Source organism: Takifugu flavidus, chromosome 8 (assembly GCF_003711565.1).
Source record: "Takifugu flavidus isolate HTHZ2018 chromosome 8, ASM371156v2, whole genome shotgun sequence".
NCBI classification, from domain to species: Eukaryota; Metazoa; Chordata; class Actinopteri; order Tetraodontiformes; family Tetraodontidae; genus Takifugu; species Takifugu flavidus.
In genome coordinates this window covers 1772422-1888572 of record NC_079527.1, presented here as the reverse complement: position 1 = coordinate 1888572, position 116151 = coordinate 1772422, and the positions used below count along the sequence as shown (strand labels likewise).

General features: G+C 42.7%; 4 protein-coding genes across 7 annotated transcripts; all 4 read right to left on the bottom strand.

The window, feature by feature from the left end:
• Nucleotides 1–16611: 16611 nt before the first annotated feature.
• On the bottom strand, nt 16612–52190 carry LOC130529848 (kelch domain-containing protein 8B-like). Of its 4 annotated transcripts, none has more exons than XM_057040477.1 (6): nt 51415–52190; nt 34409–35446; nt 24789–24953; nt 23763–23987; nt 21664–21765; nt 16612–21382 (listed from the first exon to the last, which is right to left on the bottom strand). In XM_057040477.1, the coding sequence occupies exons 2-6, from the start codon at nt 34797–34799 to the stop codon at nt 21186–21188; spliced, it is 1080 nt and encodes a 359-aa protein (XP_056896457.1). In that variant the 5' UTR covers nt 34800–35446; nt 51415–52190; the 3' UTR covers nt 16612–21185. The 4 variants fall into 4 exon arrangements, with proteins under 4 accessions (XP_056896457.1, XP_056896456.1, XP_056896458.1 ...); XM_057040476.1 differs by having other exon boundaries at nt 51625–52190; XM_057040478.1 differs by having other exon boundaries at nt 51774–52190.
• A 566-nt stretch (nt 52191–52756) lies between these two features.
• Nucleotides 52757–58034, bottom strand: si:dkey-32e6.3 (uncharacterized). Its single transcript, XM_057040475.1, has 6 exons — nt 57703–58034; nt 55281–55453; nt 54896–55114; nt 54117–54277; nt 53911–54043; nt 52757–53660 (listed from the first exon to the last, which is right to left on the bottom strand). Exons 1-6 carry the CDS (start codon nt 57965–57967, stop codon nt 53484–53486), a joined length of 1128 nt encoding a protein of 375 aa, XP_056896455.1. The 5' UTR covers nt 57968–58034; the 3' UTR covers nt 52757–53483.
• A 7780-nt stretch (nt 58035–65814) lies between these two features.
• On the bottom strand, nt 65815–82205 carry usp19 (ubiquitin specific peptidase 19). Its single transcript, XM_057040432.1, is given in 28 exon segments — nt 65815–67264; nt 68623–68798; nt 68895–69061; nt 69142–69294; nt 69438–69636; nt 69639–69653; nt 69752–69862; nt 69938–70058; nt 70230–70317; nt 70457–70600; nt 70691–70809; nt 70911–71051; nt 71137–71238; nt 71350–71460; nt 71583–71693; nt 71780–71938; nt 72017–72150; nt 72834–73026; nt 73491–73726; nt 74004–74134; nt 74610–74681; nt 74780–74936; nt 75037–75430; nt 76877–77371; nt 77587–77723; nt 77857–77985; nt 80195–80558; nt 81523–82205. Coding segments are annotated over 27 exon segments (4485 nt in total). The 5' UTR covers nt 80394–80558; nt 81523–82205; the 3' UTR covers nt 65815–66973.
• Nucleotides 82206–86870: 4665 nt separating this feature from the next.
• lamb2 (laminin, beta 2 (laminin S)) lies at nt 86871–112457 on the bottom strand. Its single transcript, XM_057041093.1, has 35 exons — nt 112315–112457; nt 112017–112084; nt 106202–106371; nt 105987–106122; nt 104861–104934; nt 104572–104760; nt 104250–104313; nt 103866–104068; nt 103659–103779; nt 103182–103370; nt 102212–102391; nt 99709–99821; nt 99068–99147; nt 98079–98214; nt 97822–97980; nt 97492–97619; nt 97276–97408; nt 96969–97161; nt 96548–96691; nt 96009–96240; nt 95734–95888; nt 94610–94834; nt 94308–94525; nt 94096–94192; nt 93706–93887; nt 93431–93621; nt 92993–93177; nt 92641–92882; nt 91821–92024; nt 91426–91570; nt 90703–90910; nt 89780–89921; nt 88658–88834; nt 88403–88562; nt 86871–87195 (listed from the first exon to the last, which is right to left on the bottom strand). The coding sequence occupies exons 2-35, from the start codon at nt 112045–112047 to the stop codon at nt 87059–87061; spliced, it is 5343 nt and encodes a 1780-aa protein (XP_056897073.1). The 5' UTR covers nt 112048–112084; nt 112315–112457; the 3' UTR covers nt 86871–87058.
• Between the last annotated feature and the right edge of the window lie 3694 nt (nt 112458–116151).

The window sequence follows — 116151 nt, the reverse complement described above, 5'->3', positions numbered from 1 at the left end:
CCTAAATTTGCATGGTTTTAGACTGTCATTCAGTAGCCCCTTGCACTGTGGCAGTGGAGCATCATCACAGCCGCCACCAAAGTTATGACTTTAAAAATTCCCGATCATAGCGGTTGCCCCCGACATGGTGTATCTCAAAGAGCCAAATGATTTCAAAGCAGACACACCACACACCATTGTACTGAGTTAAAGGACAAAACCGAATACAAAGCGTTGGAAACTAGAGCATAACTGACATCACATGCTGCGTTCATGTGTCTTTTGCATTACTAAATATTTATAGCAATGTGTCGAGTGGATTTCGGACAAAATAACTCAGCTGAGAGAGTAAAAAAATGTAATATAGTACATTACTTGATAGTAAAATAAAGCCTTGAAATTCAGGAAAAAATGGGTCCTTTAATGTCCAAATACCGGTAGTAGATTTTTCCATTCCAAATTAAATAAATTGACAGTAAAGCTACTGCAGCTAATTGCTGTTCTCCAGTTTACATTATTAACAATGTAGCAAAGTGAAGATAGATTTGCCCATCATGAGGTCATGCACAGTATAGCTATATCCTATCAATATGTTGTTTCCCCATATGGCAACTAAAACATTCATCTCTCTCTTGTACGCTCCTAAGAGTTTGATGGAGACCTGAGAGTGGCCCACTGCAACACTACAACTACACTGCAGGGCTCTCGCCAAGGTGGAGATCGGGATGCTCAAGGCCCGATTCCAGTGCCTTTGTAAGCTCGGGGTCACCCCAGAAAGGGCTTGTGACTTCTTAGTTGCATGTGCAACATTTCTTAATGATCCATCACCTCCCCAAGTGTAAATGAAAGACAATATGAAATGGATTTTATGAGGTTTTCCTTATTTTCTCCAAGGAAAATGTTACACAGTTGAACTTTTGTTACTGAGTCAATTAAGACTCCTCCAGCTCGAGGCACAACTCTCACTTTCAACTGATGGTCAAACGGTTGAATTTCCATTTGTGATTTTTCAATCTGCAGCTTTTGTATTTGCAAGTATACCGTGTACAGTTGTTTCACAGAGACCTACAGGAACACAAATAACGTTGAATTTATTTTTTTCTTTTTCCTCTTTGTCCTTTCCAGCAGTGAGAAGCAACATTTCCATCTGGATGCCTTTTTTGTGTCAGACAGATTCAGTATTTCGTAGCACAACACTGTCATTGACTGAAACCGAAGTATCAGCATCCTCCTGTAATGAAGCTTATTTTTTTGTGTTGTATTCTACCCATTATTAACACTGTGGTATGTTAAGTGTACTAACAGCAACATGGAGGTCTGTTATAGCAGGAGGCGACAAGAGACAGGTTACACCATCATTAACTGGTAGAAAATTAGCTTCACCTAATCTACATTTTTTTTAAAAATAGTGTGCAGATCCCATCACCATTTTCAGATTTTGAGTAACATAGAGTGCTATCTGAGCACAACAGCAGGCCATTTCAGAGAACTGTAGCCAACTGCTACATTAAAAATCCATGTGCCAAATTGTGTCTATGATGAATAGATGGTAATTCGTGAGATGACACTAGTAAAAGGATGAATGTACATATGCCATTTGAAAAACTTAGCTGTTATATAGGATCTTGTGTCCTGGGGCATTGCTGAGTCTGATGAGGACCATAAATATGTGAGAACAAACATTATGTACTTTATGGCTTCAATGTTGGACCTACAGTTTGTCAGCATTTGGGTGGGTGTGGGTGTAAACCACAAAGAAAGTACACCATCTTCACAGAGGACGTTTAGAGGTGAATTGAAGAAGACAGTCAGAGGTTACAATATGCTCTTATCCACTTACTCTTTTCATTCTTACAAAACCTAACTTTATCTATCCTATAGCTTTAAATTGAACTATTTTTAACTCTTCTGTTTGTTTTGTGTTTTCCCAGATACATTGATACTAGAGGTGGGTAAAATGATAGAGGGTGCATGCCAGCCTCAGGGGCCACCGATGTCAATCAATCAATTAATCTTTATTTATATAGTGTCTGATACAATCAAAGTTGTTTCTAGGCGCTTTACAAAATCCCAGGGCCTAACTCCAAACAAGCAACAGTGGTAAGGAAAAACTCCCCTTTAATAGGAAGAAACTTTGAACAGGACCAGGCTCATGAGGGGGGGACCCTCCTGCTGATGGCCGGCTGGGTAGAGAGAGAGGAGAAGGAGGGAGGACAGGTAGAGGAGAGGAATGGAATAGGTAGGAATAGGTAGAGCATAGAAATACATTATATTAAGTAAAATATGCTGCCGGTAGAGTCGAGTTGAGTGGGAAGGAGAAGGAGAAGGAGGGGGATAGGAGAGGAGAGGAGAGGAGAGGAGAGGAGAGGAGAGGAGAGGAGAGGAGATCATTTCCCAGTGGGGTGACAGAGGCCTGTCAAGTGACCATGTTTCTGGACTCCGGCAGCCTCGGTCTATAGCAGCATAACTAAGATGTTAACCTAATGATTAGACGACCCCCTAAGTATGATAATTTGTCTGTCTATGATAGTAACTGGAACTACAGAATTAGTGAAGAGGAAGGTTTTAAATCTAATCTTAAAAGTAGAGATGGAATCAGCCTCCCGTATCTGGACAGGGAGCTGGTTCCACAGCAGGGGGCCTGGTAGCTAAATGCTAAATGGGACTAGGTCTATCAGATCTAGGGTGTGGTAGAAGCTATGAGTTGGTTGGTTTATCTGTTGAAGGAAACCAACAGACTCAAGTAATGAAATGAAGCCATTTCTAAAGCTGTCATTTACAACGTCTACATGGATATTAAAGTCTCCAATAATAATGACTTTATCTGTTCTAAGGACCAAGTCAGATAAGAAATCAGAGAACTCAGACAGGAACTCTGAATGTGGCCCAGCAGGGGGCCGATATACAACTACAAACAGAAGTGGCTTTTCTGTCCTCCGGTTCAGATGTGTGATGCCAAGAGTCAGGCTTTCAAATGAACTGGAGCCATATTTTGGTCTAGGATTAATTAATAACTTGGAGTGATAGATTGCTGCCACTCCCCCTCCTCAACCAGTAACACGAGGAATATGATGATTAAGATGGGTAGGAGGAGTAGATTTGTTTAAGCTAACATACTCTTTCATACTTTTTCACATTTTTTTTGGTTTCTATTTTGTAGTTTGTTGTGAGGAAAACAGAGAGATATTATTTAAAATAGACTTGCCAGTTATGTGTGGACATGCTTGTTGTGGCAGCATTAACTAATTTCTGCCTTTGAAAGCACCTGTTTTTTGAAAGCATGTTAAAAAGGGAAAGTACTTTCACCTGCAGGACAGTTAGCCTTACCAACAGTTTGAAATGTATTTTTCAAAATTCTATTTTTTCAGTTCGTATTGTGATGGACGTAGAAAAACTGCTTATGATATTCCCCATTTGTTGTACTCGTGGGTGGACGGGTGGGTTCATGAGGGAGACGTTCCCGCGAACTGCAGGTGCCACGCAATGCCCAGCTGATGTTAATTGGTAATCAACATGGAGAACTCCCAGCGGAGACGTAACGAGGGACATATACTCAGATATGCGACACACAGCGGGACGTTTTTTTCAACTATATGGCCCATTGGCAGCAACCGGATGGACACTTTTCCGCCCAGATTGGATTATTATTCAATGTTTTAATCGTGGACGCCGTCCTCGGATTATACTTTGTTTTTCTTTCGAACTTTTCACTCGTGGAGGCCTCTGGACACACAACTGTGCTTTGGGAGGACATTTATGGACCGCGAACATTCCAACGGTGGGAAACCTACGAATGGCATGCGCTCACACAGCACGGAGGCATCAAGGAACCCTGGTACAGACCTATAATTGAGTGGAGTGTTTTACGGGGGAAACTATTGTGTTGTAATCTGGGTGAAGAAGTAATACATGTAACAGAAACTCTCGCTGGCGTGTTTCACTCGAGGAGAAACATTATAACTTTTCCAGAATCGAATGGTTGTGTTGGGCGTTTTTGATATATGACATAACAGTATCATCCTTCCCCGGTCTTGGTCTTGACTCGTTCTCGCCCCCTCAAAGACTTGGATTCGTCTTGGTCTGCCCGATAATGGTACTGTCTCAGGTTAGGTGGCCTCAACTACAACAATACTGAAGGAGGACTCATCTATGTGCACTGACTCATTAACAGGCAGATCTTGAGCAATTAGATATTCCTTGGTTGGCAGCTGGCATCACAGTCCCTTTGAAAATTTGAAGTTTCCGGCCCTGCTCAGACCATAGGCAACAAACTTGGCTACGAAAGGATATAGACCAGGGGTCGGCAACCCGCGGCTCTGGAGCCACATGTGGCTCTTTGGCGCCGCCCTAGTGGCTCCATTGAGCTTTTTCAAAAATATGAGAATGGAAATTGTTTTAATATAATTTCTGTAGGAGGAAAAACGTGACAAATATTTTTAAAGTTTTCCAATGCTGTATAAATGTGTATAATAAATATTTAATTTCAACATCTTATTATAATGGAAGTTAAACTTAAAGCGTCATCGTACAGCAGAGTGGCCACGTGGTGCGTCATTCTCTCCAGGATGCGCTGCAGGGAAAATAAACATTTCATCATGAATGCTCATTATGTAGCCCACTTATCATTTGGAAAGTAGGCTAATACAGCTCATATAGGCACTTACAGCATGTGTTGCCTTTATTATAAGCCCTATATAAGGCTTTTAATTTTTTGTGACTCCAGACGGATTTGTATCTTGTTTTTTTTGGTCCAATATGGCTCTTCCAACATTTTGGGTTGCCAACCCCTGATATAGACTTTGTGCGAACTGAGGAATGGCAGGAGGCATTTTACTGAGCGACTCCAGATGACCCTGCTTTGCCCTCCATTTTAAATACAGACACAAGCAGTGTAGGCTGGGGGGGCGGGTGCTGTCACATCTGGGGCCAGAAGAAGAGTTGCTGGTTACTTACTTCAGCCAGCTTTACAATATGCATGAGAAGTGCTACTGCATAAACTGAATGCCTTATGGCAATGGTGACCTCATTCATTCCATAGGTCAGAAAATGTGACAAAAATAACAGCTCACACCAATTTTTATATCGTTTCGTCATGTGGCAACTCGCACACACAATTCCTTCTTTTTCAAACCCCTAACTATTCCAATCGCCTGAGGTTCCAGTACCAAGACAACACTCCACACTATTTCACCAGCCACTAGCCTGCATGCTGCTTGACATGACCCATAGACCAGATTGATTGGCAGATCCTCTAAACTAAGATTGCTACACTATCCAATCACAAAAGTCTTCGCCCATGAGGGATTCAGGGACTGTGCTAAACCAGAGTATAGCGATTGTAGGCAACGAAGAAAACATGGCTTTGTGGTGAACCTTGGTGAGACCAGTAATTGTACTGCCCTTGTTGCAGGTGAGGAAGATGTGGACTCCTGAACTACATAACAACATATCACCAACACCACTGGCAGATGATTCTCCTATTCCCACATATTATGATAAGTAATTATAGGCAGTTGCTGTCTTGAGGTGCAGTGGAATCCTTCCACCAGCCCATCACTTTTAGCGTTAAGCGCTGCAGACACAAATCAAGGCCCCCAAATGCAGAAACACACGACTGGTTGTGGTTGGAATTAAGATTTTACTGAAACTGGTTCAGGACAAAACCAAGTGGTGCTGGAGGCAGACAAAACACAGTCTAACTGGAGCAGGCTGGGCGGCATGAACAGGCGTCCAAAAGGTGATCAGCGGGAGAGACTGACAATCGGTTCCGAACTGGAAATATGAATCACAAAACAAACTTGCGTTTGGATTTCCAGAAGCCAGGCAAACTGGCGATGATTGGAAAGTGGGCCAGGCTTTTAAAGCGGGAGGCAGGTGTGGGTGATTAGCTGGAGATGAGTTCCAGGTGTGTATATATTTTTGTATATTTTCTATTCTTATTTTAAATTTTTGTATTATATATTTATTATTATTACTTATTTTTCTTTTTTCCTTGCATTCCTGACTCTCTTTTTCTCTGTGTGTTTTTGCTGCTGTTGTTTTTCCCCATTGTGGGACAAATAAAGGAAATCTGGAAGCAGCCCTGCCGAGCCTGGAAGTAAACAGACGAGGAAAACGCAGACAAGAAACAGAAGGCGAGGGGGAGAGGGAAACACTCAGGATGACACCTAACACTTAGGGTGTAGGCAGGGTGGTGTGAGTCTAGCTGGGCTCCAGCCATTGATGGTGTTCTTTTTAATGAACTTACAATTAAATTCAGTGAACAAAGGTTAGTGAGCAAGGTGAATATCTCAACACAGAGATACTGGTGAAACTTGTATACTCCAATGACTTGCTAAATGACTATTTGAATATAATTTTATTCCGTCTTGCTGAGAGTTTGTAATGCACCCATACCCTGTATAAGTGAGACCACAGTGTGGGTGATGATGCTATGCCCAGGTTTTGTCTGGGAAACAAAAATCCACTACCACTTGGGATTCGTCCTGGTAGAACGTTCTGGTAGGTGCCAGGGCACCTTCAGAGCACTGCTGAGGTACCAAGGGTACTAAACCTCCAAATGCTCAAACTTGAAGGCTGCAATGAGCTGGCAAATTATTTAGGGGTGTACCCTGCCCCAAGTATACCAAGGACAGACGCCATGATTCTGAAAGGGATAGAGCTGTCAAGAAAGAGAGAATTATGCTATTTCAAATGGGAAATGACTAAAAGAGAATATGTTTCTCCATTTTCTTTTCATTTTCGTTTGGAAGCTCAGAAATTGGTGAATATGTTTCCCAATATTTATTTTTGCATGGAATACAGCCCCAGTTCAGTCTGTATAAGATTTAAATCCCTTACTTTCACTCTCCTTTGCCTCCACATTATAAATTAACATCTTTTTATCTTTTGCAGTTCTGAACTTGCATAATTGCATTACCTTCCTGTCCTGTTTTCATGAGTTTTGGATTTCTTTCACTGTCTTGGCTGCTTTTGGCTTTACACATGCACCTGATGTTACTCCTCTACCTCCTTTAGTGAAGGGAATAGGTGCAGAAATTGTAGTTCATTAATCGCTCTGGAGGCGAGACTTAGTGAGCTTGAGATGCGATTCCGCAGCTTGGAGTTAGCTGGAGTTGCGTCAGGTATCCAGGAGAAGGTAGCTGCTGCAGAGCTGCCTAGCATAGCTACAGCTAGCAGTCCCCCGGCAGCAGCCGAGCAGCCGGCGAGCCAGGGCGGCTGGGTGACGGTTCGCAGGAAGCGTAGCCCAAACCAAAGGCCCACGGTGCACCACCAACCGCTTCCCGTGGCTAATTGTTTTTCCCCACTTGGTGACACACCTGCTGAGAAACCGACTCTGGTAATTGGCGACTCGGTTTTGCGCTACGTGAAGCCGACTCCAGTGACCATAGTTAAGTGCATTCCGGGGGCCAGAGCGGGCGACATAGAAGCCAATCTAAAGCTGCTGGCGAAAAGTAAACGTAAATTTGGTAAAGTTATTATTCACGTCGGAGTAAACGACACCCGGCTTCGTCAGTCGGAGGTCACCAAAATTAACATAGAGTCGGTGTGCAAGTACGCTAAAACGATGTCGGACTCCATAGCATTCTCTGGTCCCCTCCCCAATCTGGCCAGCGATGAAATGTTTAGTCGCATGTCGTCGCTTCGTCGCTGGCTGTCACGATGGTGCCCCGAAAACCAGGTGGCCTTTGTAGACAATTGGAGCAGTTTTTGGGGAAAACCTGGTCTGATTAGGAGAGACGGTGTCCATCCCACTCGGGATGGTGCCTCTCTCATTTCTAGTAACTTGGCTAATTTTATTAGACCCAAAGTGACCTGACAAACTTTATTCTTTATTATTAGGGTGTCCAAACAACTCTTTAAGAAGCCTCCAGTTGATCCAAAATGCTGCAGCCAGAGTTCTGACAGGTATTGACAAAAGAGGTATTGCTATGGAACCAGCTCCCTGTCCAGGTACGGGAGGCTGACTCCATCGCTACTTTTAAGATCAGACTTAAAACCTACCTCTTTGAAAAAGCTTATTGTTGTTAATTCTGTAGTTCCAGTTACTATCATAGACAGACAAATTATCATACTTAGGGGGTCGTCTAATCATTAGGTCACATCTTAGCTATGCTGTTATAGGCCAAAGCTGCCGGGGTCCGGAAACATGATCACCTGATAGGCCTCTCTCACCCCACTGGGTCATGGTTTCCTCTCCTCCCCTCTCCTCTCCTCTCCTCTCCTCTCCTCTCCTCTCCTCTCCTCTCCTCCTCCTCATCAAGCAGACTAGTTATGCTGATTCCTGTATAGTTTTTCTGCCCCCCCCCCCCCCCATTTATTTACAGGTATCGCCGCCTTCGGAACTGCATGATGACCTCCGGCCCCGCTGACCCGTTGTATAGTGTATTCTTGTGTGCTCTGTGCCTCTCCTCTCCAATGAGGTTTTCCTTGCCACTGTTGCTTGTCTGGGGTCAGGCCCTGGGATTCTGGAAAGCGCCTTGAAACAATTTTGATTATATAAGACGCTATATAAATAAAGATTGATTTGATTTGACAAACCAGGATGCAGAGCTGTAGTCTTACACACCTCTCTGCTGCTTCCATAGAACCCTCATCCATATTCCTCGTGTTACTGGTCGAGGAGGGGGAGTGGCAGCAATCTATCACTCCAAGTTATTAATTAATCCCAGACCAAAACATGGTTCCAGTTCATTTGAAAGCCTGACTCTTGGCATCACACATCTGAACCGGAGGACAGAAAAGCCACTTCTGTTTGTAGTTGTATATCGGCCCCCTGCTGGGCCACATTCAGAGTTCCTGTCTGAGTTCTCTGATTTCTTATCTGACTTGGTCCTTAGAACAGACAAAGTCATTATCATTGGAGACTTTAATATCCATGTAGACGTTGTAAATGACAGCTTTAGAAAATGGCTTCATTTCATTACTTGAGTCAGTTGGTTTCCTCCAGCAGATAAACCAACCAACTCATAGCTTCAACCACACCCTAGATCTAGTTCTGACTTATGGTGTTGAGGTAGAACATGTGTGAGTGTTCCCTCAGAACCCACTCCTGTCAGATCATTCATTGATCACTTTCACATTTATGATTAAGGATTCTTCTATGCTCAGAGCACAGTCTTACTATAGCAGACATCTTTCAAATAATGCTGTAGCTAAGTTTAAGGAAGTGATCCCTGTGCTAATCCCAGGACCACCGTGTGTTTCCCCAGGGATCAATCATTATAATCTTAGCCCTGCTGAGGTTGACTGTATTGCTGAAGGTGCAGCAATCTCACTGAGAATCACGCTTGATTCTGTTGCCCCCCTGAAAAAGAAAATAGTAAATCAGAGGAGGTGTGCCCCCTGGTATAATTCACATAACAGGACCCTCAAGCAGAAAGCATGCAGACAAGAAAAGAAGTGGCATTCTTGTAAAATAGATAGCTATCATGTAGCCTGGAAAGACTGTCTGGTAGTTTACAAAAAGGCCCTCCGTAAGGGTAGAACAGCTTATTTTTCTTATTTAATTGAAGAAAACAATTCCTTCTTCCCTTAGTGGTGAAGACTTTATGAGCTTCACTGATAAAGTTCTAGCTATCAGAGAAAAAGCTAACCAGGCTATCCCAACAACTGGACCATCACCAGATGTGTTGACTGTGGGAACATACAGGTTCTCCAACAAGCCCTTAAACTCCTTCAGCCCTATATATTTTTCTGAGGCGTCGTCGCTAATTCAGAAATCCAAGTCTACCACGTGTCTTTTAGATATCACCCCAACACCCCTGTTGAAGGATGTTTTACCATTGATAGGCAGTTCTATCCTGGACCAGATCAATGGTTCTTTAGTGACAGGTTATGTACCCCGGTCCTACAAGGTGGCAGTGATTAAGCCGTTGCTTAGGAAACCACCACTGGATCCTTATATGTTGGCAAACTATAGACCTATATCCAACCCTCCTTTTATCTCTAAAATTCTTGAGAAGGTTGTGGTGACTCAGTTACTGGAGCACCTGCAGAGAAACAGCCTGTTTGAGATGTTTCAGTCAGGCTTTAGAGTTCATCACAGCACAGAAACAGCACTTACTAAAATTACTAATGATCTCCTTATAGCTTCAGATCATGGACTGGTTCCTATGCTGGTTCTGCTGGATCTCAGTGCTGCTTTTCATACAGTTGATCACAGCATCCTGTTACATAGACTGGAACATGTGACTGGGATTAAAGGGACAGCACTAGACTGGTTTAGATCATATCTATTAGATACCAGTTTGCTCATGTCCATGGTGTTCCCTCTTCATACAGTAGGATTAGCCATGGCATTCCACAAGGTTCTGTACTTGGACCAATCCTCTTCACCTTGTACATGCTTCCCTTAGGGAACATTATTTGGCAGCATGGGATAAATTTTCATTGTTATGCTGATGACACTCAGCTTTATTTATCCATGAAACCAGAGGAGACAGAGAAGTTAGTGAAGCTCCAGACCTGTCTTAAAGACAAAGTCCTGGATGTCTTCAAATTTCCTCCTCCTTAACTCAGGAAAAACTGAGGTCATGGTGTTTGGTCCTGAACCTCTCAGGGATAGATTAGATCACATGATCACTCTAGATGGTATCTCATTAACATCTAGTCTCTCTGTGAGGAATCTTGGAGTAACTTTTGACCAAAATCTGTCCTTCAACTCACACATTAAAACAGTCTCTAGAAGTGCCTTTTTTCACCTGAGGAACATCACAAAGATCAGGAAGCTACTGATGCTGAAAAGTTAGTCCATGCATTTGTTACTTCCATGCTGGACTATTGTAATTCTTTATCAGGGTGTCCAAACAACTCTTTAAGAAGCCTCCAGTTGATCCAAAATGCTGCAGCCAGAGTTCTGACAGGTATTGACAAAAGAGATCACATAACTCCTGTACTGGCGTCTCTTCATTGGCTGCCCGTTAAATTTAGAATAATTTTTAACACCCTTCTTTTGAGCTACAAGGTCCTCAGAGGCCTAGCTCCATCCTACCTGGAGGAGCTTGTGACACCTTATCATCCCAATAGACCGCTCCGCTCTCAGAATGCTGGTCTACTTGTGGTTCCCAGAGTCTCTAGGAGTAGAATGGGGGGCCGAGCATTTAGCTACCAGGCCCCCCTGCTATGGAACCAGCTCCCTGTTCAGGTACGGGAGGCTGACTCCATCTCTACTTTTAAGATCAGACTTAAAAGTGAACTGAAGAAGACTTCTGGATAGAAGGCGCAACGTCTTCAAGAGAAGAAACCCAGTCCAGTTGACAGAGAAAACTACCTTGAATCGGACTTAAAACCAACCTCTTTGAAAAAGCTTATTTTTTACTAATTCTGTAGTTCCAGTTACTATCATAGACAGACAAATTATCATACTTAGTGGGTCGTCTAATCATTAGGTTAACATCTTAGTTATGCTGCTATAGGCCAAAGCTGCTGGGGTTCAGAAACATGATCTGTCACCCCACTGGGTCATGGTCTCCTCTCCTCTCCTCTCCTCTCCTCTCCTCTCCTCTCCTCTCTCCTCATCAAGTAGACTAGTGATGCGGTTTCTTGTGTAGTTTTTCTTCCCCCCTCCTTCTGTATTCATTTACAGGTATCGCCTTTGGAGCTGCATGACGACCTCCGGCCCCACTGACCTGCTCGGTCGGCTTGCTCAATATAGTGTATTCTTGTATGTGTTTCTGTGCTCTGTGCCTCTCCTCTCCTCTCCTCCCCCTTCTCCTCTCTCTCTACCCAGCCGGCCATCAGCAGGATGGTCCCCCCGCATGAGCCTGGTCCTGCTCAAGGTTCCTTCCTGTTAAAGGGGAGTTTTTCCTTGCCACTGTTGCTTGTCTGGGGTTAGGCTCTGGGATTCTGGAAAGCGCCTTGAAACAATTTTTATTGTAAAAGACGCTATAGAAATAAAGATTGATTTGATTCCTCCCACAATGGTGGTACAAGCAGTCATCATCGGTGTAATACAGGCTCAGCCCCCCCTCTCCCACCAGCCTCTAATTATCAGTATCAAGTTGCTAATGAAACATGTTTTTGTTGCCCTAACTCTGTCGCATTACGTTTACGACCATGTCTTCCCCTGGCCACCATGTTGGCTCATGTTTTCTGCTGCACAATGCAGTTATCCGTAGTTTACTCATGTTGTTTTCCTGTGTTGATCTAATATGTTATGGGCTACTCATCTAATTGAGATCAGTAAGCTACATGATCAATGCAGTGGCTTATTTACGCCAATATTCGGTTGTGTTTATATAGCCCAGTAGGTGACGCCATTATTCCATTTGTATTCGAGAGCAGTTTATCTAACCACACTACTGCATCTGCAGTTTCGGTGCAAAGCTTTGATTTATGTTTTGTGCATATGAATAAAAATCTCACTGTCCAGTTGATTACTTTAAGTGCTCTTTGTATTACTTTACAGTGAAAAAGCCCAAATAACTTTCTTTTATCTGTCATTCTAGCCTGCTGTAATGCCATGAATATCAGTGGGAATAAATAGAGCTGGAGCGTTGTACAAGATTTACGTCTCCTCTTACCCATGTCCTGACACCCCATCTTGTCTGCTGTTATACACCTCAGCAACTGGTGTAACAGTCCAGTACACAACAATCAGTGTGATTTGTCCTCCCGCAGTGGCAGCATCTGTCACCTCTTTGTAATAATACTGTGTGCAGAGCTGTTCAACTAATGTACGTCACATACATCCACTGCTTTCTAAAAACGTAAGTTATTTCACAGTCAAAGACACCTCTGCAGTTTTATGCTTTAACCCATGCAAATGTGTCCCGCAGTGCATCATTCAGATATGCACCAAACTCACAATGTTCTTGTAATCCCACCACATACCATGCCTCCCCCCTTCTGCTTGTGATCCGCCTGTCGATCTCCTGTGCCATTCTTCGCTCACTCGTGAACAAGACCCCAAGGTATTTGAACTCCTCCACTTGGGGCAGGATGTCCTCCTTGACCCGGAGAAGGCACTCCACCTTTTTCCGAATGAGAACCATGGCCTCGGATTTGGAGGTGCTGAGGTCACGGGCCGATGATGCCAACAGGACCACATCATCTGCAACAAACTGGACCCCCTCAACACCATGACTGCACCTAGAAATTCTGTCCATAAAAGTTATGAACAGAATCGGCGACAAAAGGTAGCCCTGGCAGAGACCAACCCTCACTGGAAACAAGTTCGACTTACTGACAGCAATGCGGACCAAACTCTGACACTGATCGTTCAGGGAGCAGACAGCCCATATCAGGGGGCCTGGCACCCCATAGTCTTGGAAGACCTCCCACAGGACCCCCCGAGGGACACGGTCGAATGCCTTCTCCAAGTCTGCAAAACACATATGGACTGCTTGAGCAAACTCCCATGCACCCTCGAAGACCCTGCTGAGGGTGTAGAGCTGGTCCACCGTTCCACACCCAGGATGAAAACCACATTGCTCCTCCTGAATCCGAGGTTCGACTATGCGGGGGACCCTCCTCTCCAGTACGCCTGAATAGACCTTACCAGGGAGGCTGAGGAATATGATCCCCCTATAGTTGGAACACACCCTCCAGCCCCCCTTCTTAAAAAGAGGGACTACCACCCTGGTCTGCCAATCCAGTGGCACGGACCCTGATGTCCATGCGATGTTGCAGGGACGAGTCAACCACGACAGCCCTATAACATACAGAGCCTTAAGGAACTCCGGGCAGATCTCATCCACCCTCAGGGCCTTGCCACCGAGGAGTTTTTTGACTACCTCTGCAACTTCAGCCCCGGAGATACGAGAGCCTGTCGCCAGGTCCCCAGGCCCTGCGTCCTCACTGGAACTTGCGTTGGTGGGATTAAGGAGGCCCTCGAACTCTTCCCATGCCCAGGTCTTTGCCTCTGCAACCGCCATAGCTGCACTCCACTTGGCCTGCCAGTACCTATCTGCTACCTCAGGAGTCCCACAGGCCAGTAAGGCCCGATACGACTCTTCTTCAGCATGACGGCATCCCTCACCGCTGGTGTCCACCATCAGGTTCAGGCATTGCCGCCACAACAGGCACCAACCACCTTGCCGCCACAGCACCGGTCAGCCGGCTCAACAATGGAGGCACGGAACACGGTCCAACCGAACTCAATGTCCCCCACCTCCTCCAGGACATGGTCAAAGCTCTCTCGGAGGTGTGAGTTGAAGCTCCTTCTGACAGGAGACTCTGCTAGGTGTTCCCAGCAGACCCTCACAATACATTTGGGCCCGGCATCCTTCCCCACCATTGGAGCCAACTTACCACCAGGTGGTGATCAGTTGACAGCTCTGCCCCTCTCTTCAACTGGTTGTCCAGAACATGCGGCCGCAAAATCCGATGACACGACCACAAAGTCGATCATCGATCTGCGGCCTAAGGCGTCCTGGTGCCAAGTGCACATGTGGACGCCTTTATGCCTAAACAAGGTGTTTGTTATGGACAATCTGAGATGAGCACAGAAGTCCAATAACAAAACACCCCTCGGGTTCAGATCATGGGGGCCGTTCTTCCCAATCACATCTCTCCAGGTCACACTGTCGCTGCCAACGTGAGCATTGAAGTCACCCAGGAGGACGAGGGAGCCCCCAGAAGGAGCACTCTCCTGCACTCCCTCTAAGGACTCCAAAAAAGGTGAACTGCTGTTTGGACCATAGGCACAAACAACAGTTAGGATCTGTCCCCCCATCCAAAGGCGAAGGGAGGCTACCCTCTCATCCACCGGGGTAAACTCCAATATACAAGCACTGAGCTGGGGAGCAACAAGAATTGCCACCCCTGCCCATCGCCTCTCACCATCGGCAACTCCAGAGTGGTAGAGAGTCCAATTTCTCTTGCGAAGACTGGTTCCAGAGCCCTTGCTATGCGTCGGGGTGAGACTGACTATACCTTGTCGGAACTTCTCAACCTCTCACACCAGCTCAGGCTCCTTTCCCATCAGAGAGGTGACAATCCATGTCGCTAGAGCCAGTTTCTGCGGCCGGGGATCAGACCGCCAAGGTCCCTGCCTTCGGCCGCTACCCAACACACAATGCACCCGACCCCCTTGGCCCCTCCTGCAGGTGGTGAGCCCACAGGAAGGAGGTCCCATGTTGCCTCTTCGGGCTGTGCCCGGCCGGAATCCATGGGCAGAGGTCTGGCTACCAGGTGCTCGCCAACATGCCACGCTCCCAGGCCTGGCTCCAGGAGGGGGCCCCGGTGACCCACATCCGGGCAAGGGAAACTTGAGACCAATATTGTTTCTCTTTATTAGGGGTCCTGGGCTACGCTTTGTCTGGTCCCTCACCTAGGACCTGTTTGCCATGGGTGGCCTTACCAGGGGCATAAAGCCCCAGATAATGGAGCTACTAGGATCATTGGGACACGCAAACCCCTCCACCACGATAAGGTGGAAGCCCAGGAGGGGCTCAAGATGAGTCATTTCTGAAAAAAACAAAAACAGCAGAGGACTCATGACACCCATCAGTTGGGTTGGCAGTTGGTTCAGATGAGGAAGAAGGAACATAGATTGAGGAGCAAATGATATCAATTTTGGTTGTGAACAACTCCATGAAATGATTGCAGGAATGATAACTGGAGTGGGTAAAATCCATCTCCCAAACCAGTAGTTAATCCAGTCAATTTACCAATAGATCGTTAATAGATCACAGAGATTAGATAAAATTAGTTCTGTATTACGGCTGCTTTAGCAGCTTTGGCTTGAGACTCAAGTGTCAAGCAATGTCAGCATCTTCCTCCTGCTGTACAAGCAATACTGTATATAACCACCTTTGGCCAATCACTCAGTGTAGACTCACAAAACAATTGACAGTGATGCATAGACCCAGGTCTCTTTGCTTCCACATTGTTGAGTATGTAGGCTGCGTCGCATATGATTGTCACAGGGGGAGATGTGAGCAATCAAGGCCAATGACACCTGAATACCCAAATATAGAGGAAATTGTCTGATTAGTGCATCGAGTCTCATAGCTTTATGACATGTTAATTATTGCTTACCCTGCTACCTGCAATTCTGTGAAATGATTCCTTGAGAAGTCTGGTTGCTCTGTGACTTGGGAACACCACAAATGTGTACAGTATTTGTTTCAGTGAAAGTGACACACTTCTGATGCTCCGCATCGGCAATACGTATTATATCTCATCAAGAAACAGATGTCACCATGATGTCTACCACTGCCTTCAATCTGCAGGCTTTTACTGGGAAGCAAAGGAAACTGATGCTTCCAGGCAGCAGGTCTGCTTTCTGAAATGGGCCCCAGATATGTCACAATAGTTTGTGAATGTTTCTCAGATTCCACATGGACTGTAGACATTACTTTTGTAATCCCATGAGCGGAGCTGTTAACAGTGTGGGAGGAAATCTGTCCAGCGAGTGAAGAATTATGCAGCCTTTAATCGGGAGGAGGAAGATCTTTTTTATCCTTGTTTAATTTTATGTGGGGAGTCAAGTTGAATTTTACAGGTACAGATTGTTATATAATATGTATGTGAAATGTGTATAAAATGGGTTCTAATTTTTTACACAAGTACCACCTTTCTGACTACAGTACTACCGACTACATATCGAGAAAGATATGATGGTATCATTTGAACTGTTTCCTCATTTAATTGAACAAAACAGTATGCTAAGGGAGACAGGACACATTCAATGAGACAGCCAAAATAGTTTATTGTAGAACAACATAGTTGAGGCACTACCCTACAAAGTTTAGGCACTAAACCACTGCAGTGACACCACAGTCCTGACTTGGTCAATGAATCAAAGCCTGCCAGCAATTGTGCTGTTGTTAACAGCGCTATGTTATCACCATCAATCAGGTGCTAACTCCAAAATGTTACCAAATGCACAAATACATAATCGGAGCTTGACCTACCTGTACCAAGTATCCAATAAATGTAGAAAACCATAGTCCTAATTCTAAATCTTAAATAAGATTATCAGATGTAACTGATAATGAAATCTGCTTTTGATAAAACTTTACCCCAAAAACCTATTGATCCTATTGTGGTAAGATGCGTGCCTGGCGGGCTTTGATTGTGGGACACAGCCTTTTTGTGTACAAAGCACCATTTTGCCTTGAATGCTGTAAAACATCCTTGTACAATATTGTCTTCAAAATTAAATGATTGCAATTGCAATGGCACTGCCAACAATGTGTTATAGTAAACATAATGATAATCATGCCTCATGACTGCATCATTAGAATTTCCAGTTAACATTCCTCCTAATCTTGTTTTTCAATTAAAAGGTAAGTATGATTCGATTCTATGATTGATTGTTTATTTTCAAATCTCACCAGAGTTCTGTAAAGTACCAGCATCACCTCATTGACAGTGGGGTTGTTAGGCAACCAGTACAGATGTTGCACAAAAGCGCTATAAATAGAACACCCTATAGAGCAAAATCATTAACTTGGGAACTTTTACAGAATTGTTTGCATATTGTACTTGTGCTTACATATTCAGATTTTTTTTCAAGTTTTAAATGCACATCACTGTACTTAGGGTGTTGAAAAAAGGGCAAAATATCCATTCATTTCTCTCTTATTCTCTCTTAGATATGGCAGCTGTAAACAGCCTGGATCTCTATGGTTTAAATGTCTGTGTATGTTGTTCCTCCTATTTGTGATGCTTCCCCACTATCTTAAAGTCAAACATGGATATGTACCATATCATAATTAATTTCTTCCACAAAATATTCACAAAATGGCTGATAAATCCCAAGGTCCCCCAATTTCATTCTAGCTGAAATATTGTTTCTCAAACCAGTTACAGTGACATCAGAGCCTCCAGCAATCCCTATCTGCGGCATTGCACATCAGAATAAACAACTTGTCATCTTTGCCATCCACAAATTTAGCTGTTTTTAGAGATTTAAATGTGACATTTCAGAAAATTAATTGCACTAGGATGCATTCTGGCCTCCAACCTAAGCTTAATTATACATCTGTGTTGGATTTAGTAATCAATCAGACTGATTAATTATACAGAATATAGGCCTAGCCAACATTAAATTCAGCATCAGATGAGGGTAGATCAGGAACAAAGGCTAGCAAATAGCAAGAATCCACAGGGGTCTAATACAACCTTGATAAATGAGAACCTACATGGACATTAGCATAGCATGAAATGGCAGAAACTCCAATGCTGATTATGCTGCTATATATATGTTTATGACTCAATGTTGGGATAGCCATCATTAGGGGAAAACAGAACAGGTGAAGGCAATAAAGATCATACTGACATACTGAATTTCCCACACACACCAAGTGACAAATTCAAGACCTTAATTTCCATTAATTACTTTATATCAAGTTCAGTAAACTGTCTAAATCACATATTAAGACCGATTAAGACCACATGTTGGTACCGATCCACTGAGACCACAAAGCAGTTTATCATGTTTTTTACTTTACTCATTAAAAACAGCACAGCACAGTCAGAGATATTAGAACGTAATTCAAAAACAAACAAACATAAACCCTTCTGGGTTTGATTTCTGGTTTGCAGTCAAACATATGACTTGGTATAAAAGTTATTAGTTTCTTAAATGAAAAAATAAAATTAGAAGTATTACAATAATTCTAATCCATCACAAAAAGAGACCGAATGAGCATCTTTCTCTAAAGCTATTGTTGCAAAAGCCCCGGTGACGGTAACACCAGTGTAACAAGGCAAGATTTTAGATCATTATCCGGTTTTAAAATCTGGAAAGATATGATATTACGGACATGTCAACAGTTGGCTTTGTTAAGAAATTAAATGGCGTATAGTTGGTATTTAGTCTTGAACTTTTAAATGCATGGATGAGGACAAAGCATAGAACTGTAAATACATTAGAACATATTTACCATTTCACTTAGTCTTCCACCAATAATCGAAGGTTAAACTTTGGTTACTGCTACTCACTTTTTGAGGAAAAACAACAAAACTGACCAAAATATACAATAACACATCACACTCAACAAATTCATAATCTTTTTCTTTTTTTAACCTCATAACACCACAATAAATAAGGTATGTAATGTAAAGTTCTGTTGAAAAACGACACCCAACAAACCCAAAGAGAGTAAAGAAAAAAACACGTGTAATTACTGACTGGAAACTAACACCTTTATTTCTGCTACTTGGTGCTGACACTGTTTCTTGTTGCCAAGGTAACAATGTTCAATTTTATGCACCAGATGGTTTTTAAATTAAGACACAGTGATGTATAAGCTTTATGAAAACTGAAATCAATATTTCAGCGTGTTTTCTTCCATCCTTGCACTGTACTCCTCACAGCCCTGCGTTATTTATTTAATTTCAGAACCTGAGTCAGTGGGCCTCTTAAAAAATAGATATCAAGGCACAAACCCAGCCATGCACAGTGTGGCTGGGTCTTTTGACAGGAGAGCACATTTAGAAATGAGATATATTAATAGAAAGGGCAACTTTCTTCCATCATAAAAGCTTTAACATTTGATTCCAGAAGATAAACCCCTGCCCGCAATACTTTCCTTGAGTGTCTGACACGACTCAAAATTGCTCTTAATCTATTCAAAATGGGATCATTTGTGCAGAATTATTGCTTCTGGGATTGAATTATACCACAGATCCCATGGACATTGGCTTAAAAATTGTAATGATATTGATTCTGTAGTTGGTGGAGGTGGCTCCACACTAAATATCGGATTCCAGCAAATGTCCTGGAGCATACAGATAAATTCTTCATGTGTAATATCCACTGCAGTCACCCACAATCCAGAAAAGGCAGGACCAGGAACAAATTTTACTCTTTAGAGCAAATAAAAACACACAATAGATCTACCGAAACAGTGAAGAGAAAAATAAAAGAATATTTTGTGGTTTCTAGTGTGACAGTAAACATCATACACGTTCAATCATGGCAATCTTCAAATAAATATTCCCAGCTGCCTTTGGGTAAGAATAGGGGTTCACACACACACACACACACGCACACACACACTTTTCATTCATTTTAATTTGCTATGTTTTATTATTTTTTAGTTTTAGTCTGCCATCATTGGCTTGAAAACAATTGAACCAAGATTATCTCATGGGCAAGAAGCCGAAAAATAGCAGTTTTACAAAAGAATGGTTAAAGCATGAGATAAGAAATCTATCAACGTATCAGAGCTGATGTCCTGCAATCAACCAGAAGAGCTGTCGGGACAGATGCAGGACCTGCTCCTTCTACCAAGGTTCCCTTTGTTGCCACCCAAATGCTTATAGTTGTTTCCTCAATATCCATGTAAGGACATATGTTGTTTTTCTGCATTCTCTTCACGACACACAGATCAAAATAATTGCAGGAATTTATATAAAGCACAGGTTGAAAACAAAAGGACACAGGATTTGAATTTAGAAACCTGAGACTTGAGAATAAGCGGTTCAAAGAAGACCAAGTTTAGCTGATTAATCATCTTAAGAAATCACGAATGAAACCTTCCCTTTCATTTATTTTATTTTAATGTCAATGAGTGTGATTGCATTCTAAATGTTTATTTTCCCTTTATTCTATTTCCATCTGGTTAAATTCTATGATCTACCTGTAAATGAGATCAAGTAATCGAGCAAAGACTAGTGAAAACCAAAGTATCCTTTAAAACACTAGTATACCCATGTTCGGTTGGGTCCAGAATATACCAGCTATTGCAAACACGCGGAACTTCCATCACTGGAGTCAAAAATCAAACAGACATTTCAGACCAGGATGACTATTCAACAAAACTAGACTTCTGAAATGTAACAATGACTATTATATTAAAATTCTCTCCTCCTTTTTAAACCTTCCAAAGTTTTGTAAATGCTGCTGAGACACTGTGAGGAGACTCTTTCCAGAAGAAGCTTTCAAGCAGCATCAGTTCAATCACAACTTGATTGATAAGGTGATTGATAAGTCTCATTGTTTGCTCTTGCCGCAGAAAGATACAAGTATGGCCCTGTGTTCCTTTGATATCCAGAGAAGTACCCTGCTGTTTTTGCAAAATGCTCAACACTTGAATGTTTTTCCTTGTGGTAGCAACTGATTTACAGTGTTACGCTTTAGAGTTGAACCTTTCTTCATCTGTGCATCCTCCATTTGGTAATGGAGGAACACATCATGTTGGTTTGAAGTTTAAAAAAAAAGGCTTTAAATGTCTCTCAATCAAATTCACATTGTGGTTTGTTTCACACAGAAGTGCTGCTCTTCACTTGGTTCTTCTGTGTATCGATCACACAGTGTCTGACAGACACAAGGCTTCCACAGCATTGCTGGGTCCCTGAGCAACTCCTCCAATGACAAGAAGCATACTGGAAGTCTGTAGGAGGGCAGAAGAGCAGCGGGCGGTGGGCATGGGAGCAACACACTCCCAGCGTTGCTTCACTGCGTTGTAGCTCTCAACTGAACCCAGAGGAGCTGGCTCATTTCCTGCGTAATGAAAGCAACATGTTAGAGCAAGCAGATCGGATGTGTTTAGAACTGTTTCTTTATTATTATTATTATTGTTGTTGTTGTTGTTGTTGTTGTTGTATCATTTTTTGTAAAAAGCATATATTATATGATATATCTTAAGTCAGCAGTGAAAAGATGAAACTAGTTGCAACAATTATAGTGATTTTAATCTCCTTTTCCTTTCTGCCCTTTTCCTTTCTCCAAATATCAACCCAGCTATCTTTTAAAATAGAAGGAACACAGAGTAATGTGCTGACCGAGACCACCAGCTGCAATTATTCTTCCTCCCAGCCACCCTGCAACGAAGTCAGCTCTTTTTTCCTTCATCCTGGATGTACGACTGGGTTTGATCCAGATACCTGTCAGAGGTGAGAGTGCGGGAAAACAGAACATTTCCAAAGCAAAGGTCAAACACTTGGCATCACTCTTGATTTTGCTGTTGCTAAGTGGTAAAGTCAACCGAAAGGCTTAGCTGTGAGACAGAACATGGAACCTGGAACCGAACCAAGCAGAACATTCATTTACTTTCATAAATGCTGTTTTAACAGAGCATGCGAGGGAAAATACTAGAACATCTTCACTCCACTCTGTCCATTGGTACCACCAGCTGATGACTGGTAAAGTTCTGACTATTTGAGAAAAAGCTAATCAGGCCATCCCAACAGCTGCTGGACCATCACCAGATGTGCTGTCAATGAGAAGATATGGGGTCTCGAACAAGCTCTTAAACTCCCCCTATATCATTTTCTGAAGTGTCTTCGCTAATTCAGAAATCCAAGTCCACCACGTGTCCTTTAGATCCCATCCCAACACACTTGTTGAAGGATGTTTAACCATTGACAGGCAGCTCTATTCTGGACCAGATCAATTGGTTATGTACCCTGGTCCTACAAGGTGGCAGTGATTAAAGCATTGCCTAAACAACCATCACTGGATCCTGATGGGTGAGCAAATTATAGGCCTGTATCCAACCTTCCTTTTATCTTACATTTCTTGAAAAGGTGATGGTGACTCAGTTACTGGAGCAGCTGCAGCGGAACAGCCTCCAGTTGATCCAACATGCTGCAGCTAGAGTCCTGACAGGTATTGACAAAAGAGATCACATAACTCCTGTACTGGTGTCTCTTCATTGGCTGCCCATTAAATTCAGAATAATTTTTAAAATTCTCCTTCATACCTACAAGGTCCTCAGAGGCCTAGCTCCATCCTACCTGGAGAAGCTTGTGACTCCTTATACTCCCAATAGAGTGCTCTGTTCTCAGATTGCTGGTTTACTTGTGGTTCCCAGAGTCTCTAAAGGTAGAATTGGGGCACGGGAGGTTGACTCCATCTCTCCTTTTAAAATTAGATTCAAGACTTTCCTCTTTGAAAAGCTTATAGTCAGTAATTCTGTAGTTTCAGTTATTATCCTAGACATAATTATCATATTTAGAGGGTCGTCTAATTATTAGGTTAACATTGTATTTCTGCTGTCATAGGCCGGAGCTGCCAGGGTCCAGAAACTCTCCTCTCCTCTCCTCTCCTCTCCTCTCCTCTCCTCTCCTCTCCTCTCCTCTCTCCTCTCCTCTCCTCTCCTCTCCTCTCTTCGTGTGAGACGTGTGAGCAGAGGAGCGAGCGTTTGAGCGAGCAAAAACTGTGTGAAAGCGCTTTTTTTCTATCCTTTCTTGTGTGTGAGTGAATGCTGAACAATATAGTTTAATTTATTGTGTTGTGTTGTTCGGGTTTTGCTTGGGCGAGTGTGTGGGGCGGCCGACCGCTTGCTGCCGTCATGGCGGCCAACGCCAGTTTGACGGTGATAGTAGGATCTCCTCGGCCAGACTTGACCATTGTCCTGCAGGAGAGCGGTGGTCACTATGTGGTTATTTCTTGTTTTCTTCAAACCCCTTGTTGCGGAACAGTGAAACTCTTGTAGATGCATTTGAGCACGAGATGTATTAAGATACTGTGATGCACGTATGTCCGTTCAATAAATATGCAGACATATGCATATTGCCTATTTAGGTCTTATTTAAAATGGGATTTTGACCCCTATCTGGTTAGGAAGTCCACGGTCCTATGTGGCCCCCTTGTCGCGCTGAAAAATTATGGCCCTCTCCCTTATTTAAGTTATCCATCCCTGGCATATACAAAAGCTTTTAGATGCATTTTTAGCACCTCGCTTGAATCCAATTAGGTTTGGCATAAAAGCTTCAATAGACAAATATAATGTCTTAAAGGTGTGTTTATATTTTCTATCTCTGTTGCTATGAATACATGCTCTTGCAAGCTCTGGTACTGGCTGGCTATTAGCATAGCCATGACTGACATTCTTGTCTTAACAAACTCCAGATAAATCGTATAGTTAAATGTGAAATACCTTGATCCAGGTCATACTCTTCCATGGTGCTGACAAAGTGGGGCCTCGAGTAGAAGTTATGGGGTCCTGGCTGCTGCAGGCCACCGATGCTGAAAAGACTTTGCTCATTGGCGGCACAGCATGAAAAAGCTCTGCGGGTTGGGATACAGGGGTAACGTGTCCAGCTCTTCGTCTCAAGGTCAAAAGCCTCCAGCGCCGTCACAGGCATCTTCCCCTGACGACCACCTACAGAGCAGGGAAGCAACATTTTGTAAGGTTTGTTTGTCAATATAGACTTTTTAACAGTTTAATCTGACTGAAACTGTAAACGTGCTGAGCTTAAGTAGTGACACTGACAGTAAACTTTCCTGCTATGATGCTTTTGCACAGCTGAGATTGCAGAAACAAGGCTTGAATTTTTTAGAACATTCTCCCTGCATAGAAGATTTCTGGAACCCAGCCAAAGTCAGAGTGGACTTTAGGATCTAAGATTACTGATTTTATTGACCTAATTCCATCTCTCCTCAACATGCATCCCTCAGTCAATCTATTGACCTCATGGCCAGACACTCTACAAAGACACAGTTGGAGTCATTACCAGCAACTGTAGAAAACCTATGGAGGAGTTCTGAACTTTGAGTTTCTTTCTTACTTCACATTGCCAGCAGTAGTGCGTCTGACCTCCCGCTGAGAAGGGCATGGAGTTTTTCTAATCCCTCTCATAAGTCATCACATTGGCAATATCATCATTAAACCTTCATGAGTGCCAGAAGACGTCAGAATAAACAACGGACAGCACAAACATCAGCGAGTCCATGGTCAGAGTTCCTTACATTCATAATGAAATGCCTAAAAAGCTTTGACTATCACCCCACCCACTTCTGTTTTAATGCCCATAAGAGCAGAAGTGGTGCAACGGATGTGGCGACCTGCCTGCCTGCCTCATCTGCCTTCAGTACCATGACTTTCCTGCTAACAGAACCCACCCATCCCTTAGCAATGACACATTCAAATTAAAGACTTAATGTGGAAAGATCTAGTTCGTACCCATCAAGAAGATTTTGTTTCCTCTTATAAAAGGTGTTGCTCCATACCGAGGTGTTGGCATGGCGGTCAGTGGTTGCCATCGGTCCTTTGCTGCTTCGTAAACTCTTACTAGTGCCTGCGGTGCAGTGTCACATCCCATCCCTCCCATGGCATACACCTTTCCTTCTGCAGATACAGACAGAAAAAGTGGGAAAAAAATCAAATAATTCATTTTCACAGTACATATACTGAAAATACCAAACTTGTTATTAAGATCAATTTAAAAGATGAAGGAAACTAAAACACCTAGCAGCAGTAAAATGCTAAATTATGATGTACGTTGGTCTTGAGAATTTTGTTTGAGTTTTATGCTTCAAACTTTGGGTATAAAAAGAAGAGAACAGAAGATTAGCGAAGAACAGATATGTTGTGCATAGAACAGTGGTTTAAATCAAGTGTGTCTCCAGTTATTAAGGAATAGTCAGCTATCATCTGTCACAAGTGTTGTTCGATTGACTGCATGAGTGTGTGCATGTTTTTTTCTTCCAATCAGGCAGAAGAAATCCTATTTAAGCAAAGATGTCTAAGCTCTCTGCCTGTTGCTCCAGGAGACTCCATGACAACTGCCATGCTGTTATTATAGGGGTGTGAAAATTTGAACTCACTATTAAAAACGAAAATTAAAAAAATACTGCGAGCGCACAGAGTCACAGAATTTCAATAACTGATGAAACCCTCGTCAACAATTCGCTGCAAAGAGCTGCACAACACTGCAGATGTTGTGGACTCTTTCTTTAGAGCCTCTTTTTGATACAGTGTGTTTGTGTATGTGCTTAATGTGTTTGTCAGTCAGGGTGCTTCAACCTTTTCCTGATGCCCTTTTTATTCATGACCACTTTATGTGTCTTTATTAATACTGATTACCATTTTATCCCTTTATCTATCCGACCTTTGTTCCACTTTCTGTCCACACATCTCTCTGTTGCAGTAGGGAATGATCAAAGAATACATTTAAATTCTAATAAAAACGCACACATACATGAATATGTCGAATAACAATATCTAATAATAAGGCATTTTATTTCAAGGCACTTTGCTGAGCACTTAAGGACACCACACAGGGTAAAAATGCACACTCAATATCCAAGGAAGTTTTCTCTCTCAACTGGACTGGGTTTCTTCTCTTGAAGACGTTCCGCCTTATATCCAGAAGGATTCTTCAGTTCTGAACTCACTGGGGACCAAGCTTGAAAATCTAGCCCTTGTGGACCATTGGCATGCTAATGATCTGGTTGGTCACCTGAGGGTCGTTAGCAGGGTCGTTGGTAGGGTCGTTCACCTAGTTTCAGTTGAGGTGTCTCCCCCTTGTCTGCTGGCTCACATGGTGGTGAGTCACTGGGTCTCCTGGAATGGTGTGAATGTTTGTTTTGCTGTTAGAAGGAGTGGAGGACTGCATTGTATGTGGGTGACAGGAAGTTCCTCAGTCCACCACCTCTGTTAAGGATGGTTTTTCCAATTTGACATGGATAGCTTCCTTGACACCCCTCTCAAACCAGCGGTCTTCTCTGGCCAGTACCCGTACTTGGCTGTCCTCAAAGGAGTGCCCACTGTCCTTTAAGTGTAAGTGGACTGCTGAGTCCTGACCTGAAGAGGTGGCGCGTCTGTGTTGTGCCATTCTTCTGTGGAGAGGTTGTTTGGTTTCCCCAATGTACAGTTCCTTGCATTCCTCCTGGCACTGTACAGCATAAACAACATTACATTGTTTATGTCTTGGTGTCTTGTCCTTTGGGTGTACTAACCTCTGTCTGAGAGTGTTGCTTGGTTTAAACTGAACTGGTATATCATGTTTTTGGAGGATCATCTTAAACTTCTCAGTGACCCCAGACAGATAGGGGATCAAAACGCTGTGGCGTTTGTTTCTCTCCTGCTTTTCTTTGCTGGGGTCTCGTTTTCTTGAGGTCTTGGTGAAGGTCCAGTCTGGGTAACCACATGTTTTGAGAGCTGTCTTAATGTGGTCCTGTTCCTTCTTCCTACCTTGGGATGTGGTGGGTATTTCTTTGGCCCAGTGTTGGAGGGTTTTGATCACTCCCAACTTGTGTTCCAGTGGGTGGTGAGAGTCAAACTGGAGTTACTGGTCGGTATGTGTAGGTTTGACTGCACAGTCCAGAAAGGCCAGACTGTTTTCTATTACATCTTCCCGGGTGAATTTTACGTGCTCGTCTGTTTTGTTGAAGTCATTTGAGAAAGCCTTTAATTCTTGTGTTCGAATTTTGACCCAGGTGTCATCCACATATCTGAACCAGTGGCTTGGTGCAGTTCCTGTGAAGAATGTCAGGGCCTGGGATTCCACCTTCTCCATGTATAGAGTGGCAACTATGGGGGATACTGGTGAACCCATGGCACAGCCATGTTTCTGCCTGTAGAAGCCTTCTCTGTACTGGAAATAGGTGACGTGACATGGTAGGATCCTACGATGTCGTCACATTTCACGTGCGTCCCTGTCCCCAGCGTGATAGACACCATCCACAAGCACCTTCTATTGGACAAGGATCTTCCAGAAAGAACAGCCTTAACACCGGCCCAGATTTGCACCATGCTGGACCTGTGTTTTGAACACCACCTATTTCCAGTGCAAGGAACAGTACATTGGTGAAACCAAACAACCTCTCCACAGAAGAATGGCACAACACAGACGTGCCACCTCATCTTGCACACTCAATAAATAAAGGGAGCATTGGAAGTGCATTTTGAATTTGAATTTCTGTGACTGATTTTTTTGCATTGAAATCCAATAATGTATTTGAATAATCATTACATTTCTATCACGGATCTTTTCAGTAGAGAAAAATTTCAAATAAAAAAGTGTATATTAAAAAAAGGCACCCTGGGCAAGATTCAGATTCAGTAGCAAACATCATCAAAATTCAAACATCTGGGTAAACAGAGAAGAAAGTGATTCCTCCTTAGTTCATTTAACATACAGCCAATCAAGTTATGCGCCAGTGGTCATGTGACACCACCACAACAGCAATGTGGGGGACTCAACAGTAAAGGATAGTTAAGCACTCATTATAAAATTATTTACATGTTTTTTGTGCACACAAAGCTGCTGCCTACACATTTGTGAACCTTAGTCACTGAGAGCGCCTCGACTGGATTTACTGTTAGCTGTTGTGGCTGAGCAACTGGCCAGCTAATTGGTGTCACAAGACCAAGGTTGAAGTTGATTGGCCCATTTTTCTCTATCTATCTATCTATCTATCTATCTATCTATCTATCTATCTATCTATCTATCTATCTATCTATCTATCTATCTATCCATCCATCCATCCATCCATCCATCCATCCATCCATCCATCCATCCATCCATCCATCCATCCATCCATCCATCCATCCATCCATATGTGTTTGTGTTTGCGTTTGTGTGTGTGTGTTTGTGTGTGTGTGTGTGTGTGTGTCCACCCTCCCTTAGACGTGAAGAGAAAATGCGCTGAAAACTGAAAGCTGGGGTGCCAGTGTTACAAGGGAGCGTGTGGGTGGACACTGAAGGCCAGGCATCCATCCAAAAATAGCCCAGATTGGTGAGCCGAAGGCATTAGTTGAGGAACAGAACATGGGAGATAACCTTATCTATGCTTTTATATCGTCTTACACAGAGCAGAAATTGCACAATGACAGAGTTTTTCTATTACCAACATATACTAACAAGAAAAGTGTGACATGCGCACCAAAACCCCTCATTCTGTGGAATGGAATTAAAGCAGTCAGGGCAGACAAAGGCCACTTCATGGTTCCATTTCTGTGCCACATGATATATGCCTTGTTTTCTTCACATCAGATTAAATATCAAAAATTGCTGCATTTTATGTAGTTTTTTTTTCTGGCAGCACATCCTTCTGCTGCAGCCATGTCTTCACAAGAGGCAACAGGAGCATGTTTGAGCACTTACAACATTGAGAACGTCATAAGTCCTGCAAATGAATCCCAGGACTGTTTCACGTCCAAACTCAGCAAATTACTTTGCATTCAATATTGACATTTTAATAAATTCTCCATCAATGGTTTTGATCTTTAACGATATTATTAGTAGAGCTGCTAATGCTCCAGAAGCAGAGGTTCAAGCCCTGGTGCTTTGAGCTGGGGGTGTGTATCACATATTCACCCATATGTAGCACCCTTGGTGTGATCTCCAAAGTGATAGAGTGGTAAAGAAAATAAAAATAAAATAAAGTGAAACAGATTATGCAGCTAAACAGCAAAATGAGGGTGGAATTGTGATATTTTGCTGGGGGAAGGTTTTCTATGACTGAATCTGGGGGAAACCTTTGATAGCTGCCTCAGATTTGATTCATTCTGCAAAGGTGAAGCCTTTCTTTAGCCGGAGCCACCTGGAGAAGACAGATCATGCCTTCATAAGCGCCGACCTTGACGATTACAATGCTCCTTTGTGGATTGTGAAACCATCTTCTCTGTCCTGCCTTTAGCTGCCTCCCAATGACATGATGTGCACTCGCTCCTAGTGCAATGTGATGTGTTATGTTTTACTTTGAAATTTGAACGGGTGTTTTAAAAGTGTTCCAGCATCTTAATTTTGGTAGCAGAGCAGGTATCGGCACTCTTTGGGTCAAATTCTCTTACAAGTGCTGAGATTAGGGTACAAAAAGGGGGTGATTGTGCTTTTCCTTCAGCTACTCCTCAATTATGGAACACCCAACCCCCTGAGCTGTGTGACATGGAGGATCGCACACTTTTTTATAGCTGACCTCACGACTCCTCTTGTTAGACTGGGTATTAATGACACTTTAACATCTGGTTAAATTTAGTTTCATACTTTTAATTAAGATTTGAAAGCTTGATTTATTCCTGTCCATTTTCTTTCTTTACCTTGTTTTTAAGACGCACATCTGGGGAAGTTGCTTGCTCGATTGATTGATCATTTGGTTGTTTTACATGTGTAACTGAATCTATAAAGTTCTGTTACTAAAGAGGGTAAACCCTTTTGAAGGCTTTTGCTCATAATAATAAACATTGCCTCTGAACTGGCATTAATGGGGCCAGAACCCTGAGTCAGGCAATGGAAACAAGAACCTGCTTAGTCTTTTCTGCCTTCCATGAGGGCATTTTAATCACAACTATCACATAGCGTTGAATAGTAGTTATGTTGTATAAATAAAATGGATTTTTAATAAAATACCCATCATGTAATGGGATATACTTGGTTGTGGGTTTGCATTCTATAATACACAGAACATGGAGCTGAATGATCAAATAGGAAGACAACACAGCTGTGGAGTTGTCAGCTTCTCCCTGTTTGTCAACCAGATGCCAGCTGACATTAAGCTAAAGTGACAACAGGAAGCAGGCGGTACAGATGCACATTACAGTCAGACTTTCATAAAGCCTCTGTTGGACTATAAATATCTTCATCTGCACTTTACACCCACACACATAATCAGACACACTAGGCTAGGCACACACTGATAGAGGGACCTGACAGGTAGGTTGACCAGCCACCAGCCCGCAGTTATCCACAACATCTGAGCTATTTCAACCACTGTTTGGTGCATTATGAAGAGTCAGGACCTGCTCCCTGACACCTCCCCCCAAATCTATATGATGGAATCCCACTTCCTCTACAGGAGGTTGTTTCCACTGACCAAATTCTGTTCATGTTACATCTCATAGACCAGGGGTTGGCAACCTGTGGCTCTGGAGCCGCATGCGGCTCTTTAGCGCCGCCCTAGTGGCTCCCTGGAGCTTTTTCAAAAATATGAAAATGGAAATTGTTTTAATATAATTTCTGTAGGAGGAAAAAACGTGACAAACATTCTTAAAGTTTTCCAATGCTGTATAAATGTGTATAATAAATATTTAATTTCAACATCTCATTATAATGGAAGTTAAACTTAAAGCACCATCGTGTAGCCACGTGGTGCATCATTCTCCCCAGGATGAGCTGCAGGGAAACTAAACATTTAATCATCAATGCTCGTTATTTGTCATTATAATACAGCTATAATGCAGCTAATATAGACACTTACAGCATGTGTTGCCTTCATTATAAGCCCTATATAAGGCTTTTCATTTTTCGCGGCTCCAGACAGATTTGTTTCTTGTTTTTTTGTCCAATATGGTTCTTCCAACATTCTGGGTTGCCGAACCCTGTCATAGATCAAGACAAAGTGGCACATAATTCTGATTTAGAAGGAAAATGACGAGGTAAAAATGCATTCACCCCTACTTTTGCTCTTTTACCCCTAGATTAAATCATGTGCAGCCATCTGCCCCCAAGAGGGCTGAATAAATATGCTGTTCAGTTTAAACTCGCTTTCATCAGTCAGGAATGATGCTGTATTACAGGATGGGACATGCTGATCTATGCTGTTGAAGTGCTTCCTTGCAACTTTTTATGTGAGGAAAAAAAGTATTTATTCAAAATTCTTGTGACCATGGCAGAAAAGATGATAGCTAGACCTCGACGTTAGCTATCACCCCCTACTTTAGGTCACTGGTGCTGTTTAGGAAGGGGTGGAACCTGTTAAGGACTTATTGTAGACTAAAACTTATAGGGCCTTAAGATGGTTTCCTTCATACAAGCATTTATATGTTTGGATCATGGAGGTAAAAGGATGTGGTTAGCATCATTGTGAAATGCTGTTTTTGATTATGTCGTTTATGTACTTTTGGTCCCCAAAACTGTCATAAGTAAACACATTAATAAACACATTTTTTCAAAACTATTAAAGAATTGTCATTGCTGAACTTGAGTAATTGCATTAAGAAACTGAATTTAAATCACATCATTTCAAAAACAGGAATTCGTATAATTTGAAATTTTTTAAATGCATCATTTTGGAGGCTCCTAAACACATCATCAGTAAATTAAATTGGTTTTATCTGGTGTTTCTGGTAAGTTTAATTTCTATACAGTATTTTCTTTGTTTTGGAATGTTCAGATTCATTTCTCAGAATTCAATCTCAGTTTAGTATCCCAGACAGACATCTGGGTAGGTGAGGAAAAATTATTGGGCGCAGATATAAAGAACTCCTCTCAGCCTACCAGCACCACTGGAGCTCTGCTGCTTTGCTTGGCACCTTTATTCACACACAAATTACAAGGATTTTGTGGTTAGAATATTATTGGTTATTTACACTTTAGAAGAATGTTTTTCTATTCTATTCCCTTCAAAAATAGTTATAGCATGAGATATCAATTTCCCTGCACTGTCTTAAGGTGGGGGTGGGGATGGGGGGAATGCAGTCTCCAGTACAAGACTGGTACCAGTACACCACTAAAAACCAGCGATAATGTTGCAGCATGACTGAACTGTCAAAGGTTTCCTTTTTCCTTTCCATCTTCAATTACATTTTAAATTAAACGCACACTAGCATTTAACACACCAGCAGTGATATAGTGACTTAAACAGAAAAGAAGATGCATCGCTAGGAGCAGGAATCTGAGTCACTTGAGATGTGGTGTGTCCTTCAGTGGTGGGAAATTGTAATATCTAACTAGCTCTAAGCCAGGGGCCCCCCAAGGTTTTGCATGCCAAGTCCTAGCAGACAGCATTAGATTCTGCCGGGGATCCCCTTTGCGAACCAGTAGACAAAACTTTTACAATGTATTTCCTAGATTTTGTTCATCTTTTCTCTGGCCACCACTTTGATGCAGCCATCCTTGAATAAGGTGCAGGTTGGCTCTCCTGCATTAAGCCATCCACCGTGCACTCAGAAAACAGGTCTGTGCATTCTTCCCTGTACTGTTGTTGTCTTCCTTTTTGCATTTTTAATAAGAGCACAGCAGTCACAGCAGCCATATGTTTTGAGGGTGCTCCTGATGGGCTGGTTCTCATTTTCTTTGCCTCATCCTTTCAACCCTAATCCTCCCTTCTCTCCCCTTTCCCACTGACTGCAGTCATAAATTAAAATCCTGGTTTTCCACAAATCCCATGCTAATACCTTCCACTGCTTTCTAACCTTGTCACATAAAGAGTTCTTTAGTATTGTAATTGCCACACTTCTGCTGTTCTGCTCACCTCATGCCATAATTTTGGTATTTTCATTTCAAATGTGTAAATGAGAAGTGCCCAACTGATTGTAAAAGCTGTTGTCAGATTGTAAAAGATGGAGAGTGTGGAGCAACTTTTCACTTTCTCGTTGTTTTCAAACTGAAAGGAGATCAAACTGAAGGCGACAAGTGTGTTCACCAACCAAATGAAGCAAGAGGGGCTTTATTTAAAGTGGCATCTATCTAAACCAGAGATGTCAAACTCAAATACCCAGTGGGCCAAAATTCAAAACTGGGACAAAGTCACAGGCCAACATTGATATTTATTGAAAAAAATCTTCCTCCAGCTATAACACGGAACCTTTTGATATGGACCTAAACTAGTTTTCCTCAACAACTGAACATGGAACAAGCAAAGCTTAACACAGTACAATATATAATTTATTATTGCACACATGCAAAGTTGAAATTCAAATAAAAAAAACTCATCACTGGCATTCATTTCTTCTCTTTTTATTTGCAGCCTTCTGAATTAAATTTCAACTGCAATCTTTTGCCATTGTAAGTTAATGTAATGTAAATGTAATGCCTTTTCATCTCTTATACTTTCTGGTTCCTTTGAGTCATTTCCAGGTGCTTGTGCTTGTCTTGGTGTTGCGTTTTATAGTGTCATCTGTTGTTGTTCTCCTTGTAATGCTCATTGGCTCCACATAAAAGACAGACAGGTCCGTCTTTTACATATCTAAACAGATATGCTGCCTCCTACTTGTTCAGAAAGGTCCTATTTTCTGCCTTTCCTTTAATCATTCTTCAGAGGGGTAGTGCGGTGCATTAGCATATAAGGTCGCTATGACTACTTCCTCTCTCTTGGTGGTTGGCAAGCCACAAATTGGTGCATTACCACCAGCAACTGATGCGGAGTGTGGATTTACACACCAAAACACCAGCAGAGAATTCTGGTATTTGTAGTATTAGTACATGCACTTTAAGCAATAATACTGGCGGGCCAGCTCTGAGAGTCAATTGGTATGGCTTCGCAGGCCAAATATAATTACATCGTGGGCCAAAATTGGCCCACAGGCCAGAGTTTGACACCTATGATCTAAACAAAGCAGAAAGGCCGATGTGGCACCAACATTTATGGCCACCCCTTCATGAAGAGACATGAGTGAGATTTTGTGGTGGATGGCTGAACTGTGCTGTTCCTGTAGAAATGTGATTTAAGAATCCTTTAAATTTACAGTCTGCTTTTCTTGTGTGAGCGGGCCTTTTCTGACACGCAAGACTGACAGATGACCCATTACTCCATTAGAGGGAACCTGCGTCTACACTCTCTACAGTTGTAGTCATCTCACTAACAGACTGAAATTTTAAACACTCTTGTGACACATGGACACAGGGACAGATTATAGCACAGTGACAAGACAATGTCCGCATTAGTACTCACGCTATTATCTTCTATTATCTAACAGCCTGTATAATTTATAATTTGACAGTGTGCTACACAAAAAAGAAAAGGTTAGAAATCCAAAATATCGATGAAGATATTTAGTACCATGCTCATGATACCTAAATGAAAACACAACCAAGTTTTATAATTCCACGTGTCATCAACATGCCTTCCCGTTCCTACCTTTTTTTAACGTGGTGACTCCCATGGACGGCTGGCTCAGACTTGCCTTTGACTCCCATTTGCCTTCATCGGGGTGGTACATCTCCACAGAGGCCAGAGGGGTCTGTTGCTGATTCATACCCCCAAGCACCATCACCTGACCTCCCAGCACCACAGCTGAGGCCCCTGCCCTTGCAGTGGGCAGTGGTGGAATCTGGCTCCACGTTTGGCTCTCCACATCCAGGACCTCAACGCTGTCCAGGGGCATGCCGGTCTCACTGCAGCCCCCCAGAACATAAACCATTCCCTCATGGTAGACAGGAGCGCAGTACACACGGCACTGAGACATGGATGGGAACTTCTCCCAATACAGTGACTTCACTGGACTCACAGCCATTTCCAGTACAGGCATGTCTCAGCGATCAAGAAACAATGTCACACACAACACTGCTGTGAGGGTGTAAGGACAGCGAGTGGGGCGAGAGGGGGAAAGAAATACAGGAAACAAGCAGAGGCTCAAGCCTTTTTCTGCAGATATGTGAGGGATGTGAGAGAGTGCACCCAGTAGGTGTAAAAACAAGGAGAATGTCAAAAAGTCCAGAATGTCAAACTGTCCAAAGCTATGAAAAAAGTGTTTCCTTCATCCACGTTTGGGGGTTTCAAGCAGCCACCTCTGCTTCAGTCCTTTGTATTCTTTTGTCAATTTCCTTATCGGGAGAATTTGTGTATATTTTAGTGTTTAAGGTCACATAGTCACAACAGCAAAAATAGAAAACACACAGGATCAAATGTATAAGAACAAAGTCCTCAAAGGTTCATCATCAAAAAAAGGTCCAATTTAAGATAGCGATAGTCTGGCAACCCTTCAGGTTTGTCGTCACTCTCTTGAAAGGTCATTCAATATGAATGGGAACATAATGACTTGAATGCCTCCTTGCATTTTAAGGAAGAACTGTCTTTCTTTAATTAAACAGAAAAATGCTGGGACCCCTTCTGAAGGTGGTGCTTTGCAGATTACTGGTATCCTTGGAAAAGATTATTCTCCCAGAAGATCTCTGCCTAAAAGAGAAAGGACAATATGATGTTAAAGAACAAAGAATCAAAAATAACTGTATATTTACAAGTTAGACATAAGAAAAATCAGACAGCAACAAAGAGTTAGGTTCGGATGGAGAACTTGTTGCTAAGATGGCCAAACTAACTCCACCTGTTTGGTTGGTAAATTTATATTTCTATCCATATCTGAAACCCCCAACCATCTCGTTGGTCGTTGGCAGTCACAGTGTGTTGTGTTTCGGGGCACCGCCTGTCCTTGTACTGTTTCTGTTGATGTCTACAACCCCTGTGTTGCCTCCAGAGACTGGGCTCTTTCACAGGGTATTCGAGGGTCAGACAGTGAGATGCCAACGATTTTGGGACAAAAATGAAATCACACTGAAAAATTGTGCAAGATCACAGTGCACCTTTGAACCCCACCGAACGAAAACCCGACAATTGTTAATTGCAAAACCATTAAATGGGAATTTACATTTTGTTCATGAGACATGTATTCAAGTAAATAATTATGAACACTTTCAACATTTTCCAACATTTGTGCCTTTGTTTTATGTCTGGTAGTTCAGTAGGTTGTGGTGACATTGTAAAAATCCAGAAATCTCGTTAAATTAAATTTAATTCAACACAGACAGATGCACTGTCACATTTTAAAAATGTCGATATTAAATATTGGGGACAGGTGAACTTGCTACTCTCAGCTGACCATAGGAGTGCATGTCAGTGGAAGTGGTTGTCTGTCTATATGTTTGCACTGCGATGAGCTGGTGACTCATTCATCACCCCCCTCTGGCCTGAAGGTAGCTGGGATAGGCCCCCACCCCCCTGCGCCCGCCCTTACAGTAACAAAGTTACCATAGATACTGGGGCATATGTGATGTGTGTTATGATGAGAGCAGTAATCTAAAGTCGTTAGCAGCTGGTGGATCCGGCTGGGCTAAATAATTCAGCTCCCATTCGGATGCACTCAATAGTTCTATTCAGTAAAAACACATATTTGGAAAATCTAACTTATATAATTCTGATGTTTTTAAATGTAATGGAGTAACCTGAGCAACTCCAGTGTTTGAATGAGAGGTGAATTACACGGATGTCAGAAAGTGAATTCTGAACCATTTACTGCATTTTCATGACTATTAGGCGCACCTAAAACACTGATATTTTTCTCAAAAATTGACGGTGCGCCTTATAATATGGAGCGCCTTGTGTGTGGACTGAATTCCAAAATCTGCTGGGTGCCTTTGGTAGGTGCACTGTGGTAAACGCTCCGCCCATCGATTAGCGGCACACCTACACGTAAGGACCCCCTAAAAGGGCGCCAGTCAAGCGACAGGCATATGAGGCTTACTTTAAACTACAGGCCATCGAATATGCAGCTGAAAATGGCAATCGAGCAACTGCAAGACATTTTAATGTAAATGAGTCCATGGTCAGAAAGTGGAGAAAACAAGCAAGCATACGAAAGTGAGAGAGACAAAGCTGAGTTTCCGCGAGAACAAAGCAAGGTGGCCCGAGCTGGAAGACCGACTGGAACAGTTGGTTGTGGAACAGCGACCAACTGGAAGGGGCGTCTCTACTGTCACCATTTGGCAAAAGGCCAAAGCGATTGCTGAAGAAATGGACATTGAGCACTTCCAAGGAGGTCCGTCTTGGTGTTTTCGCTTTATGAGGAGGCAGCATCTCTCCATACGCGCAAGGAACTGTTGCGCCGCGATGCCCGCGGATTACCAGGAGAGGGCGGCCATCTTCTGCACCTACTGCCGCGACAAGATAACCGTGCCCAGCCACATCACCAACATGGATGAACTGGTCGGTGAGTCTGATTCAGATGATGAAGAAGAGGAATTCGGGATGTTGGACATTGAAATAGTGCAGCTGTTTAATTCAGATACAGAAGATGAAAACTTTGATGGTTTTGTGGCGGAAGAATGAATATTTTTTTCAATAAATGTGTCGAAACTCACGGTTTTACTTCTGTTGTCATTTTTTACTGTATGTTTTAGCATGCGCCTAATATTATGGTCCGCCTTATGTATGTTTTAAATACAGATATAGCACCCATAACTGAGACTGCGCCTTTTGATACAGTGCACCTCATGGTCGTGAAAATACGGTAGCTCCCCAACAGAAGCTATAAGAAGCATGTAATACATTATTAAAACTGCAAAGAAGCCAGATTGAGTAAAATAATTAAAGGTGAATTTGTTTTTCATGAGCTTTGGTATCAGGTGCTGAAATCACGTTTTGCTTCATCCCTCCAGAGAATCCTTGTGTTGGCTCTAACAGAGGTCAGTATTAATGATCTGGTGCAGCAGTTGGCAACCACCAGTTCTTTTCATACATACAGTAAAATGTTTGGTATTTGTAAAAACATGATTCAACTTTAGCATTCCCATTAACTATTCGATTTTATCATCATTCTTCCACTGACTTCTTAAGAGGAGGAATATGTATAAAATGTCTTCTGATTGTTGGTTAGTGTAGAAAACTCTGGATTAGAATGTTCTAGTCCAGATTTCTGGTTTCTAGCAATAGTTATTTGGATCTTAGTTTAACAGCAGTTGACATCTGCATTGTAAACACCTAAAGACAATGTGAGTCCTCAAGCAGAACTGGGGAAGAAAGTGTCCTCTTCAGTCAAGTCGGGACTCAGTGACCTATTACTGATACAGCTGATCCATAGTCAGAGCAGGGCGAAAGAGACATGCCAAGTTTCCAAGATCTCAACACTGTCTTGTACGTAAAGTGAGTTCTGGAACAGTACAGTTTGTTATTTCACAGATGTTGGAATGCAAAATCAAATCAAAGAGCAATCTGTGATGGGTTTTATACCTTCGTTCCCACTGGAGTTTATACCCACTTCATATTTGTTATATCCTTTCCAATTTACCATTAGAAGTTATTAAGTGTAAAATAACTATTTTTGCTATTTATGGCAACAACACCAGTAGGGCCACAAGTATCACTCGAACTGAATACATACAGTTGCAACCAGAAAATCTGTCGCCGTTGAGGGTGCCTTCGGCAGCCTACATGGGACAGTGAAGTTTAGGGAAACAAGACAAGCTATCAAATACCACAGCAAAGTGATAGCTACAATGTGGTTTTACTTTTTAAAATGTTTTTGATGCATCTTTGCAATAAATCGATTTTGTACAACATGCGATGACAATAAAACGTGAACTGATGCAACTTAAATAACAACTCTACTCCAAATCAGGCTGGCCTGTAAATACACATTATAACATGTGACATAAATAAATATACTGCGAGCTACAGCAACATCTGTAATGGTACACAGAGAGAGAGAGAAAGACAAAGAGAGAGGGCACTGGAGGTAAGGCTAAAGCTTTTCTGTATTAATTTAAACTTGACTTTAGGCAGTGTAAAGCATGTTCATATAGTGTACTATAAATCCTGAGCCTTCACTTTAGTCTGACACTGAACACATACAATAAGACCATTAAACGCAATTGGAAAATTTTGTTCAGAATACATCATATATGTCTTTTCAATTCAAAGCACACCAAAAAGATAATAATTAAACCAGGCATGTATCTACTAAATGTTTTAACTTTGCGGGTGACAAATTGTGACACAGATAGTGAAGCAGGAAACACCCAGCCACTAACTCTGCTAATGAATATTCAGATGTCGCCAGGAAAGCATCTTTAAAGTAAATCCGATTGTTCATGGTAGATCTGAATGACTTAAAGATCAGAATTGAAAGGAACATGAAATATGATGGGAAATAATGAAAATATGTTTGTCCGTCTAATATTCTGTCTTTTACTACAACTCCTCTTTTATTTGCTAATCTTCTTCTCTGTCTGTCTCCTCCTTTCAAACCCTGTCTCTATCACCCTCACACTGCCTCAGTAGGGTGACTTCCCACAGGGTATCTGGGGACTTGCTGGCCTATTCAGTCAAATCTTTCCACACTCCCCGACAGTTTACATGCTGCTTTCTTCCATAAATAGACAGATTTGAGCTGAAGGGAGGACGAAGTGGACGTGGGAGAGAAAAGATGGAAGGACAAAGTGAATGAGAATTAAAAATAAGAGAGCACAGCCCAGTGGATGGGTATTAAACCTAGCTGCACTGTAATCAGGTAAAAATGATGCATGTAAAAATGACCAGAATACAGGAGCTGCATTGTCTGATGGCCTCTGATACTGGGAGCTGAGAACGGAACATAATGTTCAGTGTGAGAGACCAGCCTGAGAACCTTGTGGCCTGAGTCTTTTAGGTCACTGTGATTTAAAAAATAAAATTGTAATAAATTACATTTTCTTATTATGATTAATATGCAAGACTGAGAAAGAGAGGTCAAATTTGACAGCAAGTTCAGTGAACAACCAAGCACAGTACACAGAGGAATTCATTGCTTATGAAAAAAGCTCTGCCATAAACATACTCAATTACTTAAATATTAATGTAATGTGTTGGAAAAATAGGCAATATTATGAATTCGGCTGACTTTATATTTCAAGGTCAGCTTTTATCTCATACACAACACTCTGTGGGTCAAAGTGATGCAATAAGTTGAGTCTCTGCATTTGTTTCTTCGATGCTGGATGACCGTAATTGACCATTCATTTACCCCCCACCCCCACATTTGTGGGTTCAGTAGAACAGAACAGGCCAAGATCCTGTGGCACTTCCAGATCCAGACTGACAAGATGGTGGTGGCCAACCAGCCTGACATAGTGGTGGTGGATAAACACCAGAAGACAGTGGTGGTGATAGATGTAGCAATCCCGAGTGATAGCAACATCAGGAAGAAGGAACACGAGAAGCTGGAGAAGTACCAAGGGCTGAAGGAGGAGATAGCGAGAATGTGGGGCATGAAGGCAACAGTGGTCCCAGTGGTGATCGGGACACTAGGGGCAGTAACACCCAACCTGAGTAGAAGGCTCCAACAGATACCAGGAACCACACCAGAGATCTCTGTCCAGAAGAGCGCAGTCCTAGGAACAGCTAAGATCCTGTGCAGAACCCTCAGACTCCCAGGCCTCTGGTAGAGGACCCGAGTCTGAAGGAAGGAGGCACCGCCCAGGAGGGCGAGGAAGAGATTTTATATATATATATCAACAGCCGGTCAGTGGGGGCCATCTTCTTGATGTACTCGGAGGCTTATTGTCCTCCTGGACAGTAGTTCAGACACTTACTAGTCCTTTTGTTCGCTCCATGTACAGCCTCAGGACGCTGCACTTTTCACGACCCGCCTGAACCACTGTAGGTTAGTTTTGCTGTGGTTGACCTCCTAGTTGCCTCCTTATGGTTACCATTTGCCTGAGCCCCCAGGTATTTGTAGCTCAAGAGGAAGAGCTGCTCAACTGCAGGTTTGTTCTTTTCCAGCTAAAAGGATATTTTACATTTTTCCTGTCCTGTTTGAGAGTCAAAGGGTATCACAACTGTGCAGATTGTATAGCCTTCTGCGGTAAACAACATTTGTGATTTCAAGCTCTACATAAATTTGAATTGATTTCAATTCGATTTAATGATGGGAACAAAAAGGGAATGATAACATGACAAAGACACAGCAACAGCAAACATGTTTGTGGCTTCTAAAGTGTATAGTGTTCAAACAAGCTGAGAGCAGAAGAGAAGACTGCAGAGTTCGAAGAGATATATACCAGCATGCGCTCCCAAACCGCACTGTTACTGCGGCGCTCAGTCAAAAGCAGACCAGTGTAAAGCTGCACAGTGAAGCCGGAGGAGCAGTCTGAAAGAGCAGGCTCATCAGGCAAGAAAGTAAAAGTGCAATGGTAACGGTCTTTGCTGTTGCCCACTGAGAGGTGAGACAACTGTCCATTTCATGCACATGTCATTCACTGACATCAAATAAAAGGCGGCTAACACAAAACCTGGCAACTCCGGACGAGTGTGGCAGTGAATAAACCACGCAAAGGTCACATACCACATGCATTTGAAGGCAAAAAGCCATAAAAGTCAGTCTAAACACTGCAGTAGACACAAACAACATGTTTACAAAATCTCAATTAGCAATTCCAGTTCATACACGCAGATGCAGCTGAGCATGGGAATGTTTGAGGAACTACTGAGGTTGCAGAAACAGCTAAGCAATCAATTAACACGGAACTCAAAGTGCACAGTGTTTGAAAAAGCCTGACAGTGCAATCTTTGATCTGAACCTTCTTTCAGCTCTAACCATACCCAGGAGGCCCCCAAGAGCCTTTTTTGGCTCCATTAGCTCAAATTTGCTAATAAATCAGTCAGGAAAGCATGACAGCAAAAGTAATGAAATGCCAAGTACAATCTGGACATGAATACTTATGAGCAAAAGTGAAGGTACTGCAAAGTCTATAGGGGAAAGTCTCAGAGCTGAAGAAACTAATGAAAGCAGGATTTTGCTGCAGAGAGAATGGCTATGAGGCAAATGCTAATTAGACACCTTTACATTGCAGGGTAACTGAATATACATCATAGTGTTTGTTTCATTTCAATTTTATTAAAAAAAAGAAATACTAAAATGAAGAAGAAAGCAAAAGCACTGTTGGGGAACATTCACGCATGATGAAACAGAGCTGCACTTTACAGATAATGCCAAACAACATCTAGTAGAAATTTGTATTTATTCATCCAATAAGTTGCCGTGATAATGAAAGGCAATCAGGTTTCATGACCTGATGCTTTCTGATGATCTCCCACCCGCAACTGTCCAATCACCGGTAACATCCATCCCATAGCAACCACAAACCACATCTAAGAATCGATGCAAATATTCAATTGGAACATTGAGTGCTATTAAGTTTTTACATGATGCCAGTTAAATCGTGATTTTTATTGAGTGATTTTCAGCCTAATTATTTGGGTTTGTTCACCTGAGGCTTCACATTTTGAAATGGTGAAAGACTGTTTTGTTGTTTATAGTTCAAAATTGTAAATCAATATTTTTACAGGCTTTATAAAAAATATTGGTGTTCTGTACATTATAACTTGTACACGTGATACACAAATTTCACTTCTCCTGTTGGTCCTGACACAGTTGCATATTAACTATAAACTTAAGCCAGCAGACATGTGTAATTACAGGAGCTATATGTAAGTTTGTGCCTGTACGGATCCTTGTTTTCTTTCTGATGTCGGCACATCATAATTAGGAACGATAACGAGGCCTTTCAGGCTCAGCTACATCATACATTTGTGATCCAACTGAGCTGCAGCTTAGCTCACTGGTAACTGAAGAACCTGAATGCAGGAACGTTACTGATTTCATGATTGGGATTTAAAATGTAATCATCACGCAATCATCATTACTTGTGGGCTCCTCCACATTTGAAATGAGAAGTATTGAAATATTTAAATATTTTGGCTGGACTACATTTGAGAGTGACATAATTTTAAATTACCATGATTCTGCTGACATATCAAGGCTATTTAATGATTATTTTAAATACATTTAGTAGATACAGCCCCTCTTAAACAAAATATTTTCTTCACCCCTGGACAAGCTTTGCTCCTAATAAATATCAACCAGGCAAAACTAAGTAAATGCCTCATGTTTCCCAGAATGTTCATGTCTCCCTACACCTCCATTTCAATTTCAGGTCCATAGATTTATACTCAGTATCAACAAGCATATATACCATTAAGTGGCCTTCAAACCAACAATTTAGTCCATGAGAGACTAAACAGGGAAAGACCTTACTTTTCACTGGCTATTCAATAAAAACATCTCCCGGTTATGGGTTAGCACATATTTATTGATTAAAAAAGAAACTCAAGCTGCAAAGGTTCCTGCAGTGTATACGTATGTACTCAACATTACATCATCCCCATCCTCTCAATTCTGTTTTGTTCCCCAGGTGAAGAGCTAATTTTACCACCTGGCTGATGCACCACTGGGTGACCCACATTCCCCGTGTGTAACCGTAACAACAAACCCCTAAAAGAACCAGCTAGCGTCTACATCTACTGTAGTAGTGATGTCAGGTGATCATTATGACAACTACAGCGGACACCAGCTGCACTGAAAGAAATTAAGATCCTTTAGTAAAGCTTTGAAACACTCATTATCCTCTCTTGATGACTCTCCCACAACCAGAAACATTAGTTACCAAAAGGATTAAGATTAGATACAATCGGCTAGCCTGACGCGTCTCTGATGTGCTAACTGCACTGTGCTAACAGATAGCAGCAGCAGTGGACGCAGGTGTAAACAATGCTACAGACATACTGAACTCAGCCTGCAGCTATTCTGCCATTTGGCACAGCGATAGAACCAAGTACAGCTGGATTGAGAGGGAGTGACTGGATTCAGTGATTTGGAAACTATTTAATAGCTGCTTCTGCACTTAGCTGGAGAATGAGTGGATGACAGCTATGACACACTTGCTGCAGAAGCAACTAAGTTAGGCAGATATATTCTACAGTTAGTTCTCAAAAACAACTCAGTAGACAAAATTCTATTTATAGAAACACAAAGTAGCTTGTGTGCACATTCAGGAAGTGTGGGGACACATCATATTTGTTGATGCTGACGGCAAAATCAAAGCACAGCTAATTCATAGATGCGCTTGATTAAAGCTGCACAGGATGGCTCTAAGAGAACCCCAGAATCAAATTTGAGGACACAGGAAACTGAACGTTCAGAAAACAGAAAAGCACAACCAAGAAAAGGGAATCAAGTAAGTATTGAGCATGCAAGAGGCAACGTTCTATTTACCGTAAGGCGGTGGAAACTCACTTCTGAGCTATGAAATGGCAAACAAAAAGGGATTAATACAGATGAGTTACGTATTCAACCCCACTGCCAGAAGTGTTGCTGAGAACTGATCGACATCCACACAGAGCTGTTCACTGGCATTGGAAACCTCAAAGACTTTCCAGGCTTTAGGCCAAAACGCCAGCCACACAGAAGAATGTTGAACACACTTGCAAAAGAGTATATGCTGAACTGGAAAAGCTAGAGGAAAATGAAACCCCAAAGGACCCTGTGATGACACGCAACAGACCAACAAAGCAGTACAAATCGAAGGTCATCTCACTCTGCCTATGGATGCCGATCCATGAGCTAAATGGCGCATTTGTTTCCTCTAAGTTGGACGTCAACAAAGGTTACCGTCAGCTAGAGCTGCATCCTCACATCCATTACATCACTGCCTTCACTACTCACCTCATCAGGCACCTCATCAGCAGCCAAGATCTAGCAACATGTTAGCAGGGAACTCACACGTCAGCCAGTGAGGACCTCAAACTCAGGGGCACTGAAAATGTAATCCTGCTGTCTGCAGTACTAGAGCTTGCTCACCAAGCCCCTCAAGGTATTGCCAAGACCAAATTCTCCTCAGAGAGAAAGTTTGGTTTCCCAATATTGGAAACAAGACAATTCACCAGAGCAGAACCATTCAAGATGACTGAGTTCCCTGAGGTGTGCAACCTACATGGGATCTTATCACAGAAAGCCAATGTCACACTTGAAAGATCTGTGCTCACATAGCTCCAATAAAGTCCTGCTCTCAGCAGTGAGCAGGCTGCAGACACAACACCCTGACGCCCTCCTCCTCATCTCTGGAGACTTCAATCATGCCTCTCCATCATCTTCTCTGCCCAAATTCACCCAGTATGTCACATGCCACACCAGGGACAATAAAACACTGGACCTCTTCTATGCCAACACCAAGGAGGCATACCACTCTCTCCCACTCCCTCCCCTGGGCCGTGCCGACCACAACCTTGTACACCTCCAGCCTGTGTACAAACCTCTTGTGCAGAGGCAGCCTGCTGTCACCCGCACAGTGAAGAAATGGTCCGAAGAAGCCGAGGAGGCCCTGAAAGACTGTTTCAACACAACCCTGTGGGATGTATTCAGCGACGCCCATGGGGGGGACATTGACAACCTCACCAACTGCATCACGGACTATATTAACTTTTGCGTGGAGAACACCGTACCCACCAGGACTGTACGGAGCTTCTCCAACAGCAAGCCCTGGATCACCCCAGACATAAAGGCCCTCCTGAAGGAGAAGAAGAGGGCTTTTGTGTCTGGAGACAAGGAAGAGCTGAAGACTCTTCAGAGGGAACTGAGGAGGAAGATCAGACAGGAGAAGGACAACTACAGGAGGAAGATGGAAAACCAGCTGCAACAGAACAACATCTGTGGCGTATGGAAGGGACTGAAGACCATCTCGGGCTTCAAGGAGCAGAAGTCCCAACCTGTGGGAAACCGTGAGTGGGCAAACGACCTGAACTTGTTTTTCAATAGATTTGATCAGGTACCCACCCCTCCCCCAGCCCAGTCTCCTCTGCTGCTACCCCCACCACTGTCTGTGCTCCCAATAGACTGTTCCTCCTGTCCCCCCTCCCCCTCGCACATACCTGACACTTCACACTCTAGCCTATACCCATCCCCCCACCAACACCTCCCTGCTCCAGCCTGTCCCTCACACCACACCAGGTGAGGAAGGCCCTGAAGAAGAACAGGGCCAGGAAAGCGACAGGTCCGGATGGCACCAGCTCCAGGCTCCCGAAGTCCTGTGCAGACCAGTTGTGTGGGATCTTCAGTCACATGTTCAACCTGAACCTGAGGCTGGGGAGAGTGCCACAGCTGTGGAAGACGTCCTGTATTGTTTCAGTGACACCGCACCCCAAGGAGCTCAACAGCTACAGGCCAGTAGCTCTGACGTCTCATCTGATGAAGACGCTGGAGAGACTCATCCTCGATCACCTGCGCCCACTGGTGAGCTCCGTCATGGACCCGCTGCAGTTTGCCTACCAGCCGAACATCGGGGTGGACGATGCCGTCATCTACCTCCTCCACACCTCCCTCACTCACCTGGAGAAGGCTGGAAGCACTGTGAGGATCATGTTTTTTGATTTCTCCAGTGCGTTCAGCACCATCCAGCCCAGGCTGCTGGGGGACAAGCTGCAGGTAGCTGGGGTGGATCACCACCTCACAACATGGATTCTGGACTACCTCACACAAAGACCACAGTTTGTGAGGGTGAAGGGCTCCGAGTCAGATCGGCTTCTCTGCAGCACTGGTGTCCCACAGGGAACAGTTCTGGCTCCTTTCCTGTTCACCCTCTACACCGCGGACTTTTCACACAGTACATCTTCATGTCACCTCCACAAGTTCTCTGATGACTCTGCTGCTGTCGGCCTCATCACTGATGGGGACGATACGGAGTACAGGGAACTTATTCAGGGCTTTGTGGACTGGAGCCTGCGGAACAACCTCCAGATCAATGTTGGCAAAACCAAGGAGCTAACACAATCTGAATATTATATATTCTGATATGTATATTGTATTCACCCTCTGTACTATGTACAGGTATACAGGGGCCGAGTATCCATTTATCTGGATTACTGTAAATATACATCCTCTTTGTATATTCCGAATTCTATTCTATTTTATTTTTATCTTAATTGTCTCTGTGTGCTCTTGCTGTTGTTGCGCTGTAAAGTTCCCCGTGTGGGACAATAAAGGACCTGAATCTGAATCTGAATCTAAAGGCACATAATGAAGAACAACTGAATTCTTCCTTTGTGAGCACAGATTCACACTTCACAGTGTGAATCTTCTGCTGCTGCTATTTCTCAGACCCGTGAGGACCAAAATACCTCGTCTGCCCTGACACTATGTGCATGGACAGCCCGGTGTGTTAAAGAGACAGTGTAGACCAAGCTAAAGTGGAAGGGAGTCCTGATGACCAACAACATGCAACAGCATCAAGCCAGAATGCCACAGCGTGGACCACTCAGACACAGTGGGAGGAAATGGCTCCAGCATCACCTGGAACTTCCATCCTTCATTAAGATCCGAGTGGTACATCCCTTGCATCATAGTGAACCTGACATGGATCTTGAATTGGATGACAGCAATGTTGATATAGAACCAGAACCATAGTCACACAGATATCTGGCCAAGCATCATAGATCAGCCTCCAGCTGTGAGCAGAATTCAGGTTCAATGTTCAATGAACTCTAAAGCCTCCTTTAAATTGGCTAATGTGTTAACAAAAGTTGGAGAATCTCAGCTATCCCCACAAAGTTTAACAAAGCTGTGACATTTTCTGTAATGGACAATTTTGTGAAGGAGTTAGCAGCTAGATCGCTGTCAGGTGATCATCACTTGAGCTACACTGAGCATAATTAACCCGCAAGCTCCTTCAGTACAACGTGGAAATGATCATTTTCTTCTTTTCATTGACCCTCCTACACACAGAAACATTACAACCAGCAAATCGTGTGTTGCTGATGCTAATCTGGACTTTGACCAAAGTCATTTTCTATGTTTTCTATACATTAATTTCAATTGTACTGCTTTATTTCAAAGACAAGGTGATGGAGGAATCCTCGTGGGAATGTTTCCCCTAAGAATGAAGAGACTTTTTAATATCTTAACCACAGATACAGTTTCAGGCCACAAAAGAAAAAATCAGTAATTCATCAGTAGATGATCTCTACATCACTGAACAACCTTTTTTTTAATCACATTTATACATCTTGGGTGTTTTTCTATGTAATTCTATGTATGGTTTAAAGATATTTTCTCCTCTTCTGAAGTCTCGAGGTTAATAGCAATGTCTTTTTCAGGGTCGCACAAAACCTCTTTGTGCCTATAAATTTGTGCATATAATTTGTTGTATTGATTAAATATTATTATGCAGAATGCTGAGTATAGAAGCAATAAGCTGTAAATATGAGAATGAGAACATTCATTCATTCTATTCTGCTCATGGAAGGCCACGATTGTCCATTGTGTCCGTCTCATTTAGCACTCTGAGCCCAACAGGGTGTGGCTGGGTACGTGCATGTGTGTTTAATGACACTTATAGGCAGGAACACCTCAAACCAGGCATTGTGCCCAAACTGTTCATCCTACTTACACACTTTAAAGTTTAGACTAATATTATCAATAGGAATGGCTTAGCTGTAGATTTTTTTTTTGTATTTTTCAGCAGCACAACTATTGTGAGTGCGTGTTGATGCTTGACTCCACTATATTCATTCAGGTCGTTTTGATAGTTCCTTCTCCATCACCACAGTCGGATTTTGCGCCAATGCTGCAGAACTATGATGCAAAAAGGACAAAAAAAGCAGAGCTGAACAAGACTGCAGAGCTGGGGGATGTCTGAGTTATGGAGCGGACAGGCCAGAATATTTTGCGAAAAGTGTATTTGAATTGTTCATTGCTGAATCTAAATGTCAAATAATAAATAAGGATGGAAACAACCTCACACTGGGAACGAATCCTCCCTTAAGGACACCTCACTATAGACCTCCCACTGCAACCAGCAAGCAAACCATCTCTACCAGATAGTCCGAGGGGAGAGGAAATACGTTCTTACAAATATTGATTGCTAATCACCAGTTGCAGAGAAGAAGGGGTCAGAAGACACCAGTGGGCAAGTAGAAATGCAGCCCTGAAACGGAGCCTTTGCACAGCCATAAATCTACCTTTACTCCAGGAAAGCATTCTCCACCTATAATGTGGAGCGGCTGCTCCACCCTCGCTGTGTGAAGGAGAGGTATCGCAGATCTTTCCTGCCGGCTGCTGTCAGACTGCACAATAAACATAACACCCGCTAGCACAATCTGAATATTATATATTCTGATATGTATATTGTATTCACCCTCTGTACTATGTACAGGTATACAGGGGCTGAGTATCCATTTATCTGGATTACTGTAAATATACATCCTCTTTGTATATTCCGAATTCTATTCTATTTTTATCTTAATTGTCTCTGTGTGCTCTTGCTGTTGTTGCGCTGTAAAGTTCCCCGTGTGGGACAATAAAGGACCTGAATCTGAATCTAAAGGCACATAATGAAGAACAACTGAATTCTTCCTTTGTGAGCACAGAAATACGTTCTTACAAATATTGATCGCTAATCACAAGTTGCAGAGAAGAAGGGGTCAGAAGACACCAGTGGGCAAGTAGAAATGCAGCCCTGAAAATGAGCCTTTGCACAGCCATAAATCTACCTTTACTCCAGGAAAGCATTCTCCACCTATAATGTGACCAGGAGGCAACTTCTTTTTCAATCACTCTTCCCAGTGTCACGGTTGGCTCAGGACCATGACAAAAATGGGAAGACACCACAACAGAAGAAAAAAGGCAAGTCATTTTAATTTAAATTAAAAACAAACAAACAACCCAATACAACATGAGATACGGGCACAAAGACAAAAACACACATAAGTGGGAAGTGGTGGCATCTATCATCAGATTCTCCCAGTTCTTGACCTTACTGGATTTAGCAGATTGGGAACACCAGGCTCAGGTGTCCCCAAAGAGTCCACCAGGCCACATGCCTACTGGGACCTACAAACACAACAGCAGTCAGACAAGATAGCAGGACTCCCCGTGTGAGGATCCGCTTTCCTTTTCACACTTGATATTAGAGATCAGGGGACAAACTGGACATCTTCTGTATGGATACAGGAATAAACAACAGCGGAATAAACCAGTGCAGATCAGGGTGTGGAACTGATGCTTCCACACTGGCACAACATGCAGCGGCTCATTAGCTAACTGCACCCCATCCCACTCAGTATCACGGTGTTTGTAGTAACGACTCACTCATTCAGAAATTTGGCAGGAATGAAAATGAGCAGATACTCGTATATGGCACTAGCAAAGACTGATAATAAAAGTGGCACAAAACTGAATGATAGATGATCCAGAATGTGATACACATAGTGATTCAGAATGATTGGGTATTGCTGATATGCCAGAAGATCTTGCAGATCAAGTCACCAAAGATATAACAACCACGGCTACAAACAGCAGTAGAGGTTGGTTAACACGAGAACAAAGACAATTGTGAGTAACAAAACAACGATTCGGGCAGAACCATCACAGGGATGGTGGCAAACCAAAATGGGAGGCTCAGGGATGGTGCATAGACCACTGCAGAAAAAAGAGGCTGCAAATAAAAATCCAAAATTCGAATCATATCATGCTATTCACAGCAAACTGGTAGCATCAAAGCAGCTTAGCCCTGGAGAGGAAACCTAATTTCTACACATTCACATTTTTTGGACACTGTTACAGGTTTTCACTTTTTTTGTTTAGGTTTAAAGCTATTTTCTGAAGTTCCATAGGTTAAAAAAAAACACAAGCTAAACATTTCAGTAATGTTGCTGAAGTTTCTTAAGGTGTCATCAACAAAGGTAAAGCAAGCCCATGTAGTTATATACTAATACTGCTTATATATGTAGAATACATGTTGCGCTATGTTGTGCAGACTGTGTTGCCACATCATCCCAGTCATCCTGATTAAACGAGTGCATTTATAATCCAGCTACAGCCACAGAATCAAATCCTGATCTACTCATGATGAAGAGTTTTAATCCTTGTCATTTGAAAGGGTTTAAACTTGACCCCGATTAATCCCTTTATTCTTGTTGGGAACTTCTGATAAAAGTTATTCTGTTAGGGGTGATTCAGCAAGATATCTGAACAAGAACATCACTAAGGACACATGTCTTGTGCTGTCCTTGGTTGTGTGTTCCTAATATCCGACTGCAATTTCATTCCCGTCCAGCCCTGGAGGAGGGAGGAGCTAGAATCAGCAGCAGAATAAGAGCTGCCACAGATTCACGGGTCTCTGCTAGATCCAGCTTGACAAGGTCAGATGCTGCAAGTCCGCTCGGATCGTTGTTACGCAAATCAACCCGCAGCCAGTTTGGAGCCAAAAACAGCAGGTCGCAGAGAAAAGTGTCCCCGACCAGCCAGAGCCGACAGCTGGAAGACGGTGTCAAAGTGCGGGACCACTGACCAACTCAGACCCCCCTAGTCCCCAAACTACAACAAGAACTAATAAAGGCTTAAAAAGAGGCAAATGTGACAGAACGTAGACTCCAACACACGTTATCTAAAGTTGAACCTGCAATTGAACAACAGGTGACGCCATCAGCGCTGCAGCACCAGTGGAGATGTGACCATTTTAAATAGGCGGACAAATCTGGCAACGTCCGAATCACCAAACTTATACCGAGTGTCTGCAGATACCACGTAGGCTCCGTGGTCGTCGGAGGTCTCCTGGTGCCATGGAAACAACACGCGCATCACCTCGACTAACAGAATCCGGGCGAACGCGTATTCGCGGCAGGGCTGGCGACGTCCACAAAAAGCTGGATGCGGATTTGAACGGAACGAAGCCTAAAGAGAGAGGAGGAAAGTTTGGAGGCAGCGAGGCCCTCACCTTCCAGAACGGATGCGATCACGCCAAAGAATTGATAGAAGCGCCTCCGCGTAAATGAGCACAGAGCGTCCGTCTACGCCGCTGTGGACCAGCTTAGAGGCGCAATTCAGCGCACACAGCCGCAGCCGCCGTCGCTCTCATCCACTCACTCAAAGCGTCTCCTCGATCCTCCTCCTCCTCACGCCCATCAGAAGGCATTTGCGCAGTTTGGAAGCGCCGTCATCTCCGTTGGCGGCTGATGGTCCACCTTCTCGGGCGTCGCCTGACTCTTCACCCTTGCGGCATCGCTGCGACCCCGCGGATGCGCGTCACGGCCGCCTCTGCGCTCAGACTCGGACGGAATCGCCCCCACAACCTGCGACCGCAATACACACCTGAACGGAGCCAAGGCGTCCGCCGCTGCGCTGCTGCCCCCATGCGGTTCCCAACCAACTCCAGAGCCACAGCTGAAGTGGGTGCAGAGGACATCTCCCTGTCCTAGTCATGATGAGTTACCGTGGTGAGATGAAAGAGGTCTTTGGAAAGCGTGCACATCCCACGCGTGGTTCCGCCCCGTTTACGCGCAACCTCCCACCGATCACCTCTGAGAGGCATTTTCAGTCATTTAAAAGTCACAATAGTGCGTCAGATCAGTTGTGTGGTTGGTAGAAATGGTTTAATTTGAACAGGCATGTAGACATTAGCTACTTTAGACGATTTAACAGGTCTTGACTAGAAGGGATTGTTGTTTTTTTTAAATTTAAACTCCCAATTTGATACAGGGGTGAAAGGTTATATAAGACTCATTTTGAGCTTAGATTTGCTCAGCCCTGTTAGTGCTTTTAGCATCACATCCATATCATACTTGCCTAATCGCGTTGCTAATATTTGAAAAAAGTAATTGTAAAGATTTTCAAAGGCAACACAGCTCTTGCCTTGTTAAACTGTATACCCATAGCCTTTATTAAATTAATTGAAATTCATTAATGAAATGAGAAACTTTGATTAATGTTGTGCTCCTAGCACATCTTTTTCAGTGTTCTAACTAGCATTTACTATTTATGCATTTGAAGAATATAATATAAAGAAGCCACCATCCACTGTCAGCATTATAGAAGCTTTGGTACAAAAGAGCCATTTAAAACCACACTCGAAAAGTTCATAAATATTTAATACAATCCTCAAATGAAAATGCTTGATTTCAATGTAACTGCCAATAATAATAATAATAATAATAATAATAATAATAATAATAATAATAATAATAATAATAATAATAATAATTTAAAAAACAGCAGTAAATACAAAGTGCAAACACCCTAAAGACTTCCAACTGGTGTCCCAGTGAGTTTGGAACAGCTTCTTCCCCACCACCTTCCTCTCATCACCACACTGAGCCATCAAAGCTCTTCAAAAAAAAAAAAACAATAATAAATCAAAAGTTGCTAGAAGCTCATCAGGAAAAATCACCAATAATAAAAAATTCAGACATCAAAACTTCAGGAGAAGGTTGCTCTCCTCTTCATTCATCACATCTTGACTTTGAGGAGCAACACAGTCACTTTCAAAAGCCTTTGATTTTTAGAACTTAGACTGTTTATATACAAAGTTTCACCATATTATAATCGTATTTGTGATTATCTGTGGGTTTTGTAAATGGTGCCAACTTTAAAAGGGGATAATCTATTATACATTGCTGTCATTTTTTATTCTGCTATGCATATTTTCCACATATCCTTCCCCAAAATGTAACCCTCCAGTCCTCCAACTACATCTGTCCATTTTTATAATCTGCTTCTGCGCTGCAGGGTCTTATGGGTAGATTAAATTTATCCAAGGCTCGTGGTCATCACTGAGACCAACATGGCCTCCACTGTCTGCTACACTTCCCCCTGCTGCAGATTTCTCTCGTAGTTCTCCAGGCAGATATGCACACGCTGGGTGAAATAGCTGAGGTCTGAAATGGCCTGGAGGAGATCAGTCTGGACCAGCGTGATGTCGTAGAGCTCAGAAGTGCACGCCATGCGGGTCTCAGTCCCATCTGGATCCAAAAACACCTGAAATATCCAAAAAGAGGAGGGAGAAACCAAAGCAAATGGGGTAAATTGATGGTTTTTTATGAAAGGAACATTAGCAAGTCATGCTAAAAATGAGGTGGTGAATAAATACAAATCTGAGCTGACAAACAGCAAAATGGATCCCAAAACATGTAAGATTTAAACATTTGCCTCAACAATTACATGTCCAAGTGCACCATAAGACTTTTTTCTTGTTTTTTTTGTAGTTATTGTGTAAAATAAATGATACCTTGGGATGAACAATGGTGTCTTCATCATTCTGCCGTATGTTATCATCTATGAAGATGTGCTGCACGCTTTGATCAAAGGGGTCAACCCAAAATGGCTTCCCCCCACGAATGGAGAAGGTATTACTCGCCCACCTAGAGAAAACCACAGAAAGAGCTGGGAAGGAGAAAACCCCAGAGACAGTCGACATGAGCAACAGGTGCATACCACTCAAAGTGATCCTGAAATCCTCCCAGGCCCTGGACAGAGCTCAGGTACTGGTACAGGCCTCGTTCGCCATTACGAGTGGACACACGGTCCTCATCTCGTGTCAGCACGATTCCCCTCTTATTACAGCGGATCTTCCCCAGGGCCATGTTCACTTTCAACTGAAACAACAGAGACAAGAATTAACAAACAAGTCCCATGTGGAAACCGCCACCAGCGTTGACCAAACGCCATCACATTTAATATGTCTGACAGGATTTCTTAATCTACTTGAAGGTCAGACAGTGACTCAACCTCCTCAGGTGGCTCAGACTTTAAGCTCCTACACAAGGTGCTCATGAACTTTTCCACCTGCACCTTTGAGAGCATCTTATGCAAGAGCATAGATAGGAAACTGTAGTAAAAAGGACTTCCTGGTCCTAAAAACAGTGGTACGCTCAACAGAACCACCCTCCCCAACCTGCAGGACATCTACTCCAAACGTAGTAAGTTAAAGGTCAAGAAGATTCTAATTCAGCCTTGCCACCCTAGGCACGTTCTTTTCTCCCATCAGGGAGAACTATATTCCGCCCTAATGGAGAATTCTATGAACAATGACTGAAAATCTGCACCTCAACAATAATATAGATTGGGCAAATACCTGAATGTAAAAAATGTGAGTAAATCAATCTTTCTTCAAAAGGCCTGAGCTGGCTTTGTTGCAAATATCTGCTTCATATGGTTCAGCAGTTTTAGCCTGTATGAAATTTTTTGAAAGTGTGGAAACCAACGCGACTCACGCTGAGGTCTGAAAGTTCAGGGAACAAGGGATGTGCCCCTTCATTCAGAGCTCTGAATACAGCCCTCAGCACACGAGGTAGGTCGCCCCCAAATGTGCGGAAAACCACGGCAAATTCCCTTCCTTCCTGCACCAGGTCTTTAAGCAGCTGGAAGAAGGAGGGCAGGATCCAGTGGTACAGCCGTCCATCCTCTCCTTTCACCGCTAGCTCTCTGTCGCCCTGCGGGGTGACACAACCACAAGCTAGGATGGTGATTTACATCCAAACTGCACGGGTGTTTACACACCTCTACACACATGTATCTCAGTTGAATGTGGACTTTCTATTTGTATTTAATTCCATAAACTACTGTGTAAAATGACCTGGCCTTCTATGTGACGCTTGCCTTGATACCATTGGGCCAGAGGAGGAGGTCTAGGTGCTGGTCCAGTATTCTGCGGAAGCAACGCCCTGCAGCTGAGGTGAAGCCCATCACACGCCCAAACTGAGAATAGTAACTCACAGCGCCATCACATGGTGGCTGCAAGGAAGGCGAGTCACTGAGCCATTCCCAGTTTCCTGAACACAAATTGCGAGTGCAGGGATCTTGTGAGCGTTTGGTCCTTTTCTAGTACTAATCACAATAACAACAATCGTTACTTATGTAGCATTATTTAAATGCCTGAATTTCAATGTGCTTAAGATGAAAGTGCAAAAAATGAAGGAGATTCAAATTAAGGAGACTGTTTGTGGTTGTTGTTGGTTTGTTTTTTGGCAGCATTTGTGTCGCCCATAGCAATACGGCCCCGGGACTCTAAGGGCTTATTGTTGTGTGACCAACTCTGGATCTTGTGTTTTGAAGATATTTGAATCCTCAAAATGCCACCAGCCGTTAAATAACAACTGCTAATAAAGTCAAAAAGTGGATGGACCAAATGGGTCTGGGTGACTGGGTTAAGGGCAAAACATGAATCTGGATGGCTCTTCAGACTAACTGCACACTAAGGGACTAAATTAATAAAATATTAAGTCTCTCTGTGACCTTTACTTAAATGATAAGCATAAATATTTGAACAGCTTATTTAACAATGTATTTAATGGTTCTGTTACTGATGGGGGGAGGGTGTCCATGACAATAGATGAGGAAATATGGGAGTCTGGTCTTTCACAGACTTCCACTTGCACGTAGATAAGATACACAGATTACACACTGCTCAAAAAGATTAGAGGACTGGGTGGATAATCTACAGCTAATGGGTAGTTACTCCAGGAGAGCTGGACAGGGCCGTTGAAGGTCCTTAAACCCTCAGCAGGATCGGTATCTGCTCCTTTGTGCAAGGAGGAACAGGATGAGCACTGCCAGAGCCCTACAAAATGACCTCCAGCAGGCCACTGGTGTGAATGTTTCTGACCAAACAATCAGAAACAGGCTCTATGAGGGTGGCCTGAGGGCCCAACGTCCTGTAGTGGGCCCTGTGCTCACTGCGCGGCACCGTAGAGCTCGATTGGCATTTGCCACAGACCACTAGAATTGGCAACTACGCCACTGGCGCCCTGTGCTCTTCACCGATGAGAGCAGGTTCAACCTGAGCACACGCGGCAGATGTGAAAGGGTCTAGAGATGCTGTGGAGACCGTTATGCTGCCTGCAACATCATTTAGAGTGACCGGCTTGGTGGTGGGTCAGTGGTGGTCTAGGGAGGCATATCCCTGGAAGGACACACAGACCTCTACAGGTTTGATAATGACACCCTGACTGCTATTAGCCATTAGGATGAAATCCTTGGACCCGTTGTCAGAACCTACGGTGCTGCAGTGGGACCTGGGTTCCTCCTGGTCCACGACAATGGCCGACCTCATGTGGCTAGAGTATGCAGGCAGTTCCTGGAGGATGAAGGAATTGATACCATTGACTGGTCCCCAAGGTCACCTGACTTAAACCCAATAGAACACCTCTGGGACGTTATGTTTAGGTCCATCCGGGCCGCCAGGTTGATCCTCAGAGTGTCCAGGAGCTCAGTGATGCCCTGGTCCAGATCTGGGAGGAGATCCCCAGGACACCATTCATCATCTAATTAGGAGCCTCGACGATGTCAGGCATGCGTACAAGCACGTGGGGGCCACACAACCTGCTGAGAATCATTTTGAGTTGCTACAATGACATTTTGGCAAAATGGACCAGTCTGCTGCATCATTTTTTCACTTTCATTTTTGGGGTGTCGATTGGGTGTTGATTTCCCCCCTCTATAAGGTGATCATTTTCATTTCTATCAAATTATGTGACATCATTTTGTTACCAATACATCACCTACTTTTTGTCAATATTGTTATTTCTTTGTTGTCATGTGACACAAGTTATGTATTTTTTTGAGTCTCGGAGACACTGTTTTCTTGCATGGAAACCAACCAACACCTGTGGATCATAGTGTAGAACACCACAGATTAACAGGTTTTGACCAGCTTCACTTTATTTCTCTGCACCTGTTGCTCATTGGAATCTTCAACATGTCGGTATGGTTCACCAGGTCATAGCGTTGTTAATACAAAAACCCAATAGGATATATAGCTTTATTATAAGTATGTTATTGTGACAAGACCAAGAATGTTGGAACTTTATTGTACCTTTTATAAATCAAGCACCTTTCATCCATTAACAATGCAACAAAAAGTGCTTCTCAATGTAAACATTCAAATTGCATCAAATCCCCCCGAAAACCACCCCGAGGACAACCCAGACCCGGCTCCCGACAGTATGGCCATTTTCCACCAGGGATTCGTAAATAAGAACAGGACATTTGGAGTCGTTTAGAGACGCTTTCGACACTCTACCTTCTCTGCTCATCCTTCCCCAGGTGACGGTGGTCAGGAAGTATTCCAGAGCCGCGACGGTCCCCTGAGTCGTCACAGTGTCCGAGATAAGAATGGTGTTATTCAGGTCGATATGCAGGATTAGCTTTTTCTTCCGTTCGTGATTTGAGGACCACAGGCACCGAGAGACCGGGGGTTCCCGGCAAAGAGTCTGCGGAGCGTCGCCTGTGTCTGTGCCGTCGTGGTCCCGAGCATTGTGGCTTCCGTCCATAGTCATTTCAGCCATTACTGGAAGAGACCTGAATGCCGGCTTCAGTTTGACATAAACACATACGGATCTTACTCGTTGACAGGCACTTCCGCAATTTTGTTAAGCGGTTTGAGCGCCACCTATTGGCCTCGCTCCGATTTTGCGTATCATATCGGTCACAGAAACGGGATTCGTCTGCAACTCCCCGCCGAAACGGTAGAGGTCGCGGCAGTTTCAGGACTCGTCTTGTTCGGTACCTATAGCACGTGATCCGGCACGAAAGCGCGATCCGTACTGCGCATGTGCAAACCCGCGTCTGTTTCTGCTCGGCATTTACGCGCAGTTAGGGTTTAAATTTCGTTCCAAATTTATTCAGCAAAGTCTGGGAATTAATTTACATATCCGAAATAGAAATGCCAATTTTTCGACTGATAGTTTCATCACATATGTAAAGAACAGCATATACATCAAACATAAAAAAAACTAGTCAGAAAAAAAGAGGGTTCTTCGATTTTAACATGTCAGTGTTAAATTATATATACTGAGAAATCTGCACCTGTGGACAAAATTAATTTGTAATAATAAGGTATTATAAATTATTTCCTGTTTTGATTTACATTATGATTTGCAATATTTAATGCTTCTGTAGGCCTGCTTGGGCATCCTTTCCCCCAAAATATTCCGGTACAACTGCAATTAAAACTAATCCCGACGATATTTTCTTTAGGATAATCCTTCCCTAAATTTTTCTCTTTTTAGTTGTACAGAGATACAGTATGTAGGAAAAAACTGCGATATCTGGAAAATGCTTCAATTTTGGTAATGCAAATGCATCCAAAATAGACATCTAAGATTCCACATAAGCCAATTGATTGAGGATTATGTATTCAAATTAACTCACACTTTAAAAAAAACATAACCCGGATACTTTAGTTATGCAACTAATTATTTAGTAAACGTTGCACCGAACGACCGAATCCTTACATAAAAATCAAAGGAGGCCTTTATCGTTAATCAAATACAGTAATATAATCTTGTAATCTTTCAAATCATGTCGCAAAATAATTGCGGAGGGGAAGCGATGTGCACAGGCCAGATCGTGTTTCCGTAACAGGTCAAAGAGTGACAACCTTTCGAATTTGGATCCAGAAGACAACAGTTTTTCTTCAAGATATACACAGAACCTTTATTGTTTACATCAGCTGCTCTGGGGTTTAATGACACTTTATGTTTAGATGCCATGTTGAAGATTTGCCAGTAAATGCCGTCATATTTAATGAATCTAATTATTCAAAACTGAGCCGTTTTTAACAAAATTGCTTCCTATTGATTCTGTGGTTCAGGAAGTTTATAAGGATATGAGGACGGGCAACATGACACTGCTATATGCGTGCTATTTTACAGTGGCAAAGCTCACGAGTCAAAGTTTTTAGGGTAAAATATTGGAGATATGTCCTAGGAACAGCTAAGATCCTGCGCAGAAGTCTCAGACTCCCAGGCCTCTGGTAGATGACTCAAGTCTGATGGAGCCACCTCCCAGGAGAAAAAGATTTCTTTCTTTCTTTCAGTGGTGGAAGGAGTGAGAGCGGGAGGGAGAGAGAGAACGAACGAGAGATTGTGTTAAAACGCATTTCCTATTCTGTCCTTTTCGTGTGAGTGTGAATGTTAGTGAATATAGTTTTATTTTTTGTGTGTTTTGTATTCATTTATTTGTTTTAGTGAGTGTGTGTGTGTGTGAGTTTGTGGGGCAGCCGACCGCGTGCGGCCGTCATGGCGGCGAACGCCAACCTGACCGTGTTGAGCAGGAGACACGGAGTGAAGGTGGGAGCGGGCTCCATGCTCAGTGTGGAGGAGGTGGCTCTGGCTGTGGGCCAGGAAATTGGCCACAGCTCCGTGAAGTGCGCCGCCCGTATGAACAGGGCGGTGGTGTTGTTTCTAGAAACGGCGGAACAGGCGAACAAGTTAGTGGAGACGGGGATCACCGTGGGGGAAAAGTTCGTCCAGGTGACTTCGCTGACGCAGCCAGCGGCACGGATTACTTTGTCCAATGTGCCGCCATTCATCAGCGATGAGTTCCTGGCGAAAGAACTGTCCCGACATGGGAAACTGGTGTCCCCCATTAGGAAGTTGTTGTCAGGGTCGGTTGTCGGTCGCCATTGTTGAGACATGTAGTGTGGCCTCCTCTGCCCTTAAATGTTTCAACTGCGACGAGGAGGGGCATTTGGCCAGGGCTTGTCCGAGCCGCCTGGTCCTGGACGCGCCGGAGGCAGAGACCGCCGCGCCCGAGCCCGACCCTGCAGCACCCCCGGCCCTGCGGCCCGTTCCGGCGGGGAGGCGTCGTTGGTGCGGTGCGGAGGGTTCCCCCGCTGTACCAGAGGTGGCAAAAATGGAGTCGAAGGCGGAGGGAAAAGGGAGTGAGTGTGTGCGTGTGGCTGAGGTGAGTGGAGAGAGGGAGAATGTGGAGATGGTGGTGGAAGTGACTGGTGAGAGTGGCGAGGGGGGGAGGTAAGGGATTTAACTGGGGTGGAAATTGAAGCAGGTTGGGTGGATTGGGGAAGACTGGTGAGGGAACGAGTGAAATATGTGAACTGGGTGAGGCAGGAGAGACGGGAGACTTGGGTCAAATAGGTGAACAGGGTGTAGCGGTAGGTGAAGTGGGGCAGGTGACAGGGGAGTGTGGGGTGCCACAGATTGTGGCTGGTGTGCTGGGTGAGGGAGGAATGAGCCCAGGTGAGCACTGTGAGGTGGGTATGAGCACAGGTGAGCTGGGTGAGGGAGGTGTACAAGTGAGGGCAGCGGGGGGGGGGTCTGAATGGCGGCCTGCTCCCGCAAAGCGGTGCAGAAAACAAAAAAACGTCATGAAGGACAGCGGTGACAGAAAAGCTGGATGGCTGTCACAGACAGTGACCAGGAGTACACATCTGATGGCAGTGAACTGTCAAACACGGTGGCAGACAGTCAGAGGGATGACTTGTACCCCCCTCAAGCAAGAACTTTCTCACACAGACCAAAGGCATGAGGGGCCCTGATTTGGGGATATACTTCCCCAACAAGCTCCTGTTCATCCAGTCAGCCAGACATTGGATTAAGCACAGAGCGGCGTCGGACATCACCGACCCTGAGATCTTTCATTTAAAGAAGCACATGGGCAAAACGAGGAAACAGCTCAGATGACTGTCAAAACAGGAGCACTAGTTTGTAGGCTGACCGGCTGGGAAGGGATGGAGCCCCCCCGCTGGAGCCTGCGCAACGAGCCACCACCGTTTCCCTCTCTAGGAAGATCGATCCTGCTATGTCGGACCAGTGCCCGTTTCTGTTCCAGGCGAGAGACAATTTCTTTTGTATGTACAGTGAATGTGAAAGACTCACTGTACTTTTCTTTTTAAATGTTGTAAAAGGCGCTTTCATATCACTTACACATTGAACAACTCTTTGTGGAGTAACTGTTTTTGTTTTCTATTTATTTTATTGTCAGTACTGGTTTTTCAACAGGGTGTGGAATTGTGTAAATAAAGTATGTGTAAAAATCTTTCTTTCTTTCTGCTGGTGGTGGAAGGAGTGTGAGCAGGAGAGAGAGCGAACAAGAGATTGTGCAAAACGCGTTTTTCCTGTTCTGTCCTTTTTTGTGTGGGTGTGAATGTTCGTGAATATACTTTGATTTATTGTGTGTTTCGTATTTATTTATTTATTTGTAGTTTAGCGTGTGAGTTTGTGGGGCGGCAGACCGCGTGCGGCCGTCATGGCGGTCAACGCCGGCTTAACAGGGTTGAGCAGGAGACACAGAGTGAAAGTGGGAGCGGGCTCAATGCTCAGTGTGGAGGAGGTGGCTCTGGCTGTGGGCCAGGAAACCGGCCGCAGCTCGGTGAAATCTGCCGCCCACATGAACAGGGCGGTGGTTCTGTTCCTGGAGAAGGTGGAGCAGGCAAACAGGTTGGTAGAGTTGGGGATCACCGTGGGAAATGGATTTAACTGGGGTGGCGGCTGATGTGTTGTGTGGGTGAACTTGGGAAGACTGGTGATGGAATAGGTGAAATAAGTGAACTGGGTGAGGCAGGAGAGACGGGAGACATGGGTCAAATAGGTGAACAGTGTGCAGCGTTAGGTGAAGTGGGGCAGGTGACAGGTGAGCGTGGGGTGCCAGGGATAGTGGCTGGCGAGCTGGTTGAGGGAGGAATGAGCACAGGTGAGCTGGGTGTGAGCACAGGTGAGCTGGGTGAGGGAGGTGCGTGTACAAGTGAGGGCCAGCGGGGGGGGGTGTCTAAATGGCGGCCTGCTCCCGCAAAGCGCTGAAGAAAGCAAAAAAATGTCATGAAGGACAGTGGAGACAAAAAAGCTGGAGGATGCAGCCGCTGGCACAGATACTAGTGACTATGAGCAATGTTCCCTCTAAGCTGCGCGCTTGTGCAATCGTGCATTGCTTGCACATACTCAGCGCACAAGAAATTTATGCAGCGCACAAAATAAAATTCAACAGAAACGGATTAATTAATATCTAATTTTAGATCTGATATAATCTAGTTAATTAGACCAGTAATATTGTTTTCTGTATCATTTCGCAACGTAACTCAATGAGCGACAGGTGTCCAGCCAATAATCCGATACAGTTCACTTATGCTACGCAGCCAATCAGCATTGACAGTGTTTGCGTATGTGCCCTGCCTTTACTTTCTGTGCAGGTTAGCTAGCTAACAACAGTGCAGCGGAGTCAAGAGACATAAATGCTAATCCCTTATCATGGCTAAACGAACGGGCAGAGACACATCCACTCATCAAGCCAAAGTAAAAAAGAAATGCGGTTCTTTTAAGATGGAATGGCTGTCGGAGTATGTGCAAATAGAAGAACAAGCGGTGAAACTGAATGACTCTTCCTATGGTTAAAGCAGGACTCTCTCATATAACATAGTACACATCTCATGAACAAGATTTTTGTCTTTTTCATTTTATGTGCTGCTGTCATTTGATTCTTTTAATAAGCCATGTAACTTGCTATGATCCAAGGTTTTGAACAAGCCTGATACTGGTGTGTGGCCACAGCGTACCCATCTGATGTTGCTCACAGTGGGCCTCAGTGTGCTCAGGGAGCTTGTGTGTCTGCTCAGACACATGAAAAATTAAAGGGAACATTGACTATGAGTACATGTCCGACGGCAGTGAACTGTCAAACACGGTGGTGGACAGTGAGAGGGATGATTTGTACCACCCCAAGTATGATCAAGAGTTTTCAGACACAGACCAATTGAATGTGGAGCCCTGATCTGGGGATAAACTTCCCAGACAAGCTCCTCTTCATACAATCGGCGAGCCATTGGATAAAACAGACGGCGGCGGCGGACCTCACCGACCCCGAGATCTTTAGGCCGAAGAAGCACATGGGCAAGGCGAGGAAATAGCCCAAATGACTGTCCAACAGGAGCACCAGCTTGTGTGCTGACCGGCTGGGAAGTGATGGAGCCCCCCCCCGCTGGAGCCTGTGTGACAAGCCACCACCGTTTTCCTCTGTAGTATGGATCCTGCTGTGTCGGACCAGTGCCCGTTTCTGTTCCGGGCCAGACACATATATTTCATGTGTACAGTGAGTGTGAGAGACTCACTGTGCTTCTGAATGTTGTAAAAAAAAAAAGTGTTTTTAATGGTTTTAATCAAAATTGCACATTGAACAACTCCATCCATCCTCTACCGCTTACCCGGGGTCGGGTCGCAGGGGCAGCAGCCTAAGAAAAGAAACCCAGACTTCCCTCTCCTCAGCTACTTCTTCCAGCTCACCTGGGGGGATCCCCAGGTGTTCCCAGACCAGTCGAGAGACATCGTCTCTCCAACGTGTCCTTGGTCTTCCCGGGGGCTTCCTACCGCAGGGACATGCCCTGAACACCTCACCAGGGAGGCGTCCAGGGGACATCCTAACTAGATGCCCAAGCCACCTCATCTGGCTCCTCTCAACGCGGAGGAGCAGCAGCTTTACTCCGAGCTCCTCCCGGATGGCAGAGCTTCTCACCCTATCTCTAAGGGAGAGCCCAGCCACCCTACGGAGGAAGCTCATTTCGGCCGCTTGTACCCGTGATCTTGTTCTTTCGGTCATGACCCAAAGCTCATGACCATAGGTGAGGGTAGGAACGAAGATCGACCGGTAAATCAAGAGCTTCGCCTTTTGGCTCAGCTTCTCCATTCTTCCCTCACTCGTGAACAAGACCTCTGAGGGTGAGGGTGTAGAGCTGGTCCACCGTTCCACGCCCAGGACGAAAACCACATTGCTCCTCCTGAATCCGAGGTTCAACTATCCGGCGGACCCTCCTCTCCAGTACCCCTGAATAGACCCCGATTCCCCAAATAAGAGACTGCAACATTACCTCTCAGCCATTCCTGGTTTAATTTATCAAAACAGTTAATGGGAAACACCAAAATTGTTTTTAAGTTAAACTACTCCAGTCAGCTCTGCTCTTTTATAGCAACCAGGGGTGGAAGACGAGTGTCCGAATGACCAAAGTTGGAATCTGAGCATAATTCGGACCTGGCTGTAGCTGTCTGCTTGTCCCAGGGGGACAGGATAGGACTACCATAATACCTCCAGCTATACCGACTAGCGGCCTGGTGTGCACACTACAGGAGTTCCCGTCGAGCGTTATTTTCCCTCACTGTGACGTTGTGTTTTAAACATCAGCCAAACTTGAGGTAACGCTCACAATATACTTGAATTTTCCCTTTTGGTAAAGATGAATTAATTTAAATTTCCAATATAAACATATAGCACACATGAAAAAGATGATGAAAGAACGGCACAACTCATGAATATTTTCATTTATATTAACCATTTATATGTATCTTTTTTACATCCATTGAAAAGAAAGGAAAAAGCTCAACAACATTTACAAAATTAATCAAGTGTAACCAAGTTTTAATAGGATGGCAAAGGGAGGGTGTGTGCATTGGAGGATGGGTTCACATAGTGTAAGAACATGCACTCGTGCACATTTTAGTTTATATTGAAGTCTCTTACAGTTGCATCCACAGGATTGAATATCTAAAGAAATATAAAAAGCTATTAGAAAGCAATATTGCAACATAGGCCAAAACTAACTTTCCAAAAATTACACAACACAGAGAAAAGAACATTTCTCCTATTTAAAAAAGGTAGCATATCCCATACACCACCCATTTTCAGGCTAACAAATTGAAAGTGATCTGTAAAGTTCTCCTTTTTTTTAAAAACCCTGATTTGAGTGTTAGCTAGAGATGGATATGCTCGATCAGCATTAGCAATAATGTCTTCAGATAGAAAGTAAACCTAAGGGGCATCGGTACGAGGAGTCTCCAAACTCCACTCTTGACACCTGCAGCAGAAGCATCACATCAACAGCGTTTGAAAGGTGTTAGAAATGTTACCTTCTCTGTATATGCATAAACGCACCAGCTTAGATGTTGAGGGTTTATCCATGAGTAATTATATCAACGTAAATATCAATCTACAGTTCGTATCCTCTATACATACACATGTCCATCTTTGAGTCTAGTGTAACTGTGTACTCAAACAGCACATCCCTGTGGTGTAGCAATGCAGTTGTACTCCAGTTCACATTCAGAAGCCTGTGGTTAAGAGCAACGATGCCACTTTAGCTGTATGTACCATGTCCATCAGTCCTCACCACAACTAGTCCACCTCCTCCATGTTGCTGTAAGACTGGGCTGCACACTCCTCAGAATGGGCAAAGACGTCAGATGAAACTTCAGGGGTTAAAGTAGGTGGTCCGACAGCATTCGGGTCTGTCCCAAACAGAGACTGGGTAGAGGCCTGTAAAATAAACCAGGGTCAACAATAAATCTCGCTAGTTTGCCATTTTTGAAAGGCTTAGCTGTTGAAGAGAGGGAACAGCTGACCTGAGCAACAATCATGCTGAAAGATAAAGCTTTTTATTTCCATCAGAATACCTTTAGGAAGCAGCATTACAGGAACATACAGTAATTACCTCGAATATTGCAAGACTATGACTCGAAATAGTCCTTTCAAAATTGGATTAACTTCATTCACAATTTTGAGTTCCTTACAGAAACAATTTCATTACAAATGTATAGACAGCAGAGTAAGGACAGATTAGGATTTGCATCTGTTAAAAAACATAACTTCAGGCTTAAAACTCATTGCTAGGCTTCATAGCTAGTGATAACTGGCAGACGTGACAGCTCTTTTAAGATTAGATCAGTGTTAAATACACAAAGTTATACAGTGCAGAAGTTGTCCACACCAGAATGCCTCCAAATTAGGAAGACAAGTCACTGACGGTAATTGAGCACCTGTTATAAGTTAGGATCTAAATAAATAGGGTCTAAAATGCTAGAATGGGAACCAAGACAGACACAGGATAACAAGTGGTTGCCATGATGCACGTAATAAGGGGAAAAAAAAGCAGAGCTTCCACTTCTGAAGCAAAGCTACAGACAAATTAACCGCATAATCCCAGGCAATCATTAGCATGCAGTATATGCTGCACCAGAATACAGTAGGCTAAAATCTGAAACTGTTCGTTTAGTCAGCCTGCAGAGCCGGGACACGAGATACAGCAAATAAGAACATCAAAACTGGGATAAAAGCAAAAATCAAAGATCACGAGCACACAATATAAAGTGGTTCAAGCCTACGGATGCCGTCCTTGTTCACCTGTAGCTCAAGGACACAGATACAGACAATGGTTCGTGTTTCATGTATAAAGAATGGCTCCAATCACATCATTAAGAGGTATATCAATTTTACCATCATGAGCCACAGTAGGCCCGCTTTAGCCATTTTACAGCTGTTGAGTTCCAATTAATAGTGTAAAGAGAAAAAGAAAAGATTACTTAAAATGGCAATAAACTGCAAAGATTCTACATGTAAAAAAAATGAGGCTACTTTGGTAGCCATTACTGTATGCACAGAGAGTTCTCCTGAGTATGTGGACACATGTTGAAAGGTTCATTAAACATTGAAAGATTATAGACTATGTTGATAGAACAATGCTATTCTTATTTGATCCACCATGGTTTGTAAGTGCCCTCACATAGAGAAATCTAAAATTAGCCACCTCTCAAGTCTAATTTCCAGAGAAGAGGGTAGACCAAATTGATAAAGAGAGCAAATAGAGCTGCCAAGGTTCCAAGAACAAAAAAATGGCCACAGTCATCATTGGGGTAGTCCGAGATCCTCCTCCTGTGTGGCTGCTGCAATGACACTTCAGCTATGTCTTTATCGTCCTGGTCCTTGTTTTGCTGCACCTGCCTCCTCCACAGAGCAGAATGGAACAGCCTGGAAGAACCTTCATTAAGTCCCTCCTCTTCCTCCTCTAGTTCCCGCCATATTAGAGAGGCCTGCGATTTGCGGAAACCGGTATCAACTTCTGGGAAAAGGTGCGTCTAAAAACACTGACTGCAAATTAAACCTACTACGGTAATTAAAGTAAACAAGCTCTCACAACCTAAAGCAAATTCGTTTAACTGTGAAACAGATTTCAGTTGTGAAGGGCAGAAGTGCAGCTTAACTGGGTTCCTGGAGGCTTGAAATGCCAAAAGATCATCAACCTAAAAGGAATATCATCAGAAGGAATGTCAAGGAGATGCCCTGGAAAATCAAACGCAGGGTTCTCAGGGTTGGTGAAGGGGACACTAAACTACTAATTACAGCACAGCGATTGAATCCTAACCACATTAAAATATAACATACAGAGGTGTGTTCCATATCCTTAATAAATCTAGTTCTTGAGCTCAAAGCCCAATAAACAGCATGGAGGAATTGCTTTCATAAACGGATGAGCGAGATGTGATAATACAGACTAGGGTCTAAGCTTTTCCACGGAGGTGTATATTCATATTTGCATGGCCTTAAAGGAGTGTGAATTCCTGCCTACAGTGGCACACATACGTCTGGGCATTTCCTGTCAACATTTCTGTTCCTGCCAACAGTTCGGCTTTATTTAAAACATTGATATTGCCTGCAAACATTAGCTTTTGGTTCACTTCCTATTTTACCTGACTGTTGACATTAACAGATATTTTGATCAGGGCTGCCTCAATGTTTGTATCATTATCAAAGAGATCCCACAATTGCTATTGATCTACAGAAAAAACATAATCAAATCATTTTAAATAGAAATGAATGTAATTAATAGCACAAAATGCTAAGGCTATAAGAAAGGTGAAATTAAAACCCCTTGATGTTTCTCAAACAAATTTACGAGTCCTATGAAATACTTATTGAGAACTATGTACAGTATAGCCATTAAGACATTAAAATTCACAATGTCAAGCGTAACATCAGAGTTCACTCTTCAGCAGACATTTTAGAATCTCATTGCCTCCTTTAAGCATTGGACTAGAAGGTGGAAAACAAGTTTCATATGATTTGACCCTCCATGCCAGAGTGAAGATAGCATCCAATAAAACAATTTATAAAGGGATACAAGTACACAAGGTACTTTAAAAATAGTGTTGGGGTGGGATTCTGATCCATAAAAAAGTGGAATAAAACAGTCTACCATAAAAGGTTTTAAAATAAATTTGTAAGAAAACAAAAAAAGAAAAAGAAAATGCATTTTCTAACAAAAATGCAGACTTAGGATAATGTAAAAGGAATTGTCTTCACTCAAGTCCAAACTTCAATCACACCAGAATAATCAGGGTTTACCTTCCACCACTCAGGAGGTGCCTGTAGGAACTGATGTGACTCTCACCTGACTGGCAGCAGCTCCTGCAGCTGTGGGAGACTCTGCTGCTCCAGGCCTGTGGAAGTGAGCCTGCCTCTCTACGGGGGAGTTTCGGCGTCTGTAGAAAAGGACATACGCGTAGCGGGTCACCACCTGACTCTCGTCCACCATCGTGACGGTGCTGTCATCAAACAGGCGCCAGCCTACCAGGGGAACCAAAAGAAGGGAGGACAAGGTGAGCAGATGCTGATTTGAGATCAAACCAGGAAATGAAAACAGAGCTGACTGTGCAAACGGACCAACATCGCTGCGCTGACTATTCTTGTCGCTTGGCAGCCGAGCGTAGGCCGTGTAGTGGCCCCCAATCATCCCTCCGTAGTGATTGATGACTGCATACAAGTCATAAATAGGAGGCTGCTGCATCTCATCCTTCATGCCGATACAGAACTTGCTCAGGTCCAGGTTCCTAAGATAACATCAGCTTAAAAAGCAAATACAAAAGAAGAAAATGGCTTTGAACAAGACCATTATTTTAAGCGCTTTTACCGGATGGGAAAGTCAACCATGTCATTGATCTTGTCCCTCCAAATAAAACTCCTGAAGGAAAAGCGCTTGAGCTGGATAATAAGCACATTTGGCAAACGCCAAAGCAGCAGCTGCTTGGAAGCTTCTCGGTGTTGCTGACATTTTGGACAGTACCTGAAAATCAGACAAAAACAGTGTAGACAGATAATTCTTTACATCAGAGCAGAACTAGATTGCATTCTGGTTTTATTGACAATATAGTGAGAATCCTAACTGTTTTAAGAGCTGGATTTTACAGCCTGTGCATAGAAGCCTACCATGCCTCCTCTGGTGCCAACACCTCTGGCTTGGTGAAAAGGTTAAGACACTGTTCCAGGCTGAAATGTCCCGCTCTGGCTGTCTCACTCAAGGAGCTGGGGTCCTCTTCATAATCAAGATCTTTTGAGCTCACAAGAACGTATTCCTTCAAACGCTCATTGTTCTTCCACACTAGCTCCAATGTTGCATCCTCAGGAGGTTGGCCAAAGCATCCTCTGTAAAAAAGAAAACGATGACGAGTTTGTACTGCGCAAAAATAAAATAAGAAAAAAATGGATAAGTAGGGTTCTAAAGTTCAAATAAAATGGCAAACCTTTCTCGTCCAGTCTCTGTTCCTTACTGTTAGAGTCCAGCAGAGATATGAAGAACTGACTGGCATGAGCAGATGTCAGCTCACTTGGATGCTGATAACCTGTTACTGCAGCTGCAATAAAAGAGCCAACAATAAGAAGGCTGGGCAGCAGAGCCTGTCGGCATCTGCCCAATAAAATATCACTACCTTCTGGTCGTGCCGTCTTCTCACAGGACGTTTCTTTCTCAGCATTGGGATCGAAAGAGCAACAGGAAACTGAAGAGAAGTGCTCAAAGAATCCTAAATCTGATGTGTGCGTGGTTGAGGTCTGCAAAGAGGAGAGGGAATCAACCACCCCTACTACAGGTGCAGAAGCCTGAGCACATTCCTCCTGGTCTGCAGGCTGTAGGGACGGGCTATCCAACTCCAGGTCACCAGATCCAGCAGCGCTGCTGCATAAGGCCTCATCGCTGGATCCTCGAGTCTCGTGACAACTTACAGGCAGTGGGGCGAGGTCACCTGCACGAGACGTTTCAGGGGATGTCCTTCCTGAATGAAAAGGGGGCTGGAACACGTCGACAGAAAATCTGTCGAGATGTGGAGAAGAATACAACAAGGCTTAGTCATTTAACAAATGAGGTAGAGAAATACTAATCACATTTCATAATCTTTAGCAAATTTGAAAAATAGTAAACAAAAGTTGATAATTCGCTTTGAACTGCATACCTGGAGTAACCTTCTAGCAGCTGTGTCAGACGGGCATAGGAAAGTCGGGACTCAGGCACGCTGACTAGAAACGGCAGGCCTACGTTCTCGGTGTTGGGTCGACACAAACTCTTGTGATTTGGCCAATGGGTCCGCTGACAAACTCTGGTGACGTTTACAGAAACGTTTCAGTGTTTACGCTGGAAACATTAATCCCAATTCAATCCCAATGAAGACGTTTGTAGTCAAACTAACTGATTGCAATAGCCCACACGGTAGCAGCGAGTGCAGCGCTTCAGCTTGTCTTCCTCAGACACTGGAGGCTTCTGGCAGGCAGCACACTTTGAGATGGGGATGTTGGGAACCTGCAGCTTCTGTGAGGGAAGCAAATTCACAGAAACCGTTTTAATAATACCACATACATGAAAATGCACACGCTATGTTAAAGAAGTGTAAAATTCAATGGGCCGCTCACCTGCTGCACTCTGAGAAACACCACTCTCTCTTTGGCCATTTCTTTGGAGAGCAGCTCAAAGCAGAATAACATATCGGTAGAAGTCACTGTGTCCAGGGAATGGGATGGCAGAAACATGCGCTGGAATCGGTTCTTTCCCACCTGAGAACAAAAATCTTATTTATTCAGCAGGGGTGTCAAGTTTTCAACATTTCACATAAAATCTGTACCACCATAGTAACCTAACCTCTGCCAATCTCAGGTTCTCTGGTTTGACTCGGACATTCCTGGAGATAGATTCAAGGACTTCAGCGGTGCGCGAATTCTCTTTGCTCACGCTCACCGAGAACTGAAACACGCATTTGAAAATTAGGAGACAAAGAAAGCATTCATACCTTTCTATAAACATGCCCTGCTACAGATACTGAAAGGGAATGCAAGTGATTAGACCAAGACTTGCCTTGATGGGCTTTTTGTGAGGTTCTTTAGCAAAATAATAAACAGACAGCACCTTTTGTTTCTGGGGCAAGGGTACAGGTAGGTAGAGGAAAGGGTCAAAGGTGATTGAAACCTGAGGGGGAAAAGGAGAATAAAGGAAAAAGCAATTAGGACAATAAATAACCGCAGCAAATATTGTGTATAATCATCATTTTACTTTTATGCCTTTGGAAAAAATATCCATGTTGGAATTACCTTGGAGCACATGGGGCACACAAGCTTGGATTTAAACTGGCCTTGGAAGAGATCCACTATAAATGAGTCATTTCTCATCTTGTGCCTCTGCCAGGCCTCGTCTGCAACCACCTGCATCAACATGCGGTCCAAAAATTACCAAAGAAATTACCCTAAAATGCTTTCTTAATCAAAGAAGCACGTCCCGTAGCACTGACCTCATCTAGTCTTCCATCAGAGTCAACCGTTTCTGTATAAGGTTTATTCTGGATGCGGTTCAAGTCCTCATGGAGGCCATCTAGTAAGAAAGCCATGAACTCCTGGGCATCATGCTGGGCATAACCTGTAAACTGACTGGCTTTACTTGCCACAATAGCCTACAAAGGGAAATGAAGAATTGTGAGGAATATTAGAAACACAGAGAGTGAGCTGAATTCTTGCAATCCCTCAGATACCTTTAGTTTTGAGGGTTGGAAGGCATGATGCGTTCCTTTCCAAAGGGCCCTGAGTAGCACAGCAAAGCCAATGGCTAATCTTCCACCTGTTCCTAGTGGATTACTGCAGTTAATTTCTGCTTCAAATCCCCGGTCTACAGTGGAAGAGATTGAGAAATACACACATTCAGGTCAGTCCAAAAGCCTTTTAACCGCCATGAAATCTCTTGTTTTAAAAATGAGCAAACAGAGCCAATGGGGCCGTTGATACACTAATAAGAGAAACACATCAATGGCATAAAGAAGCAACCCTAAGTGACGAGCAAAGATTTAAAGGCATCTTTGAAACCGACTGATGTCTCTGTTCATGTATACAGCACAGAAAACACTGAACAAGCAAGATATCTATAACAGGACAACAAAAAGAAAGCAGCAGCTTGCTCAAAGACAACATTGCTGCATGTCTGATTTTTGTGAAACACACACACTATGGAGGGATTGGCCAGTTGTTTTGCTGCCTGATAAAACTAAGACTGAATCTATTTGACATCTGGCTTGAAAAGGGCACTGCATCATCATGGAAGCATCATCCCAACCAAAAAGTACGATGGGAGGAATCATGATTTGGTCCGTCTTGGCTGCATCATGGCCTCGTCTGCTCCCAATCATTGAGGGGAAGATAATAATCCAAATAAACTGGAGCAAGTCCGGGAAAACAAAGTCTACCTCTTGGATTAGCCAAGGCAGAGCCCAGACCTTAACACAACACTGCAGAAATTCATGAATGATAACATGTGTATGTGTTAGCTGCAGGAACTCAAATGGCATGAACAATTACCAAGGAAGTAATCCCTGAGTTCTCTGGTGTTAGACAGGGACTGGATGACGCTGTTCATGAAACAGGTGTTGCCGAGGTTGACCAATCCAGTGAAGCCAGGCAGACACACTTTCTTCTCCTCCTCTTCTTCATGGTGATCCTTGCTTGTAGGAAGGGCGTGGGTCATAGGCTGCACCATGCAGGTGGGTTTAGGCTGAACCAAGAAAGAGTGAGAGATTGACAGCCTGAAACCAGCGCAACTTTAACCCTCCTAAATGCAGTTTTTCATGATTAGAAAATGATTATTGGGGATCTTTTTGTTAAAATCTTTTAGGTGAAAGAAAATCCATCATGCAGGACTCATGCAATTGTAGGCTCTGACCTATATGCTTAGTTCATTCCAGGTAGCACCTTATTTTTGGCCAGATACTATACTATGGGTATGCGGAGAAATGCCCTCCATGTAATTTTTTCGTTGTTATGAATCATTCGGTAAAGAAATTTTGTTTAAACTAATATGTTTTAATTTTTTAATAAAATATTAAACTATGCATCCATTTCCATGCTTTACTTTTTCACAAATCTAACAAAAAGAGTGCCCTTTAATTTACTGTAAATCTTGCTTAATTATTTGGTGCAGGTAACCTTGTCTTTCATTAATCACTTCATTTCACTAACCATAGTAAAGGTTGTCTCGGTCTTTGTAATGGCAACATGTTCAGAAACAGTACAAGGAGTAGGATCAAGGCTGCCATCCTCGACTCTGGGGGACGTCTTAGAGACTTTTGGTTTATCTTCCTTGACTCTCGGAGGCTCCTGCTTAGCAGGTAGACTGTGTTTGCTGCTGTCTGGCTGGGCTTTCTCCATACAGGTAGGGGTGGAAGGCACGGCCACTTTGGCACCACCCACTGCACCTTAAATAAACCAGAATGGCAGTGTGGTTAGAAAATGAAGGGTCCAAAAAGGACAAGCATTTCAAAATGTTACAGTAACATCTTCATATAGGCAAACTAACAATGCAGATATTTAAACTTTTTGACTTTATCCACATTTTTGAATTGTAACATTCAGACCAGTTAAAGAATCGGAATTTTCCATCAGAAAGGCATGTTATGTTCAAACATTAAAAATTGCATTATACATTTAGGTTTTTAAGTGATGTTATGTTCCAGTAAAGAATATGATGTATACTGTTTAAATGTAGACCTTGTGAGGCAGGGGCTTCCAGACCACCCCAGCGCTGACTGTGTCTCTTCTTCAGTGTTATGTCGAGCCGTGACGGAGTGAAAGAGTAGGTGCACTGGTCAGGCTGTATCAGGTTCCTGGGGCAACGGAGACAAAACCGCAAGTGGCCATACGCCCAAGCCAAATTGGAACATTTGTTTATGCTAAGGATTAAACAATTTCAGGCAACAGAAAGTCACAAGTATTTTTTTTTTCTTCTTTTGAAATTGATTAGATTAAATGCATTGAAAAAATCGAAACCAAACTCAGATAAATAGGATTAGACTTGTTATTTAATCATGCCACTCACTGATGCTACCATTTAGGTTTCTTTTTTCTAAATATAAGTCATTACTGTGATCCAATTTATGTGCCTGTCAAAATGATTCAGATTATTGATGTTCAGTCATAAACTATGGTTAGGAAAATGACCGTAATCAATTTTTTCCAATTTTCTGATCCATAACTGCGACTTAAACTAGAAATACTGCAGCTCACACCACTGAGCTACTATCGTAGCTTTCTGCACCTGTCGATTTAGAGACCTTTGCTTTTAGAAAGAAGAAGCATTACCTGAGTTTTACCTGCCACTTAAAGTGTGTATTTGGCCCACAGTCTGAATGAAGCCGCAAGAAATTACCATCACTGGACGGGACAACAAGAAAGATCACACAATAGCTGTCACTGAAAGGTTCAAGTGGCATGAAAAGACTGATGGTATATTCATCGTTATGCTTCAATACCTCGTCTGGAAAAAGAGCGTAAAATCCTGTTCCCTGAAAATGACCCTTGCAGTGTCCCTGGAGATGCCCTTCATGTAAACATTTACCACCATCAGGTCTGTGCCTTTCTCATAGGAATCATTCTTTACATACTGCAAGTCCACCATTGGCTCCAGAGCTGAGAAAAATAACACATCCACTCATTCAAATACTGTTGCTACAGCTGATGTCTAAAAAATGGCATGTGATTGGCCATCAAAGAACAAGTTTGCACTTACATTCACAACCTTCTTCTTGCCTTAATTCCGGTAGAGGCTCATCCTTTGACTGGTCCTGTTTCTCCTCGTTATTATAACGGCCCAGATTCAGGGTCAAATTAGCTACATGACCACTTCCAGTAGGTTTTCCGACAACAGAAGGTGTGTGACAATTCCTAACAAACAGTCCTGTTTTGTGGTCATTATGACTGTCCGGGGTAACGCCAGTCCCATTTCCCAGCATGTCTGTTGAAGTTGAAGACATCTCGTTGCTGAGGCAGGCATGTTTGGAGACACTATCGGTGCTTTTGGCAGCAGCAGAGTGGCCGTCGCTCTGATGAGGTGCTGCTCGAGATTCTTTTGAAGACTGGTTTTCTTGAGATCCACTCAAAGATTGGTTTTGTGTCTCTTTTCTCTGAAGAGGACAAACACAAAAGAAATGTATTCCTCAAGGTCGTGAGAAGAATAATGCAATCTTTAGCAACTTTGGGGAGATTTCCATCTTCTGCAACAGCATTTGCAACCAGTGCCTCTGCCTTCTCCACAAGTTTAGAAGAGTTAAAGCTTAATATATGCCCTTAATATATGCACTTTTATCAAAGGCACCATTGAGAGTAGAGCGAGTGAGAATGTCACGATGCATCTTTCCCTCCCTCAGTGACATTTACTGTTGACACTCAACCCCTCTACATCACAAGGATGTCCCACTGCATCCTAAAAATAGGGCTTCCCTTACTGATGTGCAAGAAAATTTCTAAAAGGGGCCCCAGATCACAAATTGGTTGCTTACTCCTGTTTGTATATGTGATCAGCAGCAGGCCTATATCTAACAACAATCCCCGGTCCTTCCCTTTGCTAGTTAGCTGGGTAGCTAAGCAACAAAGAACGTTTTGGTTAATCAATACACCATTTATTTCTTCCTGGATTTTTTATTTAACAACTCTGTCACAACCATTGGAAAATTGTTTCACAGTTTATGCAGGTATCCGGTATTGCACTATTGAATTTATTCAGTTTAACTGGAGTCATATAAGAACATCAGTTGAACCAGAAATTTTAAATATGCGTTCACTTTGGTACAAGCCCTCTCCCTCTCTCCGTGACTCACGCTTATTTATGGATGTTTCTGAAGATTCACCACTCAGTTCTTTCTAGATTTTGGAAATCAAGCTGCTTCACCCTTTTTACCATCATTTGTTTGAGTGAATGTGTGATTTAAAGTACTGGTTCTGAACTGGTGGGTCATGACTCAAAGGTGGGTCAGTGGGACAGCTGGTCAAAAAAGTAAATAGTATTCAATAGGCATCTGATGCTGGACATGCCTTTGATTTTGAAAAATAACGTATTTTGAAAGACATGCATTAGACATGTGCAGCCACTTCAGTGATAACCAGATTAACTACAATGTGATTGATGCTCAAATCAAGTTTGTGTTGCTAGGCGCTAAGATGGCGAAGCGTAAATATGACCCGGGGTATTTCAAATGTGGATTTTGGTTCAATGAGGACAATAAGGGACAGACACCCCAAAGTGGGTCAACACTTAATGACCATGGGAAAATGTGGATCCCAGAGTGAGACCAGTTGAGAACCCCATTAATTAAAGCATTAATTAATACGTTAATTTTGTCAGTCAACCTGATCATCATAAGGTCAATTTTGACACTCAACCTCACAGTGACCCTGTGGGTCAGACAGATATCAGGCCTGTTCGATGATGGCGTCTAGCATTACCACCCGGTGTGTAAACACCCATTAACGGTGGTGCTGACGAAACGATTAAACAAACAATTTCCAAAAGTCGAAATAAAATCAAGACTATTGGAGTGTTGAAGTGATTCAAGTAGGAAACCATTTCTCACCTCAGGTTTGTGACTTGCAACATCAAAGGTGACTCCAGGGATCTGCTTCTGGCCACTGCCCAAGATCACGTCTTCATTTTTTTGCTGCACCTCTGGGCCTTTACCAGAAATCAGGTGGGTGTGGTCACCTTTACCACCAAGGGGTGTTTCTTCATCATCCACAGTCCGCTTGTTTTTGGCTGGCTGTACGACCGTACATGTGGTGCTGGGCTCATGAGGCTTCTGCTCATCTTTTCGGACAATAACTGTCTTCACGGTGTCTGATCCATCTTCTGTTTTGTGTACAGACTTTGTAGAGGCTTTGTTCAAGCTGCACTTGCTAACTGTGCCATCTTTAGCAAAGCTCTGTCTAGACTCACTATGTTTGTGAGAGGATGGAGGTTGGGGCTGTGAGGAGGATATGCTGGCTTTCTCCATCAATTCCGCAGAGACCGATTTCTCTACTTCTTTGTTGCTTTTGTTCTCTGTGCTTACAGCCTCCTTCTTCTTGTTTGACTAAACAGAACATAGAAGACAAGACATTTTAGCAAAAGGAGAGTGGGTTTTACATCCCAATTACATTCATTAAGAGCTACACATTTATTCATACACCTTTCAAAACAAATTTAGAACGGGATTCAGAAGTCCAGTTCAGCCCATAGCAAGAACATTTCCTGATGGCCTGGTTCAATATTCGTTGACGTGTTTGTGGAGAGCATTAGGTGATTCACCTTAAGTGAGGGCCAAATGTGAAAAGGAATCTTCTTCTGCATGATGACATGAAGGAAACCTCCCTTCTCTTTGTACAGAACTCTACTACAGGAGGCCTCTATTTCCTCCTGCAGCAGGCAACTCCAGTGGCGTCCATCTAAAACATGAACAGATTAAAACTATTAATGAAATACAAACAGAAACAAGGCTGAGATACCTAATTTACAATCTGGAGCATTTTTCTAATATTAAACTGTTTAGGCTTCTCAAACTCTACGCACTATTCTTACCTGGGAAAGACACATGGCAGCTTTTATCAGTGAAACTTGTGTCAACATCCTCTTTTCTCTGTATTCCATCCCCACAGCGCAACCTGACAGTGACTTCATTGACATTCTGCTTCCAATCCACAAAGACGTCTGAAAAACACAATTAAATAGTGATAAAAATGAAATCAGGAAAGAACTTAAATGTTGTGTCACACGACTGCCTACAGAAAGCACATATAGATATTGTCCTATTAAAATTTTCTGAAAGAAAATACAATTTAAACTGGAAAAAAATAGAGCCGCATGAAGAAATCACATGTTTCTTGTTATGGCACTGATGTACCAAGGGGAAAAAGTCAAACATGAACCACTTAAGCAAATGCTGGAGAACTGTTTTTTGAGACAAAAGACAGCCTGTTATTGTACAAAGTAAATGTATGAGACAGAGGAATTCAAAAAGAAAAGGAGGGGAAAATTTACAGTTATAAATAGACAGTGAACAAGTGATTTTTTTGGCAATTTCTTTTTTGGCAAAAGCATCTCCAACATTTTTCACAATAAAACACCTACACCTATAAAACACAAATGTCTTTCATAGCTGTTATGATACATTGAGGTAAAAAATGGAGCAGTCCACTGGGCAAGTGGATCCACCTGTGCCAGAGATGAGCTGACTGTTTTGATTTATTTCTCACTAGAGATCACGAAACCTGTCCCTAAATATAACACCTGGTATGGGAGGACAATCCCCGTATGGAAGGGCCTTGATACCACCACCGAGCAGGCTTACTTTGGACCCCTGCTGGCCAAAGATCAGACTAATATGGAGCCATCATCAATGGCTGAATGTGTTACATAAGCAATAGGTTCTTTGTTACAGCACAAAAAATAATTGATTGAGATATGAATATGATAATATGATTTGTGGCGGTGATAGCTCAGTCTGTTGGGAACTAGGCTGAGAAGCGAAGGGATCGAACCCCAGAGCAGACAAAGCATGAACGGTGTAAGGGAAGGTGCCACCTTCAGAGCCTTGCCAAGGTACTCTTGAGCAAGGTACCAAACCCATAAATACTCATAAAGGGCTGTGTTATGAACTGCGACTCATCCAGAGTGGACCTGCCTTCACCCATTGTGGACCCTCCCCTTGATCCCGAAAGGGAAAAAGCAGTGAAGAAGACGAGACAATTATCAATCTTTAGGAGCAGTAGGTGGATGCAGGTAAAAAATTCAAAGTTAACATATTTGACTCTGAGCAAAAAAGAGAAATTCCAAGCACTTTGAACATGAAAGTTATTGACCTTCACAAAGCAAAAGGCTGCAACAAGATAGCAAGTGTTTTCAGGTAACCGTGTCCTCAGTTCAGAATGCAGTTGAAAAAATGAAAACAAAACAACGGTTTTAGATGGAGAATTTCACTGTGCATAAAAATTAAACATACATACAGTGGGACCTCTACTTACGAACGTCTCTACATGCGAAATTTTCAGGTTACTACTACTAGGTTTGCTACTCGCAGCTCACAGAGTTTAGCGAACACAAACTTGGTTGTAGTTGCTCTGCCATTGGCTATCGCCTAGCATTTTCCTGTCATCCCATTGGCTAGGAGGGACGTCAATCTGTACAAGTTTGTGTGTATCCCAGTGTTGCTAGTAATGACGGCTAATGTAAGATTAGCCTGTAACAAAGTTCATTTAGTTCCTGGAGAAGCCTTGCACTGAATTCCTACATTTATTGTGCGGTAATCTAATTGTAACATGTATTTGTTACATGTTTTGATGCATTTTTATGATTTATTAAAAAAATTATGTCCAAATTTTTGGGGGCTTGGAACGGATTAGGGCATTTACATGGAAAACACGTCTCTAATTACGTAATTTTCAGGTTACGACACAACTTCTGGAACGAATTAAATTCGTAAGTAGAGGTCCCACTGTATATAATGAACAGGTATACATTTCGCCACGCTATTATCCTTTTCCACTAACAAACTGCAATAAATTGCATGGTTTATGCACAAAAGTGATTTTCCCCCTCTTGATGAACTTAGAAATCATCCAGTCCCAGACAAAAAAATGAATTGAACAAAGTTCATGACAATAGCCAGCCCTTCAGAGTGGATCATAGATACAGTATACTTCCCATCTAATCTATAAATATGGCCACAAAATAGTTTCAAGATCAAGTTACTTCTCAGAATAACCTCCAGCTATTAACAGGCCTTTAGACAGATGAATTGGAGAAAGTATAGCAAGAAATATCTGTACATGTAAAAAACCAAAAAGCACGTGTCATCTTTCAGCGTGCACAAGCCAGACAGACTGACACGCGCACGTGTGAAAAAGTCAGGTTATATTACCTTTTTTGATCTCTGCAGTTACTCCATCCACCACGGCAACCGTCCGCTTGGCCTCTCTGCTCTCCTGATTAGCCCGGTCTTTCTGCTTCTTTTTACTGGTACAGGAGGACAGATCGGAGCCCGCCTCCCTGCCATTGCCTCGTCTCTGGTGTGACCCACCATGGCGGCCCATAGCACCATTACCACCATTGCTGGACATCTTCAGGCACTTGGCACTAACGGGCTGCCCGTCACCAGAATCACTACCACTGCTGGGGTCTGGATCAGAGTTATGTCTCTTTCTGCCTGGCCCAGCTATTTTGGCGATGATGCTGATCTGAATGCTCCCAGGACAGAATCAGGAAAGCCACAAGAGAATGGGTACCTGAAATGTCACCGAATTATTAAATGCTGAAGTTAGAAGAAAACATGGTAACTTTGATATCAAAGTGGTGTGTAAAGGTCTGACGTAATCAGAACCAAAGGATTTTTAAACTATATGATTCAACTACATCCCCCGGACCAGCTGGAAGAAGTAGCAGGGGAGAGGGAAGTCTGGGCCTCTCTGTTTAGGCTGCTGCCCCCGCGACCCGACTCCGTAGAGGATAGTATAGTATGATTCAGGTGGCCTTATTCTAATTAGCTTTGGTAAATTCAACTTGGAAAATAAAAATAACTTTAAAAAGGAATAATAACGCTATAAACCTAGATTGGACGCTGGATCAACAGCACCGGTTGCAAACTTGGATATAATAAATGAAAAAACAGCATAAAAAAAGACCATGCGTGCTATTTACTTAAATAAGGGTCGCGCTCTTTAATGTTGTGCTAGCTCACAAGCTAGTTCGATAAGTAGCAAGTTAGATTATCGTTTCCAGCGCTTTGTTAACCTAAATGCAGAGGTTATATACTAAGTAATAAAGACTTCAAAACTGTGATGTGATACATAACTTTCTCAGGTTTAGGTGACGCTTTACATATTAATCCTTGTCAATTCATTCGAAATGGCAGAGCAGTAGTTGCTAATAACATATCACAGTGACAACTAAAGTCTAAAACACTGCATTGTCACTTATGCCTGATAGGTCAGTAATAAAATGATCAAAGGAAATGGCTTTATTGTGGACCATACAACCCAAGGAAGACGTTTAAAGGCCACGGTGCGCTTGACAGCAGTTATTATAAAGCTAACGGCATTAGCCACATTAAGCTAATGCTTGTTTATATGAAATCGTACACAACGCTAGCATTACGCACGGTGCAACATCTTATACTGTATATCATGTCACAATGCTGGTGTCGCATGTCAACTTTTCAGGTTATTTTTTAAACTATAATAGATCACTTACGAGGTTTCGACGAGACTCGTTAGCGTTCCTGACACAGAAGCTGCTACACTCCTTCACGACTGTGGGACTGGGCCGCACCACTCTTCCCTGCCCTCCAAACCAGCTTGTCTTTAGTATGCTGCAATTTATCCAGGACCCATTTCTGGTGCGATTGAAACCGAAAAGATTTTGAAATTCAAGATTCAAAAAAACTATGTAAAGCCGCTCAAGCAAACGTTACTTCGATCTTCGACCTCTGTGGCTTGAGCCGCTACGTCACTTAGTTTGGAACTGTTTTCGCCGCTGCCGGACAAACCGGAAGTGAGCAGCACAGGCATAAACAACATCCGAGCTCGCGCGTGCACGCTTTCTCTCCTCTCGCTCGAATACTACTTTATTATGAAAAAAAGTGATGCTGAATTAGTTGTTTTACCTTTTAGTGCACCTAATGTAACACCACGAACAAAGAAAACCATCCCCTTCAAAAACCAACTGGTAAAAATGCGTTTAATAACCATATATTGTTGGTCTTTCTCCATCTTTCCCCCGAATTTCTCCGGCGCAATGGAGATGTACAGAAGGTCTTGCAGCAAGCAGAGACAGGGAAACAGCAAAAACAGGAGAAGCGCCGCTGGAGTTCCTTTAGTAAAGAGCTGTTGTGGGTGATTCAGAATAGACTTCTTCAGAATCGCCATCCTCTCACAGCTAGAGCTGTTGGGAGTCAACCTGCTGGCTGTGGTCTGTACGTCATCATACATATGGGCGGGGCTCGGTGGTTGGGGCGTGGTCAACACGAGCAGTTGAGCACCGCCTACTGAATTTGACTTGATCAATATATACTGTAGAGTCTATATATAGAGAGTCTATATATAGAGAGTCTATATTATAGACGGAACGGCGATGAACTGGCTGTTTAGTGGTCGAAATCCCACGTATTGATTTCGTGTAAAGATACACTTACATCTGCCAGAATTGATGCTGCAATAGCTCACCAGCACACTTTCTTATCACAAAGCTGATGAGTTTTATGAGAATGTATATATTCTTGTTTGTAGATGTATCTAGAATAAGCTCACTTTTATACAGGGCCAGAGCCACAAGGAATACACAGGCCATCCTGGCAAGGAACAGGACTAAAAAATGAATTTGATTGATTGATTGAGTACTTTATTGATCCCTTTAGGGGGTGTCCATCAGGGAAATTAGCATCTCCAAAAAAACGTACAGCACTGTACAAAATTACACACCACCATTACACACCATTAAACCTATTAAAGATAATAAAATAGAATAAAATAAGAAATAAAATAGAATAAATTAAAAATAGAATATAAATATAAAATATAAAACTATAAAAATGTAAATAAATGAATAGATGGATGAATGAACTGAATGAATGGATGTCACAGTATTATGTTATTCCAGTGTTATTCCAGTCCTTCTGTTGGCCCTCCTCCCCCCCAGTGAGGAGTTGAACAGTCTGATGGCTCGGGGGATGAATGAGTTCCCCAGTCTGTTTGTCCTGAACTTGGGGAGGCGCAGCCTCTGGCTGATCAGGCTTCTCTGGCTGTGGATGACAGTGTGCACAGGGTGGCGGACATTGTCCATGATGCTCCGCAGTTTGTCAATAGTTCTCCTCTCTGCCACTGTCGCCAGAGGTTTCAGCTTCATCCCCACCACCGAGCTGGCCCGCCTGATCAGCTTCCCCAGCCTGGAGAGGTCTGCTTTTGTCACACTCCCCCCCCAGCACACCACAGCGTAGGACAGGATGCTGGCGACCACAGACTGGTAGAACATCCAGAGGAGTTTCCTGCAGATGTTGAAGGATCTGAGTCTCCTCAGGAAGTACATCCTGCTCTGGGTCTTCTTGCTCCTGCATTCAGTGTACTTAATGTACAACATAATGTGACAATTACATATACTTTATATTACATTAGCATTATAATTTACATCACAAGTTAGGGTCACAGGTCTGGTTGCAAAATGTATTTATTTTGGAAAAAAATGTCTTAGTAATTTGAATGTAAATTTCTACTGACTATCCGGATAGTCGAACCTCGGATTCAGGAGGAGCAATGTGGTTTTCGTCCTGGGCGTGGAACGGTGGACCAGCTCTACACCCTCAGCAGGGTCCTCGAGGGTTCATGGGAGTTTGCCCAAACAGTCCACATGTCTTTTGTGGACTTGGAGAAGGCATTCGACCGTGTCCCTCAGGGGATCCTGTGGGGGGGTCCTCCGAGAGTATGGGGTGTTGGGCCCCCTGATACGGGCCGTCCGCTCCCTGTACGATCAGTGTCAGAGTTTGGTCTGCATTGCTGGCAGTAAGTCGAACTCGTTTCCGGTGAGGGTTGGTCTCCGCCAGGGCTGCCCTTTGCCACCGATTCTGTTCACAACTTTTATGGACAGAATTTCTAGGTGCAGTCATGGTGTTGAGGGGGTCCGGTTTGGTGACCTCAGGATCGGGTCTCTGCTCTTTGCAGATGATGTGGTCCTGTTGGCGTCATCGGCCCGTGACCTCCAACGATCACTGGATCGGTTCGCCGCCGCATGTGAAGCGGCTGGGATGAAAATCAGCACCTCCAAATCTGAGGTCATGGTTCTCAACTGGAAAAAGCTGGCGTGCCTTCTCCGGGTCAAGGAGGAGATCCTGCCCCAAGTGGAGGAGTACCTTGGGGTTTTGTTCACGAGTGAGGGAAGATCGGAGCAGGAGATTAACAGGTGGATCCGTTTTGGTGAAGAGAGAGCTGAGCCAAAAGGCAAAGCTCTCGATTTACCGATCGATCTTCGTTGCTACCCTCACCTATGGTCATGAGCTTTGGGTAATGACCAAAAGAACAAGATCACGGGTACAAGCGGCCGAAATGAGCTTCCTCAGTAGGGTGGCTGGGCTCTCCCTTAGAGATAGGGTGAGAAGCTTTGCCATCCGGGAGGAGCTCGGAGTAGAGCCGCTGCTCCTCCGGGTTGAGAGGAGCCAGATGAGGTGGCTTGGGCATCTAGTTAGGATGCCCCCTGGACGCCTCCCTGGTGAGGTGTTCAGGGCATGTCCCTTCGGTAGGAGGCCCCCGGGAAGACCCAGGACACGTTGGAGAGACATCGTCTCTCGACTGGTCTGGGAACGTCTGGGGATCCCTCCGGATGAGCTGGAAGAAGTAGCTGGGGAGAGGGAAGTCTGGGGTTTCTCTTCTTAGGCTGCTGCCCCTGTGACCCGACCCCAGATAAGCGGTAGAGGATGGATGGATGATGGATGGATGGATGGATGGATGGATGGATGGATGGATGGATGGATGGATGGATGGATGGATGGACGGATGGATGGATTGAAATTTCTACTGAATAAAACAAGATATATATAACATTTACAATAATATTTTTATCGACTTTCCAACTGTTCTTCAGTTCAGCTCCCACATGGTTCAAAGTGTGTAACAATCTCAGGTCAGCTGATTGTGCCGAATGAAATGAAACCCCTACCAATAAAACTGTCCCTGTAATCATACTGACTCAGACACATCTAAAAGGGCCCTCAGGGACTGAAATGATGTCTGTACCAGTGTCAATCAAAACTTGATCAGGACCATTTTTATTATCATTGACAAAACAGGAACATCTTCATGTAGCTGTTAATGATGACACTGAAAAGGAACAAAACCCCTCATCTGCCATACATTTCTGCTTCCCCTACAGTGAAAACATGGAGAATTAATTGCAAAATTTAACTGACATCCCCTCTAAACTCTATGGATGCGTGTACAACAATCCTGCTTTGAACAGTAGCTGTTGTGTTACAGTCAAGAAGTATAGGTTAATACTGTATAATATCCCCTATATCCCCAAGGACAGTGGTTCTCAACTGGTCGGTCGTGACACAAAAGTGGTTTGTGGACCCGTTCTGGATGGGTCAGAAATAGCTGGTCAAAAAAAGTAAATAATATTTAATGTGCATTTGATGATGGACATGTCTTATTTTATGAAAAATAACTTACTTTAAAGGTGAGGATTAGTTGTGTGCAGCCTCTGAGGCGCTGACCATTTGACACTCACTTTGTGTCAGGAAGACCCAAGATGGCAAAGCATAAATATGACCTGGGATATTTAAAATGTGGAAAATAATAAAATACTTATTTCCTTCATTTTGCCAAATCTTCTTTCTCGATCTCATTTTTCCTTCTCAGACACACCTCAGTGTGAGGGAGGGCTGGATCCAATGTTTGACACGGTTCATTGGTTGATGACTGCGCATGATCTACATACTTCAATCAGAGGTCTCTCACCAGAACTGGCAGCGCCACTAACAGCGCATCCATATGAGAACACCTAAGGTGCTGTGGTTACCGTGAGCTTAGTGATATAATCTTTATATTGCCAGTTTTTAATCATTTTGGCTTTCATTGCTAGTAAAGTCAGTGAATATCAGAAGGCTATATTTTTTCTTTACATGATCTAATCAGTGTTTGATTCATATATCTGAATTCATCCTTATCTGCTAATTTTGCATACTCAATTATGAAATGACATTTATCGGCAAATGTAGATGATCAAGTGGATCTGGGATTTTCTGTAAATCCCCACACCTGAGTGAATATAATGTTCCTGCAATGCAAAAGATTCATACCTTTCTAAACTGTAGCTATAAGCAAAGGATTTGGGATAAGGCAGGATCCAGCTACAGCCCATAACTCCTGAGATGGGCCCTGACTCACCCTGTCAATCAGAATCAGAATCAGAGTACTTTATTGATCCCTTTAGGGGTGTCCATTAGGGAAATTAGCATCTCCCCAAAGAAACGTACAGCACTGTACAAAATTACCCACCACCATTACACCCATAAAATAATTACCAATTAAAGATAATAAAAATAGAATAAAATAGAATAAAATAGATAAATTAAAAATAGAATATAAATATAAAATATAAACTATAAAAATGTAATAAATGAACTGAATGAATGAATGAACTGAATGAATGGATGTCCCAGTATTATTTATTGCAGTGTTGTTCCAGTCTTCTGTTGGCCCTCCTCCTCCCCAGTGAACATGATCAAACAATGATCCATCCATCCATCATCATCATCCATCCATGCACCCATCCAACATTCATCCATCCATCAGCTTCAAAATACTCCCCCCCTTTCCGTAAATAGTATTAATTTAGTATCAAAACCACAGAAAAGAAAATCAAAGTGTAAAGTTGTTTATTCCCATGCTGAGTTTGAATTTGTAAATGACATCATCATATTGAATACAAACAGTAAAACTGCACAGCACACATGGCTGAAGATCACCTTCTTACATATTTTGACTATAGTGATAACAGAACTTTTGGGTTTACCTTAACACTCAGAGCTGATAACAATAATCCAGTAATAGTAATAATAATTGAAAGTCCTTATGTTTATTAAAAGGCCATCCAATGATTTATCAAAATATGTTTATGACGGATGTTCCAAATAGAAACTTTACCTTTTAAAGAGTAATTTCCAGTTTAATAAGTTACATAAGAGTTACTTTGCTTATCAAAACAATGGTTAGCCTACATTCTTTTGACAAAAAGTGACGAGTTACTGGCATGTATTGTAGATCTGGATTTGTTTGTTGATGTCATTGAGGATGGACTTCATCTTGTCCTCCAAGCCATCCAGCTGATGAGCTTTCCCCTCCATCTTCCTCTGGTTTTCCTCATAGCTCTTCTCCAGTTCTGTATGGGCCAAATATTTCAAAATAGTTTCACAATGCTAAGTGACCTCATGCAGAGGTGTCCAGAGCTGCTGAGGTTTCCTGTCTTACTGGTAGACAATGCTTTCACCCAGGGCCCCCCAGGGTGTAAAAGCATTATCTGGAGCAGGAATTGTTTCCAACCAAAGTGCTATGCAGATAATTTGTACAAGTCTGGAGCTGCCGCTAACTAATCCCCACTAACTGTATTGGGAGTGCGGTCTGGACTCTTCAAAGGTGCCTCCAGGTACAAAGACAACATGTTTTAAATGGCATTATATTGATGAATAATTAATTAAATATGGTGCTGATCCAGCGATGTTATGCCCATAATAATTAATTTCATGATTCATGATTAAGTAATATTATGTCTAGATTCCTATGTGCAGCCGCAAAAGGATGATGATATATTTGCTTGGTTCATTGCGGCACAAAACACAGGATAGTGATCCTCACTTGACCTTTGCAAAATTCCTAATTAGTGCATTATATAGGGGGGGTGGGGGGTTGTGGGGGGGGGGGGGGGGGGTGGGGGATGTAAGCAGAAATTGATCCATTAGTATTTTAGAATAGTAGATTATTCAAATCAAGTTTATATTTGGAAGATTCTTCAGCTTTTCACAAATTTCTTAGAGCTCCTCCACTTTATTGAGCTATTCTTCCATAATTATTTTCTTCTTCCACTAAGACACAATCATCATTTGTCTTCTTGTCATAAATACTTTTATTTTGAAAGCAAAGTTTCAAAATACCAATCTGCGGTCTTCACACACAGCCCTGGCCCTCAAAAAGTCCAGGGAATATCAACAGTCCTCCCATAAGGTGTTTTTTTAATCAAAAATTTGGAGTCATCTGTTCATGAAAAAAGTTCCTATGGTGGTGAAATGGAATTTGATTGTGAAATGTAAATTGAGTGCAAAAGGAAGGGTTGGAATGGAAATTTAGGTATAGGGTTAGGGTTAGGGTATATGGGTACAGGTATAGCTATATACACAGCTATATAAGATCAGAACTGTGTACGCTTAGGAGAGATCTCTCTGCATGCATCCGCGCATGTATCCTGACCGACTGACTGAATAAACCATCTCCTACGCAGTAACTTAGATTCATCGTTTACTTCTCCAACGGCTAAAATTCCATGACAGTGGACACACAATAAAACCAAATACATTAAATAGTACTATACAAACCTGTCAGCATCTGGAGCTTATGCTGGGCGTCTTTGAGCAGGTTTGTAGCCTCTTTTCTGAGACTCTCTGCCCTCTTCTTAGCATCCATTAGCGCTTTCACCTTTGTACCAACTCGCTGCTGTACCTCATGGTACTTATCTGTCAGCTGCCCATCTAGAATCTAATCATCAAAACACAGGATATGCCTTACCAAATAGTTCTGTATCTATTTACCTCAGAAATATCTGTATATGCATCTGCAGTTCAGGTATGTACCTGCTTGGCTTCGTTAGCCTTGTCTCGTGCCATTGTGGCCGTTTCCTCAGCTCGCGCTGCTGCCATGCTGTTGTTGGCACATTTGGTCTTCAGGGCATTAATGTCTCTCCCCAGTGTTTCCAGATGGCGAATGGCAGCATTTAGATCGTTCTCACTGTTTGAGGTCGCTGACTCAATCTGAAAAATAAACGAATCGGGCAAAGAATTTGGGATTATTATGGAAAAGGTTTAACTTTGCTAAATTAAAGGTATTCAATATGACAGGCGCCAGAGTCTTAAAATTGGACTTGCAAACCGACTTCTTTTATTCAGTGAAGGGAAATTGATGTCTAAATCTGATTCAGTAATCTGAGCACTAAATTATAATCCACCTTGTCATAACCTGCACAACCTGTTTAAGATCTACAGCTACAGAAACAATACACCAGCAGTGGTCCATCAGGACCAGCTAGGCCGTCTCTGCTGGCCTAAACATACTCAGAAAACTGATTTTTCTTTTTATGCATTTGTAAATGTGTACTGTAAGTGAACTGGCATGGTCGGTTGTAATAGTCAATCAGGTCTCGAGGCTGCGACCACATGGCCTTACACTGAACATGACCTGAAGGCATGATTGGAAAAGCACAACTTCCAAAATATTTGAACTAAATCTGGAGATCCGATAGCTATCAACAGCTGTTGCTGTACTTTCACTTATTTTTAATGCTTTTACCATTTTATTTCATTAGTATTTGACTTTAATCACAGCTGTTTATGTTCATGTTTAATTGCTCTGTTGTTGCATATCCTCAGAAACAAATGAACTCTTTACCTTTATTTTTAAGTAATAATTCGTTTTGTTGTCATTAATTAGTGATACCTTTAATATAGCTAGTTTTTGTTCAAGGAAATTAACATTGAAAACCTTAAAATTTAGTAGAAAAGAAACTGCTCTTAACTTATAACTGCTCTTACATAACTGAAAATCTACCATATGGGTTAATTTCGAAAGAAGGCAGACACAAAAACACAAGAAAAACTCATTTTCTCATGATCAAAGTACAACATTAAATTGTATTTTTGACTGAAGGACGACCTTCAATTTTATTCTAAAATATATTTCTTTTTCTAGCAAAAGCTTACTTGTGCTAGTCGGGTTTCAGTGTCCATAATGTCAACTTTTGCTGTTAGAATGGCCTTTTCTGCTGATGCTTGGGCAGTCTTACAATTCAACAAGGCCTCTTTCACCGCCTCTGTTGTGGCCTTCACTTTCTCAGCGTGATGCCTAGACAGCAAATTAGAATTAATAGCAGCAAAGAACTTTAAAAGACAGTTTGAAAGGCTGTCCATGGAGTTACTGGTCCGAATGACGTTTATATCTAATGAGTGTTAATATCACGAGTGTGGATCATTTTAGCACCGTTGAAAATATCCACTCTAAATGCGGGTTTTTTATTTTGAAAAATTTCCAGATGTTTTAGGCTGTCTTCAATCCAGACTTCCTGTCCCGCACGTCCTGCTCTACGCCAGTTTCCTGCGATATGCTCCACTACCCGGCAAAATGTGTTTTGGAGGGCTTCAGAGCAGAGGAGGTGGGCTGGAGTTGGATTGGAAGATAGTTGGTGTACACACACATGTATTGATTTGAATGGAAACGAATGCTTCAGCAGGGAGATGCACCACAACCACATCCGCTGTATTTTAGGGGTCAGGAACTTGTTCACGAGCGAGGGCAGTATTTACTTCAGCTGATGGTGGCCTGGTCTGTTCTGGTGAGGAGACAACTGTGGTGTAAAGTGAGGCTGTGTGTTCAATTAAGTTACTCTCATTTATGCCTATTAGCTTTGGGTAATGACCAAATGATCAAGACCGCAGATACAGGCCGCCAGAGTAGGTTTCCTCAGCCTTTGAGATAGGCCAAGGAATTCAGACATCTGAGAGGAATTTAAAATAGAGCTTATCAGGTGAAGCTGTTTGGGCATCTGGTATATATGCGTGAAAAAAGTACAAACATATTTGTATAAGAAATAGCTTCATATACAGTGTCACTTGTCTGTGGTATCTACCTTACAGTCTTGGCATTCAGTAAGAGTTGTTCTGCCTTGCGGACATCATCCTTTGTCTTCTGTAAGATAGCATCCACGTTGGAAAGGCTCTGGACTTTTCCCTTGATTTCATCCGCAAGATGTTTGATCTGAACGGAGGAGGCAGGTATGGAGAGCTCCAACACACGGTTTGCTACTACTTCAATACTGTCTGGATCTGCCTCCTCTTCTGCAGAATAGAAAAATCAACAGCAAAATATTCAATTTATTAAGATCATGAATGAATATTCCTGCCTATGTTACCATTGCCTAAAGGTACTGTGCACCTGGCATCAGGGCAAGCTAGCTGGCAGTTTGATGATCAACGTTGTGATCGTGTCATTAATCTTATAGGCGCATGTCTCGGACAGGGCAGGGGGCGGCACCAGTCTCTCATGGTAAAGAAGAGCCGGAAGGCAAAGCTCTGAATTTACCAGCCGATCTACATCCCCATCCTCACCTTTGGTCCTGGCCTGCGGGCAGTGACTAAAAATAGCTTGGATACAAGTGACTGAAACAAATAGATTCCCTGCAAAATTTCTGAGCTCTCCCTTCGGGGCTCAGATTAGATTTGCTGAGATGACTCATCTGCTATAACCTCCAGCAGGTCCTCAACACCCAGGATGTGACCTGTGGATGTAACCTGTAAACTCAAACACACAAAGCAAGTGTTATAGATTATATATTTAAAATTTTACGACTCACGGGTGAGAAAATCCCTGATTTGTTTGATCAAATCTCTCAGGTCTTTGTTGGAGCGCTCGATGTTTTTCTTGGTTGCAGTGGCTTTGTCCAGCGCCGCTTGAGCTTTGCCCTTGGCTTCCTCTGCCTTGCTCTTGACTTCCACCACCTGAGAAAATTCATACAAATTAAAAATCAGAAGCAAAATAACTGAAAGAAGGATAATCTTCTGCATCATAGATAGATCGTATAATCAGGCACACAGACAGACATTCCAGAAATTTCTCATTCTTGACCACGTCTTCAGAACATGTCAACGAATGCCTGATCACCCAGATCGAACAACTAAACTAGCTCTATGTTAAGTCGAAGAAAGATCTCTCCTCAAAATTCTAAAATGTAATAATATTCATCCATACCTTGATATAGAGTCCTTCAACCTCTCGCATGGCTTTGTTAAGTTCCTTCTCAGCATGTTTTCCTCTCTCCAAGGCATTGTCTGCCGCTGCTACGGCGCCATTACAATTTAGGCCTCCGCAATGAGGGTTTCCATCATCATCACGGCAACCGGCACCTCCACATGGACTCTCCCCACAGGGAGCATCATTTGGAGTGCCACAAATCTGTGGGACAATTACAGTATCATTTCCATAAATTCTACATACACACACACACACACACACGCATATATATACATATATGCATACATACACATATATACACACACATACAGTATATACACATACATACACATATATATACGCACACACATGATATATATATATATATATATATATATATATATATATCAGACAAAAACAGTCTCTGTAGTCGTATATGTGTCACTAGCTCAGTTAAATTGTAAATATAGATCACGTGGGTTTTGTCATGAAATGGATGATTGTTGAATGTGTTGTCAAAATAACAGGAAAATTTCATATACACATATATATTATATACATATATAATAGATATTAATAGAAATATGTTCATTTGGACATACACCTGCCTTCAAGTTTATTCAACTAGATTTATTTTAGTCATTTAGTAGTAAAATTCATTACAGGTCAGGTGATTTGGGTAATTTTGAACACAACCACTCTTTCTCCATAGAGTAATTAAACTTAACTAAACCACATGGGTAAATTAGCTATTTTCAGGCTATTCTTTTAACATGTGGACAATGTTTTTTGAACTGTATTCAAACTAACGGGTTACAGAGTTTAAAGAGGGACCAACTTTTTCATTGACTTTCTTCATGTCCAGGCCCTGCAGTCTGTTTCTGAAGTCTCCCAGTGTGCGCTTGTTTGCGGCATTCTTTTGATTGAAGTCATCCTTCTTCAGGGTCATAAGCCGCTGGGTGCGATACCGAGTGTTCGCGGACTGGACCACTATGCTGGACTTAGTGATTACTGATTCATTAGCGCACCTCTCCGCATCACGCGACCGGTTATAGGAGCTAAGAATGCTGTCAAACGCACCTGTAGAAAGAATACTTTCATGTATTACACAGCCTACATAAAACCAGTTAAAAACATGTTCTGAAACAAAGGACGCTATTCGAAATGGCAAAAATTTGATCCATCCTCACCAAGGAAGTTAGAATTTTTGAGGATATCCAGTTGGGAATGTAGCTGTTCAGATGTTAGATTGAGTTCTCTGGCCTCCCTCTCCAGAGCGCTCAGCTCTTTGCTTGCCTCAGAGTTACTGTCTTGGACCATAGTCAGGTCTCCTTCCAGATGGTTCAGGGTGTCAGTTGCCTCACTAATTTGTGCTCTAGAGTGTAAAAAAGAGGAGATTTCAGACAATATAAATCATAATTTTGATGAAATGTCAATTGCATTCAATCCAATTTGACTTTATATCTACTTGATCATGTGGTTTGCAGTCCTAAATGTCCAAGCTGTTTTTTTTTAATAAGAATATGAGCATTTCTATACAGATAACTTGTGCAAGAGAAAGCAGATGAAAAAATAAAATGAAGCATTAAGTATAAATTTAGAGATTCCATTAGTAAATGCATTTGTACCTAAGATCTTCAATAAGTTCCATTAGAATAGCAACAGCTGAAGCAGTGGCATTGCGCGCATTCACAATGCCCTGAGCCTGTGCTAATTTGTCTTCTAGATTTCTGAAAAACTTCTCATAGGCCCCAGTGAGTCCAGTGTTCTGAATCTCATGAGCACGCTGTGCTAGAGCCTTGGTACGCCCTGCTAAGTCCTGGTGATGACACAACATGATGATATTTAGTGGCTAACACTTGATCTAAATTTGGAGGACTTTGTAACCCAAACAAAAGTACACCTGTACAATGCGATCCCAGTCCCCGAAACATTGGTGACAGGGTTGACAGTTGGGAAAATGGCCAGAGAACCCTCTGGCACACTGGTCACAACGGACACCTGACACCCCTTGCAGGCAAACACAGTGGCCGGTCACGCGGTTGCACTGTGTGGTGTCGATGCCCCGCGGGTCACAGTCACAGGCTGCAAGGAGAAGAGGTACGAACGGTAGGAATATGGTCAGATCATTGACAACAGCTCAACGACACATTTGAGGCCTTTTTGATATAACGTCTTTTTAAAACAAGATTCACATGCCATATAAAAATGTACATGCATTTGTGAAAGCAGTAAGGTGATACTGACAACTATCCCCTCTTCTTCTCAGATAGTGACTTTGGTTTTGTTTTACCTCTACACTGTGTCCTTGGGTCTCCCCAGTAGTTTTCCTCACAATCAGTGCAGGTCTTTCCTCCAAAGCCACTACGACATTGACACTGCCCAGTGAACTGCACCATAGGAGACACCAAACTGAGGCAAAATACACTTTACCGGTATTTCTTTTCATGTCTATGTGAAGGAAGGTGTGTTTAAAGCTCCGGGGCCACAGTAAACGATGCTTACCTCATTACATGAGGACGAGACTGAGTTGTTTGGATCACAGCCACAGGGCTCACAGCCCCTGCCACCGGCCAGGTTCCAGTGGTTAGGGGCACAGTGGTCACATGTCAGACCTATGACATTTTGTAGACACTGGCATTGCCCTGTGGCACGTTGGCACACACAGTCCTCGTTGTCCATACATTGGCTGCGGTCGGTACCCAAAAAATTACAAACGCACTCTGAAGGGGATAAAATGAACCAAAAAATAAATATATTTATATTAGGTTTTGTATTTCGTTTGCGTGTTTGAGCACGTTTCTCACTCCTGCAATTGCGTTGGGAAGCATCTCCAAAATAGCCGCTCTTGCAGATGCCGCATGTGGGGCCTTCGCTGTTGTACAGGCACTTCCTGCACTCGCCAGTGCGTCTGTCACAAGCAGCCATGTCGGTCATGTCGATGTTATTATTGCACTGGCATGGTTGGCAGCGCCCAGAAGGCTGAGATGGGTTACCGTGGTAACCTGGAGCACATCCCCCACATCGAGCCCCTAAAGCAGGTAGAAATACACAAATTTATGATTGCCACATCTTATTGTAAGGGTTTTATTTCAAATAAATCCGGGAAAGATTGCTTTTAACCAGCGATGTTTTTTGATTATGTTTCAAGGCCCATTATTGCTACTAAGTACTGCTTTTTGTTTAAGTACAGCGTTAATACCCACTCAGCGCCATTTCAAATTGAGAATGTCCAGGGTGCTTTTTTAGTCTTCAGTCCTCAATGTTTGTCTTTAACCCTTTTGTTTTTGCTTGCATTTCCCTGCCCTTTCGTTTATTGTCTAGCTTCCCTGTCTGTGCGGGCTGGGCAGGCTACCAGCTCCACTCCCACTCCTGCATCTCTTCAAGCTCCTGCGGTATTAAACTTCGGTTTACTGTCCCATGCTTGGCCAGTTTGGTGTTCCACCTGAGGTTTCATAATGATTCCAATGTTCTGTATCTTTAAAAAGCCTTGAATAAAGGCTTTTATGGATTCCTGTCTTGTGATTATGGATCTGTTTTTGTTTCATTTCATTCATTTGTTTTTGTTCACTCAGCCTTAACATGTATGTTCTCATCACTCGTCCTGAACACTTCCCACCTTCTCCTCCTGCTTTGCCTTCCTTCAGTATGTCTCGGCAACACATGCCTTTATAAACCATGACATGGGTTATAAACCATAAACCATGTCATGGTCTGCGTAGTGAATGAACATCCAAAAATATTATCAAATTAGCAGATCTTCCAGTTTTGTTCTTGTATTTGTGCTTTAAAATGTAGCTCTTAGATGTGTTCTCAAAACCACTGTAGAATTCTCTTTAAAAACAAACCTAAATGCAATTTCATTAGTCTCATTATTATGAATAATGAATTTCAAAATTCCCCAAAAATGAGGACAAACATAAAAGTGCACCTATGTAACCCTGATTGCAGTTGCAGATGATTTGTCTGCTTTGGATGTCCTGGTAACAAGTTGCAGCAAAGTGACGTCCACTGTTGGGCCCATCGGGACAAGGACATGGATGGCAAAGTCCAGAAGCTGGATTTCCATAGTAGCCATCAGCACACCTAAAGAAAGATTGATCATAGTTTAAATTTTTCTTGTTTATTTTCTATTACAGGCAACATCTCTGGGACTTTAAAAAAATGTTTGAATCTGAATTATTTGTCCTAAGTTTCAAATATCACCTTTCACACTTGTCCCCTCCAGTGTTGTCCCTGCACCTGATACAGGCTCCGGTCCTCTGGTCACACTCATCAGCGTGTCCATTACATTGGCATGGACGGCAGGTAGGGAAACCCCAGTGACCTGCCTTGCATGCATCACAATACCTGCCAAATGCTCCTGGATGACACTGGCACTGGCCTGTGTACCTGTCACAAAGTCGAGTCACGGATCCTTCCAAGCTGCAGCCACAGGCTGGACGCCAGATAAAGGAAAAAGGGCAAGAACATATTAAAATAATATACAGAACTATAGTGCACAAGAATGTAATAAAGTGAGTTAACAAGGGTTTATACTGGATTTGGTCTGGGTGGCATAGCAGCATAGACAATGGAAACATGCTAACTAAAGTTATGTCAATTTTCCATTTAAATAACTAACCATTAAATAACTGTGAGGACAGTTGTGTCCTCTATCCTTTAATATAGATCAGCTCAGCAAAAATTATAATTTCATTCATCAGGGTGGATTTTAGGTAAGATATAAAGACTAGGTTGTTCACCTGTACAGCCTGACGGTCCAAAGCCATAAGTTCCCCAGGCGCACTGGTCACAGCGTCGGCCAATCACGTTGGGTCTGCAGTGACACTGGCCCCCACGAACGTCGCACACAGAGCTGCTCGATCCTTGTGGGTCGCAGTTACAAGCTGCAATAAAAAGCACACACGAAGCCTCTGAACTAAGTACATATCTTTCAATGTACATTTTGTGTAGCCAGTGGTGAATATCTACAGTCAAATATGTGTTTCAGCTAGAATTGCTCAGCAGGTAATGGGTTAAGATGTAGTGAGACGGCCTCAATAAAGATTAACCCCCCCCACTGGTACCATTTAATGACAGTTCTTGCTGATTCATACTAATGAAGAACGCAAGGTCACGTAACCCTGCCACTAGTTCAACTAAATGCCAGTCAAAGACACTCACGCAGTGCCCCATCATGGATGATAGCGGACATGCTGCTGATCAGCTTGCTGCAGGTGTTGCTCATCAGGTTGCGGCTCACAGTCTTTGCACTGTCATGGCAGCGATAGCGCTCATAGTTCTGCTTTCTGCTGTTAGCTGTTGGATCCCCTGCATTGAACATCTCCATGCTGGAGTGTCGTGGTATCAAGGAAATCTGAACAGATCAATGTGGGAGAAATTAGGAGAAAAAAAGAGAGAAATTTATTGCAGAGGATGATCTCTGTGAGAACGGAGGTGGGCATTTCCTGACAGAATGAATTGATCTTACAGAGTCCACAAATAGGATAGCATTGGCTGCTCCGTTGAGAACGCTGTTCACATCCTGATAGCGTGTGAACTCAAAGCGAAGGGTGTAAGTCACACCCCTCTCAAGACATACTGGGTGAGAGGGGACCATGAACCTGGACCGAGTACACCAACAGCAACATTCAATACCATTTATCATTCAACGAGCATATCGTCAGGACTTGCTTGAGCTACTAACCTGGTTCCAGAAGGCAAAAGGACAGTGAGTCTGTCATCATCTGGGATGGTGTTTCCACAGGGGCTGCTGGTAGGAATCGGCCCTGGCCGGATCACTGTGATCCTCACTTCCTCCCAGTCTCGCGGCATCTGTGAAGAATCAACTTAAACTTTTCAAACTGAACTTTTAGACCTTGTTCATTGTAACAGTTTCATCAAAGGACAAGAACACTGTCAAGTCAAGTCATGAACGCTGCTGCTGCTGCTACACAGACAACTTCATTTCTAAAAATGTCAATGGTTTATTTAACTGCTTGATGAGAACATGAACATACGCATCGACTGTACAGACCTGTGACTCATAGCGGATCAGTAGGTCATATTCCATGGAGTAGGGAATGTTAGAGATGTGAAAGTCCAGGGTTCCGCCTTCGGGCACCCGAGCAAACCCGACACCTGTCCACGTGGCAAGACGACCTGCCTGGTGCTCCCTGGTCTCCACTGTACAGCTCTGAAAAGAACAGAAAAATGTTTATTACTATTTTTAAGTTATTGGATGTATTACTCGAATAAAGTATTGATAAAGTACCAATAAGAATTCAAACTTGCCTGGCCCATTTTGGCCAGCTCAGCCTCGTAAAGAAAGTAATCCAGGGCCATGAAGAAATATCCTGATTCTACCTGTGAACACTGACGTCCAGTCATGTGACTGCGGCAGCGACACTGCCCAGTCTCCTTTGAGCAACTACAAGACAAAACAGTTTTATTAACCCAATGTTACCCTGTCTATCATATCATTTCACTTTTATTCTTGAATAGGTTTCCATTTTTTAATAAAAAGAGAAGAGCAAGTTTTAAAATTGTTCATTTGACGGCAATAAAGGGAAAGAACGGAATCACCGATCTGTCTCATTTACCAAGCTAAACAATAACAGCTTACACAATAATAGATATCAATATTCGCACAATGAACATAGATAAAGCAAGTCTTTAACAGGAGTGGTTATCTTAGAAGATGAACAGGTGAACATTAAAGGCACAAACTAAACCTATCAATGCCTATATAAGGCTAATTCACTGTAGTTGGATAAGGTGCCATGTCAAACGTATTTGTAAATACTGTACTTGGTTTCTGGATTATAAACCTAATTTGATGTCTTACTCATTAGAAACTATCTGAGAGGAAGTTTTAGGGCATCTCATGGATGTCTAAACTGTGGACTCTGGAGATGTGACCTTATTATTATAAATATGGTTTATTTGTTCTTTTTTGCAGCTGTTTTAGTGTGTGATCTTACTGCATTTGATATACATGTTCATATATCATTGAGAATAAACGGCCCTTTTATTTCTTTTAACTCTACCTTTAGTTGCGCTTGATCCTGTTTATTTTCTTTCTCATGTTGCAGGTTGGGAATCTTAAGTAATACCCCTTTTCTAAACATGTCTATGTTAACTATTCATCTCTCTAGACTTGCTTACTCAATCTTCTTGGTCAAAGCTCAAATGCCAAAGCTTCAAATGGGGGGTTGATGTATTGGCGACAAGTCTGAGTGTCATTTATTAAAAATCATTTTGTAATTTTAGGTTGCACTTACAGGTTGTCCAATGCTCCTCCAACGTCACAGTCACAGGCTCTGCAGCCATTCAGATCATGACTCAGTGCCCAGTGTTCTGGCTAGAAATGCAGAAGTGAACAGGAAAGGAAGAATAATAAACACAACAGAACTAATCTATGCTCAAGACTCAAGAAAAAGCTCATGCAGCGGTCTGTATGAGTACGCTAGTTAGCTTAAATCCATTCAAGAATAAAATCACATTATAATTACTAAAATAAGGCTCTATGGGACCTCATGGATCCACTTTGGACAAAGTCCAGGCCCTGACCATTTTAGGTGTGGTGTAATCCACACCAACTGGATAAGTCTTAAATTGCTGAGTTAAATTTAGGCCCAGGGCCCAGGCAGGAGTTCACATTCCTACTATTTGTAGCAGACTAAGTTTTACCACAAGCTCATTCCTTTCGAGTTGGAAACAGCTGAGCAAAAAACAAAAACAGGAATAAATAAACTTGGATGAAATTACAAAGCAAAAGGTTAAATTTAAAGGTTAAATGGAATAATAGTGACAGGCAATAATATGATAGAAGCAGGCATGTCAATCATTGCAGATAATTTGAGTGAACGGGAAAACACCAGGAATTCTTTGACCAAAGATGAGCATTTCCACCTGACCTTACCAAACACTTGTCGCAACTGCGTCCAGTGACAAGGCGCTTGCAGAAGCAGTCTCCGCTGACTGGGTCACACTGGGAATTACCCAGCACAGTTCCCATTCGGTCACACTGACAAGCTGGCAGCACAAGGCAGAATTCAGGGTTCATAAATACATATAGGTAATTGTAAACTAAGATTTATAATTGATTTTTACAGTTATTAATAGAAATCTAACTAAGCAAATGACCAGTTTCAAACAAAGATGTGCACAATATGTTTAAAGCCACATTTAGCCCAATTTTCAAACGATTTAATAAATTGTTAATACTATAACAAGTCGAAACCGGAGCCAATTGCAACACGCAAACACAGGCACTTGACAGAAAACTATTGTACAGTCAGCAGGTCCGCAGGAGACAGTGAAGATGCTCAAAAGCATAAAATCCACAGTGGGAGCAAGCAGTGGTACAGTAATCCCTACTTCTGAATCCAAAGGGAAAGGTGAAAGGTCATTAAGTGACCTTTCCTGGTGAAAAGCAGTCATTAAGCAGGCATGAACCAGGCAAGATGCAGGCAAAACTAGTTGGAACAGAAGTAATAAAGTAATATATCAGGGCTGGGGCAAGACTGGCAGGAAGAGTAGCAGGCAGGGCCAAGAAGAAAGAATCAATCTGAAAAATAGTGCTGGACGACTGGGCACGAGGCATATCCAGTCTCGCAGATTTGACCTCTACAGACTGATCAGGATGTCCCTGCTCAAACTTGGCATTGAGAGCTGGGTCAAAGATGTGACGAGCTGGTACCCAGGACCTTTCCTCCCACTCATAGCTGTCTCAGTCCAGCAGATACTGGAATGCCCTTCCCTGCTGGTGTAAGCTGAACCAGGCGAGGCGGCGGAGCAGCCAGGACTTGGGATTTTACACTGGAAAGGCGAAAGGTCTGTGGCAAAACTGGTTATGATGGTTTGAGCATTCTACCACAGCAGCTGTTGTGACCAGGAAGAAGGATACTGTTGGACTGTGGGGGGAAACCGGATCAGGCCACTGCTAGCCACGGGCCACTCCTTCCAAAATAATGATGCGAACTGAAGTCCCCAGACAGAGACCACATGTACCAAAAGTCCATTGAGGGAAACACTCAAAAGAAGACCAGCTGTCCGGTCACTTTGGTGGTAGGGAGCTTAGGCAAGGACACGAAGTGGGCCATCTTAGTGAAATGGTCCACCACACCCAAGATGAAGGTTTTGTAACTGGAAAGAGGAAAGCCAGTAACACAGTCCCGGGAGATATGGGATCATGGGTGAACAGGGACAGAAAGGAGCTGACGGAGCCCTGCCGGAGCCTGATAGGATAGTTTGTGTGGGCAACAGACAGAAGGGGTCATGACAAACTCCCAGGTGCCTTTCTCCAGAGTGGGCCAACAATAGCATTGGAAGAGGACACACCGAGTTAATTGAACCCATTGGTATCAAGTCAATTTCTAAGAAAGGGCCTGTTTTAGCACTTTTGACCTCAATGCCATTTGCTGACTTAGCAAATGATGAATGATCCCTGTAGCCAAGGACTCATTAATATATGTATGTTTTCACAGACATTCTCTCTAGGACAAATGGGGAGTACAGCCTTTTGGTGGTGACGTGCCTAGGACTCGTGTCCAACTGGGACACCTAAAGGCGGTGTGGATGGCAGAATGACACAGACCTGGACCCAATAGATAGATGATTTCCAGATGGATGGTTTCCAGTTGTGTACACAGCATGCGCCAATTGGACCCAATTACATTGTTGGGCCAAATTGCATTGTTGATAGAAAACTTGATCGAACAATGTTCCAAAATGCACTGCATGTAGGTTTGCAGCAGAGAGTTGGAGTAAATTCCAAATAAACAAAATCCACAATCGGGATTAAATGATGAGTAATCCCGATTTGTTAAGCCAAAGGGAAAAACAGTCCTGAGAAAGGGGAATCAGGCAAACAAGAACCAGGCAAGGAGAAGGCAGAGAGTAATTTACAGGGTTTGGGTGAGACAGGCCGGGGCTTGAGCAGGTTCAAGAACAAGGAATTAATCTAAGAAATCATGCTGAAAAGTTAGGCATGAGGCTGAAACAACCAGTAATAAGTGCACTCTGAGGCTTAAATATCGGGGGAGGGGGCTGAAATTGGGCTTATGGGAGAATGACAGGTTACAGCGGAGCAGACTATGATAATTCTAACTGTTCCCCTTATGTTTGTCTCTATACTAAGACTGCTTGATCAAAATTTCAAGTCACTTTCACTCAATAAAGCACAAAGGCACATTTTTCCCTTCCATTTCTATATTTATGTAACCTGTAAAATTTGCCTACATCTAGATGAACCATGACACAGGAAAGACACAGAAACAGCTCCGCTACATTTTCAGTGATTTGATCTTAGGTATACAACATTAAAACAGTGCAGAAAATGTGGCATTATGAGCCATCGGCATTAATTGCATTAATTTGTCGAAACTACCAAGCCTATCTTTGGTGTAAACCTGGGTACTCACGTTGGCAGCCCTGGGGGTTGTCTGCACTTAGACCAAAAAAGCCCGTCTTACACTTGTCACAGCGTGGTCCATCAACATTAACTTTGCAGCGGCATTGGCCACCCACCAAGCCCAGAGATGTGTCGGTATGGCTGTCGCACATACCTCCGTTCTGGGAACCATCGGGGTCACAGTCACAGGCTATAAGACACGAATGTATAGAAGAGTTGAGTTCCTGAAAACAATGACCTCCCATTATGACGTGTGCTATGGTAAGACATGAATGTTTGTCCTTTCAAAAATGTGTTCATTTTTGATTTTAGGATTAAGGCCAATGTTATGGATCGGAAGAGAGTTTGGACCTAAATCCAATCAGGACAGATGGTGACAAACAGCGACAGGACAGAGCCAGCAACATAGGAAACACAGCAGAAAACCAACAAATAAAATATCCAAAATCCACATGTAAACACAGAAAGCACATGTCCTGTTAGGTCCCCTAAGGTCAGCAGTTAGCTTAACGGTTTGGCTCAAGACCTGACCACAGAGTATTTCCGCTTCGGTGCCAGGCTGTGAATCCTCTAGTACACCAGGGCACCAAATGGCATCTGACCACAGATAAGGCACCGTGGGCATCAAGGCTAAGACCACCTTTTCAGAGGGTGATGGAGGCAGCAGAAGAGCAAAGCTGGAGGTCTTCAGGAACGAGATGTGCTTTGCCTGAGTGGTCATGCTAGCAGAAATAACGACCTAAAGCAGCTTGTTCAGGACCATCATTTAAGAGCTGGGTGTCATATTGTAGCTGTGAGTCGTGCTTCTACAGTCCAAACAGCTATCAATTACTACGCAGTCTTTGAAAATGTTTAAAAAGTTTAAAATGTAGTACAACAGTTAAAAATGAACTTTAACATTAAATAACAGAAGTGCAGAGAAATAAAAAAAATGTATCAGAAAAAACAATAAATCAATGGAAAACTAAGCGCAGGCTCACCTACGCACACGTGAGGGTCTCTGATATCCTTCGCAGGGTCTTTATAGTAGAACGGTTTGCACATGTCACACTGGTAGCCCATGGTGTTGTGCTGGCAGTCGTCACACACTCCTCCACTGATATTTCCAGAGGCCAAATACACAGCCATATCAAAGTGGCAAATGTTGGAGTGGCCATTACAGTTACACTCTGGTATAAAGCACAGATTTCTATTAGACTCACCACCAACACGACATAAACTCACCAATCACTGCATACATATTACTCAAACTGCTCAATTTAGGGGTATTTGCAATCAAGGAGAAGATTAATTGTGCTTTAAAAATCTGAAGTTTATAAATTGTATAAAAATATCTGAAAATGGAAGCATGGATCTCATATCACAATCAAAAGATTACTGTGATGTTTGATTTTTGCTTCAATAACTACAAGTGGAAGGGCATGGAATATCTTGTGGACTTCCTCCTCTGGACTCACTCCTGCAGGCATTAGTATTGTGTCCTTCAGCTGGCATCCAGGGCAGGTCATTGTAGAAGTCATCACATTCTTCACAGTTTAAACCCTTGGTGTTATGGTTGCACACACACCTGCCATGGACCTTCGCATAGATAAAACCAAAATAAGAAAGGCAAAGATTCAAACAAATCAAAGAGTGGCAGTGGAGATGCTGGACTTGCCACTCACCATCCCATCTATATCATCTCTGATGCCATTGATGGGAGCACACTCAGAGGCGTGGCCATAGCAGAAGCAGTTGCCACGCACAACCAGCTCATAGATAGCATAATAATACTTTTCTTTAATTTCTGGTCTGGGGTCAAGTAAATTGTCTCCCAGTGTGTGAAGCCTTGTGAAGTTCACCCTCAAGTTGGTGATCTTTAACAGGTCTGTAGGCAAGATATTAGTGTCATGAGTCAGGTTGCACAGAAAATGTATGAATGGAAATGTATCCATACATGGTCATTAATTAGATATCATTTAGCTAACTATCTATGTAAAAACCAATTGCTACATAAACCTTTTAACAGAGTCACAATTATTATTTTTTGGATTTTAACTGTAACTTACTTTGGATGGTCGGGCTGTAAGGATCTTTAATTGTGATGGATGGATCCAAGACTTTGTAAATTACCTATATATGGAGACAATTTCAATAGTAATTACATTATGATAATAAAATAACAGGATTTATTGTGAAGCCATGTGGCAAAAAGCCAAAATTAGGTCGACATCATTTTTGGCAATGGAATTTTAATTATTCTCAGGACTGTAATTAGAAATTATTTCACCAATATACCAATATAACTGGTGCATATGATTATAAGTCTGTCCAGGATAAAAGTGAGCACACTGGAATATTGACCTGGATGACCTTGAATCAATATCTCACCTCTCCCTCTGTTGATGGTTCGATATCAGAGTAGCGCGACTCACAGATGATATCATTTATTTTGCGCAAAGGACCTTGGGACACTCCAGGAAAGTTACTGGAACAGTCATGGGAAAAGTAACGGTAGATTTGCCAAGTTCGGCCGAAATCTGCTGAACGTTCAATCAGCATAGCTGCTGGACGGAAAGTCTGCAAGGGAAGATTTTAGTTCAAATGCTGCAAAAACTTAAATATAACAGTCGTATATCACTTGTGTTGGTTAGTTGGTAGGTCTACATCATCCACCCACCTTGAAAGTCATTATCAAGTGAGTAAAATGAAACTCAGCATCCAGATTCAGCTGGATAAAAACCTCCGACTTTCCTGGGGGAGAAATCAACAACACAGAAAGAAAGTTATGCTGCTGTCTGTTCCGCAGAAATGAGGCAGATATCTGATATGTTTGAGAAAATGAACGCTGACACAATCGTGATTTTTAAAAACAGCTGCGTGTGATGTGGCAAGCGATCCCGCTGGGCTTGGAATGTGATACCTCCACGGAAAAGGGAGTCAGCCTTAGCAAAGATAAGCACAGATTTTCATGTATGAAAACACAACATCTCCTTAATTATGGCAAAATGACACTTCGCGCCAAGGACTTCTCTACATCATAAAATAAATTAGGACTTTTTCTTGTTTGGATATAAAAGCCATTTTTCTGTACTTTTTGTGCATAAAAGCTTTTTTATCTGCCTGCTTTACATTCTGATTGTTTTTAAAATCATACTGACTTTTACATACAGTTAAATTACTACAATGGACAAAAGAATGGACGAAACCGATTCTTAACTACTTTTTTGAGTCTTTATTAACACTGCAACCACAAGGTGGTTTATACAGGTAGACTAGCTTCATGTTGCTTAGCCCTGTCCGTCATCACATATCCCAGTGGTATTAATAAGCTAGCCAAAGGAGTAGAAAGAGAAATTATATAGAGACAAGGAAGCGCTTTTCAAAACATGGCTGATTCCTGGTTTTCCTGAGTAAAGTGTACACCTTAGCCAGAAACCTTATGGTAAAGGATGGCTGAAAGCAACAAGGAAAGACAAGCCCTTAATGGAATGGACCAAAACTGTTTCGATATCCATGAGATATCCATGGGAGGGCATTCTACCTGGACATTCTGATGGTACACAAAGTGCAGAAGAGGGCTGGAGGGACAGACATGGGAATCCTGAGCAATAGAAACATCAAGGAGAACAAGAAACAAGAGAAAACCAAGCAAATAAGATACTGGATGGGATCCCCCATTTTCTCTGGTAAGGCAACCGGAGACCGACGGTGAGACACATAGACAATAGATGGGGGATTCTTTTGTGTGTGTGTGTGTGTGTGTGTGTGTTGGTGTAGACTCTGTTTAGTCATTGCATCCCTACCATTTTCAGACTGCCACCAGGAGTTTTTACGGTGAGGTTTAAAGGTGGTGATGACATTCTCTATCCGATGATTGATGGTGTTATACACCGGATCATATGGCCGTCGCGAATCGCAATCAAAACATTTCTTTTCATCCTGCAGTAGGATGAGAAACAGTGGAAAACTGGTTTAAAACCTAAATTTGAAAGGTAAACACGCGTTCACAAAGCCCGACCTGCAGATGACTGACGATGCAGTAGCGCTCTTTCCTCCTCAGCCCACAGGTGGATGAGGCCTTCAGGTTTTTCTCTCGACCAACAAGCAGATCTCCTGTTGCTGGGTAGCAGCTGCCATGGGCGCAAACGTGACTGGGGTCAGGCTCCTGGCCAAGAGCAGCAGCCACAACTGCCAAAGCCAAACTGGAAATCATTATCAGAACATGGGCGTGCACATGTCTGTCTGTCTGTCTGCCTGTCTTACAGACTAGATTAGTATATTTTGAGAGCTGTGGGAAAACCACTGCCTTCCAGCTGAGTGTCCAAAATGGGTTGTAAATTTAAATACAGTAGCTCCCTGGAAGGACAAATCCACAATAAAGTCTATGATTCTTGGAGTCGAACAATAAAAATGATCATCCTAACAATCCAAATGACCAAATAATATTAGTGCACCGCGAATTGGGCTCTCAGACTGGAAATTCAATGCGCACCAAAATGATGAGTTAGATCGCACTTATCTGTTTTTAGTCTCTTTTCTGACTATTAATCAGTATCTGTGGCATCAATGTTGTAGAATGCTGCGTGGGAGTTCAAATTAGCCCTCTAAACGTTCAGGATGAGCAGCAGAAGTCAACATTCTACTCAAAAGCTTGCTGTGCTTTTTTCCGCCTACATACCACTGAGACTTGGTGGTTCCTGGGAAACTGGAGCAAGGAGTAAAGAGAAAATGGATTCTGCGGTCAATTTTTCATCTCACTACACAGCAAACATACGGACCACATTGCAGCCACAGAGTTGTTGATTCTATGTTTGCTTTTTTTTTTTTTTTTTTTTTAAAAGAGGTTGTTGGACAAGTCTAGTCAATTGAATGTTCACTCATATAAATAGACAGATGGAGGAATACTACAGATTGAACTTCACTGCTGGGGCCAGGATTAGACAGAGGTCATGCTGGGAATATTACAAAATCACCATGGACACAAAGACCCAAAAATAGACAATGATGGAACTACTGAGGACAATGATGGTTAATTCAAAAGCAGTGTCGAAGTTGAATGGCAGCACAAAACAGCTTTGAGATTTGTTTCCTGTGGCGTTACAAATTGTTATATCACATTTATTATGTTGTCTGATATAATTGCCATCATTAACTCTGATGAGGCAGGAAAGTACTGTCTTTCGAGCTGACGTCACACTTCTGCAGAAACATGGTAAGTTCAATAGAATTACTTATTAACAATACAATCATTTTCATAGTAATGTTGCTAGATTTGACTGCTAGCAAGGGAGCGCTGGGCCACTGAGAGCCCTGGTGTGAGTGCACAGGCTTTGTTTAAGGTGGGGAACAATGCTGGTTGTAGCACTAACAAATCAAATCTGCCAAAATCAGATTTAAGATCAAATATCCCCAACAAAATAAAGATTTAGAACTGATTTGAACAGTTTAAACATAAAGGAAACAGCAGGCTAATAGGCAGGTGAAATCTGACAGTTGAACAAAGAGTTTATCTACACGAGGTAGGGGGAGACACCAGATACCAGGCCTAGGTGGGGCCAGGTGAGGAGGCAGATATACAGGGAAGAGATGCAACCACACAGGTGACACACAAACCACAAGAAAGGCAAAAGTAAATCCGGAAAAATAAACAGATTCAATTCTGGATCCTGGCACCTTTTTTTAAAATCTACGATATGTTCATTTCCGTCATGACAATAACATGGTGAACCTGTGGGGGTTAATCCATGCATATTTCATGACACTTAACACATTTAATAATTCAGATTTAAATCAATAAAACATCCCTGCTGGTAAGATGCAGCCTGTGAGGGAAAGTGCAACTTGAAACTGAAAAATGGAAATCTCCAGAATTATAAAAAGTTTGGAATTGAACAGATAATTCTTGGAGAGCATGTCCTCTCTTTGAAAACAAATGTTATCCAACGGAGAAGACATATTAAGCCTGACATGCACAACTCAAACCCTACCTTTAAAATGTAATGTAGCAGTGTTGAGCACCACCATAATAGAGTGAAACATTATCCCTTTTCTGGCTTTCTTCTGCAGCCATAAATGGAAAGGTCCAAAGGAATGCAGAATGACAGCTGTACGAACAGAGGGGGCACGCACACACGCATGTGTGTGTGTGTGTGTGTGTGTCTCCACCAACATTATCCTTATGGTTAATGAAACCAACAGGCTTTTCCTGAGATGCATCACCACTGTCGAAAAACAGAATACTAGTAAACTCTGAGTTTCATTCTTACGATAGAAGCGAGCACCGCCCCCTCTCCTCAGGTGAGGATGACAGAACTGAGAAAATGCAGGTGCCCTGTAACACCAAACTGAAAAATAACACTGGGAATTTGCTAATAAGACAGATTTAAACCAAAACTATGAAGACAATAAAGCAAAGGAAAGGGTGAACCTGAAAAGGCAAAACCACAACACAGATGTCCCGATTGCTGTGTAAGAATGGATAGTTCATGATTTGGAACCAAAGCTGGAAATGCAACAACAGTGACTATCAGGCTGTCTCAAACAGAGCTCTTTGAGTTGAATAAAGATGCTATCTATCACATTTAAAGGTTGGATCTTTACCAGCGAGATGAGAGTGTAACTGAAATACTGTGAGAACTATTATAGGCTCTCTGGTTGTTTTATCAGCTTTGCAATGTCTTCTACCAGATACTTAAATAAAACAGTTACTAAGCTTAATTGTCCCTTCTGGAGGTTTAGAATCTCCTCCTTCTTCATCCCTTCTATATCCCTTTTTGTTTGTTGGTTTATGGATGATCAGCTCACACCACCGATCGTTCTCTTCCTCAGAACCTGATTACTCAGCGTCTGCCGTTAGCTTAGCTTCCCTTTAAATGTGTATTGTATCATAATTGTTCTCCACCCCACCCCCCTGCCCTGACTTTCACCTCCCTCACACCACTTACCCTCCCTTCCGTCCCCTAATGAATGTGTAGGGCCTTGTTTACATTAGCTGATTGCCTACACGGAACTTTGAGCAAGGTTACCTTAATAACTGAGACTCTCCTGACTGCTGTAAACACATCAGTAACATTTTCAGATGCTACTGCTGTAGCTGTGTATTTTACTCTGTTGAGGACCAAGAGAGTGGTAAACAAAGCTAGTAATGTCCAAATCTATCAAATCAAGCAGAGTCCTTGCTAGCCCCTTCCTCCAGGCAACACTTATTATAACAATTCTTTTGTCCAGACACAGTATCAGCTCAGTGGTGAGCTGGGGGTTTATAATTAACGGCCTCCCAGTCTCTGAAAGACCAGACACTGACAATAGTATTTTTATCTTTTAGATCATCATGTTACAGTCAGTTGCTCCTACTGGAGGTGACGGTCACATTCCAGCGCCTTTATGAAGACATCTGAATCCTTACATGATTGAGGGAACATGTGGAAAAGGGAAAGCTATGAAGCTACATAGAGGAAGCAGGTCTCCTCAGTGGTGAGGCAGAATTTCCACAGCAACCAGTGTTGTCTTGCACAGTAGCAGCTCCAGATAACACTGACAGACAGCCTCCCGTGAGGCTCAGCCTCCCTCAGATCTGATCTTTCCCTGGCTCCTGGATCCCCATAATGTTATTATAAATTAAATGAGAACAGTGCCATTTTGTTTTACCAGTGACCTATGTGAGCGGTGTGACCTGTAGTTGCTAATCAGAGCGTAGCAGACAAGAAATGCGGCTGCACTTCCAGGCAACCTTCAGAGGAATCAAGGGAACATGTGGGAGGTTGCAGCAGTTGAGCCATGAGTCTGGCTTGTGTTTCTGGCCTACTGTCATCATCAGGTCCATGCCAAAATTTACAAAATCTTGTTTTCTGACACCATCCATCTGTATTTCTTTTAAAGCAAAGCCTGAGTGCATCATGCAGAATGCAGAAGAGGGTTGCTTTTAAATAATGAGGAAAAAGATGTCATTTAGAAATCTGTCTTCCTTCTTCCTGATGTAAAGATAGCTTTATCCCAGGATGGAACGTAAGACAAATGTAACAATGTAGTGGCTGTCCCAAAAATAAAATAAAGAATCCATTTACAATCCAATTTATCTATTACAGGAAACATTCTTTACTAAAGGGGTGAATGAGTTTCTGTGGTAGCTTTTACCTTTTACCAGGCAATGACATGTTCCTTAAATATCAGTACTGTAAAGGGAATTATGTTTTTATGAAGCATGAAAGCTCTTGAAAGTAATGAACAAAAACAAGATGGTTTCCAGTGACTGGCCCTTTGATACCAAGGCTCTCCAGGTTCTTGGAAACTAAATCTCTTGCTGGTTTTCTGGAAACATTGTGTATTTGGTTGCATAATTGAGTCCCTCCAGAACCATATTCCCTATTATTTGTAGCATCTTGCCTGGATATCGATATAATTATGTTTGTTTGTTTTTTTTTTGGTAAAATATTTCTTTGAATGCACAAGTTATCCTCGATTCCGTTGTATCTAATCAAAGTGGTTCTTTTAAAATATTGGTCTCCTGTACAAGTCAACACTATTGTGGAAATGAAAATTTTGAGTTTTGGATTTGGATTTTGAGATTCAAAAAAGTTGGTAATCCTGAATCAATCTTAAAATCAAATGAAAGCCTATATTTGTCATAAATCTGACAATAATAAGATTTACTATTATTATTGATTCTGAGAACAAATGTTGAACTTCAGAGATGTCCAGTCAGAGTTGAAGCTAGTCAGTTGGAGCTCTACTACAGTTTCCAATCCCTTCTGCTCCAAAATATTTAGGTGTATCCATATTTTAACACCCTAGAATTGATGGTTTGCTTCATTTTACTGTTTTACACCAAGCTTCTAACCAAGCTGCATATATAATTACAAAGACCAGCTCATTTGTCATAGAAATTGAAGCTGGTTCTATGTGTTCTAACTCCCACCCCTCCTACCTAAAGGCTTTCCCTCCCTCTCTTCCCTCCTCCCCACAAGCTCTTCCAGCTTCCCTTTTTGCTGTTCGTTGCTGGAAGTTTCACAGCACCATTGTTCTGGTATCTGCACATTTCCAGATACTGTTGCCTACGGGGGCCTTGGGGAATGTGGTATTTTACTTCCACTGCCTAATGTCAGCCCTTACAAAATGAGAGTTAACTGACCAACTGTTACATAATGATGGTTATTTAGCTTAAAACAAACACACATGTACACACAAACTATGGAAAAAGGAATGCTATTTGCTATTATCACATGTAAAAACCTCTGGATAAATCTTTAGGAATACAGTAATCCACTCCAGGTCATGTCTGCACATTTCATCCTGCCAGTGAGGGAAAATGAATAAAGTATAAAAATAAAAGCAAAACTAATATAATCAGAAAAGCTTTGGGAAGTGTGAGGTGGGCGTTGCTATTTTCAGACTCTGCTGTAGAGTTAAAGACAACTTTGAGCACTGATACCACTCTGAGAGAGAGGTCAGCGGACCCATAGACAACTGGGGAAGACCCCAGCGAGCCACCCTGACTTATCAATGTGCAGAAAATACACTGCAAGTTGTCTGAAAAAGAACCACTTCATTACATTTGAGGCACACTCGTGCACAAGTGACACATTTAACATAAAAAAATGGCTTCTACGCTCATGTGGAAGTATTACTATTTTTATTCTTGAATCAGTTTTTTCAAAGCTCAAGAAAGAAATGGAGGAATCTTCAACTTCACAATAAGTTATAAGCTCCATACTTCAGGGGCTAATCGAAATGATCCTGGTGACCTGTAGACAGCCATTAGATACCAGTTGACTGGATCACTTCTGAGGGTTTGTTGGGGTGCATAAAGCGCGGATTGGCCTCTGAAGTTCACTCACCGCACAGGAGCAGAAACAGCGAGTTTGGCATCTCTAGGCGCACATCGAGCAGCCGAGCTGAGGACAACCTGTGGTGCAAATCCCATTAAACTGAGACCAGCACAAATCGGACACACCAAAAGATGCAGAATGTTGAAAATATGCACAAAAAAACGCCAACTTTGCGCTGCCCCTTTCCAGCAGGACTAAATATCTTCCTAAATTATTTTTTAAAAGTTCTAAGAATGTTTTGGGGTTTTTTTTCTATTCTATAATCTAACTAATGGATTCAATTATTCTGACGGAAAGACGCGCTCACCGCTTAGTTTCAGGTCCAAATGTCCAGTATGGGTCGGTTCGTAGCCTTCCTGTGTTGGTGCTCCTCTGGAACCACCGCACAGATGCGGGGCTGAGCCGCGTTTTGGAAGTCTCGCGTTGGTGAGACGGAAACCCCGGAATGGATTATGACATCACACAGAAACGGGTCCGCCACCTGTTCCAGGGGCTCCGTTTTGGAGTTTTAGGCGTTTTTATTTAAGATGCTCCTTCAGCTGATCGCCTGTTTTCCGACCAGCCCTCGTCCGTGTGGACGGGATCTAGAAAACGCGCCCCAGTGGATGGAGTTCATTCAGGTTCAATATTGGGATGGCGGCAGGCTTGTTCAACAGGTGTTTTTACCAGCTTCCACAAGCACAGTGCTATTTATCGCTGACTGTAGCAATTCTGTTATTGGTTCTTCTTTATCTAACGTGAAAAAATGATGTGAAATTGAAAAATATGATTGTGTTTACCAGGCTTTCTGTTTCTACTTTGTGATATGTCCTTAGATGTCCTGATTGACTGACACTATTTTCACTAAAAAGTTCGAGTGGGTTTTTGGCTTGTTTTTTTTAATCATCATTTTTTTAAATAAATTTGTCTAAACACACCTTCAGGAAATGCAGAGTGCAGGCTCTTAACTAAAGTGTACACCAGGATAGTTTAATATGAACTTTTCAATGATTGTGTTTTTGTAAAATCATTGACACATGTAGTGCTTTATATATTTGATATCTAAAATTTGTTTTCAGAAGGGTGTCACTTTGACAGTCTGGCCTTGTGTAATTGTTTTATGCAGTTTACTTATCAGGTCTTCTGATCAGAACAGATGCAAATAAATTCTCCTTGACCTGAAATCATAGATTTTTGCATTGTCTGGCTCAGTCTTTGTTGGGCTTCAGTCAATGAGGCAGCTCCAGTTCATATCTGTCAGAATGTTTAAATCAGCAGGACCTTTGAACTTTGATTAAAACTGGAACCTAACAGTGGTCAGTGAAATTCTTGGCATTTTTCAGAGCTGCGGTAGACAAACTCACTGTTCCATTGCATCCCTTACCTCCACATTGGCTGTCTAAGCAAATGCCAACACTGCTGTTGTCAGGAGCACCACATACCTTTAGGGAGCATATTAAGAGCTCATCACAGCACAGAAACAGCAATTATTAAAGTTACTAATGATCTTCTTATAGCTTCAGATCATGGACTGGTCTCTATGCTGGTTCTGCTGGACCTCAGTGCTGCTTTTGATACAGTTGATCACAGCATCCTGTTACATAGACTGGAACATGTGATTGGGATTAAAGGGACAGCACTAGACTGGTTTAGATCATATTTATCTGATAGATAGCAGTTTGCTCATGTCCATGGTGTTCCCTCCTCATACAGTAGGGTTAGCCATGGAGTTCCTCAAGGTTCTGTACTTGGACCAATCCTCTTCACCTTGTACATGCTTCCCTTAGGGAACATTATTCGGCAGCATGGGATAAATTTTTATTGTTATGCTGATGAAACTCAGCTTTATTTATCCATGAAACCAGAGGAGACAGAGAAGTTAGTGAAGCTTCAGACCTGACATAAAGTCCTGGATGTCTTCAAATTTCCTCCTCCTTAACTCAGGAAAAACTGAGGTCATGGTGTTTGGTCCTGAACCTCTGAGGGATAGATTAGATCACATGATCACTCTAGATGGTATCTCATTAACATGTAGTCTCTCTGTGAGGAATCTTGGAGTAACTTTTGACCAAAATCTCTCCTTCAACTCACACATTAAATTAGTCTCTAGAAGTGCCTTTTTTCACCTGAGAAACATTACAAAGATCAGGAAGCTACTGACGCGGCATGATGTTGAAAATTAATTCATGCTTTTGTTACTTCCAGGCTGGACTATTGTAATTCTTTATTATCAGGGTGTCCAAACAACTCTTTAAGAAGCCTCCAGTTGATCCAAAATGCTGCAGCCAGAGTTCTGACAGGTATTGACAAAAGAGATCACATTACTCCTGTACTGGCGTCTCTTCATTGGCTGCCCGTTAAATTTAGAATAATTTTTAAAACCCTTCTTTTCACCTACAAGGTCCTCAGAGGCCTAGCTCCATCCTACCTGGAGGAGCTAGTGACACCTTACCAGCCCAATAGACCGCTCCGCTCTCAGAATGCTGGTCTACTTGTGGTCCCCAGAGTCTCTAGGAGTAGAATGGGGGGCTGAGCATTTAGCTAACAGGCCCCCCTGCTATGGAACCAGCTCCCTGTCCAGGTACGGGAGGCTGACTCCATCTCTACTTTTAAGATCAGACTTAAAACCAACCTCTTTGAAAAAGCTTATTGTTACTAATTCTGTAGTTCCAGTTACTATCATAGACAGACAAATTATCATACTTAGGGGGTCGTCTAATCATTAGGTTAACAGCTTAGCTGTGCTGCTATAGGCCGAGGCTGCCGGGCCCAAGAAACATGATCACCTGATAGGCCTCTGTCAGCCCACTGGGTCATGCTATGCTATGCTATGCTATGCTATGCTCTCCTCTCCAAGTAGACTAGTTATGCTGTTTCTCGTGTAGTTTTTCTGCCCCCCCGTTCTGTATTCATTTACAGGTATCGCCGCCTTCGGAGCTGCATGATTACCTCCGGCCCCGCTGACCCACTCAGCCAGCGGCTTACATAAATAGTGCATTTTTGTATGTGTTTCTGTGCTCTGTGCCCATCCTCTCCTCTCCATTCTATCCTCTACCTGTCCTCCCCCCTCTCCTCTCTGTCTACCCAGCCGGCCATCAGCAGGAGGGTCCCCCTTCATGAGCCTGGTCCTGCTCAAGGTTTCTTCCTGTTAAAGGGGAGTTTTTCCTTGCCACTGTTGCTTGTCTGGGGTTAGGCCCTGGACAAAAGACGCTAGATAAATAAATATTGATTTGATTTGACTCAATCTATTCCCAATCTCCTGTGGATTCACTCCTCGTCTTTCTCGTTCCACCATATACAGCTCCGGGTCCTTCATGGTTCAGCTGATATCTAGTGTAATGTTGAGGTTGCACTGCTGATAAAGACGTTTTATCTCAATTTTATTATGGCCCCACCTTTGTCTACTACTGAAATAGCTCTTGCTCTGTCAAATAGCACCCCAGAATTAAGAAAGGAACCTAAAGACCTAAATTTGGGCCTCTATTAATTCCTATGAAGTAAAATAGCATAAAAATATTCATGCCATTTCCTGTTTGTTTTTTTATGTGAAAACGTTAATCCTTTCAGCCTGCACTTTGAGCAACACAGCCCAAGAATGTTGGTCAAAAGGGCCATATAAGGTATTTTTGCCCACAGAATGCACGGCTTAAATGTAGGGACAAAAGGTTTGGGTGCAAGGTTTGTAGCAAAGGTAACTCACTTGGTACCCAAATGCATCAGGGATTTAGGTTGTCAAATAAGTGGATGTTTTATCTCTGCATTTTAAGCTGTGAAGACAACAATTTCTTTGTATAAGAAGATTAAAGAATACAGCAATTCTAAGCCATACATAAAAGCATCAGAGATAGAAAAAGTCATCACACAATGAAATACAAAAACACTTTCAGGATATGCCCAACACTGAGTATGCATCGTGTTCTGAACAGCATACAAATATGGTCAGTATGGATGTCCATTTCTAGATATTCTGCTTGATGTGCGATAGCAGCAGATGAGCAGAGTCAACATGAATTCTGAGTCATCTTTCATGTTTCAATACAGATGAAGGAAAAAAAAGTAACAGATGACAACTGATGTGAGGAACAGAAGAAAATATTGTGTTGATTGTGTGTCACTCCACTGCAATCAGTGGAAAGTGTGGGTAGTGTGTTTGTGGTTAGTTATT

What these genes read in the sequence shown, in the direction of transcription:
- LOC130529848 (XM_057040477.1), bottom strand. Translation starts at nt 34,799, where the DNA reads ATGCCTGTACTGGAAATGGCTGTGAGTCCAGTGAAGTCACTGTATTGG. An exon ending in AGTCACCACGTTAAAAAAAG is followed by an intron (nt 24,954 to 34,408) that starts GTAGGAACGGGA and finishes CTGTATCTGCAG; the next exon opens with AAGGAAAGGTGTATGCCATG. An exon ending in AGAGTATGACCTGGATCAAG is followed by an intron (nt 21,766 to 23,762) that starts GTATTTCACATT and finishes CACCTCTGACAG; the next exon opens with GTATCTGGATCAAACCCAGT.
- si:dkey-32e6.3 (XM_057040475.1), bottom strand. Translation starts at nt 57,967, where the DNA reads ATGGCTGAAATGACTATGGACGGAAGCCACAATGCTCGGGACCACGAC. An exon ending in GGGAAGGATGAGCAGAGAAG is followed by an intron (nt 55,454 to 57,702) that starts GTAGAGTGTCGA and finishes ATTTGTGTTCAG; the next exon opens with GAAACTGGGAATGGCTCAGT. An exon ending in ACACCATTGTTCATCCCAAG is followed by an intron (nt 53,661 to 53,910) that starts GTATCATTTATT and finishes TGGATATTTCAG; the next exon opens with GTGTTTTTGGATCCAGATGG.
- lamb2 (XM_057041093.1), bottom strand. Translation starts at nt 112,047, where the DNA reads ATGCCAAACTCGCTGTTTCTGCTCCTGTGCG. An exon ending in CAACCCCCAGGGCTGCCAAC is followed by an intron (nt 99,822 to 102,211) that starts GTGAGTACCCAG and finishes TTGTGCTGCCAG; the next exon opens with CTTGTCAGTGTGACCGAATG. An exon ending in AGCTGGCCAAAATGGGCCAG is followed by an intron (nt 97,981 to 98,078) that starts GCAAGTTTGAAT and finishes TGTTCTTTTCAG; the next exon opens with AGCTGTACAGTGGAGACCAG.